We start from the raw sequence: 144,179 nt of genomic DNA on the forward strand, positions 1-144,179 counted from the left end.
CCTATCACGGCTGACTGGCTGCACTCCATGCACATTACCGCCAAACAACATATTTTTCCTGAGGAGAATCATACTGAGATGTACTCTAATCATGAGAAACAAACGTTTTGAAAGTAAAATAAACAGCTCTAACTTTGTACTCGGCTGTTTTGCCTGTTAGCGCAAGTGTCAGGGATAGAGGGGCCGTCCAATACGCGTCAAATCATTCGGATAACGCAACTTTTCCCCAATCTGGATTGGGGCAAGTCAGAGGCAGAACACATCTTCCCTTCGGGAAAGGAATGAAGGTCAGACGAGCCAGCTGGGAGGAGGTGCTGTTGCTTAGAAAGGGAATGTGTGTATTTCTGTCAAGTCGGGCCATAACATTACTTCAGTCAGGGCCGGTTCTAGGATTTGCGAGGCCCTGGGCTAAAAGGGAACTTGAGAGGCCCCCTCTAATTTACATAAGTGGCCCCTTGCAAGGAGTCCATTCACAGACACTGTGGGGGCCCCATTGTCCAGCATTTTGGCGACCCCACAGTTTTAACTTTTACTCCACAAGCATTTCTCACACCTTCATAGGTGTGAGAATTGATTGTGGTCTAAAAGTTAAAACTGTGGGGGCGCCAAACTGCTGGACAATGGGCCCCCCGCAGTGTCTGTGAATGGTCTCCTTGCAATTGAGGGAGCGTCTCCTTCTCCCTCCCCTATGCCTCCTGACACCATCCATGAGAGGCCCAGGAGGGGGCCCCCTCCAATGGACCTTAATTGCAGGCGACACCTTTCATGTAATAGATCGCCAGGGAAACAACAGGACACATCACCAGTGCGTGGCCCCATGCTGGTGGGCTGAATGCGAGGCCCTGTGCGGCCGCCCACGCTGCCCATGCCTAGTGCTGGCACTGACTTCAGTGACAAACTCCTGAAATATACGGAGGGATGAAAGGGGGAACTTCTTTCATTGAGGCTGAGAAGGAAAAGGGTTATTATTATTATTACACTAATAATAATGACATGCTTCGTGCCTGACCTTGGTTGAGGGTCAGACTGGGGCCAGGAAACTAATCCAGGCTGCATTGTAGCCTATTTCCTACGACGCAGCGAGTTTGCCCACTGGAAATTCTGTCTCGTAATTTCTGGCAAGGACACGAACAAAGTGCAGGAACAGCAGCCAGCTTAATCACAGGGGCTTGGCCGGTCACGAGTTTGTCATGTCTCCCTTTTTTGCAGTAAACAAGGAGTATTTTAGTTTGTGTAAAACCAACCTGTGTATATATGTGAAGGGTTCTCAGAAGGTCTGCACAGTAGAACACGGACGGCAATAACGCTCCACAGTCTTCTGTGCTTAAGTGGAGGCTACTTGAAAGCACGTTGGAATGCCGTATTGCGGCCGTGCGGTCCTTATTTCATTTGTTTATTACTGTGTTTCAAACAGAAATTGTTGATCTGTACCCTTTTGATTCATTGAGCAATATTTAAACTAAAGCATTTTTTATCAAAAGATCTATTACTCCATGTCTTTCTCATCTCCATTCCGATTGTTTACACATTTAGGTTTGTTGAATGCTCTGGTTTTTTCATTTAAACTGAAGGTACATTGTGCAGTGTCTGATTAGTCAGATAAGATTTTCTGATTATTTTAACAAAGAATCATATACTGAAAAGTAATTATCCGAAACGAAGACCCTTGCTGGCATCATTTATTCTATACTGTCTACATTATCCCAAGCCCGCAAGGGTATATTGGGTCCTCCCACTCTCTTTTTTCTCTGACTTAGTAGTATTAGGCATTATTTATAGCCCACTTTTGTTACTAATCAATCACAAAATGCTACACTTCTTAATTTTATTCCTTATTAGTCTTTATATTGTTTTTTAAGTGTCATTTGATCAGAAATGGGTGTTTTTTTATGTCTTGCGAATAGCTGTGAACATTCATTGCTGCAGACTACTTGTAGAGTTGTTCTACATTAGTAGCCCAAATTATATTTAAGCCGAGAATTGTCTTCCCGTGAAAATAAATGTAATATACTTTCCTACTGGCCAGTCCTCTAAATCTGTGTGTATTCGTTTGACTGGCTGTTTGTTCTTCGTTCTTGTATATCAGTGCATGAGCAACATGGTTTGTGTGTGGCTTTCTGGGTACAGTTTCATAGTTTGATCCAGAAAGCATGCCTAGAAAGTAGAATTGGAAACTGATATAGGTTTGAAAGATGCATAAATAAAGTGGATTGGTGAAAGAGATTTCAGATGGAATCAGTTACCCCTACTTTTCTCTGTTAGAACATCCCAACTTTATGGTTATCCACTATGGTGGCAATGATACAGGCCACTTAATTATAGTTAGACAGGACATTGTGATAAAGGAGACATTTGATAATGGAGACGTTTTCCACCATTTTCCACCTTAATGTCTATCCAACATATGTTAAATACAAAAGTGGAAGAAGTCTAGTCTACATGGTGCCACATTTTTAAAAACTCAAAGACATGTCAACAAGACAGTCTCAGCATTCCTTAGAGGTCATGGTATGCCTTCCATTTTTAATTTGGATATCAAATATTCCAATGCAGCACTGTAGCCTCCTGATCGTGTACATTTTACAACCTCTACAATGTATCTTTTCCGCACAAACCTCAAAACGTGGCTTCACAAACATATTTAAATATGTTTAGTATGAATAACAAACAAGGGCTCATTTAATAGTCACCCTATATTGTGTCTAATTACATTTTTCATAGAGAATTGTTTTTTAAAATTCTTTAAGTACATAAGTACTTGTTTAAAAAAATGCAAATGAATACAGAGTGTTCCTTCCTGTACAATAAATCAATATTATTATTCTGTATTTAAAAAAAACCACACAATGCAGCCAAAGTATTGTCTCAACAATGTGGCTGCCTTTTCATTTTTATTAAGGCTTTCATTAATATTTTAATTTGTACTGCAGCTTACTGAGGCCCAATATATCACTAGGTTGTTGTGCCTTAGAACTTAAGAACTTAAGAAACTACTGAACTCATTCACTGCAAATACCCAAAAAGATTCTTTCCATACCAAAATCTATGATCCAGCCAAATTTAATAAAAATCTGTGCAGCCGTTTTGCTGCTACATCTCTGTCAAAAATCTAGGAAAAATGCAATGGTGTTAAAAAGAAACCATCACAAAAATGTGCGTCATTTGTCAATTTAGAAAAATGAACAGGTCTGCAAAGTTTTGTGGCAATTCGTCAAATGGCTGCAAAGTTATTGCCAAGTAACAATCTGAATAAGTCCTATCTCTGGGAATCCTAACAGTGGCTACTGCCACTCTGAAATAAATAAATCTATCTATCTATCTATCTATCTATCTATCTATCTATCTATCTATCTATCTATCTATCTATCTATCTATCTATCTATCTATCTATCTATCTATCTGTCTGTCTGTCTGTCTGTCTGTCTGTCTGTCTGTCTGTCTATCTTTCTGTTTTTAAGTCTATCTATCATTATAGTTAGGTGAAAATATTACATTTTAAGCTCTAGAAACCATTGAAATTCACCAGTTATAGTCAGAGCCACTGAAATTGTGCAATTGTTAAGCTGCAGCATTGTTCACTTGATTATGGATTGACCGCAACATCTTTCATCTGGTGCATAATTTGCAGGTATTACCAAACAAACAAAAAATAGTTTGTTGCTCAAATGGTTCAAAAGTTACTGAAAATGTGTTGGTGTGTAGTGGAAATCTCTTTGTAAAGGTTGACTGGTCACTCTTCTGTTGCTTATTGCTGTATTTTGGTGTTAAACTGGTATTTATGAGGTGCAACCTATGACCAGAAAGTGTTAAACAGCATACAAATGACAAAATAATGAAGCAATAATATCACAAAATGTGCTGGATTACGCCACATAATTGCCGTTTCTTGCTGCATAATTTAATTAACCCTGATGCATAATTTAGACCTCTCCTGCTGAATAATTTTAGTGGCCGTGGTGGAAGTTAACTGAATTAACCCTAACTCTCACCCCTGCAATGGACAGTGTTGTCATTTCAGATGCCATCAGTAATGTTATCGATATGTCATAGAACATGTCATGAGTGATTTAATATGTGAGCTCATGAGCAGTGAACGGTGAAGGACTGAGTTATAATTAGTTCAGTTAAATGTAACCGGTAAAGGTCAGTTGATTTTAGAGTTAAAACATTACATTTTCACCTAACTCTAGCATCACTTTTACCTTTGTTTTTGCAGTGAATTTTGGATATTTTTATCTAAATTAAGATTTTATTACCATACAAAAAACAGAAAGTCACTTTAGCCTTTGTATTTTTTCAGTGAATTTCAGGGGGGGGGGGGGGGGGGACAATAATTTATCAATAACCATATTCCAAAATAATCAAACTAAATACAGCCATGTCAATGCAAAATGATTTTTATTTCAAACAACTATGAATGTGTATTTGAGCCTGTATTTAATAGTCTCTGAGCCACAAAATGTAGCAATAGAATCATCCACAATGGTTCCCTGCACTCCAGCTGAAGAACATTCAGCTCCATCCCAAAGTGTTTTTTTTTAAATGGTATGCTCCTGGGGTCATGCAGTCAATGAAACAAAAGGTCTGCCCTGAGCACACAGTGAGTTAATGTTTTAGTCCAATAAATTTGAGAAAGTCTGTATGTGTTGTTCCAAGTTCTGCTTCTTTATTCAGGTATCCTGTATTCATATTTCAATCAGGTAGTATTTCCAAGACAAAGCATTTTGCAATGGTACAGTCACAAAAAACAGCCAACATGTGTTTTGTCGTGTGTCGTAACACACAAATGACTTCTTCAGGGCTGATAAATTTTCAGTTCAATACACTGTTCAATCTAGACAGATCACCGTAATAAAAACAGAGTATATGAGTTCCAAAATGGCTGCTGTATCATCTTAGTTGATCTTGTGGCAGCCAATCACGTTATCTTTTGATCTATTGGTATCTATTGGTATCGCTGATCCTCTGCCTCTATATATACACATACATTTTTAAACCTTAATTTCTGAACAGATCTACACCAAATAAAAAAAACATGCTTTCTGCCAAATTTGGTGTAATTGTTTTCAGCCATTTTGGCTACTGCTCTGTCTAATTTTCCTACAAAACACTGCATGGGACCCACTCGCCCCTTTTCCCAACCTTCAATTCACAAATCCCCCTAAAACATCTTAGGGAAGAGCTGAGTTGGATGGAACTTCTTTGGAGGAAGTTTTGTGAGGATTACAAAGAAATAATTTCACAGGGACACTCTTTTGTTTCAAAGTGATCCCATTAATAGTGTTAAATGTATGTGATGCTATTTCTCAGTAAATTCAGAAATCTTCAGATTAACTAAGTAGAAGCATAGTGAGGTTCTTCATCTTGACAGATCAATTTGGTTAAACCACCAAAACATTGCTTGGACATTCTAAATTATTATCAGCATACAAGCATAACATGCAATGAATGTACATGTCCATGATATCTGCTAAATGAAATTACGAAGAATGATTTATATTGACGGACCATTTTATACCACATTGCTAATGAAATTGGGCATTGCAACTTATAAGTGAATATCTTTTTCATGTAAAACTTTTTCATAAGGATGCATTATTTTATATATTGCAAAAAGTGAAAAATTGGGGAATCACACAAAATGATGTTCGTTCTTCCAAAGATACTTCAGAATTCTGCCCTTTCTATTTTGAATAAAGATTAAATAAAAACACAAAGGAAAGATATAATAATATATTTCAAGTAATTTAAGAAATGTGTTTTAAGTCCTGTAAAACAAATAAAGATTTAAGACTTCATTTATATGAATGAGTAAAAAAAACTTTGAACAGGTAGCTGCTTTCACCAAAACATTACATGATTGTCTGCCTTATCCTAATCAGATTACTCACCATGGTTTGCTATATTATTAATAATCCTGCTAGGCTTATTATTTTCTAATTTAAAGGCAGATGTAGCAAAGTGACATATGAAAGATGATCCAAGCTTAGAGCCTACAGTCAATTGCATACATTCTAATCTAATTACCACTGAAAATATGGCTGAACAAGCTTTTCAAATATGTCTGTGAATATCCCAGAAAGAATTGCCTTGGCAAGTATGAAATAAATGCAAGATTGACTTATACCAATGTTAGAAGTTGAGAAAATTCAGCATTAAATTATCATTGCAGACATAGTTGAAGACTGTGATCTGCAATAGTTACCGGAAAGTGTGCAAATCCAGTGAACATATATTTCCTTATTCTTATTTAACCAAATAGTTTAACTATATTTTAAAAATGTTACAGTGCAAGTGCAGGTTTTATTGGTAAAACACATGAACCCAGATTCACAGGGGCTCAGCTAATATTTATGGTGAAAGCAAAACCAAAGAGGATGATGGACGGAGTGTTGAACATTGCAAGCACTCAACCCCAGTCAACTGATCTGGGTTTAATCCATCATCATTCCTTTGCTCACTCCGCCACCCCAGTTCAGACATGGCCATATGCAAATAAGTCTGACCCTGTGCCTCATGGGAACAGTCAAGCCCGAACTGCCAAGCCATGTCTTCCCTGGACCGGAAACAAGCATCCTGGGACAAGTTTCTGGCTAATCAGCCGTCATCAGCCAGGCTAGCTTGAATCCACAGGCAAAGTGAGCAAGGGACCCACGTCTTGGCATACCCTGCCAACTTAGGGAAATCAAATCAAAACCAAAGAGGATGATGGACGGAGTGTTGAACATTGCAAGCACTCACCCCCAGTCAACTGATCTGGGGTTAACCCATCATCATTCCTTAGCTCACTCCGCCACCCCAGTTTGGACATGGCCACATGCAAATCAGTCTGCCCCTGTGCCTCATGGGAACAGTCCAGCCCGAACTGCCAAGCCATGTCTTCCCTGGACCGGAAACAAGCATCCTGGGACCGGTTTCTGGCTAATCAGCCATCATCAGCCAGGCTAGCTTGAATCCAGAGGCAAAGCGAGCAAGGTACCCACGTCTGGGCATACCCTGCCAACTTAGGGCGAACAAAGCTAAACCAAAGAGGATGATGGGCGGATTGTTTGACATTGCAAACACTCACCCCCAGTCAACTCATCTGGGTTTAATCCATCATCATTCCTTAGCTCACTCTATCACCCCAGTTCAGACATGGCCATATGGAAATCAGTCTGACCCTGTGCCTTATGGGAATAGTCCAGCCTGAACTGCCAAGTCATGTCATCCCTGGACCGGAAAAAAGCATCCTGGGGCCAGTTCTGGCTAATCAGCCGTCATCAGCCAGGCTAGCTTGAATCCAGTGGCAAAGTGAGCAAAGGACCCACGTCAGGGCATACCCGGCCAACTTAGGGCAAGCAAAGCAAAACCAAAGAGGATTATGGACGGAGTGTTGAACAATGCAAGCACTCACCCACAGTCAATTGATCTGGGTTTAATCCTTCATCATTCCTTAGCTCACTCCACCACCCCAGTTCAGACATGGCCATATGTAAAGCAGTCTGACCCGGTGCTTCATGGGAACAGTCCAGCCTGAACTGCCAAGCCATATCTTCCCTGGACCGGAAACAAGCATCCTGGGACCGGTTTGTGGCTAAACAGCCGTCCTCAGCCAGGCTAGCGTGAATCCAGTTAGAAAGTGAGGAAGGGAAATCGGAAACACACATGCCAATTGTGTAATGATGTTGTTCTATGTTTAATACACAATTTCTCAAAATAAGCTTTCGCTTTGCAAGACTGCACACCATCGGCACTAAGCAAAGAAGCATGAATACCATCTGGCCATTTGATAAGCAAATCCAACAATACCTGGATGTAATCTTGTGAACTGTCTATTAGACACATTATCTCAATGATTACACATTCCCAGGGAAATTTTGACATCAACCCTTCTCGCATTGGTTGATGTAAAGTGCATAAGGATTTGTGGCCATTAAACAATTTTTACAATTCCTCACAACCCTTTCTTTGCCTATTTCTACTCTAGGCCACCAAAACAATTTCCTTACAGCAGTCTTCATTCTGGTTATTCCAAAATGACCCTCATGGCATAATTCCATGATTACTGCGCATAACCTATCCTGTGGTACAACTCTGTCACCTCTCAGTAAAAAAACATTGTCTACAGATAATTCTGACCTCACCTCTCGAAAGAGATTGCATAACTTACTTAGACTGTTTATTCTGATTGAATTTCATTACCTCTTGCATTAAAATATCATTCTCATATCCTAAAACCCGCTCACACTTCTTAATGGCCAACAATCCCTTGTCATGCACTTGAAAACAATTCCATTTTTTGTCTTCACATTCTCTGAAATAAGTTGGCATTTGGAAAGGAAGTCAGTTACAATATAATTCTTTCCATGAGTCTAAGCAATTTTGTAGACAAAATGTTGCATATGCATAGAAACTCTTGCAATTCTAGCGGTAGCATTTATCATACCCTCAGTCGTTGAAATCTTTACTAAAGACTTGTGATCACAATGTATAGTGAGCAGTAAAAAGAAATTGAACATGTTCCAATGCCCATGCACAAGGGAAGGATTCTTTTTCTATGATGAGGTATTTCTTCTCCATCATCATTTTGCTTTAACACCACACCCAAACCTTTGTTACATGCATCAGTAGTGACAACACAGTCAGCACAAGGATCAACATGTTTCAAAGGAGCAGCCTTAGCAACTGCTAATTTAACATGTTCAAAATCACTCTCGCATTCAGCAGACCATTCAAATGCAACCTTATTCTTAGAAAGATGCCTGATGATGTATGTTCTTTGGACCAGATTTTGCACAACATTCAGCCATGCCAAAGAAGGATCTAACATCATTGTAATCCATAGCCCGAGTTGCATTCATAATTGTACTAACTAACATTGGCTTAGGTCTCACACCGTCACAGACCCATTGTAGTTTTCCCTACGTTAGCATGAGCACGTTGCAGACTGCCCTCTGCTTTGCGTATGTTACTTCTGTTCTGTCCTGGGATTTAGTCTGAATATGTAGATAATGTTGAAAAACAATGCCACTTGTTATTCTGTTCTGGTCAGGCCCCAGCACCTAGACAAAACATGGGAATGCAGCTGTTGTTTGGGACACATACTTTTGTCATATAGGCAAGGCACAGATATTGAATTCAATTCAAAGGTACTTTATTCGGTTACAATCGAGAACCATAAAAGCATACAGAATACAAAATTCATTACATTAAAATATATACAAGATTGCGCAAAAGATATTACATTAAAAGAGATTTTTACAGTTAAAAACAAAAACAAAAGTACATTAACCGGTTATAAACGGGAGAAGTGGGGCAGATGGACTGCATCAATGCTATAGCATTATTTCCTTAGTTAATGATGTTAAACAGAGTTCAACGTATATGCGGTACGGGGGTAGAAGTGATACAATTCTCGTGTTTTTATTTTCCCATCTCCTCTTTGTGGCTCCCAGCTACGCAAATATGGAACGACCTGCCTATCCTTAAAATTGACAATTACCAAATCACCTACCATGTTCTTAGGCCGAGACCCTATCCACCCCACCCTTCTCACACTCAAAATTCTGCCATTGATACTAGTTGGGAGGGGTCTGTTTTTCGTCAGCCAATACTGAACTTTGTTTTTAAGGCCCTGATGGCCTTCAGTTTTCCCAACAGTGAGCTCCGGCACTCCCGATAGGACGCACACATAGGGTCCTGACTCTGGTGGTAAATGTATGCAGTTGTTGGTTTTTACTGGACCCTCGGGAAGCTTACCTAGTTGGGTCGGCCGTGCTCTAGAGATAGAGCTGTTGGCTGTAATGCATTTATTAAAAGGCTCCTTACTTTTAGGTGCTCGGGATTCAGGGTCCGATGGTTGACCCAGGGGGGTTTTATGATTGACAACAATGTCATAGGTATTTAAAGCAGCTATGCTCTGAGATTGCTTGTTTGTCAGGTTGTTTACCTCTAGTTCTGCGAGCTTTACCCCAATTCTCTCTATCCTGACGATTATCGGGACAAGCAGGTTTTTAAGCAGTTCTTCTAGGCTAGCTAGCAGGGTGGCTGGAAGGAGGGATACAGGTTTTTCCAGTAATTGATTGGGGCTCTCACTGGTGGTGGCAACTGTAACCATAAGTGGATTTAAGGTGGTTTTTGGGTGTTTCGAAGGTCTCCCGTTGCAAGCTACACTTTTACGTTTAATACCCTGGGCAAGAACCTGTGGACATTCTATCGATTGGGCGGTGGGAATTTCTACTAAAGCAACATCCGGGTTTACCAGGGAACTGTTATTAACTTGCTGCGGTTTTCTGGGCTTAGGACTTCCAGAACCCACAGGGCGTGAATAGGGAGTTGCATTCATAATTGTACTAACTACTATTGGCTTAGGTCTCACACCGTCACAGACCCATTGTAGTTTTCCCTACGTTAGCATGAGTACGTTGCAGACTGCCCTCTGCTTTGCGTATGTTACTTCTGTTCTGTCCTGGGATTTAGTCTGAATATGTAGATAATGTTGAAAAACAATGCCACTTGTAATTCTGTTCTGGTCAGGCCCCAGCACCTAGACAAAACATGGAAATGCAGCTGTTGTTTGGGGACACATACTTTTGTCATATAGGCAAGGCACAGATAGGTAACACACACTTGCAGAGGTACCTTTGCAGGGAAAAGCTTGTGACAGCATTTGAGATATAAAACATTCATCCCTGTGTACTAAGGTGTGGGGCCTGCTGCTTATATCTAGAACTCTGCTGATATTCAATAATTTAGCTTTGGTAGAAGGGGATGGAGGTAAGGCTACACTGTTATATATAATGACAGCTCTATTTATGATTTACTGATTACTTGCTATGCTGACTGTATATGTGTTAGGCATTTTCCTAGTTGTTGTAACACGTATACTGCATACTAGAGGACAATAGTTAAATTAAACATTTGAAACATTCCTTGTGTTTCGATCAGAGCTTATTGTGGTCCAGTGTGAGTGCAGGGCCGGCTCTAGGCATGTGCAAGCTGTGCACCTGCACAGGGCCACCAAACCCCAGGGGCCACCACGCCAATATATATCCTTAATATAATAATCCTCTGAGGATGGATACATATTTGCGTGGTGGCCCCTGGCAGGGATTTGGCGGCCTGCGGCTCTGTTCCACTTCTAAACTCCCTGACCCCCTCCCCTCTTTACTCCGCCCCGCCCGGACCCCCTCTTCCAGGCCCCCTACCTACGCTCCCTGCCCAGGGCCACCATGAGCCTAGAGCCGGCCCTGGTGAGTGTGAGAGCAACAGGGTGTTTCCTGTAACTGCGATTCTTGAGACGGTCGGGATTGTTATGTTCTGTGTAGTCTAATCACCTGTACCTCTGTGAGTGAGTAGGAGGGCAAGTGAGACACTATAGCTAGTTGGTCTCAGGCTCATTGGTACTCAGGTGGTAGGATGACTAAGTCCCTTCCTAATAAGGTCCCATAATCCCAAGCATGGTTCTGTGGATCTGCAGAATCCCTGCAGCACGGCGCTGCAATGTTTGGTCTGGTACTTATTCACAGGACCCCTGAGTAGCACTTGTGCTTACCCACAATACCCTTTCACCATTTTTCAGATACGTACATGGTGGGAGGGCTTTGCCTCCTCAGTTTTTAGGGTTCAGCAATTGCTGTAGGTTGTTCATGCTTGAAGTTTAAAAGGTTTGCGACCCATTTTGTGCTATTGTTTGTTTCCATTGTCGTTCAGTGATGGCACAGCTGATTCCAGCTCATTGCCGTGTTACACTTACTCAACATTTGTTGCAACATGGAGTCCCCAACACGGGTTGTCCTGGTTTTTTTGTAGTCAAAGCGGATCCTGCATATCGTTTGGGTTACGTTTCCCACAGTAAATGAGAATGATAATTTCTTCCACTCCTGCCACTCTTCTGGGATCTTCATTGCTCTTATGCGTTTGTTGAAGTTCCTCTTACGGCCTGGGAATAGCAGATTTGGTTTAATGTGCCCTACCCCATCCTTTTTCGTTTGTAAGGATTCAGTGATAGAGTATCGCAACACAATAAATACAACACTAAGAAAAATGTTGGATAATGAAACACTTAACAACAGTAGGGAAAGTGTTGGATAGAAGAGGGGTCAAAATTACTATTCCCACTCCAAATAGTACAACAGTAGGGAAAGTGTTGGATAGTGGAGGGGTAAAATTTACTATTCCCACTCCATTGACTGTAAAAGTACGGTAAATGTTGGATAGTAGAAGAATTAAATTTACTATTCCAACTCCGGTGATTGCAACAGTAGGAAAAATGCTGGCTAGCGGAGGGGTAAAAATTACTATTCCCACTCTATTGAGTGTAACAGTAGGGAAAGTATTGGATAGTGGAGGGATAACAATTACTATTCCCACTCCAGTAAGTGCAACAGTAAGGAAAGTGCTGGATAGTTAAGGGGTAAAAATTACTGTTCCCACTCCAGTTACTGCAACAGTACGGAAAGTATCGGATAGCGGAGATGTAGAAATTACTATTCCGACTCCAGTTAGTGCAACAGCAGGGAAAGTATTGGATATCGGAGGGGTACAAATTACTTTTCCCACTCCAGTGAGTGCAACAGTAGAGAAAGTATTGGATAGCGGAGGGGTAAAAATTACTATTCCCACCCCAGTGAGTGCAACAGTAGAGAAAGTACTGGATAGCGGTGGGGTAAACATTACTATTCCCATTTCAGTTAGTGCAACAGTAGGGGAAGGGCTGAATAGCAGAAAAACAAAAATTATTAATAATATTTAAACAATGAAAATAAATTAAATAATCTTGCAACTAAATAAACAATATTTTAAAAATATGCAATTAAATATATTAAACATATAAAAGAACACATATTATGTTAAATACATATAATAAAAACCTACATATATGCATTTATAAACAATGTTTATTTAAAAAAAGTTACATTCACAAACACATTATTTAAAACATACATTTATTTATTTTATTTCCTACCTAATAACACCACACCAATAACAAATTACATCAACTTAATTAATTATGAACTTAAAATATATTAATAATAAAAATAGATAGTAAACAATCATTGAGTACACATTCTTTAATGCTATATTATCTGCAACACATACCTAAAATTATATACACAATTGCAATTAATATTTACTAAATGATTAATTTAAATTAATTAGCAAATGATGAATAAGTCAAGCACCATCAGTCCTTACGTGACATGATCGAAAAGGACTCTCCTGACCTCATCTTCCTCACTGAGACTTGGCTTCAGGATGTGGACACTGCAATAATCAATCTGGCATTCCCTTCCAACTACACAGTGTTCACTCTTAACCGCACTTCTAGAGGGGGTGGCATAGCTATGGTGATAAAATCCTGCTTCCCGGCTGAATGGAAAGCTCTTGACTTACCAACGTATGAGAGCGCTTCTTTTAAGGTAGCCTTCAGTCATCAGTTTACACTTAGCGTTATGCTTATCTACCGCCCGCCAGGGAACGACACTGTCTTCAAGGCCACTCTTGCTGACGTGGTCAGCTCTTTAGCTCCGAGATGTGCTAATTTTAACATCGTAGGCGACCTCAATATCCATTTTGATCAGGGGTCATCAGCACCTATTAATACCTTGCTAGCGGACCTTGAAGCCATGCAAATGATCCAACTAGTTACCTCCCCTACCCACACAGCAGGTCATATCCTTGACCCCTTTTTTATCACACTGGAGCGGGCTAGGGTCTCTGACCCGATGGTGGTAGGCTGGACTGATCATCTGCTGGTTAAAATTTCATGTCCTATAGATGACCCACAATTTAAACCTGTGGACAGACTGATCCTTAAAAGAAATTGGCATAAGCTCAAACTGGAGGAGTTTTATAAGATCTTGGAGGCGCAGCCCCTGGGCAATCTGCTGAATGTGGAACAAGGATACGAGTAAGCATGGGCGAATTTTGCGAATCTCGCGTTCGCGAATTTTGCGGATTTGCGAACTCGCAATCCGCAAAAGGCGCGAATTCTTGCGAATTTGCGGATTTTTTTTTTTTGTGTTCGCAAGGATTTCTTCCAGTTCGCGAGGGTTTCGTACCAGTTCGCAATTGCGAACTTACATTTCGTCGCGCAACGGTCGCGAATTATGTTGTTTCTACGTCTGGTTCATCATCACAGGTTCCCAGCACCCTCTGTTTCACCACTGCAACCCTCTGTTACATCAATGCCACCCTCTGGTTCATCATTACTGTAGATTATGGGGGGGAAAAGCAAGCACACCAGCCCTGCTTCAACTGAGATGAATTAATTTGGGGTTAGTTTATTAATGTGTCACTGTTTTAAAATTCCAGTCTGGCACCTGCTGCCTTATCTGTAATTTTGCTTTCTGTTGCAGTGCATTTTTTTTCCCCAGGACCTTCTTTGTGGCCTACTTGTAGCTATTGTATGAGCCTGCTGTGAGGGTCAGAGCAGGGTCATACAATTGTTGCAACTAGCAACTGAATTCTGGAGGGGCCACAGTCAGGAAGCACTACCGGGAATTGTTACTAATGATGAGTTTGAACTCTTGCCCCTGCCGAGTGCTTTCAGTTTTGAAAAACTCGTTTTTCTGCAATTTCGCGGGGTTCGCGGGGTGCGAACACGCGCGAGATCGGATTCGGAAGCCGCAAATTCGTGCGAATATGCAATTTGTTTTTTTTGCGGCGTGTTAGTTGTCAAGGTTTTGTGCGTTTTTGCGAGCCGCTCGTAGCGCAAGACGCGAAGTTACCCTCGCGGTCGTTCAAGGGCGCAGCCATCTTGTTTGCCTGACGTATTTCCGTTTCCGGGCGCGAAGTGTAATCTCGCAAAGTCCGCGGCTTGCCAGTACAGTCTTGCGCGTGTTCGCAAGGAAAATCTCGCGCGAACTTACCCGCGCGGTCGTGAAAGGGCGCGGCCATCTTGTTTCTCATTCATTGCTATGGTTCTGGGCATGGTCTTTGTATCCTCTGTCAATCTCTGCCATCCTTTGCTTGTTTGAAGTTTTTTTAATCTATTTTACTTATTATCTATCCCTCTATTTTTCTAGCCCTATATTTTTGTGTTTACTGCTACTTTTGGTTAATTTTAAACGACTTTTGTAAACTCTTTTCTTTTCTTCTCTTCCCTATTCTATTTTCTTTATTCCTTTCCGCCCAGACCATGGTGAAGGGAGCCGGGAAGCATCCCGAGAAGGGGAAGGGTCCCGTACCCCGTGTCCGGCTCCCGTGCGGGCGTTTGAGGGGGGAGCTAGTGATGCCACGGGAGATCTTTACCCCGGAGGAGGTGGCCCAACTCATTTTTTATGTTCAGCGCCGCCTCCCCAGGACCATCATGGGAGGCGGCAAGATCAGTGCCGGGTACGGGGCCCGGGAGCGCCGGAAGCGGTGGGAGAAGGTGTGCCAGGCCATTTACCACCACTCTCGGGTCTGGCGCACCTACAACCAGGCCACCCACCGCTGGACGGATGTCCTGACCCGTGAGCGAGATCTGCTCGACCTCCTTGGCCTTGAGATCCCCGGGCTTGGTGAGTAGTAGTAGCTATGTCTTTACTACTATGTTTTCTCCTGCTGTGTTATTATATTGCAAATTTTTGTTTTTTACCAAGAGCAATAATGCTGCTCATTACATTGTAGGTAAATTTTATTTCAAAATCTTCTGTGCATTTCAGGTACACTGCTCTCCTTCTTCTCAGTAGTGTTGCTACTATGCTTATTTGTTTTAGATTTTGTGTTCATTTCATTGGCCTGTGAAATTATGTATGAGTGTAGTTGAAAGAACTGCGTAATGCTACACACCAAGGTTCAGATTTTTAATTACCGGCGCATCCCTGCAAAGTTGCAGGGATGCGCCAGTAATTGTGCATCACGCCACCATCACCCATGGTGCGCCGTATTTACAATGCGGCGCGCCATGGGCCCAAAACGTCACCAAAGCGTTACGCATCTGTGCGGTAAAGGCGGCGCATTGCTGGAGTTGCGTCGCAACGATGGTGCAGCTCCATCAATGCTCTGGGGTGCCCTATCTCCCCAATGCTGCGTCAAGCCGTACGTCTGCTTCAAGCAGGCGCAGGGTTTGAGTCACGCATCATTGTCCTCAAAGTGACTGATTGAAATCTTGTAGATTTCCCTCAGCCACTTTTAGGATGCGTTCCTGCGCAGGAACGCCCTCCCTTGCGCCGGAACACCCCTATTGGCGCAGGGCTTTACAACGTGATGCATCTCCCAGATGCGTCACGTTGTTAATATACGCCGCACCATTGCGCCTCTTTTGTGCTGTCGCTGCGTCACAAAAGTCACGCAACAATGGAGCAAAAGAGCCGCAAGGGCCTTCTAAATCAGCCCCTACAGACTCAAGTCCAGTCCTTCCTTTGTACACATGGCGATAAGAAGAAATAGTGGTGGTGGATTAATAGTTTGAGTATTTTAATGACTGGTGAATGTAGTAGGAAACTTTAGTGTTGTCGCTGATCTTCAATCACGATGGACTTTGGCTGTCACTTTGCGTGCTGCGGACTGCTGCCTGCCAATCCTAGGCAAACCTTTTTAGTACTTTGTTTAGTGAGTTACATAGGGTAGTTTCCAATTCGACGGTCCGCAAATCAAGCAATACTAAAGTAATGACGTAGTCGACCACATGAGATTGGTCAACAATATATCCCGTGGAGTCGTTCCCTATTTGCTATTTCGCAAAAATATTTTGTTACTTTGTTAGTTCTTTTTTAAATGTTTGATTTGGTTGAGAAATATCATCCATGTTTTCTGTTTTTCTTTCTTTCATGTTGTACATCAGCTTCCCCCAGGGGCAAGAGGAGGACACAGGAGGAGGAGGGTGCTGTTGTCGATGCAGGCCAGGACCGGGCAGTCGAGGGCTCCTTTGCTGGCCCCAGTAAGTTTTAATTTTAATATAGAGTACTTATTTTTTCCTAGCGTTCCTCATTCGATTTTTTCTAAATCGTCTTTGATCTTCTTGTAGACAGGATCTAAATTCTTATCCTGCCTCGACTATGACTCCGTGTGGTATTACTAGATTATTCTTATTAGTCTGTCTGTGTAGCTAACTAAGATTGCACATTTGGCATTTCCATTGGACTCCCATTCTAGTCAGCAATAGCTCTATGCACTGAGTGTAGTCCTCTGGGATTGTCCATAATGTCTTTTCAAGTATTCTAAATGTTTATGCTTTGACCATTGCCAACAATAAAAAGGTGAATGACCACCACCAAGAAAGAATAAGATACTACTTTACTTTTGGTTTGGATAGGAGGACAATCCATTCTACTACTGTTGCAGGGACAAATCTGCACAAACAGAACTATGGACACTAAATAATGCATCGCTTAGCTTATCAATTATAATAGGTGCTGTAACTGTTATACTTTCCACATACCTCAGTGATAACAGACTTTGTAGTTGAACCCCCAATCTCCTTACTGACTAGATAGTGTGGCAGAGTCATTTAGCTCCCAAAGTCACCGATGGCAGAGGCACGGACTCATGCTTGCAAAAATTCGAAAACCTTTAGCTCATCCACTCTAGTCTGGAGGACCAAAAACCACAGAGTCTATTTAAGTTTAAAAGCTTTATTAAAAGTAAACACATTTATTAAATTCAAGTTTGTCATAAAAGTGAACGTGTAACTGAAAATGGAAAAGTGCTTAGTGCTGACGATTAATTGGACACATTTCTTGTGGTCGAGCCGAGCTCTCACCTGGTTTGAACTCGATCCTGCTCGTGTTCTTAGAAGTCAAGGTTCTGTCTGTTAGGAGAAAAAGTGGTGCGTGTTAAAAAGTAAAAAGCAAACATTCATCAGTTGTGCCAAAAAGTGCAGCAAGACAACAGCCTTCCCTGGAAAAAGGGACATTTTTACTCTAGAGTACACAGTCAAAAATTATTAAATTGTACACTTTTTTTCACATTTCTTTCTTCCTCCTAGACCAAATATTATATAGTAGTGAGTGGTGTATTCTAACATTATTAAATGTACTTTGTAGGTGGAACATCTGGAGACGGGGCCAGCGCGGAGGTGGTGGTGGCATTGGACGAGGAGGACAACTCTGGGGAGGAGGCGGTGCAAGTGCCGGACAAGGACATGCCTGTGAGGGTTCACACGGTGGTGGCGGGGAGAGGTAAGCTATACATTCCTTAGTCATTGAGATTGAAGACTGCAGAGTGTGCTTTCTGCACGGGTGTATTATAAAAAAAGCAGGTAGTAGCCTCCTCTAAATGTACTTCGACTTAGCTGTGAAGTTTTTGGCGAGAAGAATCCCAATCAGATCTGAGGTGAACTTGATGGATGGGATGAACGAAAAGCGAAAGAAGGGTGTAAGTAAGTGTGGAAGCACGAGAAATGTAATGATGACTGGCAAAGAAGAATGATATGTGTTTGCTTGGTCCCCGAGGTGGCTGGGAAGGTAAGAAAATGGTATGGTGCATGGCTGGGTGAATGATGAAGCAAGGATGGGTGGAAGGAGAACAGCCTGGGTGGGTGAGACAGAAACTGTATGTGTGCAATATACTTTGAATGGATGGATGCCTGGATCATTCATGGTACTATCTGACTCTTAGATAGCATATGTGAATCTAGAGAGAGTAGACGGTCACTGGATGAACTAAGTGTTACTTTGAAGAGCATGTAACACCGCACCCGCACGTCCGTTCCAGTGTAGGAAAGGCAAGGAAAAGAAGTTGTAACGTTGTCCAAAGACTACCATGAATAGTAGCAGTAGTTTGCATTGCAACTGCAAGCACAGCATATATCCAGTTATTACGGTGGACACTCCCTACCTCCCTTAATAACTTTAGTTTAGTAGTAGTACGTCATTCATGTCTGGGGGTATCACTGTTCACTCAATAATAAGCAAAGCACCTAAAGTCATCCCATATGTCATCAAATACATCCCATGTGAAGTGATAGATAATCAGATAATTTAGCTTCTTCATTTTCCTTTTCTAATACTCATTTGCACTGTAGGGTGAAAGCTAAATTAATTAAGCAGTAGCCCTTTTAACAGAGTATTCTCAGTGCCACCCGTAATAGAAAAGTAAGAGCTTCACCACCTGCATGTACTGGACCGGTACAGTAACGCAAGTCTGTCTCACTCACCATGGTGTGCGTCTGTTTTTCTCGGGTGCAAGTTCACTGCGCTGGCATTATGCCGGCTTGCATAAGATAACGTACCAATTTTCCTAAACAAGAGAGAAGAAGAAGAATAAGAGTGGTGTACTGTCATAGTCGACTGTAATAGAAGTCCATAGTGCTCATAGAATTTGTTCCTTAAACTCCCACTAATGTTAGAGCAAGGATGAAGAAGTCGGAGGTTACATAGATACTGTCCTCAATAGTTATGCACTGTGCTTTCAATTTGCTACTTGTACTGTGACAACTTTCTGCTCAATCATTTTGTGTTAATCTTAAGGAGCATTGGTTACAGACTATGTCTTTCTTTTTTCATGTAGTTGCTCCTTCCAAATCCAAGACACCATCAAGGATAAAGGAGCTGGCTCGAATGGCCCGGCAACGGAGGCTGGATGCCACTGTTGCTGAATATCGGCGGCTGGTGGCCCTGGAGGAGGAGGAGACGCAGTCTGGTACAACAACAACGTCCACTGGGACAGCTGCATCCTCCTCCGTGCGGGCTGCCAGCCAGCGCAGTGCTCCAGCGGTACGGAGCTGGGCTACCAAAGCCAAACGCCACCGCCCAGCAGCAAAGAAAGCAGCTGCCCCTCACAGGATTTGCAAGGCACACCGGCGCCGCTTATCCCTCAGACTGTCCTACCTGGAGCAGGAGGTCCATGACTATAAGAACGTGGTGGAGGGCCTCCGCTTCGAACTTGCCACCCTCCGCAAGGAGCATGATGCCCTGGCTGCTAATTCCAACAGCACCCTGCCATAGTGTCCCTTGCCCCTTTTTTAGAGACTTTTGGGGGGTGGGAATTGGGAGTTGTGATTTTTGGGGACTTTTGAAGGACAATCGTTGGGGTTAGGGAGGGTCTTGCGGGAGATTCTTTTGTTAGGGCTATAAAAATATACTTTTTGAAACTTTATCTGACCATACCTGTTTTTTACTGCTTTTGAGTCTGGTGGGTGGGGGTTTAACATAACAGTAAGTTTGTTTTCCTGAATAGTCCTAGGACTTTAGTAGTACTACCGTCAATCAAATCTCTCGTCTCTCCTAATACTCCATTATACTACCTCCAACCAAACGCCTATCTTACCTGTAATTTCTGTTTGCAAGTAGGGCTGGGCCCAGGGCTGGCTCCACGGGAAACAGCAAATAAGGTTGGCAATCCTGGGCGGATAAAATTTCCTCATAGCGGTGGTACTAGTGGTGTGACACAGTGGCAGTTGCTTGCCTATGAAAAAAAAGAAAATGAAATCTGGTTTGTCCTCCTGAGCAATACAAAGGTACAATACAGAATATAGCAGGTGACAGAAGTACACTAGAACAGTGCCACATTGTAGCCTAACAAATGTTAAAGTATAACTAATTCGGTTGAAGTTCTTTGACATTAGCCATGGGTCTTTGTCAAGCAGAGTAAGAATATATCCTCGGATTTCTTCACCAGCCTGTTGCTATCACCTTATCCTCCCCAGCAAGTGTGTGGATTTATTGCTGTAATTTAGTCACACATCAATCAAAACCACACAGCCCGGGGGAAGAGGGTTAGGGTTTGAAAAATGGATGGGTACGGGGGTTTTTGGGAAAGGTTTTGGGAGACAAGAAAAAGTAGCACAGCATGGACAAACAATTGTGAACATAAACAAATCTTTGGGTACAAACCTATCCATCAATCTTTGAAAGTGCATACACTACTGCATGCATGTCAGTTAAAAGTAAGTAGTACTTTCGACAACTGTGGAAGAAAGAATGCGACAGTACAGGGCGTGGGTGGAAATATTGATAACGATATTCAACATAAGGTCTCTGTACTTAGCCAGATACCCGAGAGCCTTGCTGGTCACTATAAATCCATTCACAACAACACTCAGTGGGGTTGGTCTGGAAGGTATAGTAGATAGAAAAGGAGAAATTGCTTGTTTTCTAGGTGTCCCCTCACTCACCAGGGTTGCCCCTTGGTGACATGCTTCATCATTGGGGCCATCCCAGTCCTCTACGGCCTGGGGCGTGCTGCGACTTGCGAAATACGTAGGAGCACTTACAAATGACTATGTGTGGTGCAGATGTGATAGTGGAGTGGACTAAGTGATGTGTTAAGGGATCAATTTAGAAGCAGAGAGAGATCCAAGAAATGCAGTCACAGTCAGAGAAAAAGGCAAGGGATACTGTATCTATGTGGTTGTAGTGGTCCTGTTGGAAGTGGTAAGTAAGTTGCCTGCAGAAAAAAAATCCTCCTTTTAGCGGCACTCCTCCATTGCAGCCGACGCTTCGTCCATCGATGTTGGTCACCAGAAGACACCCTGTAAAAAAAAGCACAGCATAGACAAACATTGGAACATAAACAATTCTTTGGGTACAAACCTATCCATCAATCTTTGAAAGTGCATGCACTACTGCATGCATGTCAGTGAAAAGTAAGTAGTACATTCGACAACTGTGGAAGAAAGAATGCGACAGTACAGGGCCTGTGTGGAATTATTGATAACGATATTCAACATAAGGTCTCTGTACTTAGCCAGATACCCGAGAGCCTTGCTGGTCACTATAAATCCATTCACAACAACACTCAGTGGGGTTGGTCTGGAAGGTATAGTAGATAGAAAAGGAGAAATTGCTTGTTTTCTAGGTGTCCCCTCACTCACCAGGGTTGCCCCTTGGTGACATGCTTCATCATTGGGGCCATCCCAGTCCTCTACGGCCTGGGGCGTGCTGCGACTTGCGAATTACGTAGGAGCACTTACAAATGACTATGTGTGGTGCAGATGTGATAGTGGAGTGGACTAAGTGATGTGTTAAGGGATCAATTTCGAAGCAGAGAGAGATCCAAGAAATGCAGTCACAGTTAGAGAAAAAGGCAAGGGATACTGTATCTATGTGGTTGTAGTGGTCCTGTTGGAAGTGGTAAGTAAGTTGCCTGCAGAAAAAAAATCCTCCTATTAGCGGCACTCCTCCATTGCAGCCGACGCTTCGTCCCTCGATGTTGGTCACCAGAAGACACCCTGTCCACTGCCTGCCTGATGCTGAATTGTGGCTCGCTACTGTGAAGCCTGACTCCATCCTTTTTTCCCCATTGCAGAGACTGAAACCCGGCCTGTAATTATTCAACGAAAAACAGGAAGTGATATAATATTACAACACCACTGATAAATAAATATAAGGTATGTAGGCTGTGGAGTGCAAAAAGTCACAATTTGATTTTCCTAGTAGACAGTACAATATTTTTGAAAGTGCGTACTCTGAGTCACCTTTTGAAGGATAAATAAGTATGGGCAAATTAATGTAGCGGATCTTGCCCCTCAAGCTAGGTGTACTGTAAACTGTGTTTTAGAACAAAATTAGATCTTCCTAGCAGTGCTCCCACCCAGACCCTTACTAAAGCCAGTCGCAAAAATGTAGAAGACCCCCAATCAAATCTCAAAAAACGAGGCCTAGCAGAAAACTGGTGACAAAACTTACTTTGAAAGTAAAAGTAGGCCGAAGTACCCCCTTCCTAATTACCCCTTACCCACCGTGGATTGCATTCAAACCACTTGCAAGCAACCAAGCAAAAGTAGCCATAGCCAGCATCGCTCCAAGACTCGAAATCCCCCCCACTCAAACACATGCAATAGAAATACTGCTAACCCTAACGAACCCTAAGTTAAGAATAGTGGCAAAGGCTTTCTTTAACTATGCCAAATCCCCCCTTTCCCACCATGGATTTTCTTCAAATGACTTGCAACCAAAATTACACATTCTCACGAGTGCTCTAAGACCCCAGAACTCAGTTGGAAAAATCTAGAACACCCCGAAACACATGCAATCCTGCTGCTAGGGCTAACCCTAACGAACCCTAAGTTACAAAAAGTGCCAAAAGGCTTTTCCGCGAGGATTTTGTCCCAACCACTTCTACCCGGTATTAGACCTTCTCAGGAATGCCCCAAGACACGCCAACCCACCCGCCAAGAAGCATAACACCCCCAAACAGGCCAAAAGCATAATCTCATACTTGCAATATTTCTCGGCCTTCGGTCCAAACGCGCTGCGTAGCTGGGCCATAAGTCGGGGTTGCCACGACGGATTTACTGAAAAGCAAATGCAATCAAGATTAGAGTGTCCCAGCAGTGCTCCCAGACCACGAAACTCACCCACAAACACCAGGAAGCCCCCCAAACAGGCCCCCGAAAACGCTACATTGAGCAAAATGTCAGAAATAGCCCAAAAAAAAATCGGCCTGGATTTTGTCCCAACCACTTCTACCCGGTATTAGACCTTCCCAGGAATGCCCCAAGACCCGCCAACCCACCGCCAAGAAGCATAACACCCCCAAACAGGCCAAAAGCAAAATCTCATACTTGCAATATTTCTCGGCCTTCGGTCCAAACGCACTGCGTAGCTAGGCCATAAGTCGGGGTTGCCACGACGGATTTCCTGAAAAGCAAATGCAATCAAGATTAGAGTGATCCAGCAGTGCTCCCAGACCACGAAACTCACCCACAAACAGACGGAACCCCCCCTAAGAGCACTTCAAAGGCAAGCAAGTCATCAAAAACACAAAAAAATTTCCGCCTGGGATTTGGTCCAAAACACTTTTATCCGGTATTAGAGCTTCCCAGCAATGGCCCCAGAGCCGTCAACCCAGGAGAAAACGAGTAGAAGACCCCCAAACAGCCAAAGAGCAAAAGTACAAAAATGGGGACTTAGTCAATTTTTCACAAATTTCCCAAATCACTCCGCGCGCGCTCTGCAGCTAGGCCCTAACTCCCCTCTGCCACCATGGATTTGCTTCAAACCTCTTGCAAAGTAAAGTATATATAGCCAGCAGTGCTCCCAGACCACGAAACTCACCCACAAACACCAGGAAGCCCCCCAAACAGGCCCCCGAAAACGCTACATTGAGCAAAATGTTAGAAATAGCCCCAAAAAAAAATCGGCCTGGATTTTGTCCCAACCACTTCTACCCGGTATTAGACCTTCCCAGGAATGCCCCAAGACCCGCCAACCCACCCGCCAAGAAGCATAACACCCCCAAACAGGCCAAAAGCAAAATCTCATACTTGCAATATTTCTCGGCCTTCGGTCCAAACGCGCTGCGTAGCTAGGCCATAAGTCGGGGTTGCCACGACGGATTTCCTGAAAAGCAAATGCAATCAAGATTAGAGTGTCCCAGCAGTGCTCCCAGACCACGAAACTCACCCACAAACACCAGGAAGCCCCCCAAACAGGCCCCTGAAAACGCTACATTGAGCAAAATGTCAGAAATAGCCCAAAAAAAATCGGCCTGGATTTTGTCCCAACCACTTCTACCCAGTATTAGACCTTCCCAGGAATGCCCCAAGACCCGCCAACCCACCCGCCAAGAAGCATAACACCCCCAAACAGGCCAAAAGCAAAATCTCATACTTGCAATATTTCTCGGCCTTCGGTCCAAACGCGCTGCGCAGCTAGGCCATAAGTCGGGGTTGCCACGACGGATTTCCTGAAAAGCAAATGCAATCAAGATTAGAGTGTCCCAGCAGTGCTCCCAGACCACGAAACTCCCCCACAAACACCAGGAAGCCCCCCAAACAGGCCCCCGAAAACGCTACATTGAGCAAAATGTCAGAAATAGCCCAAAAAAATCGGCCTGGATTTTGTCCCAACCACTTCTACCCGGTATTAGACCTTCCCAGGAATGCCCCAAGACCCGCCAACCCACCCGCCAAGAAGCATAACACCCCCAAACAGGCCAAAAGCAAAATCTCATACTTGCAATATTTCTCGGCCTTCGGTCCAAACGCGCTGCGTAGCTAGGCCATAAGTCGGGGTTGGCACGACGGATTTCCTGAAAAGCAAATGCAATCAAGATTAGAGTGTCCCAGCAATGCTCCCAGACCACGAAACTCACCCACAAACAGACGGAACCTTCCCTAAGAGCACCTAAAAGGCAAGCAAGTCATCAAAAACACAAAAAAATTTCTTCCTGGGATTTGGTCCAAACCACTTTTATCCGGTATTAGAGCTTCCCAACAATGGTCCCAGAGCCGTCAACTCACCTGCAAAGAGGTACAACAACACCCCCACAAGTGCTGAGTCTTTCTTCATTGGGCGTAAACCAGCCCTCTGGTTTGATGGAAATAGGAGTCTGGAGGAGGAGGATAGAGGAGCATGTTCTTCTGAACTTGTGAACCTGAGGAATGCAGACTGCGGCAACTTCAAATCAATTAGCAAACCAGCGAAGACAGTTCTGCTGATGGGCTTGATTTTGTGATTATCTGATTAAAGTTTGAAATATATTAACTGTGCACAACAAAGAAAGACACACACACAGGAATAAAAGTGAATAGGGACGAAAAAGAAAGTTATTGATTCGTTGTCTCATTTTCAGGGCTCGGTATCACGGTCCAGGAATAAGAATAAGGCTTCGTCATCATACTCTGCGAATTCAGGCAGGGTGAGCTCAGTGTCACCTGACAGAGTAGAAATTCCCTCATCTATGTTGCTGGCCACCTCCTCTTCATCCGGCACGCTCTCTCGTACTCTGAAATCTGGTGGTATGAGGTGCTGATTCATCTTGATCATTGTTAACCTCTCCACATTTTTGGGCGAGAGGCGGCTCCGTTTGGGAGTTACAATCCCACCAGCCGCACTGAAAACCCGTTCAGAAGACACGCTTGCGAGTGGGCAAGACAAGTAGTTTAAAGCCAGGTTGGTGAGCTGTGGCCACAATTCTTTTTTCCCATGCCAATACGCCAATGGGTCAGAATTAACATAGACCTCTGTTGAGTCATTCAGATAGTCCTTCACCATCGACTCAAGGTCCTCATCCAAGGTTCCTCCACTTTGCTTAGCTCTTGCTGTGCCTCTGACCTTTTAAGAACCAAACCCACGCAGAGCTAGCCAATCCTCTTCAGCCTCCAATGTTTCTGTTGTGTTTCGTGCAGATGATCCGGTTGCCGGTGTCTTTAACGGCTGAGAGGTCACTTGTGCCACAGCCACAGGTGCAGAAGTGGATTGTTTTGACTGGGGATGGCCTGCTGATGTACTGCCATTTCCTTCAATTTCCAGCCGTTCTGTTTCAAACCTCTTGGCTGACAAGGCTAGCCAACGTTTGTACTTTGGAACATGTTCATCATCAAAAGGAAAGAATGCTTGGCCTGCCAGCGCCTTTTTGTAGCGTGGATCCAGAATAGTAGCACAAATGTAATGCTGTTCTGAGTGGATCTTTTTAAGACGTTCATCACCTTGTAGGAGCTCTAATAATTGCTCAGCCAGAAGCAAAGAGTCTTGGTTTTTGTCATCTTTTTCAAACACAGAACACACCTCCTTCAGTTGGTCCTCCAGCATGTACAACAATGGGATAGCTTTTCCCAAATTAGAGTCCTCCTTGCTGACTGCACGCGTGAAGAACTCAAAAGGACGAAGCATGCGTGTCAGGCTTTCAACTATGTTCCATTGCGGCCCACCCATCCTCAGCTCCTCTGTACCCTCTTTAAGGAAATATTGATCGAGTTCCGTATACTGCTCATACAGACGCTCAAGCATGTAGAAGGTTGAGTTCCAACGTGTTACCACCTCCTGGATGAGTGCTTTCACTGGCATTTGACGTTGATATAGCAGGCTCCTCAGCTGCTTCCGGGCCTTAAAAGAATGGCTGAAATGCTTGCACATTTTTCGGCAGGTGTCCAATACACTGTACGCTGCACTGCCTTTATTACCCAAGAATTTTTGGACAACCAGGTTTATACAGTGCGCCAAACACGGCACTCTGAAATAGTAACCGTCCCTCATGGCCTTAACTATATTGGCGCCATTGTCCGTGGAAACATGACCAACCTTGCGTTTTAGTGGGGACAGCCAGTTAAGGACCTTTGTGTTAAAGACATCCAAAATGTTTTCTGCTGTGTGACGTTTCTCCAAACCAAACATGGCTAGTGTTGCATGTTTCCGAGCAGCTTTAAAAACAATGTTCGTGTCAACACCTGTGTTTAGCTTTGCTTTAGCCCCTGAAAAAGAGACCCAGTGTGCAGTGATGCACATGTAATCAGCGCCTGCGCCACTGGTCCACATGTCTGTTGTCAGATGTATAGTGTGAACAGCACTCTTCTGCAAAGCTGCCCCAATCACCTTCAGAACATCTTCATGTAGTGCTGGAACCGCAACTCGGGCAAAATAGAACCGGCTAGGAACCTTCCATTTAGGGCAGAGCGCTGCCACTAATTCTAGAAAACCAACCCCTTCTACAAAAGAAAAAGGGAGAAGGTCCAGAGCTAGCATTTTAGCCAGCTTAGTGTTATACAGACGCGTCATTGGGTGGTTGCGTTCATATTGCGCTTCTGCAAACAACATCTTTTTAATGTTGCCCTGGACCAAGGATTTACGGGATGATGATGATATCTTCGACCCAGTTACGCTCGCTGATGAACTTTTCCGCATTGATGTCTCACTCTCTCCCACACTCTTAGTGTGGCTCACATGGGTTGTGCTGCTGACAGGGGTACTGGGTGTAAGTGAAGTGTTTGAATCGTCTTCTTCCTCCTCGTCATCATCAGATGAAAAATCAACGTTTTCATTGCGTGCAATTCGGGCTTCCTTGATCGCGTGTAGGTGCGCAAACCATTGGACATCGTGCGTTCTCCTAAGATGACCTCTCTGGCCTCCGGTACCATAGTTGGTACCAAACTTACCACGACTAACTCGAAGCTTACAAATGCTACAAATGGCTACGTTTTCCTTTTTTGGGCAAACACTAAAGAAGTCCCAAACTGGAGACTTGAAATGTCTTTGGGGGCCGGAGGAGGCGGGGATACTGGTGGTGGTGGTCCTGCTGCTAATGCCAGATGAAGTGGAGGATGTGGATTGCCGAACTTCAGTACGTTTTGCACTTTCACCACCACGAATTGAGGTCGAGGACGAGGTGGGTACCTTCTTGCGAGGAAGAAATATGGAAGCGGTAGGTTTTGGTGTACTACTTAACTCCAAATCTAATGATTCCATTTCCATTGCCTCCTCGCCGACATCATCATCACGCTCAGCAGCTTCTCGGGATAGGGTCAAAATGTCTCTTTGCTGCATGCCCGGTGGGGCTGCAGTGACCTTTGTGATGACTGGCTCGTCGTCATTGTGAGAGGCTTCATCACCAGCAGTATCTGTCACTTCTTGTTGAGCCTCATCACACTCCATAGGTTTGAGTTTTTGGACGACCTTCCTTTTACGCTTAGGTACCGGTGTCAGATCATGGTGTGCCTCACTGTCAGACCGCAGTTGTGGTTCCCAAGACAGATCACTTGCATCAGAACGAGGTGGGCTTGAAGAAGATGTAGACACCCCCTTGATCTTTTCCTTGCTAGGGATGTGGAAGACAATGAATGATCATCAGGAGGAGTGGCTTCCAATGATACCTCGGCTTCATTGTCGATTTCCTGATGTGCCCCTACTTCGGGAGGAACAACTATTGTGGGCACTTGTGAACCTCCATGCACCTTTGCTTGCGCATCTCCTTTTGCTGCCTCTCCTTCCACATGTACTTGGGCGTGTACTTGCACATGGTGTTGTTGTTGCGGCTGTGGTTGTTCAACACTTGTCAGATGAGTTACAACAACCTGTGTTGATTCAGGGACATTGCTGCTACTTTCTTGCGATGAGCCAACATCACTGGTCGATGGTGATTGGAGAAGTACACTGACTGCCTCTGAAGCACTCAAGGGCTTTGACTTAAGTTGGCGTGGTGGTGGAGGCACTGAACCCAATGGAGCAGGGGTGCTGCTCCCAGCTTGGTCCCCAGCAGATCCTGCTGCTGCATGCGTACTTTTTTTTTTTCTCCCAAAAAACGTGGCGGGTGGCACACCAGCCTCCTTGGTAACTTGCTTCTTCTGCTCCTTACTAGCAACTTTCTTGCTAGAGGAGCTACGGAGACCTTTCTTTGGGGCCATCTTCTTCAGAGCAGGTCAGACAGCAGGCCGCAGTTGCACGAATTGTAGAGTTGTCTGAGGCCAGACGTGACGTCGCGTGACGTTATGCTGCACACACACACCGCTGCAGGACTTCTTCCTGGCACTGGTGGTTCTCTTGAGTCTTGTGCACCTAAATAAAATGGAAGACAGAGGAACATCAGTTCAGTTATAGAGCACAAAAAAATCGAAAAACACTGCAAAATCAGCACAATCCCAATCCATCCATGCCCTCCATAATGTTTAAATTCAAGACAACCCACAGAAAGACTAGGCCCATGCAAGACTCACTACCCCTGGGCATAAATAAAGGTTGAAAAGTAGGCAAAATGGTTGGAGGCCTAACAACAAAGCCTGCATTAAAAATGGCCACTTGCCTGCCAGCACATGGCCAGTGCCTGTAGCTGCACTCAAAATGGCCACCAGCCACATGGCCTGTCCCTCCCCATGAACACCCCCAAAAATCGAAAAACACTGCAAAATCAGCACAATCCCATTCCATCCATGCCCTCCATGATGTTTAAGTTCAAGACAGCCCACAGAAAGACTAGGCCCATGCTAGACTCACTACCCCTGGGCATAAATAAAGGTTGAAAAGTAGGCAAAATGGTTGGAGGCCTAACAACAAAGCCTGCATTAAAAATGGCCACTTGCCTGCCAGCACATGGCCAGTGCCTGTAGCTGCACTCAAAATGGCCACCAGCCACATGGCCTGTCCCTCCCCATGAACACCCCCAAAAATCGAAAAACACTGCAAAATCAGCACAATCCCATTCCATCCATGCCCTCCATGATGTTTAAGTTCAAGACAGCCCACAGAAAGACTAGGCCCATGCTAGACTCAAATACCCCTGGTGAAAAGGCCACAAGTACAGGCCCAAAAAACGAAAATCACTGAAAAATCTGCACAATCCCATTCCATCCATGGCCTCCATGATGTTTAAATTCAAGACAACCCACAGAAAGACTAGGCCCATGCAAGACTCACTACCCCTGGGCATAAATAAAGGTTGAAAAGTAGGCAAAATGGTTGGAGGCCTAACAACAAAGCCTGCATTCAAAATGGCCACTTGCCTGCCAGCACATGGCCAGTGCCTGTAGCTGCACTCAAAATGGCCACCAGCCACATGGCCTGTCCCTCCCCATGAACACCCCCAAAAATCGAAAAACACTGCAAAATCAGCACAATCCCATTCCATCCATGGCCTCCATGATGTTTAAATTCAAGACAACCCACAGAAAGACTAGGCCCATGCAAGACTCACTACCCCTGGGCATAAATAAAGGTTGAAAAGTAGGCAAAATGGTTGGAGGCCTAACAACAAAGCCTGCATTAAAAATGGCCACTTGCCTGCCAGCACATGGCCAGTGCCTGTAGCTGCTCTCAAAATGGCCACCAGCCACATGGCCTGTCCCTCCCCATGAACACCCCCAAAAATCGAAAAACACTGCAAAATCAGCACAATCCCATTCCATCCATGCCCGCCATGATGTTTAAGTTCAAGACAGCCCACAGAAAGACTAGGCCCATGCTAGACTCAAATACCCCTGGTGAAAAGGCCACAAGTACAGGCCCAAAAAACGAAAATCACTGAAAAATCTGCACAATCCCATTCCATCCATGGCCTCCGTGATGTTTACATTCAAGACAACCCACAGAAAGACTAGGCCCATGCAAGACTCACTACCCCTGGGCATAAATAAAGGTTGAAAAGTAGGCAAAATGGTTGGAGGCCTAACAACAAAGCCTGCATTCAAAATGGCCACTTGCCTGCCAGCACATGGCCAGTGCCTGTAGCTGCACTCAAAATGGCCACCAGCCACATGGCCTGTCCCTCCCCATGAACACCCCCAAAAATCGAAAAACACTGCAAAATCAGCACAATCCCATTCCATCCATGGCCTCCATGATGTTTAAATTCAAGACAACCCACAGAAAGACTAGGCCCATGCAAGACTCACTACCCCTGGGCATAAATAAAGGTTGAAAAGTAGGCAAAATGGTTGGAGGCCTAACAACAAAGCCTGCATTCAAAATGGCCACTTGCCTGCCAGCACATGGCCAGTGCCTGTAGCTGCACTCAAAATGGCCACCAGCCACATGGTCTGTCCCTCCCCATGAACACCCCCAAAAATCGAAAAACACTGCAAAATCAGCACAATCCCATTCCATCCATGGCCTCCATGATGTTTAAATTCAAGACAACCCACAGAAAGACTAGGCCCATGCAAGACTCACTACCCCTGGGCATAAATAAAGGTTGAAAAGTAGGCAAAATGGTTGGAGGCCTAACAACAAAGCCTGCATTCAAAATGGCCACTTGCCTGCCAGCACATGGCCAGTGCCTGTAGCTGCACTCAAAATGGCCACCAGCCACATGGCCTGTCCCTCCCCATGAACACCCCCAAAAATCGAAAAACACTGCAAAATCAGCACAATCCCATTCCATCCATGGCCTCCATGATGTTTAAATTCAAGACAACCCACAGAAAGACTAGGCCCATGCAAGACTCACTACCCCTGGGCATAAATAAAGGTTGAAAAGTAGGCAAAATGGTTGGAGGCCTAACAACAAAGCCTGCATTCAAAATGGCCACTTGCCTGCCAGCACATGGCCAGTGCCTGTAGCTGCACTCAAAATGGCCACCAGCCACATGGCCTGTCCCTCCCCATGAACACCCCCAAAAATCGAAAAACACTGCAAAATCAGCACAATCCCATTCCATCCATGCCCTCCATGATGTTTAAGTTCAAGACAGCCCACAGAAAGACTAGGCCCATGCTAGACTCAAATACCCCTGGTGAAAAGGCCACAAGTACAGGCCCAAAAAACGAAAATCACTGAAAAATCAGCACAATCCCATTCCATCCGTGCCCTCCATGATGTTTAAATTCAAGACAACCTACAGAAAGACTAGGCCCATGCTAGACTCAAATACCCCTGGTGAAAAGGCCACAAGTACAGCCCCAAAAAACGAAAATCACTGAAAAATCAGCACAATCCCAATCCATCCATGGCCTCCATGATGTTGAAGTTCAAGACAACCCACAGAAAGACTCAGTCCACCCACCACTGAGTACCCCTGGGCAAAAGGTCCCAAAACAGCCCAGAAATCGAAAATTCCAAAATTTTAATTGCAGCAACTGTAATGCCCCAAACAAACTTACTTGTAAAATTTCTAATCCAACAGTGATCCAAAGAAAGTCAAAAAGGCCTCAAATCCAAATATCCAGCAGCATCCACAAAAAGTAATCCTTCCAGCTCCAGACCCAAATGAAAAGTGACCAGGAGATGGACAAAGCACTGGGAGGAGCCTGCTGAACAGGAACAGGAAGTTGAAGACTGTGGGGCACTTCCTTCCTCCCACCCCCCTGCCCCCCTCCCCAAAATGGACTCCTTGCTAAAAAAGTGCAGGCAAATGTCAAACTAAGGAGTTATTCAGATAAAAATCATCATTTCTAGAAGGTTTATGCTGCTTGCTGGTGGATTTCTTGTGCAGAATTGCAAATTTTATATTTTCGCTCGCCGCATCTGAAATCTCGCAATTGCGAAGAACCGCAAGACGTGATCTCGCCGTACTCGCGTTGACAAACCATCGCTGGCAAGCCGCGATGACGTAATCGCGCTCGCCAATTCCCGCGGGATCACACAGCAAGATCCAAAATGGCGCAGCACTCGCAAACTATCGAGAAAAACAACTCGGCAAACGATGATAAACGCTGCGCGCCGCAAAAATTGTATCACCAACGCCGCGCGCCGCCAAAAAAATCCGCTGCGTGCGAATTTGCGGATTTTGCGGGAAATTCGCAAATCTCGCGGATTGCGAATTTCCCAAAAATCCGCAAAATCCGCGAGCGTAACGGATTTTCCGCCCATGCTTAGATACGAGCAGTTTCGTAACTGGGTCCTAGCCGCCCTTGACTCTCTTATACCGATGCGCTGGTCGAAATGCCATGCTAAAGTTCCCAGCCCATGGTATAATGATACTCTTGCCGAGCTTAAGAGATCGTGCCGGCAAGCTGAGAGGGCGTGGAGGAAATCCTTTGATCCCACCTTGAAATCTTTGTATTTTGCCCAGCTTAAGATCTATCACAGGGCAATCTGTCAAACCCGGGCCGCACACTATGCTTTCGAGTTTCAGAATAGCCCCAACCCGTCTAAATTAATCTTTAAGGTTCTCAAAGACCTTATGGGGAAATGGGCCACCTCGGTGGAAATCTGCACGGACTCTCACTGTGAAAGTCTGGCATCCTTTTTCGTGGAGAAAGGGCAGGCGATTAACCGAGGATTTACGTCATCTGTGCCCGATGCTGAGCAAACTGGTGTGATGTCTACGGTTCATGAAACTCTGTCCTCCCTGCCAGTAATGTCTGACGAGGTCTTTGATACTCTGAGCCTCAAAATTAAATCCGGTTCTCCGTTAGATCCGCTGAAGCCAGAGTTATTCAGACTTCTGCCTCCCCTATGTCGTGAGCCTATACTGGATCTGATCAATCTATCGCTCACATCGGGTGTGGTCCCCTCTTCCTGGAAGCAGGCAGTGGTCAGCCCAATTTTAAAGAAGCCTAACCTTGACCCCCTACTACCAGAAAACTACCGTCCCATCTCCCTCCTGCCCTGGACCGCCAAGGTTACTGAGGCACACGTGAACTCCATCTTGTCTGCCAACCTTTCTCGAAATAACATTCTAGACCAGAGCCAGAATGGTTTTCGTGCACAACACAGCACCAAAACTGCACTGCTCTTTATGACCGAGCACTTGCGAACGGTGCTTGATGCTGGGCAGACAGCGGCGCTCCTCCTGTTAGATCTGAGCGCCGCGTTTGACACGGTGTCTCATGACATTCTGATCCGGCGCTTGGAGGGAGTGGGAATTGAGGGGACTGCTCTCCAATGGTTTCGCTCTTTCCTCTCGGACCGGTTTTTTAAAGTGGCTATTCCACCTTGTCAGTCCTCTTTCCATCCACTGGGGCTGGGGGTTCCGCAGGGCTCTGCGTTGAGCCCCACTTTGTTCAACCTATATGTGAAACCGCTGGCTGCAGTCGTCAGACAATGTGGCCTAACCATGACATCGTATGCCGACAACACGCAGCTGGCGGTGACACTCAGCGGTGATCCCGACGTGAACGCTCCCAGATTCCGTGCAGGACTCATAGCCGTGGCAAATTGGATGCGAACTAACTGTCTGCAGTTAAATGCCAAAAAAAACGAGGTCCTGATCTTAGGAAAGCAGGCGGAGCTCTGGGGAGACCAGTGGTGGCCTCCAGAATTGGGGGTGACTCCCATCCCAGCTGCCGAAGTTAAGAACTTGGGGGTCTGGCTGGATCCTACACTCTCCTTCACCAGCCACACGAAGAAGGTTGCAGCTACCTGTTATGGTATTCCGCGAGGGCTGAGACCGGTCCTCAAATTCTTCGACCCCCCTACTCGGCAACTGGTGGTCCAAGCCTCCATTCTTTCTCGGCTGGACTATGGGAGTGCCCTGCTGCTCGGAGTGAATCAGGCGGAGGCCACTAGATTGCAAAGGGTGCAGAATGCCGCGGCGCGAGCCATCGTTGGCCTTCCTAGACAGTGCTCTGTCTCTGCAGTTTTGACCTCTCTCCACTGGCTGCCGGTCAGACAGAGAATTAAATTTAAGGCTCTCTGCCTGACATTTAAAATCTTGAAGCTTTCCTCTCCTCCAGCCCTCGCTAAGCTTGTTTCCTCCTATGTCCCTACGCGGTCTCTTAGATCGGAATTTCTCCATCTGGCGGTCAATACACGGTTTAGACTGAGTAGGATGGGAGGTCGCTCCTTTCGAGTATTAGCGGCAGGATTATGGAATTCTCTCCCTGTCCATATTCGAGCCTTGAACAGCCTTACTTCCTTTAGGCGCGCCATAAAAACTTTTTTGTTCCCAATCGCTGACTGATTTCTTCCTCTCCTTCCCAGCATCGATTTGTTGTGTTGTGGTACCTGATCAGGCGCCGGGACGCCCCTTGGCTGGGGCAGTTGCGCGCCTTATAAAAACTACTAACATAACATAACATAACATAATTCATCAGTAACTAATAATTCCTTAATAAAAAATAAATTACTTCCTTACCTTCACACCATTTACACCTATAAACACCAAAAAACACCTAAAATTAATTACACAATTACCATAATGAATTACTAATTAATTAATTTAAATTAAGTAATAACTCATTATTAAACAATTATTAATAAGTTAATGTATACATTTAACTCTATAACATCACAATTAAATAAATATTAATACATAGAGAAATTACTCAATAATCATTTTATAGTTAAATTACTTCCCGCCCTATTCCCCTATAAACCCACAACACGCTACGGAACTAAAAACAGAAATATATTTTTTTTAATAACTATTATAAAAAATCAATAACATTTATATAATAAAATTACTTCCCACCCTATTCCCCTATAAACCCACAACCCGCTACAGAACTAAAAATGCAAAATTAAATTAAAAAATGTATTAACTACTAAAATGTTAACACATATAATAAGAAAACTAACAATTTTTATACAAAACAAAATATCACACACATATAAAATATATACTTATAATCTATTCATCAATTGGGGCCATAACAGGGCCCAAAGATGAATATACAACCACAACGACCACACATGGAATCAAAGCTCTTAGAGTGAATAGTTGGGATGACAACACAAAACAACAAATAATAGTGCTAACTACATACATGCATTCACGTGAAGAAATCAACAGGATCAAATTAGTGAGTTCTGAAATAACTAGATTACTCTCAGAAGAATCAACGACTAACCTACTGCTGACAGGTGATTTCAATGTGCATCTATTAGGTCCGGAAAAAAGGGACGAGATATTGGAGGAACAATTTACCGCCTGGAATATTCCTAGCCAGGAGTTGAGTAAAAAGACACAGCAATCAGCACTCACGAGGAATTTCATACAAGGCCTGGAGCACTTAAGCCCTGTGGCACTAAATGCGCATTTCCCGGGAGACTAGCCTCCTGTGACAACATTTCACAGTGCTACAGCAAGCACATTAATAGACACCTTTGTCAGCCTACCCCTCTTCAGCAAGATTGCAGGCGCCCAGATTGGGATACAAGACCTAAGTGATCATCTACCACAGTAAATCACTATGGAAATAGCCAGTCTGACTCTGTACCGACCTGTGGAGGATCAAGATTCCAACCACACCGAGAACTGCAGGAAAGTAAAATGCTAAACCAGCCATCTGAATAACTGCAAGCGCTAGCAAAGTCAATCTGGGACAATCAGGACGAGGCACTCATAAATGTGATAACTCTCTGGGAACGCCTCACCAAACAATTAGGAGACCCGCATGCCCCAATGCCAGGCGACGGCTCAACGCCTAGGGGAATGCCAAAAACTCAGAGTGCGTGTCGTCTGTTAGACATCCAAAACAACCATCTCCCTGCATCTAAGATACCAAACCTTCAGGCACTGAAGAAGGCAATAACTAAAACATTGCGCAGGTTTAGACAAAAGGGATATGATTCAACAACCCAGAACGACCTAGCGCAGTTAAAAGTGAAAAATAAAAAAGTAATCATGCGAGCAAAAAATGGAATCGGAAGACAACCTGTGGGCCAAGCTATTGCATTATGCAATGTCAAACAGCAGCGCAAATTTCTGGTGTACGATAAACATCTTCAAAAACCCAAATATACAAAGGATCAACTCGCACTTAACGGAGGAAGCATAGGCATCCTACCTCTTGGACCATTTTACCTTTGATGAGGATACTCTTAGGTGTGGGAAGCTGGGGCCCTGCCATACTGTAGAGGCAACTTCGCGCGTCAAAAACACCATAGAGCAAAACAATCCCCATCTTTTCTCTACTCACCAGATTAAGATGCGGATAGCTAAAGGCAAGCAGTAGGACGCACCGGGCCCCAGTGGGATCTCCCAATCTTATTCAAAACTGACCCAGAATATTGGGCAAATTTACTATTAATGCTATTTGAACAAATAAAAGCAGGAGAAACCATACCTGACTCATTGAGAGGCTCATAATATCCCCAATATTCAAGGAAGGCAATACGAATAAAGCATCCAGCTACTGGCTAGTAGCTGACCTCATCCAGGATGACCTCACAGCTAGGGAAAATCGATCATCCCCATTATTCAGACGGGCTTCTGCAAGGGTATGGGAACCATAGCAAACATACTTGCCCCGTCGCTACTAACAGATGGCGATAAAGCAGCAAAACACCCCCACTTTGTGATTTTCATTAACTATTCTTCAGCCTTCGATAATATCGACAGGCTCAAACTTTGGGGTAAACTTGAGAAAATGAAAATACCATCCTCCCTTCTAAATCAGATAATTCTGTTACATAAAAATACGTGGGTTCAAGTAAAGCTAGACACAGGAAACTACAAACACCAATGAAGGAGCTGAAACAGGGGTGCGTGCTGGTGCCGACGCTCTTTAATTTGTATATGGCAGACCTCTTGTTGGAATTAAACATCTGTAAATCGCACGCTCACTGAATGGGAGGGATGCTACTCTCCAATCTGCTGTATGCAGATGATGTTGTGCAGATCGCCCGAACCACCATTGGTCTCCAACACCTGCTAGACACAACTAGCAGTCATGCAATTACCAATGGCCTGACGATTAACCTAGGTAAATCGCAGGTTAAACTCGAAAAAGAAAACATCAAGTAACCACTAGCATTTGACAGGTGCACCCCTAGAAGCAGTAGAAGAAGTATCTGGGGGTTAATCGACAACAAGGGCACATTTAAAGGACAAAAAGAAGCCATCAAGAGAAGAGGCACCTCAATAGCTGTAGCTTTAAAAGCCATAAAACTCAAATCTGTCGGACCCAGCTTTACCCCTTTACTAAAGGTCCTACAAGCAAAGCTTAACCTATTGGAGAGAGTGCCTGTGGGAAAGAGACACACACATTTTGGACCGAACACTCTCAAGATCAGCAAGAATCATTTTTAACCTACCCAACTATAGCTTACCCTCACAAATTAGGCTGGAACTTGGATTACAGTCGCAAAAAATAGCCCGCATTGGTGCTTAAGTCAAATGCTGGGATAAGATTAGAAAGTTGAGCCAGGATCACTGAATGCCCACCTATGGAACAAAATAAACTCCAGTAGAGCATGCGCAGTCATGGTCTACTTGACGGCATAAATAAATCATCTAGGCCTGGAGGACCTCTGGGCGGCCTCAGGAACACATAACAACTTTAAGGAACTTGTACACAAGACAGTGAAAAGGTTGTCAATAGTCGAAGACAAGCCAGCACTCAAAGAAAGGGCCCATGGATGGTTTGTGCTGCAGAGCTACACAAGGCCTCTTCCGCAATTCCACTTGGGCGCGGGCTTCAGCAGGAAAATTAAGGAAAAATACTTACAATAACGTTTGAGCATTTTACCGATCCTGCACCATTGTCCTCCTTGGAAGCGCCTATTGACAGCGACTAAGTGCCGCCTATGTGGGAATGAAAAAGAGAGCGTTTTACATCTTTAATGTATTTGTGGCGATCTAGACCTTGAGCGACGACAGTTTCTGAAAGCCACCTTCATAAACAAGAGGATAAGATCCTGCAGACAAGCAGGGATGGCATGACTTGGAGGTGGAGATGTACAGTTGGCGTGCCGCTTTGTACGATTCATTAAGGTGGCTGGGGAAAAAATTAATATATCTGGAACACAACAACCAGAGCTTTAAACCTGGTATTGTCACTTTTTTGTCACTGGCCCCTGCCCACAATATTGCTTTCTTTACTCCTTTTACAGAAATTTCACAACGCTAAAATCCAGATCTCATCGGCACAGCTGTTTTCTAAATCAAGATTCACCAAGTTACTCTTTTTCAAGCAATGGCACCAGGCACTTTTTTTGGAGACTGTAATACGCAAACTTCAGAAAAACCTGTGAAACTTCAAAAATTACATGGCAGAAATTAACGCCAATCATTTTGAATACATCGGTATGGCTGGCTTTTTTTAAGTTATGTTTTTTTAACTCATAAATATGGATTTTTTTGATCAGTCATGTTGTTTTAAGTGAATATTGTAAAGGTTTTTGATAACTTATACAAATAAACTTACCTTACCTAAAATAGATATTACTTACCTAAAATCGATATTCTTGACCACAAGGATTTTTCAATAGATGTTCCTGACCCCCGATATTTTTACCACAATATTTGTGCAATTCGATATATTTACCTCAATATTCTTTCTCTGCACCATTCGTTTGGGCCCCTTATGTATTGATGGGGCCAATTGGCCTATTTTGGCCGGCTTTACTCTGCATCCTAATTATCTTAATGCAAATTTGGCAGAAGTTTGCTTGTTGCATGGTCAGGTTGTTATTCTTTATAGACGCCTGATCCAATTTCTTGCCCATGCTTTTCTAGTGGCTCCACCTGGGGCTGCACATTCATACAGCCTGCACATGGTGGAGGTCTTGTGATTATCCCCGTTATGATTAATTCAGTGATGGGCAAACATCCTCTGAAGCCTGAGGACTTGCCATTTTGGATTTCTCCGAAAATGTAACACCTTGATGCAGTTTTTCTTCTTATGGGTCCTGTTGAGAAGCTTAGGATCCTTACTATGTGCTTGCCTAGTGGTATGAGTCCTCCGTTGGTCGACTGCAACATCTGGGGCACGCGTATGCCTCAGTGTATCCACTTTGATATTGCACCCCCTTGATAAACGTTCTTCTGAGCGTACTTAAACAGGTACAGGATGAACATGGGGCAGGTGCCCTAGAGTGGGTGATGAAGTTATTGTGAACTTTGCCCGTGGTCTCCGGAATGATTCTTTCTAATGTAAAAGGTGAAGCAGCAGCTTTGGTATTTTGTCAATGCCTTTCGGCAGAGCCTGACCTTGTTCGGGGAACGTGAGTTACCGATTGTTATTGCTGACATTTATACGTCTTTGGGACTGAATCATTTGGGGGTTAGACCTTCTCCTCAGTTTCAGGCTGTACCCCCTCCTGCAAAGGAGGGATGCCAAGTCTTTCCTAAGAAGTCTAGGGACAAAAATAGGCAGCAACAAAAGCCTAGGTCTTGAGGTGGTTGAGTGGATGCTCTAAGATTAAAACTCATTAGAGCTTTCAGTTTCCTGATCCTTGTTCTCCTTGTTCCTTTCAGGAATCGTCTGATCAACAGTATGACCGAGGAGGACAGCAAGATTGCAGAAAAGGCGAGCCTGGGCAACCCCAGCATGACCCGCAGTGCTCTTTTGATGTGATAGTCAAGAGAAAGGAACATCCTTCATTTAGACACCCATTCCAGAAGAAGAAAGTTGCATCATTTACAGTGAAATGTGCCCCAGATGATGAGAACACTCCTCCTGGACAGGAGGTGGCCCGTGAGTCTCCGCGACAGCATGGTGGAAGTTACCACAGTGCGCCAGACACCCCACCGTTTCCGGAGGCGAAAGCAACTGATACCTTTCTGACTGTAGAAACTGAAGATACCCATGTAGTGCCCCCAGAAAGACTATCATGTAGACATTCTGATTGAAGGTGACATTAAGTGCACCATTAATGCTATTTTGTGGGACCAGTCACTGATGGAATTGGGTAGGACAAAGTACCATTTGATCCTACAGAGACTCAACAGATACCATATGAATTCCATGTGTCTATGGGTGATGTGATAACACCTGGGTTACTATCAGATGATTAGAATGCAACTGATGTTAATTCGATGTTTTCCAAATTGCAATATTATGTTTTCCAAATTGCAATCTGCAAGATCCTTCCGCTGCTCCCTCCTCCATCTAGGAAACTCCTGGTTCAAGGCCTGATCCTTGCACGATTGGACTACAGTAACGCCGTCTATTTCGGAGCCCCCGAAACTACTCTGGCAAAGCTTCAACGCACCCAAAATGCGGCTGCTCGGATGCTGATGAGTCTTCCCTCTAGAGCCTCTGCCAGACCAGCGCTCAAGGCTCTCCACTGGCTTCCAGTGCGAGAGAGGATAGAGTTTAAGGCAATGTGCACCGCCCATAAACTCCTCAACGGTCAAGGCCCTTAGATCCTGAGAGACGTGGTCACCCCGTATAAGGCACAGAGATCCCTGCGCTCGGACAATGAGCGTCTGGCTAATGTCCCCAAATTCAGGAGGGTTCGCACTGGTGGAACTCGCTCCCACGCGGTCTGCGGCTGGAACCCTGCTACCTACGCTTCCGCAAACAGCTAAAAACCCTCCTCTTCCCCAAATAGGACCACCTTTCCACTTTTGGCCATCGCAAGTTCTTACAGCGCGGGGATGCCTCCGGGTCACCAGGCGCTCTACAAATCGTTAAATAAATAAATAAATAAATATTCTGTTTTTGATACTGGCGATTTATATTTTTAAACTGCTAACTATGCCAATTTGTTCTGCTTTCATTATAAGGGTCTTCACTTTCTGCCAGAACAAATGGACAGCTTCCCCACTTTAACTATACGCAATGGGAATATTGCCCAACCCCATCTTAGGGTAGTCCCTAAACATAGAAAATGAAGTACTCTTATTTCACTGGTTATAACCTTACGGGACAGGTATCATAATATTTTTTTTTTTAAATGTGTTTTTATTGTTGCATCAGGTTAACATAATCAGTAGTTCAAGCATTACGAGGTGTGGCGTCAACATTCCGCCACATCCAATCAGAATCGCAACATTTTCTTTTTTTTTAGATTAAACAACAAACAACATTCAGGTGTATAGCTTGGTCTAACAGAAGCATGTTAAGTATAGTAGTAGTTGTGTCAGGCCAGCGGGCCAGATTTCACCACCCACAGGTAATCTTACCATCTTCTATGCCAGAAGGGCGTGGGAGGACTTAAGCAGCCCGCACCCATGCCACCCTGCCCCTCCCGCAATTCCACTTTTACTCTACCTCATCCTCCTCCTCTGAACTATCTACATCTTCTTCTTCCGGTAGTGGTTCACAAGGCTCCCCCCTGTATGCGTTCCATGGCAGCCATATTCTGTTCCATTTACGTGGATTAGCCCTCTGCTGATATACTGCCCGCTCCACCATCATGAGCATATCCATATTTCTGCACCACTGTGTCAAAGTCGGCGTCTCTGACGCCTCCCACTTTTGCGCTATATCTCGCTTCGCTAGCATCATCCCTATAACCACCCATTGCCGCCCATGTGGTGTCAGGTTGGTCGGGCCCCACACATTTAACAGACAAATTCTAGGGTCGGGAGTGAACGGGAGCTGTAGCGTCTGGGCGACCGTGCGTGCCACTCGCTTCCAGTAGTCTATTATATTCGGACAGGACCACAGGGTATGGAACAACGTTCCCTCCTCCCCACAATTACGTAAACAATACGGGTGATCTGCCCTTTGGAATTTGTGTAGGGTGGTGCGTGTGTAGTACACTCGGTGTAGTATCTTGAACTGTATCAATCGAAATCTTGCTGAAATTCCCGCTTCTCTAGGCGAAGCCATTGCGGCATTCCAGTCTGCCTCGTCCAGGTCACCAGCATCATCCTCCCACTTTACTCTCAATTTCTGTAATGGGTCAGGCAGGTTATTCACTAATTTGCGATATGTGAGGGATGTAGCGCTAGCTTCCATGTAATCCGTGAGTAGGTGGTCCTCTAAAGGGGCCGATTCCGGGACCATAGTACCCGGTGTCAGTGCATCCAGTAATGCATGTCAATCTGTATGTATCGATATGTCTCAGTGGTGCTCAGCTCATACTGTTCTCTCAGAGTGTCAAACGGAACCACCCCATCCCTTGTCCACAGATCACCCACCGTGGAAATCCCTATAGTGTCCCAGTGGTCAAATCATTTACTACGTCTCAGGTTTCCCAGTGACCTAGAATCCCACAAGGGTGTGAGCTGTGTAATCACCCCCCCCCCACTTCAGACGGGATTGAGCTCTATGCCACAATGTTACAGTGCGCTTAGTCGGGCCGATCAATTTTGCCGTCAGGCCTTTGTTATAAAGTGGGGCCAGAAGTGTATTTGTGCCAAGCTGCCGTCTGTCCGCTAAGTACGCCGGGTCCTCCTGCGGTGCATGCAACCATTGGTTAATCACCTTGAGGTGCGCCGCCCAATAGTACAATTCCAGGTTTGGGAGTGCAATCCCCCCACTGTACCAATCTCTATTCAGTTTCGCCTGCGCTACCCTCGCCGGTCTATCTCCCCACAACCGGCCTGACAGTTGCCCCGTTATCTGTTTGAAAAAGGAAGGCGGGACCAGTGCCGGCGTATTTTCCAAAACATAGAGGAACCGGGGCAGCGCCATCATTTTGAAAAGCGCCGCTCTGCCCAATAACGGCAGCGGGAGTGTCTTCCAGTGGCGCACGTCCGCTTTCAATCTGTCGAGCAGTGGCCTTAGATTCATATCCTGAAAGGTCACGTGATCTCGAGTGATCTGAATCCCTAAATATCTAAAGGAAACGGCCTCTACCATCAAGGGGCAGTCCACCTCCAGACTTGGCGGGGTCCCATGCAGCATGTAGAGCACCGATTTCATCCAGTTAATCTTGTAACCTGAGGCAATTCCCTGCCGCTCACACAATGCCAGTAATACTGGAATCTCCTCTGCCGGGTTCGCTAGGTATATTAGCATATCATCAGCATATAAGGACACTCTGTCCTCCCAGCCAGTACCCCAGGTAATGCCCCGCAGCAGCGGCGTGGTCCTAATGATAGTTGCCAATGGCTCCAATACCAGGGCGAACAGTAGCGGTGAGAGCGGGCAGCCTTGTCTTGTGCCCCTTGCTAATGAAATGACTCTCGAGATGTGTCCGTTTGCTGACACTCGCGCCATAGGATTCTTATACAGTAGCCTGATCCACGCTATGAATTTTGGGCCGAAGCCCATATGGTGTAGGACTGCAAAGAGGTACCGCCACTCTACCAAGTCGAACGCCATTTTGGCGTCCAATGAGAGGATTGCTGCCTCGGTTGTCAACAACGGAGCCCTCGCCATAACACCATGCAGGCGTCTGAGATTCAGTGGCTAATAATTTCGCCAGGATTTTGCTTTCGGCATTGAGTAGGGAAATCGGCCGATAGGAGCCGCAGTCCTCAGGGGGCTTGCCTCGTTTCGGGATCGCCACAATGGTAGCCATGCACTGATCAGATGGCAGGTGTCCTCGTTCTAAGCTGTCTATGTACATGTTGAGTAGCGGTGTTGTGAGCGTTTCCGACATGGTTTTGTACCATTCGATCGGGATTCCGTTGGGGCCCATGGCTTTTCCTGGGTGTAGTGCCGCAATAGCTGATTGTACCTCCTCAGCCGTCAAGTCTGATTCTAGGTCTTCAACATTGTCCTGCAACAGGGTGCGGGTGGGCACTCCCACGAGCGCTGTCTACGCCATTTCCCGCGTAACCTCTATTTCAGAGGTATATACCGCCTGGAAGTGATCAGCCAGGAGTTCGACTATCCGGACGGGGCGGGTGTGCATTGCCCCCGCAGAGTCTTTCAATTGTAAGATAGTCCTCTGCCCCTCCCGTTTTTTCTCTAGCCAGGCTAGGAGCTTACTCGCCTTATCTCCCACATCGTGTATCCTATTCGTAGTGGCCGCTATGTTTTCGACCACTCTACGGCGTAGAAGATCAGTATGACGTTGCTGACACAGTCGTAGTGCGTGGAGCGTGTCTCCGGTCGGGTCAGTCATATGAACCTCATTTGCCTTGGCGAGTCTGTCCTCTAGGTCTAGTAGTTCCATTTTCTGGGTGCGCTTATAACTCGTTATAGTGGAAATGGCTTGGCCTCGGAGAACCGTTTTATAGGCTTCCCACAGGATCGATGGGGATGAGACCGAGCCATTGTTCTCCGTGAGGTAACACCTTGTCGCTGATTTAAGAGCTTTGTTCACCTGTGGGACCCTAAGGTAGCCCGGGAATATCGGGTATATGCGCTTTTGGGACCCCTCCGGGTTGGAAAGAGTCAGCGTCAATGGGGAATGGTCCAAGACACCCCTCGGTTTAATTTGTACGTCATCGACAGTGAGCAGCCCGTGCCCCGGTGTAAGGAAATAGTCGATCCGTGACAGACTGTCATGGACCGCTGTATCATAATATTTTTAATTGGCTTCCAATCTTTCAAAATAATAAATGCTTACACAAGTAAATTTACATATCTCATTTTATTGTAAAATTAGCCCTGAAAGGATATGATTATTGGAAAGTTAATATTGATTTGAAATCGGTATTGGGTACTAAGTCAAAGCAAGTCCAAGGCATTGAATCTTTATTCAACGTGAGTTTGATGCATGCTCAATGTATTTTTTTTTAATGACACAGTCTAACAGACTACTTGTCTGAGGTTGGCTAAGGTTAAAGCATTGAATACTCCTGCCATTCCATCCTTTGACTAGTGCAATCGTATACCAATTTTACTTCAGACCAACTAAATAGTATGGTACGACATGGTAGATTTTATTCCACTGCTATATCCCCATCTGGGTGGTCAACACAGTTACCACTTATTTAATAGGTAATTTGTTCAAAATGATTTATTTCTTCTGCATCAAATGAGTTTTGGGAATTGTCACAAATGGAAGCTGCTGTTCAATTTCGCCAAATTGATCAGGACAATTTAGGCAAAGTGCTTCTTGTTGTCGACAACAGCATTAATACTTTCTCATCTTGTATTTATACTTTAGATAATATTGTATCATCTGTGTTTGACATTGTACAGAATAAAGTGACTACCTTGTATCATGGTCAAAATCAACTTAGATTGGTTATGCAATTTGGTTGGACACTGCAAACACTGAAAAACAGGTGCGTGCTTTGGCATTATATGAATTGTAGCTCAATATTTTTACCATTCAATTTAAAATGTAAGAAGCAATTAATGGCGATGAAAGATGCAAGTTATACCATGCTACATAGCGTGCCCCTTCACTGTAGCTGAAATGGATTAATTGGTTTGATTAATACGCAGGGTTATCTTGTTGCTCTCGATGTTCAGTTCACTGCCTAAATGAAACACTTCCCTAGAGGTAGATATAAACTGCTTTGGAACAGTTACATACATGAGTTATGGTCCCTGCCTTTTATCTATCATTGTCAAATGGCTAAAATAGAAGTTTTTCTTACGGGAGAAATGTGCCATTCCACTAATGGACATTCCCTGTGTCTGTCTACAAGTGAAAATCCAGGACGCCTGTAATGTTTCTGCACCTAACCTGGCTTGTTAGTTGAAAGGAACTCCAGTTCCCACAATTATTCCTACCCTCACATTGTATTCAAATTGCAGTTATCTTGTTCTTAATAATGAGGCCTTTTGGGGTCTACAGGCGGAAATCCTGTATGTGGTGACTATTTCCTAGTTAGTTACTTGTTGTAACAACATCCTTTTTCCCCTCCCACATGGGAGTGTAGATAGTTCATTGTGACTTCCATTCCAATGCTGAAAACAGATTTTAATAGGCTAAGCAAACTCAAAGTACTATTGTTTCAACAAGAAGTGGCTCTCACTTCAGTCCGCGATACCTTCTAATTGCAGGTGGTGAGAACATCTATTGAAATCCAATTGTTAATGAACATGACTCTCCCCCTGCATTTCAGGGAATTGATACTTCAAATATTTAATGCGTCTGACACCACACAGGCCTAGCACCCTTTTTAAACTTGTGGGCTCCGCCCTCATGACCTCTTTTCAAACTGTTTTCCGAGTAATACCAGCTTTTACACATTCTATTTTTTCCAGCATATTTAGTGGGCTTCTGCGCTTCTTGATTTGTGGCATAATCGTGCTATTCCTTCTGTTCTGTGGTGCGGGATGGACAGACACTGCTACAGCGGTACTGTGAGCGAATGGTAAAAAATGTTGGATTGGTGCACCAAATTTTGTCTGACCTTCCAATATACTTACTTCACCTGTGTGCAACCTGTGTTCCATTGCATATGCTGCCCCTTTCAGTGGGCACTGGACGCCTGCTTGGCTATCCCATCTAATGCTGTCCTGGATTTTGAACTGCTGATGCGTCCCTCAGTGGCCCATAACCATGACTGTTCCTTGGGTAAGCAGCGTGTCTACAACCCAGGATTGGGGCCAGTGGCCGAAGGAAGTTCTTTTGCAAGTGCACAGCACCTCCTGGATCCCAGTTTTACCAAAATCCACACAGTTACTCCTTGGATAGTTCTATCTACAACTAGAAACGAGCAGCATGTTCATTCCTTTGACCTGCTCAATTGGATGCCAGTTATTTCCAATTTGGTATGCTCAGATACCTCATTGGTGTTGTTCCGTTTAGCCTCTTACATCTTGCGTCCCTGCGAAATGCTGTAATTGGATATATGTTTGTGCACAAAACATTCCAACACATTCGGCATGATTACATTTCAGACAATCTTGACCTGCAATTGCGTATGCATTTTTGTTCTGCTTATCGTCTGATTTCTGTCTTCATTCAGTGCTTCAACCCTGATGAAGGAGAGGGTGTCACATGTCTTGTGCATGCCCATTCTGATTTTCCCTATGTTAGCATGACACTGTACTTTCACAGAGAACACTCTATTGTTTTAAGCTTTTCTCATGTCTCTGTCAGAACTCATTGTAGTCTAGTGCAACTATCAAAGTGAAAGGGTGTGTCCTCTGTGATTGAGTAGGAGGGCAAGTGAGAGGTTATAGCTAGTTGGTCTCGGGTTCATGGGTACTCTGGTGGTAGGATGACTCCCTTGTAAGGTCCCATAATCCCAAGCATAGTTCTGTGACTCCACAGAATTCCTGCAACAACCTTCTTCATTTATTACATGGTTTAGATATGTTATATTTCTTTCCGCAAATCTACCATTAACTTAAACCCTTCTCCTCAAGAATGCTCAACTGTTTCTTCAATCTGCAGTCACAATTGGCCTTATCTTGAAAAAATCTGTCACCCTTCTTGTAAAAAAAAAATTTCGAACTTTATCCGCTGATATTAGCCCAAATGCAAAAAGAGCGATTGATGGACAGAATGCAGAACAATGTCATACATTAAACCCAGTACAGAGATCTGGGACTAAATGCATTGTTTTTTTGCTCACCATGCCATTCCAGTTTGGACCCAGCCATATGCAAATCAGTATTGACCCTGAGCCCAATGTGAACAGTCCTGCCCGCACTGCCAGGCCAGGGTCTCCCTGGACGGGAAACAAGCATCCTAGGATCGGTTTGGGGGTTTCACCCCTCTTCAGCCAGGATAGCTTGATTTCAGTGGCATGGAGAGCACGGGGCACACGTCTGAGCATACCCGTCCCACTCAGGGTGACCAATGCAAAAAAGAACTATTGATGGAGAGAATGCAGAACAATGTCATTCATTCACCCTAGTACAGAGATCTGGACCTAAAGCCATGTTTTTTTTGCTCACCATGCCATTCCAGTTTGGACCCAGCCATATGCAAATCAGTCTTGACCCTGCGCCCAATGGGAACAGTCCAGCCCGAACTGCCAGGCCAGGTCCTCCCTGGACTGGAAACAAGCATCCTAGGACTGGTTTCGGGGTTTCACCTCTCTTCAGCCAAGATAGCTTGATTCTAGTGACATGAAGAGCAGGAGACTCACGTCTGAGTATACCCATACCACTTAGTGTGACAAATGCAAAAAGAACTATTGATGGACAGAATGCAGAACAATGTCATATATTCACCCAGGTACAGAGATATGGGCCTGAATCCATCATTTTTTTGCTCACCCTGCCATTCCAGTTTGGACCCAGTCATATGCAAATCAGTCTTGACCCTGCGCCCAGTGGGAACAGTCCAGCCGGAACTGCCAGGCCAAGTCCTCCCTGGACTGGAAGCAAGCATCCTAGCACCGATTTCAGGGTTTCACCACTCTTCAGCCAGGATAGCTTGATTTCAGTTGCATAGAGAGCACGGGACTCACGTCTGAGCATACCGGTCCCACTCGGGGGTGACAATTGCAAAAAGAACTATTGATGGATAGAATGCAGAACAATGCCATACATTCACCCTAGTACAGAGCTCTGGGCCTTCGTCCATTGTTTTTTTGATCACCATGCCATTCGAGTTTGGACCCAGCCATATGCAAATCAGTCTTGACCCTGCACCCAATGCGAACAGTCCAGCCCGAACTGCCCGACCAGGTCCTCCCTGGACTAGAAAAAAGCTTCCTAGGACGGGTTTTGGGTTCCACCCCTCTTCAACCAGGATAGCTTGATTCCAGTTGCATGGAGAGCTCGGTACTCACGGCTAAGCATACCCGTCCCACTCAGGGTGTCAAATGCAAAAGGAACTATTGATGGACAGAATGAAGAACAATGCCACACATTCACCCCAGTACAGAGATCTGGGCCTAAATCCATAGTTTGTTTGCTCACCATGCCATTCCAGTTTGGACCCAGCTATATGCACAGTCTTGAACCTGCGCCCAATGGGAACAGTCCAGCCCGACCTGCCAGGCCAGGCAGTTGCACACATTACCAATGATGGGTAAAGCAGTCAATTTGAAAACAAATGCATGTTACCAATGGTGTTTGCTGTTCAGTTTAAAAACGCAACATGCCCCCAGGACTTACTTTATAAAAGTGTGCGATGTCCACCGTGCAATTAAATAACGCAATATGGCATCAGACCTTATTGTATAAAGTTGCACAGGTCATTGTATGATCATGATCCCCTATGTGCTTGAAGATTCTTTCCCTGCAACTGGTTGTGGCATAAGGTTGTGTGCTGGCTTCCTCCACAGATGAAGCACAATGCCATGTGCAGTAACAAAGCTTCAGCTGTATACTGTAAGCACCTTTGCTTAACTGAGCAGCGAAGTGCACTGCCAATGGCCGTTTAGCCACGACTCTCCCCAGAGTCCACCAATCCCTGTTCAAACTAATCCAGGTGGCAGAATTCTATTCCACAGTGATGCAAGCCACAACAACCTGCTAATGTCAGGTTTACGTAGAAGATAGAAAACGCTTTCTAGTTGTATGTGGACCATCTTTGCCCTGAAACGGTTTCTTCAGTAATATTCTAGACCGGTATAGCTCAATAACCATTTCGGTATCTGTAGGAAGCTGGCTCAGTATGCACTGTACCAAAATGAGGTACAGTCTGCACAGAGTCCCGTGGAACCCCAAAGGTAGGCAGAGATAGAAGTAAATCGCACCTTACTCTCCATTTGTGGTAGTGTGGGCGAGCAGTAAGGCTTTATCAGAGGGTAGTTTTAAGCATTTGTTGTAAACAGTCAATCAGTAAATGATTACACACACACAAAGATTGAACATCAGACCAATTGGTTTTGTATAAAGATGTTCTTCTAGTTATTTTATTTCCTAGAACCAAGCAAGCCTGGCACAGGGAAGTGATTTATCCTTTGCAGTAATAATACAGTTTTGAATTGCAAAGGTATATATACTTTGGGTTGGTCACAGTAGAAATACTGGTAATGCAACACTTTGAAATATTGTGCATATACTTTGTATTGACTTTTCAATAGCAGGTCATGTAAATTACTTTGCAGATTACTTTACTTACTCAGTGTAGTATACCTGGCTACTACACTGGGACTTTACCTGTAAACATGTAAGTAAAAGCATTTTGGTTATTTGGATACAGTTTTACAGACTTTTATAGATTTTTTAACTCCACACTTAGAAATGTTTTCATAGAAAACAGTCAATGTTGTCCTATGGGAGAAAATAATGTTATCATTTCAGAGTTAAGTACTTTGTTGTGGGAGTTGGGTTTCTGGGGTTAGACTCAGGGGTCCCCCAGAGTCGAGGATTCACTCTCACAGCACCCTTAGCGGCATTAGGGCAGCCAGGTGCAGAGTGCCGAGGCCCAAAGTTATCCAATGGGGGATAGGGGGCCTCCAGTTGGTGGCTGATCAAGAGCAGGCCACAAGGTTGTGGGAGCAAAGCTCCGGGCAAATAAATGGGGGTTCAAGTTAGCACCAAAAGAACACCCTCAGCGGCACTAGAGTGGCCGGGTGCAGGGTGCTGGCTTGTCGTCTGGTGCCCTGTTACTTTCAATGGGGATTCTCTGGTTTGCAATCACACTGCAAGCTTGGGGACGAAGGTCTTCTGGGAGCGACCACTAATTCTAATCTAATTGTAGATGTAACTTGGGATGCTGGGGTTTGGCTATTCACTGTCGCTTGGGCTACCCAAGGCTGTGGGGCGTTGGGGGCAGGGGTGTCTTTTAGGGTTGGGTCTTCTTACCAGCTCCTGGTCGCGGTTGGGGGACTTTCTGGATTGAGGCTGCAGTCGTCAGCTGGAGGCTTGAGGAAGGTCAGAGATCACTGGATCTTGGGTCTGAATCACCAGCGAGACCTCGTCGTGGTTTTGGGCCACTCGAACTCTGGCCATAGTCAACGGGTGCAGAATAGTGCAGGCTTGCCGATTTTGCCAGAGATGGAGTCTGTGGGTGAAGAAAACAAGGCTCTTCACGGGAGACAAAATATTTCCTCGGAAGGCAGGGCAAATTCTCAGGGGTCTTGAGGTTGTTGGCTGCAGGACACACCAGAGTTTGGCTTCTTCAGTTATAGGGCTGGGTCCAAGCCAGCGGGTGTCCTCCTTTTCTTAGCTTCGGCAACGCTGTTTGGCCCTTCTTCTTCTTTTCTTCATGGCTGTTGCTTGTCTGAGAAGGCAAGGTTCGGGGTGCCCCTAAATACTCCCAGTGGGAGAGGGGCATTTGGCTCACTCTGGTTGGCTGGTTCCCCCCATCTGCAAGATGGCAGGGACTGAGAATTGTTCTTCACCTCGCCTCCCCCACCTGAGGGGTGGGATTGGCAAAGGTGGGCACACCTCCCTTCCTTACTTGGTATTTCCTGCTGGTTCTCCCACCCAAAGTGGGACCCAGATCGAGTGGGGGCCAGTTCTTGAACGCAGCAACAGGCTTGGGGTAGCACACAAAGGCGGCAAGCCTTTGAAGCTTCCCGTTCGTGGAACCTGCCCATCCTGGGGGAGGAGGTTTGGCAGCTCATCCCAGGATGTGCATTGTTTCAGACCCCCAAGAGCAGCAGACTCTCGACCCAGCAGTCCAGAAACATGTCTGGTGGTGGCAGCTGGTGAGCAGCCACTCAGGCTGGACACTAGTAGTAGGTCGTTTATCAGGGGGCATCTCTAAGATGCCCTTTGTGTGGATTTTTCATTAAATCCCACACTGGCATCAGTGTGGGTTCAGTGTGCTGAGAAGTTTGATACCAAACTACTCAGTTTTCAGTAAAGCCATTATGGTACTATGGAGTTCGTAATGACAATCTTACAGCACCATATACTTGTGATGGTAGTGCTGCATTTACAATGTCTATGAATTGACTTAGACCGTGTCAGGGTACAGGGCACATGCACCATTGCCCTCACCACTGGTATAGTGCACCCAGCTAGAGGGGTGGCTGATCTATGCCATGGCAGTGGTTTGTGTTTGTGTGCCATGTCAACTCTTCACTTTGTTCTGCACCAAAACATGCACTCTTAAAAGGCAATGTGTGAGTGTAAATGTACAGGGTCTCTAAGGGTGGCACAATTAGTGATGCAGCCATTAGAGGCTTTCCCTGGTCACAGTGTCCTGGTTATCTATGGTTCGATTTACCAGGGCCTGACCTGTGGCCAGAGAATGCCAATCGGGTTTAGTCTTCAGTGCAGTTTTAGGGAAAGATCATAGGCCCAGGCCCTGGATACCTGATTGGCAGTAGTCGGTCAATGTACATCATCAGGTCAGCAAAAAGTGGGGGCAACCATGCAGAAAGAGGTCACTTTCTCACAGTATCTGCCAGATTTAATATTCACAAACGCACCATGTTGGCCTGCCTTTTAGACTCTACCTGTCTACCGAGCCTTTTATCAGTCATGCTCCTACATGGGTGTGCAAAGCAAAATACTAGATTTTAGAAACAGAAATTCAATTGACAGTTTTGTAAAAAACAGAGCAATTAGAAACACACTTTGACAGTTTTAGTAACTAGATCACAGATGAATCAGACAGAAAAGTTCATGCTAAACTATTTACGCTACAGGTCCAATACCAAAAGAAAAAATACTAACCTCTCAAGAGTCAAAAAAACTAAAGCACTACTTAAAAAGAAAGTAGAGTGAAGTACACTCAACTGCATATTAAGGAAAATAAATAGAAAATATTATTATAAAAAGAAAAAGAATATGACTGCTAACTTTAAAGGCATCCATGCCAAAAAGTTGTTAAATCTTAATCAAACTCTGTATGCATGCTGATGGGAAAATCAGCATCACACCAATCAATCAATCAGGGTATTTTGAAGTGCGCTACTCACTAAAGAGGGTCTCAAGGGCCTGGGGTGCAGCTCTGGTCAGTCGAACAGCCAGGTCTTGAGGGTCCTTCTGAAGATGAGCAGGGTTGGGGTGCATCTGATGTCGATCTGGAGCTCATTCTAGGTCTTGGCCGGGATGTAGGAGAAGTTTCTTCCACCTGCTCTTGTTCTGCGGATGCACGGGGGATCAGCATAAGTACGGTTGGCCGATCGGAGGTTCCTCTTGGGTACATGGAAGGAGATTCTGTTGTTGAGATATTGGGGTCCGGTATTGTGGAGGCATGGGTGAGTATCTTGAAAGTTACTCTCTCCTCAACAGGGAGCTAGTGGAGGCAGCGCAGGTGTTGGGTGATGTGTTTGAGTCGAGAGATGCCAAGGACGAGTCTGGCATCAGTGTTCTATATTGTCTTGAGTTTGTGGAGCAGAAACTTGTTGATCGTAGAGGGCGTTACTGTTGTCCAATCGGCTCGTTTTGAGTGCTTGAGTGACGATCTTCCTTGATTCATGGGGATCCATTTGAAGGTCCTTTGGAGGATGCAGAGGGTGTTGAAGCAGTTGGAGGCAACAATGTTGGCCTGTGGGGGGTCACAGAACTTTGGATCTGATTTAGGGTTTAAAGGACAGTTTTGTGATGGAGAACCTTGTCTGCAAAGCCTTTGGTTCTCCCACCTCCTTTAGGGGCATGCAGCCACAAGTATTCTGTTGATGAAGCCCCTGTTGGCTGCATTAATTGGGATAATAATACCGATATTTATAAAGCGCGAACAGCTACCTCACAAGGAGGTGTCCCGGCGCTGAGTGATCATTTTTCCAGGTAGGAATGGGCGGAGAAAGGGGAGAGAGTGTTTAGTTATTCTGGGAAAAGAGCCAGGTCTTTAGCTGCCTCTTAAAACTGGCTTCCGTTGGAGCCAGTTGGATGTTGACCGGTAGGGCGTTCCAGAGTGTCGCCGTGCAGGCAGAGAAAGATCTGCCTCCGAGTCTGGCTCTCTTGGCGCGGGGGATGGAGAGCAGATTTCGTGAATTAGAGCGCAAGCATCTCTCCTGATAGTATCTGGGGAGTCTAAGCTTTAAATAGGAGGGGCAGGTCCCCTTTTGGGCTCTAAACGCCAGAGTTAGAGCTTTAAACTTGATTCTGCAGGCTACAGGGAGCCAATGCAGATCGCGCAAGTACGGAGAGACATGCTGTTTAAAAGGGATGTTTTTTAGCAGTCTCGCAGCCGCGTTCTGCACGATCTGCAGTCGTTGCACCAGATATTTGGGTAGGCCGAGGTAGAGGCCGTTTGCGTAGTCCAGTCTGGAAGTGACTGTAGCATGGACCACCGACTTGCGACAGTCTTCAGGCAGGAGGGACAGAAATTTGCGAAGGTTTCTTAGTTTATGGAGACAGCACGCAGAGACCTGCTGTATATGTGAAGAAAAGGAGAGACTCTCATCCCATCTTACTCCCAGATTTTTCGCATTGGTGCTGGGTAGAGGAGGGATACCCATTTCGGAGGGCCACCACAGGCTTGGGGGGGGCCGAGTATGTTTGCCAAAGAAGATGACTTCCGTCTTGCTTGCATTCAATTTGAGTTTGTTTGCATTCATCCATTTGGCAACATCTCGCAAGCATCCCTTCATATTGCTGAAGGCTGCCTCTGAGACGTCCGAGAAGGGGAAAATTAATTGTGTGTCGTCGGCGTATGAAATCGCCTTGACACCCCAATTAGCAATAAGGGAGAAGAGAGGAGCCAGATAAATATTAAAAAGTAGTGGACTGAGGGCCGAGCCCTGAGGGATACTTCCTCTGATGTACGGATGAAGAAGGTGCAATCAAATTAAACAGTTTAACCATCTACCCTATTGTGGGTGTATGTTGTCAAAACCCAGTTTTTTACTGGACGTGTCAAAAATCTTACTTTTTTCCTGTCCATCACCAACAGTAAAATCTTGGTGGTAAGCAACAGGAAAAAACTCCCAGGGTGTAGAGGCCATCAGTTTTTTGTTTCTAAAATCAAACTCCCGCTTTGAAAGTTTGACAGCCTCCCACCATGACCGATGGTACCATCTGTCAAATTTTTCCTACACTGACAGGAGCCACCGTGAGAGCAGTTTTTATCAAGTAAGGAGCTGTCCCCAGGCTGTTAGTCAGCTCTAAATTTGGTGGGTTAAGGGTCTTCTTGATGACGAAGGTATTGACCTCCACCATCTGATATAGTAAACTGCTTCTGTCAAACTCTAAGTTAGACCCTTTGTCATCAACAACTCTTTTATTTTGCAGAAGTGCAATAACATGAAGTATTCATTTTTAAGTCGTGGGTTACTCAAGGCCTTTTGATTTTACTTGTTATACACACATAATACTCATTGGTGTTATCAATCAGCCCTCTTTATCCATATCCGGCTGTTGTCTTGCTCATATTTGTTTTCCTGTCGACTACAGCAATTTCACTGTGAGTTACAGCAATCTGCTCTTTCACGAGGAGCCCATGTGCACAGAGAGCAGTTTTCGTCAGTGCCAGGTAGTGTTATCGCAATGTTTTTTAGACCAAAAACATGTTTTTCTTTTACCCAACATTTTTTAATTGGCTGGGCTCCCTCAGCAATACAGTTATTATTCCTAATGGAAGAAGCAGACTGAACTCGTAAATAAAGGAATTGAGTTGCATTTAACCCGCTTCCTCCCACGAGGCTCCAGAACTATGACAAATTGAAGAAGGAAGCAGCAAGTCAAAAACTTGCATCAGCACAATGAAGGAACATTTGATTACATTATTTCTTTGATAAAGGAGCCTGGACAAGCCAAAAATAAATATTAAATAGACAAACAGAGGCACATGATGCGTTCAGATGCTGATATGGCAGCAAAAAAAATAATTGCTGTGCTCTGTTGCACAAGGGGGCAAACATAATGCAGAGCCATATCTACTACAATTGTCCTGCTTCTGCTGTTATACCCTTGGCTGGAATGCACATAAGGCTTCTTTGCATTACCCACAGATCTGCACCGTAGTGTCGAAGAGAGTGTGAGCATCGTAGCATAGGATTTGCACTTGAAGCATACCTTTTCAGTACACAGTCCTATATCAAGACACTTTTCAGAAGGATCCCACTCGGTGGATGTGCGCTGTGCTTGAAGAAATTAAATCATTCCCCCTTGTTAATGCATGCTTCAAGGAAACTCTACTTTTTGACGCAAAACCTGGTCTGTTTATCTTAGTAGATCGGGCTTTGAAACAAAACCTATGGATGTTTATGCTCATCCACCCAGGTACCGCCAACCTGATGTAAAATAACAGAAAGCACGTTTCAGTACAGAGAAAAGGGCACATTTCCAATGCAAAATAAATTTTGCACTTAATAGTAAATTTCAGTGCATAACTTTGCATCACTTTCCATCACTTTGAGACAGTGCAAAGCCTTAATAAATCTCGACCAAATTCTGCAAAAAATCAAGACTAAGGGGCACAAGCCCGCCATCCCCGTGGAAAACGGGACCGCCCGCGACCTGAGCGGCGGTCCAGCCATGCAAATTATGCATGGCTGTGCCCGCCACACTGGCGGACGCATCATGCATTTGTAACATTGCGTCAGGTGGTGTTTACACCAGCACCCGCCAGCAACATGACAAATGCATGTTGTGCATTTGCATACACAAAGCAGCAGGCACCGCGCGGTGCCTGCCGCATTGTGTATGCAAATGCAGGGGGGACTACAGGTACCCCCCATGTGCACCCCCACCTCGCCTTTACCATGGGGGCCTGCAACTGGCCCCCAAAGTAAAGACCGCATGCTTCTCCGCAGCGGCAACGCAGTCGTGGAGAGGCATCTGACCGCACACATCCTAATATGGTTGGAGGTGTCTCGCAGACACCGCCACCATAGACAAGCACTTTTTCCGCTGGTCGACATCGCGACCGGCGGAAATGCACCGGACGGACTTTCCGTCCGCCGCAAACCCCCCCAGCCATCCTAATGTGGCGGGGGTCATTCTGTTGAGGATGGCGGGGCAATCCTAATCCTAACTGTCCTAATGGGCCCCTAGATATCGTGTGTAAAATGCAGATCAAGTTATATACACTTTCATCAACATAAACGCACCGTGACCATACACAGACGACTCTTTTAGAGTTTCCACTTAGTAACTCTGAAATAGTCATCCAACTAGCATTCAAAGACTTCACGTGAGAGAAGGACAACATTCAATCTGATATGTAAATGAATGATGCGCTGCAATTATTCCAGATTTTTAGGAAAACACGCCACTTCCTCTATTTATTGATTACAGCCTGTTAGAGGGTGTGCTACCAGAATGCCTTGTCTTCTCATATGTCATCTATATATTGAGATGCATTCAATTTGCATACTTTTTCAGCAAATAAATCCTGGTAACTAATGCTCACATACTGAATCATAAGTCTGATGATGACATGCCTCCCCCAAAGACCACCACATTGATGACTCAGGGGCAACTTTGGCATTTCTTGGAGTTAGTAGAGAAAGGCCTACACTGTAAACGTAATTAGTACCTGTAGGGTTTCTGGTACAGCAGCGGACCGGCTACTAGTAAAGCCACATCATCAGGGGAGACGCCTGCCAACATGTAATTCAGTATTTTTAAATAAGGAGATTCGAGTTAAAACACACTTCTTTCCCTAGACAGTAATACATTATTTTTGAGTGCAAATATTGTACTTAATGCATGAAAAAAGCTAAGCTCGTATCACTAAAAATCCTACGTTTGTGGAAAACGTTAGGCTAATCACAGAAGTGCTGTTTTTTTGTTTTTTTTAAAAAGCCTATACAAATGTTCTCTATATAATCAATTTCTTCCCATGTGGATATCAGAAGAACCTACATGCTAGTGAAGCAGGCATTATGCGGGATGCAGCACAGAAATTATCATTACAGCAGCTTTAGATTAACTAAATGCCTACCAGGCTGCCCGAGTGGACATGATTTTATTCGCTTTATCAGCAGCATTTGATACTGTTGGACCTCCAGATACTGTTAAGTTGCTGAGAAGGTTACAGTCTCAGGGAAATGGCTATAAACTGGTTTCAGAGCTTTTTTTCTGCAGATGTGATTGACTCTGCAACTAAACAATATTGTTGCAAAGACCATTACAGGATGACACCGATCAAAGTCGGTGTCTGAAAAACTGATGTGGATGTTAATTTGGAAGAGTTGCACCCTCTGACCCCACAGAGGAAGTGGGAGGGCCTACGGAGTGGTAACTCTCCCAGATACAAAAAAAGGATCCTATTTTCCTTCAATTATGAGGAAAGGTTGTTATTGTTGTTTACTCGTTGGTTGCTTGTAGTAAAAAGGAGAGAAAATGTTTATTTTTGTAGGAAAGACGATTGTGTTATCGAAATAAGTTGGTTCATTAAAAAAAAAGTATACTGTCTGTATATGCCTATCCACATGTTTTATCAGACGTACGAGTTCTGGCAATTCACTTTAACTGAAGTGGCCAAATAGAGGTCTGTGTTATTGACCACCGATGGCCACTTACAGTTTCAGGTGAGGCCCTTTGAGATGAAGAACACCCTTGCCACCCTGAAGAATTTGGTCAATCAGGTTGTGGTTGGTTGGAAAACTTCAGCGCCACCATTGTTGCTCGCTTGACAGAACTGTTTATGAAGATGAAGCTTAGATAGGTGATCTGAAGGCTGGAGGCATGCTAGACTGCTTTTGACACACTGAAGAAGGCCAAGTGTACAAAACCTGTGCTCAAGGCCTGTGATTTATTCCAGGAGTCCATTGTGCAGACAAATGCACTGGAGCATAGCATAGGGACTGTGTTCTCACAGCTAAATGAAGAGTGAATAGATCAACCAGTAACATTCATACGCAGGAGGTTAATTCCCGGGAAATAGAGGTGGAGTGCAATACAAAGGGAAGCATTTGCAGTGGTCTGGGCAATGGCAACATTATATCCATACTGGATTGGAGTTCACTTTCGGGTTCCAGACAGTCCACAGACCCCTCAGATGGCAAATGCAGATTAGGGGTGAGAATCCCAACCTATTGAGGTAGTCCATCTCCCTACAGGGAATGGACTTTAGGGTGAGTATAACCCTGAACTGACAATGTCTTTGCTGATAGTCTCTCCAGGTTTTCTGCTTCAGCGATGAGAACTCTCATGAGGGTAAATAGTTCTCTTTGCTTCTTACTGTGTGGGACCATGTCTCCCATCTTTTTGCCTTCCATCTTCCTGCATTTGCTGACTTAGTGTTTGCTTGCTTTAGGACTCTGTGACCTTTCCATTACTAACCAGTGATAATGTGCTTGTTCGCTCTCCTTTAAACATAGTAAAATTAACTTTCACCCAGTTGGCACATTTATTTTATGTGTAAGTCCCTAGTAAGGTTATTGTAACCATGGCCTGTTAAATAAATGCTACTAATGGGCCTGCAAAAAGAACAATTGATGGGCAGAAAGAAGAACAATGTCATACATTCACCCCAGTACAGAGATCTGGGCCTAAACCATCGTTATTTTGCTCACCATGCCATTCCAGTTTTCACCCATTCATATGCAAATCAGTCTTGACCCTGCGCCCAATGGGAACAGTCCAGCCAAATTGCTAGGCCAGGTCCTTCCTGGACTGGAAACAAGCATCCTAGGACCGGTTTGGGGCTTTCAGCCCTCATCAGCCATGATAGCTTGACCCAAGTGGCATGGAGAGCAGAGGACCCACGTCTGGGCATACCCGTCCCTCTCTGGGTGACAAATGCAAAAAGAACAATTGATGGACAGAATGCAGAACAATGTCATACATTCACCCCAGTACAGAGATCTGGGCCTAAATACATTGTTTTTTTGCTCACCAAGACACTCCAGTTTGGACCCAGCCATATGTAGATCAGTCTTAACAGATTGTGCTCCTGAGGCAGAAAGCCGGGAGCGGGTGATTTTTAGCTGGTTTTAAAACTTGTGTGTGATAACTTGTGCTTTTAAAACTCTAACCTTGGCATTCTTGGGACATTGAACCGCGCAGCCAATTAAGGCGCTGCTGCGGTGATTGCCGCCATTCCAGAGAAGCCTCTCGCTCCTGTACACGCCCACTGACGCTCGGCCACGCCCCCCACCCACACTATATAAACCGCGCCTTCTCCCCAAGTGCGTATTAGTAACAGATTGTGCTCCTGAGGCGGAAAGCCGGGATCGGGTGATTTTTAGCTGGTTTTAAAACTTTTGTGTGATAACCTGTGCTTTTAAAACTCTAATCTTGGCATTCTTGGGACATTGAACCGCGCAGCCGATTAAGGCGCTGCTGCGATGATTGCCGCCATTCCAGGGAAGCCTCTCGCTCCTGGACATGCCCACTGATGCTCGGCCACACCCCCACCCACACTTCCTAACAATGTGCTTCCCCCAGCCGCGCAGCAGGCGCGCTCCCTGCGCGCCAAAGGCAAGCCCATCTGCGCCCGTCCACAAACGGCCGGGGACAGGGGCTACACCCCCTGGTCCCCCACCAACATCGAGGAAGACGTATAACGCTGGGCTCCTCCACAACCTAAGACCCCTTCATAAAACCAGCTCCGGTCACCTTTACCATCCCCTAGACCTTCCTTCCCGCTGCCCAAACTGCAATACCAGGTTTAACACCTCCCTAAAGGAAAATGACTCACAGACCTACACTATGCTTCTCTTAAATTGCAGATCCCTCCCAAAACATAGTACGGAAATCTTCCTAACAATCAACAAACTAACGCCAGATGTAGTGTTCCAAACCGAATCCTGGCTTTCCCCGGAGTCCGAGCCAGACCTGATACAAGCACTTCCCCCTGGCTATCAAGTCTCCCGCAGGGACCGCACACAGGGGAAAGGCGGAGGTCTTGCAATTATTTATAAATGCCTATACCAGTGCCACTGCATCCTGGATCCCATCCCAGACTGCGAAAGCATGTTCTTCTCCCTAAAACTCTCCCCTAATGACAGCTTCACTGGAGCTCTCGTCTATCGCCCCCCCAGGCCCACTGCTTCAATTCCACACAACCCTACCTTCCCGAGTAGCAGACCTAGCTATGTCCCCCTCCAATTTCACCCTGTTGGGTGACCTCAACATCCACTTTGACAATAAATCAGGTAATATAGCAAATGATCTAACGGCAAGTCTGGCCGCAGTACAACTGGAGCAACTAGTCCAAGCCCCCACACACCACAAAGGACACTTGCTGGACCCTGTATTCAGCAACTGCCATAACTTCAAGGTAGGCCCCATCACTCCTCTCCCATGGTCCGACCACTCCCTAATTCATCTCACCTGGTCTATGCCAAATCCGCCATCCCGCACTCCCCCCCCGTAAAATGAGAAACTGGACCAGGCTACCACTAGAACTGTGGACCAGGTCCCTAGCAGACTCAAGACCCACATTCTCCCAGAATCCCTCGTCAGACAGCAGGGAATTTGACAATTGGATTCGGGAATCTATCGACTCCATTCTCCCCCCTTGCAAAACTACCTTAAAAAGAGCGCGGGAAACAGCCCCCTGGTACTAAGATGAACTTAGAGAAAAAAAACGAATGTGTAGGAAATTTGAGAGAAAGTGGCGTCTGGGGTATGCCACTAATGACAAAATCATGTACAGGGAAGCCATCAGAGCTTACAAAACAGAAATAAAAACAGCACAGTCCTCTTACTTCAGTGAAAAAATCACTAAGGCCAGATCTAAACCAAGAGAGATCTTCCAAATAGTAAAAACACTCACTAAACTACCCCCCCCACAGCCCCAAATGACAACCCGATCGCGCACTGTAATGGCCTAGCGGAATTCTTCTGTCAGAAAGTAAATAAAATCTATGCAGCATTTACAGCTTCAACCTCGGAACCCCCCATGGCTGAACTCCAGCTCCCTACAAGAGCAGAGTACGTCACACAGACAACCCTGGATCACTTCCCCCTAATAGACTTAGAGTCACTGCAACCTTTAACACTACAGGTTAAGTCAGGCTCCCCAAACGACCCAGTTCCACCCAGCGCTATGACCGCCTCCAGCCTCATCATTTTCCCGACCCTCATGGAGCTGCTTAACAACTCCCTGACGAAAGGTAGCGTGCCCCCAACCTGGAAACAGGCAATGGTGAGGGCTCTCCTTAAAAAACCTAATCTGGACCCCAACGATCACAACAACTACCGTCCCATCTCCCTTCTGCCGTGGGTGATCAAGATCCTTGAGAAACACATCAATCTCCATCTCACAAGGTTCCTCGAGTCCAACATCCTACTCGACACCTCGCAGACAGGGTTCCAGCCCAGACATGGAACGGAAACGGCGCTGCTAACCGTAACAGAAGAAACCAGGCGGATCCTGGATCGAGGGGGATCAGTGGCAGTCATCCTCCTCGATTTAAGTGCCGCGTATGAAACGGTATGCCGCAAAACCCTACTGCGTCGACATTTCGACCTAGGAGTGTCAGGTAACGCTCTAGCATGGCTAGGATCATTCCTGAGCGAAAGGACTTTTCAAGTCTTTGACGGAGACGCTATCTCCGCAAGCATACCACTGGATTATGGGGTACCGCAGGGCTCATCACTAAGCCCCACACTGTTCAATGTGTACATGAGGCCGTTAGCTGAGATCGTGCGTCCATATGGCATTAAGATCGTTACATATGCCGACGACACTCAGCTGGTGGTCTCTCTTGCACAGAAGAACAGTGAACCGGCGCAGGCCCACCTAATGACCTGTATGGAAGGGATCAGGAGTTGGATGACAGCATCCTCCATCAAACTCAATGGTGACAAAACCGAGCTCATGCTGCTCGGCCCCCCAGCTTTGTCCACCATCGACCGACTATGGCCCAGTAGTCTGGGCACACCCCCTATCCCAAAAGACAGCATCAAAAGTTTAGGGGTCTGGCTGGACAAATCTCTAACCCTCAACACCCAAGCAACAAAAACATAAGCAACCTGTTTCGGGATTATCAGGATGCTGAAGAAAATCCTACCACTCCTCCCCTTTGAAGCCAGACAATTCATCATACAAGGGCTGATCCAATCCCGATTGGACTTCAACAACGCGCTTTACCTAGGGGCACCAGAAAATGTGCTGCAAAAACTCCAACGGACATAGAATTGCGCTGCACGCACGCTGCTCCAGATTCCACGCAGAGAATCAGTGGCACCGGGATTGAGGACCCTACACTGGCTCCCTGTCAGGGAGAGAATAAAATTCAAGGCCATGTGCATATCCCACCAAGCATTCTGGAGAACCGGCCCCAAAACCAACCACTCCCTGCTCTCCCCCTACCGCCCCGGCAAACAACTCCGATCCACTAACACATTCCTAGCAGTAACACCCAGGATCAAGAGGTCAAGAGCAGGAGGAAGGTCCTTCACGCTCAACGCAGCTAGGCTGTGGAACTCCCTCCCCCTAAACCTTAGATCGAACCCCAACCTACCATCCTTTCGTAAGGATCTTAAAACCTTCCTTTTCAGCAACTAACCTACCCCAGCTTGCCTCCTCATAGCACTCTCCGTTACAATAGCGCTTGGACGCCCAAGGGCAGCAGTCGCGCTTTACAAAACCCCTTTCATTTCATTTCATTTCATTCTTGATCCTGCGCTCAATGAGAACACTCCAGCCTGAACTGCCAGGCCAGGTCCTCCCTTGACTGGAAACAAGCATCCCAGGACCAGTTTCGGGCTTTCAGCTCTCATCAGGCAGGATAGCTTGACTCCAGAGGCATGGAGAGCCTGGGTCCCATGTCTGGCTTTCCCGTCCTTCTCGGAGTGACAAATGCCAAAAGAACAATTGATGAACAGAATGAAGAACAATGTCATACATTCACCCCAGTACAGAGATCTGGGCCTCAATCCATCGTTTTTTTGCTCACCATGCCATTCCAGTTTGGATCCAGCCATATGTAAATCAGTCTTGATCCTGCACCCAATGGGAACAGACCAGCCCACACTGCTAGGCCAGGTCCTCCCTGGACTGGAAAAAAGCATCATAGGACCTGTGTTGGTCATCAGACAGGATAGCTTGACTCCAGTGGCATGGAGAGCACAGGACCCACGTCTGGGCATACCCGTTCCTCACGGGATGACAAATGTAAAATGAACAATTGATGGACAGAATGCAGAACAGTGTCATACATTCAACCCAGTACAGATATCTGTGTTTTCCAGACGTGGTTCCCTTGCTCACTGTGCTACTAGATTCAAGCTAGCCTGGCTGATGAAGGGTGACATACCCTGAAACCAGTCTCAGGATGCTTGTTTCCAGTCCAGGGAGTACCTGGCCTGGCAGTTCGGTCTGGACTTGCCCCGTGGGGCACAGGGTCAAGACTGATTTGCATATGGCTGGGTCCAAACTGGGGTGGTGTAGTGGGCAAAAGAACAATGGATTTATTCCAGATATTTTGACTGGGGAGAATGTTCAATCAATCAATCAATCAATCAAGACATTTATACCGCGCACTACTCACCCGGAGGGTCTCAAGGCGCATATGGGGGGGGGTCTGCTACTGCTCGAACAGCCAGGTCTGTTCGAGCTGTAGCATTGTCAGCATTCCGTCAGTCATTTGTTTGCTGTAACACTTTTCGTCCTAAGCGGGATGGGTATGCCCAGACATGGGTCTCTTGCTCAATGTGTCACTAGATTCAAGCTAGCCTGGCTGATGAGGGTGACATGCCCTGAAACTGGTCCAAGGGATGCTTGTTTCCAGTCCAAGGAGGACTGCGCCTGGCAGTTCGGTCTGGACTGTTACCATGGGGCACAGGGTCAAGACTGATTTGCATTAGGCTGGGTCCAAACTGGTTTGGCATAAGGGGCAAGTGAGGTAAGGGATCAAGTGGGCGTTTTTACACTATTTCAAAACTTTATTTCTTTAATTTTATATAGTGCGAACAAGACCCTCGTGGGCATTAGAGCACTTTGCACATGTTGACAAGCAGGGAACATATAATCAATATCCCTTTCGATGCTCATGACGAGCTCAGCTCGTCATGATGCACAGTTGAGCTGTGCTGATGACGAGCTGAGCTCGTCATGAATAAAGTAATAAAGCAATTTCCAGCACAGGGGGGGAAAACGCCTAGCAGCCAAGGTGATATCAAATATGGGAGCAACAGTACAAGATATGGCAGATCCCAGATGAGGGTAGGATCTCCTAAATGATAAGGCAGTTAGATATAATAGATCCGCAGTAATCTCAGAGGGACAAGTTACAGGATCTAGGGCATAGTTTTGTTCATTTGTAGTAGTTCAACTTATTTCATGGAGAATGCAGTTGAGGGATTTATTCTGGTGTCAGAGGGGAGGGAGTTCCAAATTTTTAGGCCGATGCCAGAGAAGGCCTTATTGTAGGTTTTCTTTTTAGAGAAGCTCTGAGGTTTTTGCTTTAAAGTACTGGTGCTTCTAGAAGATCGGGATCCCCCCAAGAGCTCAGGTATCTGAGCTGGTTAACTTGGAGTACTGAATTGTAGGGCTTTTTAGTCATTCATGTAATTTTCAGTTGAGTTGTAGGGCCGTCAGTTGAGGGCTTTTATGTCAGGGGTAATGTGGTTGTTTCTTCCTGGTCTAGTTATGAGCATTGCAGCAGAGTTGAGGGAGGCCCTTAAAGGGGCTGTTGTGTATTTGGGAAAGCCGCCTAAGGTATAGCTTCCATAGTCCAATCTGGTAATCACTAGTGCTTGGGCAGCAGAGGTAAAGTCGTTGGGGGATAGTAGGGGCTATAATTTTCTCAAAATGTTCATCTGGAGATTTGATCCTTTGGTGGCATCACTAATGTGCTTGGGATGAGGAAACCCGACAGGCAGGTGTGAGTGTTACTGCATTGGGGATGCTTAACTGTTTTACAGGTCCCAGCAAACTTCTGACCACTATATCCGTTAAGTGTAACAGCTGTTGAAACCATGCGGCACAAAGTCTATGTAATGGGTCCTTAGTAGTTGCATGAGGGTTATACACACAATATTTTAAGTGTTGTGGTTGTCAGGCTAGGAGGATATACCACCATCACCTTCTATATTATTGGTTGATGGAGATACATCCTGTTAGAGAGTATGATTATCATGTTACTATTCTGGATTACGTGAGATTAGTACGGTTGAACGCATTGAGAATCTGACATAATTCTGGGGTGATCGCGTACCAATCATAGGAATGTAATGTTATTTTGCACCTGAAACCAGTGGGGGACATACAGAATTAACGTGATGCAGCTTTTGGCTTATCTGACCTACAAATAGAATAAGCACATTCATGTTATTTCTTTGTAGGTGCCATCAACAGGGACTTAATAACCATAACTAATTGATGTATTGGGATCAATTGAGAATGTGAGGACCTGATGTATGCCAGGGACTAATGTTCGAAACAGCCATAGGTGAGATAGAGTGGCAGGCTGTCCGATTGGCGAATATAGAATTTTAAGTGGTATGTAAAGTACCTGTTATGGCTCACATTATGTGTTGTGGGATACCCTGTAGGGGGAGCGATATTTGTTTGGGAACAATGTATTATTGTTTGCACTCTATTAAGGATGATCATTAAATAGGTAATAGGGGGCTTCCTTTGGGTGCCGAACCTATATCAATGGATCAGTTGGGTGAGATGTTCGCCCCAATGATGTGTTACAGTAATGACTAGACTCAGGCGATATACTCTGCTCTGCTAATGAAGTTTGCGAAAATAGGGTTCTATCACCCAGCGGAGGAATGCAAAGTTCCTGAATTCCACCTTCCCGGGTACATAGCTGAGTTTTTTCTGTTTGCACACTCGAGATTCGTTTTGACGCTTGCGAGCACTACAAAAATCATTGTGATACTTCTCCCTCACTTACACAGCTACCGGCCGCGACGGCACCAATGTAGTGCCGATGGCAACTGCACCGCTCGAGTAGCTTTTGTGCTTGAGAAGCATCTGAGAGGATTTTCAAGTGGATTTTCTTCTCCAATGGTCCGATGGAGTTGTTTTTATTGTGCAAGAAGCCTTTTTTCTCTTTGTTTTCTAACTGGGAAGAAGTGCCTCAGAGACTCCAACTTCCTGTTCCTGTCCAGCAGGCTCTTCCCAGAGCTTTGTCCATCTCCTGGTCACTTTTCATTTGGATTGAGAGCTGGAAGGATCACTCGCCTTGTCTGCTGCATATATACAATTGGATTTAAGGACTATGGATTTGAGATTTAACAAGTACGTTTAAAACCTGTTGTATAAGGGTGTTTGTTTGATTGGGGGAATGCACCAGGATTCATTTGTACTTTTATTAGATTTATAAAAATTTATTGTGGTGGCTTCCCCGCAGTTTCAGTAGTGGCAAAGTGTTTTTTTTTTTTTTTTGCACATAATTTTTCTTTTTTTGTAAGGGAAAAATGTTACACAGTCTAATATATCTTTCTACATGTTTATTAATAAATTAGCATTATTCATTTTATTTACTATGTGGCCTAGGCTACCAATGGGACTTCCAGCAAGAAGGCCCAGTGCTAGTCACTGATGCATGAAACAACTGGTTCAGTGGTATCTGTTGAATTGAAAAATCATTAGGTCATGGATGGCATTGGAATACATTACAAAATGTGGTTTTTGGGGTATTTCACTTTTTGCTGAAAACAATGTACACATGGGGTAATATGTTTGATGCCTTTGGAGGATGTGTGCTGTTGCAAATTTATTTATACCAGTTAATGTTCATTTTTGGTATTGCTAAATTAATGCTTTATAGTGCTGTGCGACCATGCCTCCTTTGTCGGGCCAGTGTGTGAGTGTGTTCGATATAGTCCACCATTTCTCTTTGTTCCCCCTGCCACCATACCATGTAGCCAGGGGCCATTTTTGTATGGTCAAGTGTCCATAGACCTTTATGTGTGCTTTGTTTTCCATGCCTCCTGCTTGTTTTTTAACCAAGTGGTGGGTGGCCATTTTGTTAAGGCAGTCATTGGGAATTTGTCATAAACTGCATGTGTTCTTTGTTTTCCATGTCTCCCGGTTGTTGTTTGACAATGTGGCTGGCAGCCATTATGTGTAGCCAGTCAGTGTGCTTTTGCCATAGGCCTGCATGTCTTCTTTTGTTGTGGTAATGCCTCCGTGCTAGTTGTTTATTAACCATATGGCTGGTGGCCAGTGTGTGTAGCCAGCGAGTGTGCTTTTGCCATAGGCCTGCATGTGTTTTTGTTGTGGCCATGCCTCCTTGCTGGTTGTTGTTGTTTGACCAGGTGGCTGGTAGCCGTTTTTTGTAGCCAGCCAGTGTTTTTTTCAAGATGCCTGCATGTCTTATTTGTTGTGGCCACTCTTCCTTGCTGACTGTTGCTCTTTGGCCATGTGGCACTGGCTGGCAGCTGTTTTGTGCATCCAGCCAGTGTGCAATCAGCAATTAATAGAGCCCTGCTTATCACCCAAGTGGGTATCCAGGCACTGGTGAGGCTTCTGCTGGAAGTTGCCAGTCCAAAATTCAGGTTTTAGGTCATTTCATGAATATTTGTAAGGGTGGGTGTAGTCCAGAGGTAGAGTGGGGGGCCATTCCATGTCTTGGCAGCCAGATAGGAGAAGGTGCAGCCATCCCTTCTGCTTTTGTGGAAGCAGCGCATGTGGACGAGAGAGAGGGAGACGGACCATGGTTGTCTGCAAGGTTGGTGAAGGTTCAGTCTGTGGTTTAGGTATGCTGGTCTTTTGTTGTACAGGGCCTTTTAGGACTTGTACAACAAAGGACTCCTGGCACCGTTTTTTTGACAGGGAGCCAGTGGAGCACTCTGAGGTCGGGGTGATAAGAGCTCTTCTCGGGAGGTCAAGGAGGAGACTATAGTCTGCTCAGACATTGTGAGGTACAGCCCACATAGAGGGGCTTCTCATACTCCAGGCAACTGGTTATGAGGGCTTGGGTGATAGTGCATCTGGTGTTGATGGGGAGCAATTTGAATATTTGCTGGAGCATACAGAGGGTGAGGAAGTAGGGGAGACAGCATTTATCTGCTTCATCATGGGGAGCTTGCTGTTAAGTATGATGCTGAGGTTTCTTGTGTGGTCTGTGGGAGGGGGCAAGGGGTCCATTTCCACCGGCCATCAGAAGTCGTCACATGGGGAGTTGTTGCTCCTGAAGATGCGTACTCATGTTTTGTCAGTGTTGAGTTTGAGGCATTTGTTTTACTTTCAGAAGAATCAGGGCTGTGGTCACTCCCTGGTCTAGGAGAGAGCAGATGTCGTTTGTGATTAGGGTAGTTTCTGTGCTGTGATTAGAGCAGGATCATGATTGGGATGGATCCAAGAGATTGTTAATCTCTAGGTAGTTGGAAAGTGGCTGAATATAGCTTTTGTTAGGACTTTAGCCAGGAACAGAAGCAGGGAGATGGGACAGTAGTTTGGGAGGTTTTACTTTTGTTTGTTTGTTTCCATCCTTCTGTGAAGGATGGTGGTGAGTTCCTTACTGATGGAGATGCTACACAGGTTGATCATATGGTGGGGCAGGGGTCTCTGGTTGCCCCAGGGTGGATGAAGCTGATGATGGTGGCAGTGGTTTGCGTGGTTAGTTGATCCTACATAGTGATTATAGTGTTTGAGGTGGTGTTGTTGCTGTTTAGGAGATTGTTGAAGTTGTCATTGGTTGGATGTGGGTTAAAGTTTTTGTGGATGGTAGCAATTTTGTTGCTGAAGAAGTCTGCAAGGGTGTCACCATGCTCCTGAGAGGGGATTACGGTATTCTCTGTTGCTGAGGGGTTGGTGAGCTCTCTGATGATGCTGAAGAGTTCCTCGCTATGGTTGGAGCTAGCTTCAAGGTGAGTGCTTATGGCTTCCGTTGTGGCATTTTTCAGGTATATGTGATAATTGTTGAGAGACACTTTGAAGTAGATTCTGTCCAGTCATTTGCACTTGCGTTTGAAGGCTTTTAGTTCAGGAGTGAACCAGCTTGGTTCCTTTACTAGGATCTGCTTTGTTTTGCATGTTTGAGGGGTACAACTGTGTCGGGGAATTTGGTGATCCATGTGTTGAAATTTTAGGTGGACACCTTGAGGTCAGTAGTGGTGTCTTGCTGTGGGTGTTGAGGGAGATGGTCCATAAATTTACCTTGCTTCAGTTCCTATGGGATGGTGCTATTCTGGTTAGTGGTGGTGTTGGGAGTAGTGGAGATGGAGAAGGGGACGATTGAGTGGTCGGACCAGGTGATCTCCGAGATGCGGCTGTATTTGATTCTGTTGCTGGGTGCGAACATTGGGTCCAGGGTGTGTTTAACTATATGCGTGGGATCAGTGATTATTTAGGTGGCTGGGGTTGTTCATGCTCTCTATTAAGTTTGCCGTGTTGGCGTTGCTTGGTTCCTCATTTTTGAATTGAGATCTCCGTGGGAAGACAAATTTCTCAGAGCGGATGGCCAGTGGGGTAGGAAGTCAGGATGTCCTTGCAGATGACGGGGCATTGCCCTGGTGGTCTTTATGCAAGGGTGCCCCTGATGACGTACTTGCTGCCTGTATGGAGATTGAAATGGAGGTGCTGTACAGTGGAAGGACTCTTTGCAGCTGTTGAATATACCCCCTCCGTGATGGTTGACTCAGTCTCAGTGTATGATCTTGTAGCCCCTGTGACTTGTGGTGATGATGGCCAGTGCAGAAGCGGGGTTGATCCATGAGTCAGTGAGGAAGATGAAATTGAAGGTGAGGGAGGTGATAGTATCCCAGATTTCACTGGTTTGTGGAGTGTTCTGGCCTTAAACAGGAGATAGTGGATCTCCCTTTTGTCGGTGGGTATAGTATCAGGGCAGTTGACTCAACTCTAGAGTGCCTGTGGGTGGTTAGAGATTCAGAGGTCCTGGCACTGGTTGAGGATGGGAGAAGACAGGAAGCAGGATGGGGAAAGAGGTTAAGTTTAGGGGCAAATCAGAAAACATTATTAGGAAAAAGATGCAATGTTACAAAACGGGAAAAAGAGTCACAATTGGTGGGTTATACAGCCTAAAAGGAGGCAAAGGTTTCATTAGACAAAAATAAAACAAGATTTATTGAGTCAAAAGGGTGGCATAGACCTGTTAATGGAGGCAAAAAGGAGGCAAAGATTAAGTTTGGGTGGAAGAAGGCTGTTAATGGAGGCAAAAAGGAGGTGAACAGTTCAGTTTAAGTGGGAAAAAAGACTGTTTATGAGGCAAACACGAGGGAAAAAGTTAAGTTTAGGTGAGAAAAAGACTGTTTATGGAGGCAAAAGGTTATGTTTAGGTGGGAAAAAAGATTGTGTATGGAGGCAAAAAGGAGACAACAAGATTAAAGTTAGGCTGAAACAAATAAATCAATGCTATTGGGAGAGGCTGAGTGCAGCAACGAGGTATCTGGCTGACACAGTTACAGGCTTAAGCTGGAGCTCAGCCTGCAGCAGCAGAAGGGGGAGCTGGCACAGGGATCTATTCAATGGGGTCACGCTGCTTGGTGGAGTTAGGAGAAGGCAGGAAGCGGGAGGGGAGATGAGGTTGAATTTAGGCAGGAATCAGAAAAGTCAATTAGGAGAAAGATGCCATGTTACAAAACAGGGGAAAAGAGGCACAGTTGGAGGGAGAGAAACTCACAAATGCGTTACAGAAAATAATGTTATGTAGGCAAAAAGGAGGCAATGGGTCAATGTTTAGGTATGAAAAAAGACTGTTTTGAAGGCACAAAGGGGCAAAAGGTCAAGCTTAGGCGGAAAACAAAGACTGTGTATGAAACAAAAAGGAGGCAAAAGGTTAAGTTTAGGTGGCAAAAAAGGCTGTTTATGGAGGAAGAAAGTACTTAACAGTTTAAATTTAGGCAGGCAGAAAAAACTCTATGGAGGCAGAAAGGAGGCAAAAGGTTACGTTTTTTGGTGGAAAATAGGAGGTTTATGGAAGCAAAAAGGATGTAAAAGGTTACGTTTAGGTAAAAAAAAGACTGTTTATGGGGGCAGAAAGGAGGCAAAAGGATAAAAGTTAGGCTCAAGGAAAATACGTTCTGGGGAGAGGCTGATAGCCACGGCGAGTTAAGTGGCTGACAGTGGTTACAGAAACAGCGGTTCCTGCGGTGCAATGAAAACTATCTTGATAATAACATGCACAATTGCAAGGGTTACAGTTACGTCAGAAAGAAAGGCTAGCAAGGAAAAAGATGGCTGTACATCCAATATTGCTTTTATATGTCAAACAATATATCAATTGAAACATAAACAAAAAACATAATAGTGCTAGGAGTCCCCAGTGAAATTGGAACCAAAAGTAAAGCACCATTTTTTTTAATTGGTGATAGATGTGAAAGTGTAAACATTTTTACTTTTGGTTCCAATTTCACTGGGGCCACCTAGCACTATTATTTTTTTTCTTTAGTTTTCATTGCCCAGCAAGAACCACTGTTTCTATTACAAAGCTAATTACCCTGGTTCCTAGAGAGTAGGGTCTCCCTGTACTTGTTTTTGACAGTGGTTACAGGCTTGAGCCGGAGCGCAGCCTGCAACAGCAGAGGGAGCTGGCCCAGGAACCTGCTGGATGAGATATCTGTTTAATAATATGCTTGAGGATAATTGTAGTATGTATATTAAGAATATAATTTTGATGGACATTGCTTATATAATATTACATGCAATTACTTCAGCAAAAATTTATGTTTTTATTTATAATTTTTATTTTATTTATTTTACTTACTGTTTTTAATTACAATTTTTATTTCTCCAATTTTTTTATTTTATTTCACATTTTTTATATTTTTTTATTTCATTGCTTTTTATTTCAAATTCTTCAGGGCTCAAATGGCAAATTCAGAAATAATTGAATTGCTAAAGTTAAATGTAGGGGTCAGATCAGATGTCAAACTTTGAAGAGTGAGATACATTTATAAAGTGCGACAAAAGATATTGGTGCAATTCAATTTGTATTCATAAGTAAGATATCTTTATTTGAAAAATGTTTTGAGCAGTGTGACCAATAATTTAAAACAAGTAGAAAATGTAGCTAGAACATTAAAATAATTAAAAGAGCAATCAAATAAAACAAATAAAATAAATCCAACATTAAATATAAAATTACAAAGTTAATAAGTACATGCACTTATAGACAAAATAGCAATTAATTAATATGCATCAAAGAAATCAGATAACAAATAACCAATTAAGCAATTTACATAATGAAATACCAAATAAAGTCTTAATAAACTAAAAACAGAAGTATAATAGTAACATCTAACTCTATTTCTTTACAAACCAACTAACTCAAAAACTACAATATGCATTAGCAACTAACTATAAAAAATGTAGACTTGAAAAGATTATACAATACACTTAAATAGATTAAATAATAATTAATCATTCAACTAATTTACATGTATAAAACATTAAGCACAATATTAATAACATTAATAACACTTATTATTGATAGAACTACTAATAGAAATAAACAACATTATATAAAATGATTTAAAAAAAATTATATTACATACTTACAAATAGTATATTTTTGTATATTATATTTTTGTAATGATCATAGTTTTAACACAATATTTAGGTTGCACAATATTTTGAGATCAATAGGTGTGTAAGGGGCAAACACAAAACTCACAAGAGCCCAGCACATCTTAGCCAAAGCACAATAGCAGGTATTTGCCAATAAAAAAAACAAATAGAACAAGCTTCTTACGTGCTGCAGCTCACTACTTTTGAGTTTGTGGCTCCTAAAGCTAATTGGGCACCACAGGAGACATTGACAAGAGAATTACAAGTCCATTAATATAATACTTTGGCTTTCCCTAATGAGATGTCATCTACAACTCACGCATAATGTACAGAGGATTCTGAAGATTATTCTACATAATCAACAATCTCTACTTCTACTAAAGGTAAGTTCTAGACAATTTTAAAGGGGAATACTAATATGTAAAAAGAGCCAAGCAAAACAAGCAAAAGAATTCAAGATCTTGGCACAAAAGATACATTCTTTAGTGAATAAACTGACATCCTTCTTTAAAAGAAACTATATGTATGCTCTCATAAATAGTGAAAACTAAGATAGAATGTCAATCGAACATTAATCAACAGCTACATTCCTTTGCTCAAATATGTGAATATATTGAAAATCGATCATCTCTCTCCAGCCTCTGCAGTCCTAATTCAAGATAGGCTGGAAGGGACAAGTCCCAACATCATAGTTTATCGTAAATCTCCCTGCAATATTTCCTCTGCAAGATCTCAGGCACACTGACTCACACATTTAAATATCACTCTATTGAAAGGACTCGCAGAGTTTTATTGTGCCCCCCCCCCAATCCAAACAGCATACCCAGTACTAGCATTATCTTTTTTCATGAATTCAATATTAATGAGAAAATATTCACTATTTCAAGAGAACGAAGTAGAATCAGTACCCTAGAGGCATACTCTTTTTTTATATTTCAATACAAAACATGAGAATGCAGGATCAGGCAAAGAAAAACTAAAAGCTCTGATACCAGAGTTCCGGTCTTGATCTGTGCCTTTAAACTTCATATCTATCTACCATCTAAATGACAATAAATTGGTGAGTGGCTTTAAGATCTTCACAGATCCAGCACAGGTAAGACAATGTCTATGATAATGGCAACTACCAGATCAATTAGACAATTTGTACTAATGATAAATATTCCTACATTACGCTAATGTGATCACCTTATTGTGATCAATATGATTAACTGGGCTATTAGTCAATAGGTTGACTATCCACCTTGAGTCAAAATCACCAACCTTGCTAGTGTGAACCCTCAAATTCACTACATTAACCCACATAACAGACAGGTTTAACTCAGGGCAATATTCACAATGGGACTTATGATTCACAAAGGGACTTTCAAATCATGAAGTTACTGAAGAGGGGTTTCCGTATAGAGATTCCACCCTGAGTGTAAATATTTCCGCCCCAAGTGTGGAGATTTTGCACTTGTATCTTTACGTTTTGTAAGTCCATTTGTGAATCAGTGCCAAAGTACCCATGCATTTCCAAAACCTATAATAAAGCCAACATGAAACACAATAAAAACGCCAGACGAAATTAGAACATGTGTCATTTTTAATAAACAATATGACACCAAAAGAATGGGCCTGCCAGGTGTCATCTGATACCTTTATTTGAAAGGGGAGTCTCATTTGAAACACATACAATTCCTGAACACAACCCAAATGGTCATCCAGCCAGATGAAGAAAAACACATCCTTATGCTCAGGCCTTTCTCTTTGTTCGGGGATCAGGTATCATACCTCATAAATGCTTCATCACTCAGAGGGCTACAGCTGCAGGGTCATGCAAATTCGCCTACAGATGACCTAGACAAGCAAAACATTTTTTTATAACATTTACTTTTCTTTATCAAATTCCATTACATTTGGCTTTTGATAAATAGTAAAAAGAGTTGTTAAATCATATTTCTAGCAACCGGAACATGCCAGTCGACTTAGGTGACATTTTCCCTTTATTGCTAAAGGAACAGCCCTTCTCCATCCACAGGCTGCAGATTTTTCAAACCCAAATTCCCCCTGCCGGTTTGCAAAAAACATTCGCTGAGGCTTCCCAATCTGAAGTTGACAATTAAAAAACGTCTCTTGGACCACATAAATGTCAGGTACTTAGAAATTGCAAATACAATGTGTCCTGACATATCTGTCTTGAGGATTCTCTAAGCATGCTTACAGTGGACAAAACCCATATTTTTGCATAACGGTACGAGCCAGTGCTTCCTGGCTTTACTGTAGGCAGGGCAAAATAGAAGAATATGAAGTTCATCCTCATTGCTACAGCTACACCCGGGACAAGATTTGGTCGTAGAAGCAGACCATTTATTCGTAAAAGCCCTTAGGGGTAATGTACCATATCTCCATTGTAAATAGAGTTTCCTTGTTCCAATGGGATAGATAACGTCCAGAAAATCCTCAAAGCTGTATGATAGTTTAAATGATAAAAAACAATTTAGTCAGTAAGAATCTTGCACAATGGTATTGAGTTTATTATCCATAAAAGACCTCGTGAGGGACTTGCCTGAAGCCTCGCGGCATGCCCTTTCCAGGTCATGCCACAGGGCGGACAGGCCCAATTTAGCGAATTCCTGTTTAACAAAGACAAGCCAAGATATTTTTGCTACACTATTACAATTTAAAATTTCCTTCAGTTCTAGCCTGTAATTTAGCAGTTCTGGCGTTGTCCAGAGCCTGCGCCAGAACCTAAGAGGTTTTAGTGCCAGCTCGTCCTGAATAAAACTCAAACCTAGATCTAGCCTTATCGGAAGGAGTGGTGTACTTTGGGGAAGCGCGAGTAACTGGCGCATAAACTTATTTTCTGTATTAAAAATATCTGGCCTATCTGGCCTACAGGTGTGCCCCCAGAGCTCTACACCATGGAGGGCCGCGGCCCTCACCTGGGTTTTGTAAATCTCCAGCGCTGGGCTCACCGGTTTAAATGTCGATGTATTGGACATCTTAAGGATTACCCCCGCCAATTGGGACAGTTTCAGTTGGGATTTAACCTGTTGTGGGCCCCAAGACAGGTTTTCATTGATAGTGCCCCCTAGGTACTGGAAGGTCTGTACCCTTTCTGATCTGACAGGTCCCAGAGTAGGCGTCGAACGCGATGATGCGGGCGGATTGAAAATCATAAATTTCGTTTTATCCATGTTAATCTCCAGTCCGCAGCTATGAAAGAAATCCGCAGAGCCATCCAGTACTTGTTGAATCCCCATAGGTGACTTGGAGAGCAGGAGGGTGTCGTCAGCGAACATAATCGCCGGCACCCTCCTGCCTGCCAGCCTAGGTGCTATTACACCGTTCACATAGAGGCAAAACAGGGTCGGCGCCAAGACACACCCCTGTGTCACCCCTCTGCCAACTGCGAACCTGGGAGACAATGCCCCATTCCTCCCGCATCTAACCTGTGCAAAATTCCCTGCATGCAGCCTCATCAGAACCATCAAAATTTCTTGCGGAACACCTAGCTCCGTGAGCACCGCCCAAAGTTTCCCTCTGGGTATTAAATCTAAAGCGGACCGAAGGTCCACAAAGACCATGTAGAGGCTGCCACCCTCTAATTTTGCCATCTTCCAATAAAGTAGAATAAGGCGAAAGATCTGATCCATGGTGGATGTGTTCCTTCTAAAGCCAGCTTGATACGGGCTGAGGACATCATGTTCCTCCGTCCACTCCTGGAGACGACCCAGGATGAGCCTTGAAAAGATTTTTTGTGGCACGTCGATGAGGCTGATGGGCCTGTAGTTGGCTGGGAGCAGAGGAGAGCCCTTCTTGAAAATAGGGACTATCTCTGCTCCCAGCCAAGTACCCGGAGCCTCCATTCCTCGACGGACTGCATTGAAGAGAATGCACACTCTAATACTAGTCAGCCATGTGAAACGTATTAAAAAGAGGAATAAAAATGCTAAAATATTCTCTGAAGCTTGGTGCCTTAGACTTAATATTCTCTGGTTACCGAATTACAGGAGACACCTCACTAATGTTTAAATATCTAAAACAAATTTGGATAAATACAGCAAAGGCTAGGCTATTTTATATACTTTGATCATTCCGTCAAATACCTCAGTTTGGAAGCTAACGATACAGACATCATTAAAAATAAAATTGGGTCTTCCCTGCATACTTAATACACATTAATATATTGACTTCACTTTAGGTAGTATTCCAAGTAGCACTGTCGGGGACAGTATGAAAGCCCATAGTAGTAGGATTGCTTATGCCTGTCATTTCAGATACTTAAGGGAGAGCAACATGAGAAAGGCATAATGAAGAAAGGGATATATGTACTATTTAACACACAAACTAGTCAGGTTAATAGGAATGTATTCAACACCAATAGCCCCTGTTGCAATATTCCTGCCCTATGGGCACTACAAATTACATAGTCTAATAAAAAGCTTTCAAGTATAGATCAATAAACCTTAAAACTGAGGTTAAACCTGATGAGGTATTCACTTATGTGAGCAGAAATGTGAATACTTGAATTACACACACTCCTTAAGAGTTGTAAATGGTAAGACCATCAACAATCCTGTAGCCTATCTATATTTGAACACTAATGTACAAACCTCTATCATAAGAATTAACTTCAGGATACAACTTAATCCTTAACTGTCTAACAAATCTACCCATGACAGATGAACTACAGAACACTATTCTATTTTTTAAATCATCTTTACTAGGTTTAATGACATTCTTAATACTGTTTACAGAACAGTTGCACTGACCATTTATACATGTCAAGGCATTATGATCCCACCATAATCACTGTGCATTTGCTATAATGCTCCAGGTTTATCAGGAACTATAAATTAGAAAATATTAAACAATAAGCCATATCAGCATAAGTCTAATTCGACAGGAATAAATGACAGGAAGTGCCCCCTCCCTTGCCAAACAACACATCTGCCCTGCTAGGAGGCCCCTACTCCCTGGGAATCACAAATCCCAGGAAGCTTGACCATGCACCCCTAAACCCTTTGTGTGTGTTCAGTCTTGTTGTTAAAATGAATTGACGAGTTGACATGGGGAATTGGTACACCTCAGTATGGCTCTCTGTGTTAGAAGGGTAAGCATTTCAATCCTGCACAGGGAGTTCCTACTGTGGATCTGACAGACAGCCTCCTTCATCAGGGTAACAGACAATTGCGTGCACCAGTGTTCCAGTAGGATTGACAGTGGAACTCCCTAGAGGGCCCTTCTCCTCTTACTGTCATTGACTTCAAACCATTGTGTCCACCGTCAGTGGTGTGGCCTCCGACAGGTATGCTGAAGCAATGCTCCCCTTTGAGGCCCTGTAATCCACCTCAGAAAGCATTTCACTGAGAGTCTATTTTGATGGTGAGCACCTCTTCACCCATAGACTAGTGGCAGTCAACGGTGCCTGCATCTGTTCCTTTCAGGCCTGGGCTGGGGTGGGGGCATTGATAACTACAATGTCCTCATCTCTACAACCAGTCCCACAGACCCTGCCATGTCACGGTCAGCTGTGGCTGAACTGTTGGTGTATTCAGCACTGGGATTTGTACCACTGCTGTTCCACCCAATCCCAGGCTTCTGCTGGCTCAGGAAAGAATTAGCTGGATCTATTCATCATGACCTACAACATGTCCAGGAATAACAGTGCCTAAGACAAGTGCACTGATCGGAGTCTTTCCTTTCCTCTTTCCTTTCCTCCCAAGAAAGAAGCGCTGAAGCATTGTATGGCCAGGGTATAATCAAGGTGACAACTTTGTGGACACTATCAATCACACTAGCCACTTTTCAAAGAAAGCAACCAGGTCCAAACCCTCAGAACCCTCAGTAAAGCCAACAATGCGAATATTGTTGTGGAGTGGCCGCACTGCTTATGAGTTCTTAAACTTTAGCCATGTGGTTCTTGACTTGCACCTCTAGATCTGATAGTGTGGTGAAAAGAGTGTCCACGAGCTTCCAGCCTGCATGTCTCGGGTAGCAGGTTTCCTCTTGTCGTCTCATAGAAGGCCTAGTTCCACTTCTACAGCTTCCACTCACCACCTCTTATTTTGCTGGGTCTCGGTGATGGCGGCATGGGTTCTGTCCAGTTTAGATTCTGCCAATTCTGTCATCAGTCCCTCTTGCAATGTCCGCAAGCCGACTAGGATAGTTATCCTACCATCAGCGCTCTCAAAGTGTAGGGAGCTTCCCACCCTATTTGGGACCTGTGTGTGTCATCCTTTGCTCATCAGCTTCTCCAGGCCTAGATTGTTCAAGGCAGGAAAACTTGGGGGAGACTCAAATTAATGTCTCTGGTCTCTGTCTATTATGGGTCCGTCTGTGCCCTGGCTCCATTTAAGGAATTTGCCACCAGGGTGGCAAGTGAGGCCAAACGACTGAGTCTTGCTGCTCATGGTCCCCTCCAGGGGGCCAGTGAGAGACAAAAGCAAGTCAGGCAATCTAATAGGGTGATAGTTATGTTTGGCTACACCACACCGCTCACACCTACATTCTAATGAAGAAAAAGGCGTCCCATGTGCCAAGGAGGGCATCAGTAGTTACTGCACATCCACAATGCCAGTCACATCCAGCAAGTTTGTGTCCAGCATTCGTTCCTTTTCTGGCCCTCAGTCTGCCTCCAGCTAATTGGAGCACACCATCATACCCCTTCCCATGGGACCAGCCTCATCCCTCAGGCCTCTGTACAGCGTAGTAGGCCATAATGGGGAATATGAGCAGACTAGCAGCATTTCAATCTCATGAAATCTCATACCAATGGAAAGGAGCAGATCCTCCACCTGTCAGGTGCCTCTGGGTATTGGATCAGCCCTCAGGCGGAACCGATCAATGGAGACGTAAGCAAAGGCAAGCTGCCCAGTCGCTCTCCCGCATAGCTGATGTCTGCACCAACAGTCACAAATGCCCAGTATCCAAGGTCATTCCCTGCAGATCTGCACAGCAGCCAAAGGGGTCTTAACACTCCACACCAGGCCTGCTCACACAGAGAAAGCCACACACTACCTAGGTGGAAAATGTATGTGCACCCAGTGCACTTCTCCTGTCATCGTTTATATGGGAGAGCATGATGTCGGACTCCAAACCCTAATCTTCTGGCTGTTCCTCTTGCCTCCCAGGCAGCCTCTCCTTCTCTGCTCACAGGATGGCATGGCCTGCAGGCCTCACCACTGCAGGTGGAAGCAGAGCAATTTGCAGTGTTCCATTCTGCTAGTATCCTACAACAGTGGCTTGATGGTTGATGCATATTTCCACCTCGCTAGCCCACCTTGGCCAACCTGAGTGAGTCTTGGCTCCACAGTCTCACCAGTGCAGCCAGGGCAGGCTGCCAAGCCTGCCTGGGTTTGACAGGGGAGGCCCACATCTAGCAGCACCTTCAGAGAGGCGGGCCTCAGCCATGGATCGGTGTAGGTCACCACTACAGGCACCAAGGCCCTGTAGAGCCTCTCTTTCCTTGCTCACCAGCTGGACCATGAGAAACGTGACAGTAAGTGAACGCAGAGCATATTGTCGCTTATTGTTCTCCTGGTAGCCTCAAAAGCAGCTTAAAGTGCGCCTTTCATCCCTCACTCAATATTCACCTGCAGGCGTTGCAGAGTCAACAAGGATGGTGGTGTATGATTACAGATCATGGGTCAACTGAGCACAGCGATTCTAATATGCATCCTGCATCTTGCCGCAGCTGGCCAACCTTCCCTCCACCCTCCTCCAGAACACTATTCTAAAGGAGGTATTTTGAAACAAATAAATACACACTCTTATAAGACGCATGGCACTGAAGAAAGCACCTGGGTTAGATAGCAATTCCTAGCAAAGTCTGCAAAATAATTATAGATCAAACTGAATATTGGTATCTAGGAGTTCATATTGAAATTAGGAACCATAAGAGTGCTCCTTTTTCATAGACAGAGCAACTTTTTCAATTCTTTTTAAGAAAGATAACGTCACCTTTACACTATTTCTTTTCTTAATACAGACTCCAACCTATTCTCTACAATACTAGAAATCAGGATGAATTATATCATATTATAAATAATCTCTAGGTTTGGAGAAGGTTTTATAGCAGGCTATGAGACCATCAGTCACACAAATCTTTTTGTCACAGTAATAAACAAAGCTGAAACTTTTCAAGAACCACTCACTATTATATTATCAGATGCCAACAAAGCATTCAGCAAGGTTTCATAGGAATTCCTCTAGGATTTGCTTTTAGACTTATAATATACTCCAATTTTATTAAGTGGATTCATAATATATATCAGTCATCTGTAGCTTGAATACGTATAAATGATAAGCCTATATTTAAAGGCATACATAGCTCACCCACTCTCCTCCATTCTTTATGCGTTATACATGGAGCCATTTATAAGACAGCTAATAAGGAACTTTATATTGATTCCCAATTTCTAACTTCCTTCTCTTCTAACCATATGCTAATACTGTGCCTATATACATACATTATTCCGAACATTAACATATTATGTAGCATATTGGTTAAAATAGAACAAGCTGCAAAGGAATTTGGTAAAACATCAAGATATTCATTTAGCATAAGCAAAACTTAAATTGACCTCATGGGGGACAAACAATGTTGACATAAAAGTCATCAAACAAGCATGATGTCTTGAGATAATGATCCAAAAATACAGTTATGTTTCAAATATCATTATCTTAATCTGCTCCAGTGGAATCAATGTAATCAGAATGAAAATCCATCTGAAAAAAGTCTATCTTTTCCTGTCTCTCCTTATGTGATGTAGTAAACTTGCTCAAAGATCTATTGTATTATTACCCAACCTATGTCCAGAAGGATTGGTGCTCCCAGATTACAAATTAAATACTGGATTAGTTTGGGCAAACATTTAAAATCCTTATATCAAAATCAGTATGCATTCCGAGTATCAGGTCAAGAATGTATTTAACTTTGAAAAGATATATTTTACTGAAATTTTGTCTTCCAAAATTTTTTCAAAAGGACAGACTTAAGGTCATCTATACTCTAGGAAACATTTAGCATGAGATCAAATAATGTTATGTTATGTTATGTTAAGTTATTTTATATAGCTCATGGCTACCCCAGCAATGGGGCGTCCCAGTGCTTACAGACATGCGTGACAAAGCGGCTGCGAGGCTGCGTGTGGAGAGGGAGTGAGATACTGGCCTCCACAGCAGTGCAGGTTAGATTGACGAAAATAGCCAAGTTTTAATTGACTTGCGGAAACACTGATGATGCGTAGTGGATCGTGCTTGTAGGGGGATAGAGTTCCAAAGTAGTGGAGCCTTGTGCTTAAATGAGCGTCCTCCCGCTCTGCTCCTTCGTACCCTCGTAGTACAGGCCAGATGGAGATCTGCAGAGCGAAGATCACGCGTCGGGGTATGGAAGGTGCAAAGTCCCTTCAGGATATGAGGACCCTGTCCGTTTAAAAATTTTTGAGCTACACATAAGGTCTTAAATATGATTCTCTGTTTTACAGGGAGCCAGTGCAACCGAACGAGAGCCAGTGATGCGGAGCAGTGTTTTGGCAGGGTAAGCAGAGTGCGGGCCACAGCATTCTGAGCCCTCTGAAGTCTTTTAATGACAGTCAGATGGGAGGCCAGAAAGAGAACGTTACAATAGTCCAGATGTGAGAGGACCATGGACTGGACTATTATCTGCCGGGTTGGAGGTTCAAAAAATCCCAGGATGGGTTTGAGGGCGCGCCCATAGCAAGTTCCTGCCTCTTTTTTTGCATGGGAGTTCAAGGTCAGGTCATTATCCAGCAAGACTCCTAGATTTTTTACTTCCTGCTTCGGGGTCGGGGACTGGCCCAGTGTGGAGGGCCACCAATGCTCGGCCCACTTCTGTGGGTTCCGACCAACTATGGGCACCTCTGATTTGGAAGCATTAAGTTGTAGGCAGTTATCAGATAGCCAGTTGGCGATGGCCATAAGATCTTCACCAAATTTAGCTTAGTCAGACTCAGCATTATTGGAGAAAGTAAAAATAAGCTGAGTGTCGTCAGCATAAGAAGTTAATTTGATATCCCGTTCTCTTGCTAGTATGGCCAGGGGTCTGACGTACACATTGAATAATGTGGGGCTTAGAGCTGAGCCTTGAGGGACCCCACAACTGAGAGGGTGTCTGCTGGACGAGTACGGAGCGGCATGCACCTGGAAGGATCAGTCAGATAGAAATGACACAAACCAGTCCAGGGCGCCGCCCCCGACTCCGATCTCCCCAAGACGTTTAAGCAGGATCATGTGGGAGACCGTGTCGAAGGCCGCACTCAAATCCAGCAGAATAAGGGCGGAAGTATTGCCCAGATCTTGTGCCATCCTCAGCTGTTCAGTAACTTCCAGGAGGGCCGACTCTGTACTATGATTGGCTCTAAAGCCATTTTGGGACTCGGACAGAATATCAATTCTTTCCAAGTACCTGGTCAAGGCAGCATTCACGTAAGATTCTGTGACCTTGGCCAAATACGGCAGCAAGGAGATAGGCCTGTAGCTATCCGGCCTTAAGGGGTCCAGAGTAGATTTTTTTAGCAAAGGGACCACCTTAGCATGCTTCCAGGAGCTGGGAACCAGGGCTAATTGGAGAGATTGATTAATCAGCTCGCGACCCTCCAGCAAAATGGAGTCGCGATGAAGTCTGAACATCTCGGGTTTGACGGGATCATCCGGAGAGCCAGACTTCACTTTAGCAGCAAGAAGCTCCAGCTCAGCCAGGGATAGAGGGGGGAAGGTTAGAAGGGAGTGAGGTAAGGTGGTTGAGGCTGTGGCTTCAGAGGGGAGCGTAGTCGAGGCATTAGAATTTAAGGTGTTGTAAATGCCTTTAACCTTTCCTACGAAAAAGCAAGCTAGCTCTTCACATTGAGTATTGGATCCTATTATGCTTTCAGTGGCCTCAGGCGCTTTAGACAAATCCTTTATAAAGGAAAAGATGGTTTGCGAACGATTGGTACTCACGTTCATCAAATTGGTGTAGTAGATGGCTTTAGCCTTTTTTATCTGCTTGTGATACAGTTTGGTAGCAGATCTATAGCTGGCTTTTGCTATGGGATCATATGAGCGTCTCCATTTGCGCTCGAGAATTTTACATTGTTTTTTTCCCAATGGCCAGTTCTTCCGAATACCACGGGTGAGCCTGGTCGCGATAAGGCCTTGACAATTTCTTGGGGATAAAATGGTTCAATGCCTCAGTGATCCATTTCCTATAGGCTTTATCAGCCTCCTCCAGATTGCTAGACCATTTAGGCCGAGAAAGTTTAAGTCTGGATTCAAAAAGGGCACCATCAAGTTTGTGCCAGGGACGTCTCAAGAGGGGAGGGAGAGGCTTGGGCCTGGTGCCAGCTGGTATCCCTATGGAGATATGAATAAGATGGTGATCCGTCCAGATAAGAGGGAGGGGAGGGTGTGCAATCATGTCTTGGATATTGGAAAATACGGGATCCAACAAATGTCCTGCAGAGTGCGAGGGTCCCCTAACTAGCTGAATTAGTTGGCAGGCCTCCAGGTCCCCCACAAAATCCAATATGGCAGGAGAGTCAAGACACTCAAGATGAAGATTTAAATCGCCCAGGACACTAAAGTTGGCTGATTGCAGTGTTACAGTGGAAATAGTCGCAGCCAGGGAGTCTTGAAAAGTCCCAGCTGGACCAGGGGGGCGATATATTAGGAGACCTGTAAGGGTGAAAATGTTCGAAACCCTGATCTTAAATAGGACACTTTCGCAGTCAGCTATGTTAGCCGGGGAAAGGGTGCAGGCAAGACTCGATTTGAAGAAATAGCCAGCCCTCCTCCCCTCTCCTTCATCCTATTCTGGGCCCGAATAGAGTAACCTGGGGGTAGAGCTAGGGCTAGAGTAGCGCCAGACTTGTCATTCAACCACGTCTCAGTAAGATATAATATGTCAGGATTATGATCCAGGAGGAGATCAGAGATATCTTTGTCGTGTTTAACCATAGACCTGCAGTTTAAGCTAAAGATCTTAAGTATTTCAGTTTTTTTTAATGTGCAGTTGGGAGTCAGTGAGGTCGTAGAGGCCTCAGTGGCCTTATGACCGCAGTGCTTGCACCATAGGCTGAGAGTGCCCATATGCCATAAATGGGGCATGCAGGCACCCTTCCTGCGAAGGGCCAACAGCTCTCCTCGCGTGTATGGGGTCATAATTATGCTATCAGGCAGAACTCCTGGCGCCTGGCGACGGACCAGCGCGGACGGGCAAAGACGGGCTCGCCTTTGGCGACCCGTCGGCTACCCGCCGCGCGCATCCGCTGCGCAGGAAAATGCAGAGATACCTAAATAGACACCGCCCCCTCCTCTGGCGATGTGAACACCCTCAGGGGGCGGGCCCAAGGTCGTGAATGCCCTCCACTGCGAAAGGCACTTGCCGTGGTGGAACAAGGTGCCGACCGGAAGATCAACAGGTAGGGGCACAGAAGTATAAAATACACGATTCACAATAGTTTAAAAGCATTAGTTTAAGAACACAAGTATTGCCGATCAGCACACTTCTCCGGCAGTACCTCAGTGCCTAGTAAATCAAGCGCGTCCGCTGCGCGGGAAAATGCAGAGATACATAAATAGGCACCGTCCCCGCCTCTGGCGATGTGAACACCCTCAGGGGGTGGGCCCAAGGTCGTGAACGCCCTCCACTGCAAAGGGCACTGCCGCGGTGAAACGAGGCGCCGACCAGAAAATCAACAGGTAGGGGCACAGAAGTATAAAATACACGATTCACAATAGTTTAAAAGCATTAGTTTAAGTGCTCAGTTTTTTCCACAAATATCCTTAATACACAACTCTGGACGTCTTAATATCTACAAAGATTATATGTTTTGTTATCGCTCTGAATTGGGAATTATACAATTAGAATTAATGAAAAAAACACTGAAAATGTTCTCATTCATACAAAATAAATGTCATGTACAAAACACTTCATCTTTTTAAATATATACAGATTAGGTATTTTATTTTTGAAACAGAAATTAGCTCCATAGGGGCACTCTTTCAACCTAATTTTTCCAATAGTTGCTGAGACTTCACAATGATCATCGAATTGACATGCGTGCCTGAGAATATCTAAACAGGATGCTCCATCACATTGATCCTCTTGGTTATCTTTGAATATAAGAGTAGACTAAAACTTGGAAATAAAGGCAAAGAACTATACGATCATTACTCCTATTAGAATTAAAACTCAAACAGCGTTTACAACTCCGTTGGTACAATGTGGTGCCATTACAATGCGGCCAGTACAACAACTGCATTGTTACCAAGCATACCATTACAACTCAATTCATTACAACAGATTGCTGTAGGGGGCTTTAGGAGTTGGATTTTAAATCCAACATCTTCCCAACTGTTGCACACACTGGAGTTGGAATAGTAAATTATTTTATTCCAAACTCCAGCGCCCCCGCTACAGCAAGTCGTTGTAATGACTTGCATGGTAATGGCACACGTGGTAACAACACAGTTGCTGTACTGCCCGCATTGTAAAGACATACATTGTAAAGACATGAGTTGTAATGTCATATATTCCTCAACTACATCAATCTATTATGATTTAGGTCCAGCTAAAACACCAAAGTAATATAACCAAATAAAACTCTACCTACATTGATGCAAATCTACTGATACTCTATATATTTGCCACCTTTGCAGGTTTAAAAAAATCTTGGATTTCAATTTTCTAAAGATTAAATAATTTATTTTCAGCTGAAACCCAATTGATGCAAGCACTTTATTGAGTATTGGAGCAGACAAATTCCTTTTTTATGTGTTATCAATTGCAAGACATGTGATGGAGCAAAGGTGGTAAACTACAAGATTGCCCACCTTTTTTTTACAAATGCATCATTCCAAATGGAACGCCAAATAACTTTAATGAGAGGAATTTTAAAGATGCTTCACTGATGATACAGTAAAATATATGATTATTTGAACGCATACCCAATAACACCTCATTTCTATTGAATTTGAACATATTGAACTAAATATCTTAGATAGTTGGGTGGTTACAATGATAGGATTTGAGAAATTATGGGTATAGCATATGTATATTACAAAGGGAACGAATACATGATACCTATTATTGAAATTTTGCATGATCTCATGATGTCATATGGAAAGGGTCCAGATACCTGGAATCATTGTTGGGGTAGGGCGTCCAACTATAGTCTTAATCCCACCTCTTTGCTCAGCTTCTGAGTCTCCTTTTGTTACCCATTAAGTAAGACTGTTAGAGGATAGATTTGGTAAAAAGATTGGGTTATAATTCATAGAGTGAGCATTTGCAATGAGAACTATTAGGACAGATGTTGAACCCAAAAATGTAATGATTGATTGCAATAAATGTGGTGCTCAATTTGCAACCACATTTTGTGGCAAGTCTGTTGTACATTGGGTCATTGGAGCTGTCGTCCAGTTGTACATCTAACCAACTGTACTTCTTGTAAAGTCAGAAAACTGTTTATGACACATTATTAAGAGAAGAATAAACATGATAATTCAGAAAAAAGCAAACCACCTAATTAAAATTGATAAGACTAGGAAAAAGATTGGCAAATCTTCTAAAACTGATTTTTCGTGTCTGACTATGAGAAGACTCAAGTACATTATACCTCAGCTAAAGCAAATGCCTTCATATTTATGAAAATCTAGCCTCCCACACCTCCTTTATTTATTTGAGACTTACTTGAGTATTCCATATTTTAAAATACTTAGCTTATCAGATGTAATATCATGTGACAAAAATAAATAATTAGAGGACATCTTAGCTCGTGGGCGTGCTTCGATCATGCGTTGGAAATGTTCGTGTCGATTGACACATTTTTTGAGCGCCACGTCTGATGCAGCCTGTGCCAAGGTCAGATCGTTTCGTCGTGCCACAAAAAGGTTCTCAACTTCGAGTATTTGCGGGTTCCATTAATCACCACCTGAGGTCAGACCATTCAGCCAGAGTGGATCCATGGAGAGAACAACTCATGGGGAGAACTAGCATTGTCGGGATGCTGTTCTGACCTGTGTGTTGGAGGAGACTTGCGACGCTGCCCTTTTCGCTGCTCCAGCGCAGCGCCTCGCGGAAGCCGCTTCGCGGGTCCCGCTTCGAGTGCTGTTCACCGCGGGATATTGGACCTTTGCTGCTACTTTGTCCGGGACCAACGGAGCTCACTGTGGGTGAGGAAGTTCGTGGGCAGGGCTGCAAGCTGCGGGACTACCTCTCCCAGGAGGCCTCGCCAGACCCAATCACCATCAGCTGGGCCGCTCTCCCTGCCTGCCTGACACGCCCCCCACCACCTGGATTTAATTCTTGATGTCCTTACTGCTCCTTGGGATGCTGTTCTGCCCTGTGTGTTGGAGGAGACTTGAGACGCTGCCCTTTTCGCTGCTCCAGCGCAGCGCCTTGCGGAACCCGCTTCGCGGGTCCCGCTTCGAGTGCTGTTCACCGCGGGATATTGGACCTTTGCTGCTACTTTGTCCGGGACCAACGGAGCTTACTGTGGGTGAGGAAGTGCGTGGGCAGGGCTGCGAGCTGCAGGACTACCTCTCCCAGGAGGCCTCGCCAGACCCAATCACCATCAGCTGGGCAGCTCTCCCTGCCTGCCTGACACGCCCCCCACTAACGGGAGTAACTATAAAAATACCTGGCGTCCCCTGCTGCGCGGGAGCGCGCGGGAGAGCTCCAGGAGAAGCCGGGGACAAGGGCAGGACCGTCTGTGGCCGTCAGGGGCCAAAGGAGGCTGGGCTGGGCCTACTCTCTTTCGCCTGCACTTCTTTTTTTTGTTCGTGGACCTTGATATAGGTATTAGACATGCCATCACCGGCTATGGAGGGAACACCAGCGAAGTTGGGAGGAGTTAGAAATGGGACTCTGGATGACTATTTTACACGGGCACAGGGTGATGGGGATAAAGAAACCTCATTGGCGGAGCGCAGGGCGGAGCGCCGCCGCTCTATTGAGAATATGAAAAATAGGCCTCTTAGTGATATCATTCCTTATCCTATCTCCCAAGAGGGAGGCTCCTTTAACATTAGCCAGGATCTATTATCCCAAGAAGGGGTCCCTCTCCTATTGCGGGACGGTATTCCTAACCTTTCCTTATCCACTGAGCAGACTTCTGATGTCATCCCCCCCAGTCTCAGCAGTATGGCTGTTGACTTAGTCACTCAAACGCCCCCAGTAGGTAAAATAAGGAAAACTAAGCCGAAGCAAATAGTTGTGGCAGAGGTGCATGGCCCACCACCAAACAAGCGTAGAAGGAAGTTGAGGGGAGGGCAGGTCAAGGCCAAAATCCCCCATTCCGACTTCGGAAAAGCACCTAAGCTCCCTTCCATTTCTGATGGGTTAATACTGGATGTGCATGATGCTGCTCCTGTTAAAGGTACTAATATCATTGATCCTGTTAGCGTCCCAGGGGATAATCCACCTAATATATCACCCCCTGTTACCTCTATGGGGAATATAGAATTTTTACTTAGATCACTGCTTCTGCCCATCAGTGAGAGCTTGAAGAAAGTGGAGATCAGACTCACTATCTTGGAGGCAACTATAAGTAGCCTGAAAACCTCGGCTATTAAACAGGGCAGACACCTTGAGTCTAATCCCCCTCCTAAATGTCCCCCTAACACTCAAAACCTTTCAGTTAATGCGGGACCTCCCTTGGTTATTGCTGCTGCCCCCCTTCTGCAACCACTCATGGCCAACTTAGCTCCAACACCACGTAGCAAACCTAATATTCCATCTCTACAACCAGTAGGCCCAGTTCCTCCTGTGACTACCTTTGGGGCTATACCAAATGATAGCATTGCTCCCCTACTCCCTGAGAAGCCTGCCCCCAGACCACGGAGACCCGACTTGCCGCCTGAGGCTAATAGCTTTACAGTGGTTATGGCGGGTGCTCCTCCTCTTGAAGTGGGCGAAGGTGAAAACTTCCACTCACTTAAAAGAAAAATTATCAAATGGTTGAACTGGAACAGACCCCTTCCGGCCCATCTCAACAATGAAATTATCATGGTGAGAAGGGTACCTTGGCTGGGGAAAACTAGAAAATCAATAATAGGGGACTGTATCATGGTGAGTTTTCGAGATCCTAGGACAGTTTCACACATATGTGCTGGGCCAAACAGATCTCCTGACTCTACCATACAGACTTTGTCAGTGTCCTTTTTCTTCCCCCCTACCCGTAAGCATCATGATTTATCACAAGGCAATTGGACAAGGGTTGAACGGAGAGCTAGATACCGGGGGTATGCTGCACGTCCGGTTTACCGACCTCCGGAGACACCTTTTTATGACTACAACCGATTATATTGTCTCAATGGACTGGACGGGGTTGATTGACTGCCCTCAGCCCTTGATTCAAACCCAGTCACTTTTGACAATGGACTTGGTGTATCATCTGATTCAAACCCAGTCACTTCTGACAATGGTATTGGTGTAACATCTGGCATCAGTTCTCCTCTTATTCCCACTCTTGTAATCCCCCCCACTGTTGCCCCGGCGTATCCATCCTCCCAGGGAATGGGAACCATTATTATTAATAACCCCGTTGTAGATATGGGCCAATGCTTAGCAGTGAATTCACTAAACAGAGAAACTGTTAGCATAATGTTCTGGAATGTGGCAGGGCTCAAGTCCAAATCATCGAATCCCATCTGGTTAAAAACAATAGAAGAGATTGGGATTCTCTGTCTACAGGAAACTTGGACCTTAGAACCCCTCCATCTTCAAGGCTATAAAACACTGTTTACATCTGCAGTAGAGGTTCACCACGGTAGGGCTAAAGGGGGACTAACGACGTTTGTATCTAACACCTTAAATTGCAAGAACATCCACTTTTCTGCCTACAACCCATATTACCAGCTAGTGCGGATTGATGCAAGCAAGGAACTGTGTCTTTTAATTATAAATTTTTATAATAATATCCCTCCTGCTGACCTGGAACCGACTCTTAAGATGCTAGGTAATGATCTAGGTAAAGAAACAGATAAAAATGCTAGGGATGTTTGGGTTGTTTGGGGGGGTGATTTTAACTGTACCATATGTAAAAGAAGCCAGAAAGGAGCATGTGGGCTTATGTTGGACCCGGATACTGACTTAACACACTTTAAACATTCCATTTGTGGAGACCTATTAAATGAGATTCTTCACTCTGAAGATCTAGGGTACGCAAATGAAATTGGCCAAACAGAGCTCCCCTTTGTCCCTACGTTTAATGGCAGGGGTGTTTTGTCTATAATAGATTTTGTAATAACTTCCGTTAGACACAGACATATGGTCAAAAGGTGTTGGACCCTTGATACCCCTCTTAGCGATCACTACCCGATAATTATGGAGATTATAAATCCCTTTCAGTCAGTGGCTATAGAGGGGAGATCCGTGCAGAACATCTCTGATATTAGTATGGCAAAACAAAATGGATACGCATTAAAGTGGGACAGGGTGGTCCCAAGTGATTTTCTGCGCAACCTGGTAACCAAATGTTTGCCTAGCTTCTTGACCATTCTGGATGAAAATGCGACTAGTCAGAAGATCCTTAAACAGTTTGAGGTTATTGCTTCTCAAATTAAGGGTAACCTCTGGGTGGTTTCTAAATCAAGTAAGGAAAAGACGAGAAAATGGTTTGACCACACGTGTACAAAGGCCCACTCTGAGCTTAAGAGAGCTTTACATGGTGTCCCCCGTAATCCTTTAAGGGTTAGGGTGGCGCGGAATTCTTATCAGAATGCATTGAAAAGAAGGAAGTTGGCAAATAAAACTGAAGCCTGGGAGAAGCTCTGTGAGGCCTCATTGAGTAAGGATGTCTGTGCTTTTTGGAAAGCAGTAAATGCCCCCTTCTTTGATTCAGGAAAAGCACGTATTGAAATTGCCATTAGTGAGGACTCTTGGGTGGGCCATTATTCCAGCCTGTATAGTACCTCCACCGATGAGCAGATTCCTCCGGTGCAATTACCAATACTTGATCAGGGGGAAATGAGAACGAATGGTTTGGAATTAAAATTTACCCTAGAAGAAATAACTGAGAGCCTCAAGGCAACACAGGGCGGCAAAACCCCAGGTCCAGATGGCATACCTCCAGACCTGTTCAAAAATAATATTGACCTGTGGGGCCCACTCTTAGTGCAACTTTTTAATGCATCCTTAAAGATGAGCCTACTCCCATCATGGTTTATGTCTGTTATTGTTCCAATTTTTAAAAAAGGGGACAGGCAAAACCCTATGTGCTATCGCCCCATCTCCTTATTGGACAGCACTGTAAAGATATTAGGAAGAGTAATACTAGGTAGGCTACAAAAATGGTCGGAAGACAACTCTATAATAAGTGACCTTCAATACGGGTTTCAAAAGGGGCAGGGGACAGTAGATCAGGGCCTAAACTTATTTATCCTCCAGCAGAAATATACCAAGGCACGACGTGAGCCCATTTACTTCACCTTCGTTGACTTGACGTCAGCGTTTGACTGTGTCTCACACAGCAAATTATGGGACATTATGGAATCTCTTGGTGTAGAAGGAAATATAATTGCCTTTCTTAAGGACTTGTATTCAGGTGCCATCACAACAGTGTGTTATGGCAAAAAAGGTGAATGCACTAGATCTTTTGATATTGGACGTGGGGTATGCCAGGGTTGCGTTTTAGCACCTTTCCTATTCCTGGTATATATAAATGGAATAGAGAATGCTCTAGTGGAAACAGCTTGTGATATGCCCAGGGTAGCTAAAAGACTAATTCCTGCGTTACTATACGCAGATGATGCGGTCTTAATGGCTCGTACCCCGGTGGCTCTGCAATGTCTTGTAACATCTTTTAATGCATTCATGACTAATCTGGATTTGAAAATCAACTGCTCCATGACATTCTCTATGAACTGTGGCCCTGGAGCTAGCAGAAGAAGGAGGCGGATGTTTATTAATGCAACCCCCATAGACTATACTGCCACCTTTTCTTACCTTGGTATTCTATTTCACGAAGCAGGGAACTGGACAGAAGCGATAAAAGTAAGGAAAGCCCTGTTCTGCAAATCTATCACTGCCCTTAAGAATTTCGCACAAAAGATGGGGAAAAAAACAACTGTAGAACTTTTAAAAATTTACAATGCCACCTGTGTCTCTATCGCGGTCTATGGTGCTGGATTGTGGGGGTATGAAAATGCCAAATCTAAAGAAGTGGCCGAAAACAAATTTCTGAGACACATCTTAGCTGTACCTGAGAGTGCCTCTAGTTATATTTGTCATACAGAATTGGGCCAATGTTATATTGAAGACATTATCAGAATCCAACCAATACTGCTGTGGCATAGGGCCTGGACTAGTGATGGATGTGTATTGAACCGTGCTATCCTAACTGATGGACCAAGTTTGGATTATGCTGGGAGGATAAGGTGGTTCATATACATTAGGGACTTCCTTGGAGATATTGGCTGTATGGGCTATTATGACAATCCCTTGTCCATGTGTAACATCACGCGAAAGGCACTAAAAAGAAAGTGTATGAAACACCTGGAAGTACGTAGGATGACAGTGGAACATGGGAAGAAAACTGTCTTAGCCCATCTATCTGTATCAACACAAGGAAAAATCCAACCATACTTAACCCTTTCCTTAAAAGAATTTTCGCGGTTCATTTTGACCCGATTTAGGTTAGGCATCCTCTTTAGGGCCCTAAGCTTCCCCGCAATGAATTGTTGGTCCTGCAATCTCACCAAATGCCCATGTGATGACCAATCGGAACAGTCTGACATCCATGTCACTTTTTTCTGTAAATATTATACGTTACCCAGGAAAAGATTGATTATTCCAATTCTAAGGGAAATGGGCGTGAGACGTTGTAGGGTTGCCTTCCTGGAACTCCAGAAATTAGATGTTATTTTTAATGTTGCCTGTATCTCGGAATTTTTTAGCAATGTTTTTAGATTACGTAAATCAATTTGCACTTAAATTTAATTCATGTTTAACTTGTATATTCTACCTGTTTGTATGATGTATTGAGTATGACACTGTATTATTATGAACAGTTTTTTTTATGTACTTTTATGGTTATTATTCTTTTAACCGAATAAAGTCAAATTCAGTTGATGTGAATTGAATCTTTTAAGCAAACCAGACCTAACCACTGATTGCAGCCTTCATGAATCCTACATTTTTAATCTCTGAACTTTTTACACACACTCCTTAAACACTGGAAAATAATGGTCTAGTAGCATGATGGGTTCAGAATATCAGCATAATTCTGATTCACTAACAATACAAATAAATATCTTATTGTGAACCTCAAGCCATGTCCTTGTCTTTGGCAGATGATGTGTTCTATGTATTGGTTGCTGGGAACTCAAAGAATAAGATTGTAGCACAAAATGTTTTACTGGCAAACCATATTGCTATACGTTTTTTCAAATTAGCCTCACTATTGAGCTCCTTAGTGCATGTGGAGAAAGCTTTCACATTAATCTCTTGCAAGTTTTAGTTAAAAAAAATTGGGAATATTGACTAATGGTCTGGCAAATCTTTTATATACATGAAGAGAGTTTATGAAACTTCTTTTAAAATGCTCACCTCAGTCAAATCTATTTGTGGGAAATTAAATCTGCACATTTAATCTCCCTGGATTTTGCGCATTTGACTACCCAGTTGTTGGTCTATTACGGTAAAACTCACCAAATGAGTCTCATCAACTACAACATTTGTGGAAATGGACTGAGAGTGCTATCCACCAGTGTATGCCTTTTAAGAATTGGCTGCTGCTGTGCAGCTGGTGAAGAGGCTCTGGACTGGTAACTCTTGAAAATGTCAGTGTATGCATGTAGTCAAATGTGCAGGCTAATCATACAAGTCTACCACGTAGATCAGCCTGGGTATCTTTACACAGGTAGCCAGTGCAGAAGAGACCCTTCAGGTATTGCTGGTGGCCATGTGAAGCCATTATAATGTGGGTGGGCATTCACAGTGAGTCTTATAGTGCTTATTAAAAACATTGTGTGCTGACTGTATTACCTTATGTTTTAAATCTGCACCACTAGAGTTTTGGCGCCTTTAGGCCTATAAATGCTGGTCCGGTATCAATTGTAGGTTAAATGTGTACAAAGAATGTAGATCCAATGCGACTTTTGTGATAGATGTACTCCTCATGTCATTTTCCATGGCTACACCATCATCATGTTTCAGACCTATGTCCCCACTACTGGGCTGCATTATTTACTTTGCTGGCCAGCTGGAGGATCAAAGCTTTCCACACACAATAGAACCATCAACAGTGTTTTCCTGGGAAAGGAAAAGTTAGGCAAGCCAAAGGCCACAGAAACAAAGGAGGAAGGCTAGACCTCTGGAGAGAGAAACAAACACAGTAGTTGCTCTCCCTTGAGGTTTTGGTGAAAGTGATCATGCATCTGTGTGAGTTGCCATGTTCAAATGTCCCAGAAAGCTGAGTGTGTCAGGGGTGGAGTGATATTGTGTCACCCTTGATTTGAAACTTATGGAACTTTCAAGCCCCACTTGAAAAACAAACATGCACAAAGGAGAGACATTTTCAAGGACATTGAACCTGGGGCTGTAATGCTTGATTGATACCCAGCTAGACCACACTGGTAAGATGAACCAAAGGACTTTGACTCCAGCCAGGACCCAGGGCTAGGGTGTCTATCTCGAGGGCAAGTGGTACAGCCCTTTTATTCCCCCTGAGGAACAGATGGATGAGTGGACCTGAAAGGAGACCTTGGATGGTTCCTGAACTACTTCTGTGACCCAACTCTAACAAAGGATTCAACCTTGTAGGGTCGGAACCTTCTAGATTTCACTGATTTTCAATGCACATACAAAGACTTATATTTCTCATGTCCATTTTTTCTTTCATATTGATTAATTATCCTTTTGATTTTTGCACCTGAGCATATTTGTTACATACACCCCTAACTGTGTGTCTTGTTTTTCTTTCCAGATAACATTTTGGCCACTGCTCCAGGATGATGACCACTTGAGACGCGGAAGAAGATCAACTCATGCAACGGGTTGCGGGAGCGCATTCAGGATCAGTCAGGGAATATTTAAAAATACTTCCGCCCATCAGGAAACTGTAATGCCAAGGAATGGGTTGACGATTGGGCATGGCTAATATAGCCTTGTATCTTCCAAAATAGTCAGTGGCTCACACAGCTTCAGGAAATCCCACAAGACTTGCTATAAATCACTGTGAGCATCCCTCTTGTTGGAAAAGCCATGAAATATTATGAGGGGATCTTGGCAGTCACATATTTAGAAGTCAAAAGGGTGTCTTGGAAAGCAGTTGGGCTTGAAGTTGGAGGCCCAGATAGCTTTGCACTGGAGGGATGGTCCAAAGAATTATTCAGGTGTACTTTCACATGTATGGACTCACAAGGGAATTAGTGCTGCTGATTACCTAAACTGAAAAAAGCACATATTGTGACAGTACCACCTTTAACCACATTTTGAAAAAAGATATGGACCTATTCCTTAGGTTTGAAGACCTTTTTTAAGGCCACAAAATGAGCCGTTTGGTCAACAGGTCTGCAATCACGAAGATGGTATTAAGGCCTTGTACAAAAGGCCTATCAATGATATAATCTAAACTGATTGAATACCAGGGGGTTGATGGAATAGGCATCATTTGGAGTAATCCTACTGGGTGGGAAGGGGAATTTTTTATTCAGGCACAAGTGGCACATGCCAGTATGATCTTATGAGCATCCTTCTCAAGAGTTCCCCACCAGAGATGTCTTGGACAATTTCGAATGGTCTTAATGATATCAAGTGCATCAGCTAATGGAGTTAAGTGCCACCATTCCAAGACACAGTTCTAAAGTTACAGGTCAAGAATGTAAAGCAGATGATTTCAGATGATTAGGCCAGCTTGTATGCTACTTCCATCCGGTTTTACCTACTCATAAGTGTTTAGTTGCTTACATGCTATTCTTAGCTCAGATTGAAAGTCTTATGCATTCATAGTTGCCAGAATCCTATCCCTAGATATGATGGTATGCAGACAGATTATCGAGCTGGAAATTTCGATTTACACAAATACCAAGTTGGAAATATTGTGGTACAGATGTAGTGACAGCAGGATTATTGTGGTCAAGAATATCAACTTTAAGGTGTGAAATATTGTTTTTAAAAATATTGAAGTCATTAATTTAATTATCATAAATTAATGTTTTTAAAAAAAAAATTATTATTATTTATTTAATTTAGATTTGATAGTGCTAATTATAGGAAGTAATGTATTAATAATTAATTATTAATTGGTAGTCAATTATTATTAATTAAATAATTGGTCATCAATTATGTTAATTGTGTCATTTTTTTAGGAGTGGGTTGTGGGGTTCATAGGGGTAAAGGTTGGGAAGTTGTTTATAATTAATGTATTATGAATTATTAGTTAATGAATGCTAATTAATTAATTACATTCTAAATATGGCAATTTTGTAAATCATTTTTGATTTTACTTGTGGGGTTTATAGTGGTAAAGGTGGGAAGTCATGTTTTTCTAATTAATTTCTAAGTAGTTATTAATTGATATGAATTATTATTGTAAAAATTAGTTATGGCAATTGTGTTATGATTTTTAGTTGTGAGTTTTCTAGGTGTAGAGGGTGGAAAGTAGTATATGTTTAATTATTAATAATTAGTTGATCATTATATTAGTTCATCAATTGATAGTTAATTAGGGTAATTGTTTATTTTTTTCGGTGTGAGTTTTGGTTTTATAGGGGTAGCGTTTGGGAAGCAAATACATTTATATATATGTTAATTTGATTTTTTAATTATTAATTAATAATATTTATTTCATTGAAAGTTAATTATGTTAATTATGGAGCTACATGTTTAAAATAAATGTAGATGTGTGTTGTGAATTGTGAGGTGGTATAGGTTAGGAAATAAAAAATACATTTAAATGGTTTCATGTTTTAATTTATAATATAAAGTATTTTAATTAGATTTTATGTTATGGTGTATTTATTTATATATTTATTTGTAAATTTTCATATATACAATTATAAATCAAATTAAAATTGATAGTGTAATAATTGTTTTAAGGTAAATATTTATATTACATTTTATTTACGTATTTTTAATTTATTTGATATACTTGCTAAAATGTATATTAAATCTAATTTTATTTTTGAGTAAACCTTACTATTTAATATATTTAATATTATTTTAATACATATATGAAAATCGATATTTTGTAAAACTATATTTTTACATCAATATTTATTTCCGATATTTTTGTACTTACCATTATAAATATTAGAAGGATATTTTTTTATAGCCATATTTATAACCCAATATTTGTGTATGGGGATATTTTGGGGGTCGATATGCTACCAGTGAACCTGATATGATACTAGGAGATTCTTGAGATTTTCATTTTATTCCGAGATTCTCATTCTGGACAAGGCATCAGCTTTTGCTTTTTTAGTTGGGGGTGGGAATTTATGATAAAACCAAATTCACTAAAGAAAAGCATCTCCTTCATCTGTCTTGGGGTAATCATTATTGCTGATTTAATTAACTGGAAAATCTTATGATCTGAGTAGATGGTGATGGCATGCACCTTGCAAATAATTGTGCCATTCCTTAAACACGATGGCCACCAGTTATTATTTAGGAACAGTATAATTGTGCTCTGCTGGCAGCAGGTTATTGGAAAAAGGCAATCAGCTACACTATCCAGAATAGGCATTCCTTTGAAATATCATTCCACACACTGCACATTGCGAAGCATCATTTGCCACTAAAAAAGGGAGAACATGTTCCGGGTGTTGTAATACGGGAGGGGGGTAATAAAAAAGTTCTTGTTAGCAGTGAAAGCTTTGTCCACTTCTAATGACCGAAGAAAGGGTACTCTGTTTTGTAATAGAAGAGCTACTGCAGTCACAATTTTGGAACAGGAGAGCAAAGCATCCATAGAAATTGTCACTACTTAAAAAACTCTAGATTTCTTTGATATTAGTTGGAATAAGCCAATTAAAGATTGTTTCAATCTTTCAGTTGTCTATTTTTCTTCCCTCTGGGTCACTGAAGAAGTCAAGGGATTCTTCAGAGGTGAGATGGAAAACACATTTCTCCAATTTAGCAAATAAATAGTTTTGGCAGAGGCACTAAAGCACTGCATACCTGCTGAATGTGCCCTTGTTCATACTGAGAATAAATCAGGATTTTTTCCTTATATACCACAAGATTGATGCACATCTGAGAATTCCAGGACAACTTAATTTGTATAGAATTAGAATGCCACCACAGTATTTTACTGCCGAAAGGCAAAAAACAGTACTCAAACAAGCCGTATTTCATTTGATAGGATGAGATGAAATCAAGCCTAAACAACCTTGGCATTCTGTAACCTGACAATCTGCAGTGGTAGTCCTCTGAAAATAATGTGGGGCCTGACACTTATTCTTTTACAAATCAAGCACTGCAAGCAGGTAACAATATGGTCCCCTTTTGTTGCTGAAAAGGTTATTCTATGCAATCTTACTTGATCCAGACATAGAAATAGTGGAGTGAAAATACTGCATAACTTCATCAACATTTCACTTAGAGTCAGATTATTGGCCTTTAGCCAGTTAATGCAGTTTCCTGCTTTTCATAGTTTGTCTCGCTGCCTAGTTTTTCCAGGCATTATTTCCTTATGAGTGTCTTTCTGGAATCCCTAATATAGAAATACTATGTTTCAACAAGTTAACTTCAAAACTGTTGAAATGGAATAGTTGACAGACAGCTAACACCAATTGCTCAGTGAACCCATTGCTAATGAAGAAGTCAATCAATAGATGCCCCAGACAGGTCCAAAGCCCCCAGGCTAGATGACCTTACAGGTGCATTCTATAAAGCATTTAAACACCAATTAGCCCCACATCTCCTTGCTATATGCATAGAGCCATTGGATACAGGTTTTCTCCCACTCTCTTCATGCGAGGCAGTACTTAGGCTTCTACTGAAACCCAGCAAACATCCCTGACCATGTGCTTCCTCTCACCCACTCGCCCTCCTCAACCTAGACAACAAGATATTGGCCAAATTCCTCTCCAATAGATTGGCTCTGCTGATGGAGCAGAAAATTTCTCCTGTCCAATTTGGTTTTGTTTTCTGCATAGCTCTATCATCCTTAACCTGTGGTGGACCATATTTGTGGGGTTAAATAGAATTTCCCCTATGTCTCCTGCGGTGACTGCTTCTCTACAAGATGCTGAGAAGACATTTGATTCTCTTGAGTGGGCCTTCCTAACACCAACACTCTCCAACTGGAACCTCCCAACAACTTCATCTCCCTGATCATGCTCCTCTACTCCAATTCTGTGGCATGCGTACAGATCAATGACTCACTCACTGACACCTTCCCCATTGCTAGGGGGACCATACAAGGATGTCCCATCTCCCCCCTTGTTAATCATTGCACTGAAACCACTGATTCACCACCTTCAGGAAAGGTGCACAGTAGCATCCAACTCACACATGCCCCACTTCTACTTTCCGTGTATTCAGACAACTTCTTGCTATTCATCCCTCACCCTTCTAACAATCTTCTCCCCTGATTCGGTAAATAATAATATATGGCTGCCTTTCAGGTCTTCACAATAATTAGGGCAAATCTGAACTTTTTCCATTAACTGATAGCATCTACCCAGTGTCTGTGGAGTAATCTTTAACATGGACCACCAAATACCTAGGCATATACTTCCACAGGGCAAAAGACCAAATACTGTCGCTCAACTATGGACCGGCTATTGACAGACTCACAGCACAGGTTGAGTGTTAGAATAAACCTCTGCTCTTTCTAGAGGGGTGAGTGGCAAGAATTAAGATGGTGGTCCTCCCTCACTTCCTCTACCTCTTCCTCAACATCACCATTCCACTTAGGCAACACTTTTTTACCACCCTCCATAGCCATTTATTGAGACTCATATGGGCCAGCTGCACGCCCTGCATACAATGGGATACCCTAACCCTTCCCTACACCCACTGCAGCTTTCGAGTCCCAGATTTTTGCATTTTCTACCTTGCAAGCTAATGCCAATATGGGTATCGTTGGTACCACTGAGTGCCTGTGGCCCTTATCTCAAACCAGAGAGAGAACAAATCTGGGAATTATCACCCTCATTCATATTTCCGAAAGGCATCCCTATGAACCCATACAATATCCAAACTTTATCTTGGCGAAAGCTCCACCGTGAATTGGGAAGAGGCCTCCTTTACTCCCCTGCCCTAGCCCTGGCCGATAAGCTCTGGTTCTTCCTCATGTGTCAAAAGCTCATCTAAAGAACCCTACAGTGCCACGATATTCACATTATGGACAATGTATTTCCTGATGGCCAATTTCTCTCACACACTGATGATACAGGCTTCCAGAAGGCCTAATACATGGACCACTTTATACAACGGTGGCTCTATACCACTTCAATTTCTCGTGTATCCTTAATATACTTAATATCCCCAGATGGCTTCCCAACATTGATGCCTAATTTATCTGATGCTGGAGGGTGACCGATTAATCTCTAGGCTTTATCATATCTGTCTGACAAAAAAAGGTGACTCTATCAGGCGTGACTGATCTGACCTAGACTTCCCACTTCCTGACAACATTCGGTCTTATTGCTGTTCCCAATCATGACTCATATCGGTCAATCACAATCACTTTTACATTTTAAATTTCTACATAAGGCCTTTTTCACCACGACTGAGATTGCACGATTCGATCCTGCACACTCGACCCAGTGTACCAAATGTCATGCTCTGACAGTACTTTTGAACACTGCTCGACTGTTCCCATGAGGAACAAGATCAATGACTGATTTGCAAATGACTGGGTCTGAACAGGGGTGGTGAAGTTAGTTAAAGAACAATGATGTATGAAACCCATATCTGTGACTGGGAGTGAGTGTCTTAAAGGATTCCGTGCTCTGTCCATCCTCTCCTTGTTTTTGCATTGTTCGTCCTAAGTTGGCAGGGTATGCCTAGACGTTGGTCCCTTGCTCACCTTGCCACTGGATTCAAGCTAGTCTGGCTGATGACGGGTGTTACCCAGAAACCGGTCCCAGGATGCTTGTTTCCGGTCCTGGGAAGATCGGGCTTGGCAGTTCCCATGAGGCACAGGGACAAGACTGATTTGCATATAGCTGGGTCTGAACTGAGGGGGCGAAGTGAGCTACAGAATCGGTGACTGAGGGTGAGTGTCTGAAAAGTGTCAGCGCTCCGGCCATCATCTCCTTGTGTTTGTCTTATAATGATATGCTATGGCTCAAGTCGCTTATCAATGTACCCGTAAGCAATGTCTTTATCTTGTTATGCATGTTATCATGTGCTACAAAAAATGTAATAAGTAAAGTTAAAAAAAAACTAAAAAACTTTAAGACTATTTTGTTCATGACTTTTTTTTTATATTCATATTCGTTTCTCGAAAACATATAATGAGGTGTGAGAGTCCTGATTTTTAACAGGAGGACTCCCTTGTTGAAAACGTTGTAAAACACCACTAGTAATTATAGTGTTCACCAGAATTATTAGAAGTTTGCAAGAATAAAAATGCGCAACTCTGCACATCCCACCTAATGTAAAGATCATTATTCTAAGTTTGACTGAAAAGTACTGGTAATATTCAGAAAACTGCACACTTTTTACAACAGATTGTCCAACGTATACATTTCCTACATATGCACATTACATATGCCGGTAAGTCATTAAGTCCTTTTTTCATATTTTGCTGAATTTATAGTTTTTATTCTAAATTAGATTTGCTCATGTTTTATATATCATTGTCTCAACCTTTACAGCTCCTCTAGTTATTTTACTTATATATTCAATGTATCTTTATATATCCTTCCTTGTAATTTATAGCAAGGATATATAGTCAATAAAATATGTTGGGCACAAAAAGAAGGACACTAAACAAAAGCAATGGTGAATTTTATGTTCAAAGAAACAATATCTAAGGGACGTAATTTGTGTAAAATTTGTTATTTTTCTTCATCTCAGGAAGTAGCTTAGTTCATGTAAATAGCCAGTGAAAATATCTATACGAATGATTTTCAAGACAATGGTAGGAGAGAGACTATTGTAGAATTTACTCCTAAATGGCAATATTGAACCTTTTTTGAATGAAACAACTCCCTGCAGTGCAGACCTACTTAAACCACAGCTTTACACTTCGATGAATAATAAGCTAGTAAATTATATCGGAACTAATCCACAAATATCAGGACCAGCTGAATGCAGATCAAAATCACAGTTTGTCATTGGTGTGTAAGCAAAATAAGCCTAATATAGGGGCAATTTCACTTTTGAATGTTTTTTTCCAGGGGATCTGAGACATCTAATCAGAAACAGACATTTCTCAATAGTGTGTATAGATTTATTTTATTGGTTTCGTAAAATGTGCATAAATCATTTCAATTGTTTTGGTTTCATGTACTTCCAGAAGAGATCACTCAGTATCTCACTGAAAGTTGCACTCTATCCAGTTCGGGTGTGAACTCCTGCAGACATGGCCGTGCAGTGGAGAGCACAGCGGTGAGAAAAGAAGTCATGGTTGCAAACCACGTTTCTGTTTTTATTGTACGAAAATCAAGCTTATTTCGATGAGAGGTGAATGGCTTTTCCCTGCAATGGGTGCATTGAGTAACAGAAGCCGAAAGGGTCCCTTCGACTGCCCTCAAAAGTACCCTCAGAGGACATTTGCAAACCACTCAGTGTTGCTTTTAGACGCCTATGTGGCCCTACACATTCGTCTGCAATGTGGGTGCAGGGGCACAGGTATCCTCTCATTTGCATGGGACCACATCTGGCTTCAAATAATTCGGGGTCAATAAATCCACCCCCCATCTGCACTGCAGAATGAGCTGCACAAAAATCTGTGACCCCTCCCATGATATGAGAGATCCAAGGGGAGGTAAAAACAGGTACAAATGCATCTTGTGCTGCTGGAACACTTACCCAATATGTAGACTAGACGGTTGAAACAGTTATGGAAATATTTCCCTGAGGCTGAGGGTTTACGAAGTAGGATATGATAGGTGTTATTAGCAGATAGGTATCCAACACTTTCTAGAGTGACCAGCCTTCAGACATGAGTCTTTACCAGTTCCATAATACTCCTTTCCTCACACAGCCCTCTCTGATAATGACATGCAATATATTCATATGGAATGTGCATGGTTTCGCCTCTTAATGAGGAAAGACAGAACTTCATCTGGATGGAGCTAGGGGAGGATTGACACAGGATTGTCAAGAAAACCTGTTTCTTTTATTTTAGTCTGCTTTTTCGTAGCCACTTTCTTGCTATGACTGACTCCTTTGTATGGAGATGACTAGATGCGGGCAGGCAGTGCCATAGCACTTTCTAGCCTATCAGTGAAACAAAGTAGCAGAAGTGGTAGTGGCAGATGTAGCAGAGGTCATTCTTGGTCAGATCACCCTGCAATAACTAATAATATGGGGGCACACTATGAATGGCCATCGATAATTATCGCTGGCAACTCTTAGCGTGAGATTTTATATTGCCGCCTACTGCTGGAAATTATCGCCATGATATCGCTGGATTAACAACGCATAGCGCAATGGTGATAATTATTCCAGTAATAGCGGTGTTTTCCATGGAACATCGCTAGTTTTCCAGTGGTTCCATGGAAAACGGTGATATCCTTGATGATAGGGCAAATGGTCTTAGCCAAACAATCAACCCCCCATGTTAGGTATTCCTATTTTTATTAATCCATGAAGCCATATCAAAGAACATTAAATACATTTCAATTGTACACTCAATGGTTTAAAAAAAAGAAAACAAAACAAAAAAAAGACAACCCCACTTAGATGGTCCTACACAAGAACAGAGAAAAATAAAAACAGATCCAGCAGTGCTAGCATAAAACATACATTTAGTAAAAGCAGGGAAAGAGAGTCATACATATATTCAGCTCTTGCATTTTTTCCCCTCTTTACAAAAGTATTAAAGTGCTTGGTGCAGTGTATAACATATTCAAATATTGCTTTTGATCCAGGGAGAAGAGGAGAGGGAAAAAGTGCAAGATGCAAAGTGCAATATAAGCTATATCGTAGTTCCATAAAATACATATGTTTATTTCTGACATTTCATTAGTCCAAATAGGAGACCACCGGCCCCAAATGTCTCTACCTAGATTCCTCTTCCGAGCCCCCTTTAGTGCATGTAAGTTGTACTCAAGATTAAAGATGGAGAAAAATCTTGCCCTCCATAGCTCAAACGTCGGGGCATCCTTATGCAGCCACATTGATGCCACGCACAGCCGTGCCATAGCTATAACTACAAAAATCAGATATTGATGTCCGTATACCAGCTGATCGTATCAATCTCCCTCAATTACCCCTAACAACACATGGCATGCAGTCAATTTAATTGGGCCCCCGAGCAGTTCCGCCAAGAAATTTTCTATAGCCCTAAAAATGTGCTTAAATGCACACATATGAAAAATACACGTACAATTGCCGCACCATCTGCTCCACACCTAAATCACTTGCCATCATTAGCACCACCCCATTTTAATAATCTAGCTGGAGTATAGTAAAGGTTAAAAATTGTCTTATAGTGCTGTGCACGAAGGTTGGCGGACATCAATAATCTCCCCGCCAAATCAATGGAATTTTCCACCCGTGTCCCTCGACACCCAAGTCTGTTATCCCAATGTGCGTGTTGTCTATCTAAATCCCCTTCTTTATTTTCTAATATTAAGTTATATAACAAGCCAATGCGTGCCGCTTTCCTTACACCTTCAATTACGGGGTTTATATCAATACCCCAGGGGCTCTTAAGTAGATAGTCACAGATTTGCAGGAATTGAAAAATTCAGTTCTGGAGGGGTGAAACTTCTCAATCAACATCTCAAACGACATCATATCCCCATTCTCATAAAGGTCCCTGATGTATTGAATACCTTTTGTCCCCCATCTATCTATAATCCTGTCCCAAAATATCGGGGGAAAAAGCATGGTGGTGGAAAATGGGGTATAGTGAGAGACCCTGTTGAATCTGTACCACTTTCACACCATTGTCCACACCTTATACGCAGCATTCAGAACCTTGAATCTGTTTTTTTTGTAGTAGCTGGGTTCCACGTTGACAAACAACCGATTGTTCCCATCACTACCCAATAATATTTGATATATTGAAGGTGATTCAGCAATATCAAACGGTTCTATCCCTGTAAATAGAATATTCATGCGCTGCAGCATACAAGCCAGATAATATAAAGTAAAATCCGGAACTGCCCATCCCCCCTTTTCCTGTGGTAAAACTATATAGCGCATTGCTCTCCGGGGTTTCCCTTGTGCCCATAGAAACTTTGCACATATCGACTGTAGTGTAGCCAACAACCCACCTGGGATTTTTAAAGGCACGGATCTAAAAAAGCATAAGACCCTGGGCAGAATAAGCATTTTAAGAATGTTACACCACCCAACAAGTGTCAGATGTAAACATTCACACTGGTATAGCTGCCTTCGTACCTCCGTTAAAATGTTACCCCGGTTGATTTCAACTAAAGATCTCAAACATGTTCTTATTGTAACCCCTAGATAAGATACCTCGCGTATAACCCGCTGATCCTTAAAACACTCCTGATTTAAATATAATATTTGTATTTAATTTATATCCTGACGTGGCTCCGAACGCTCCTGATAATTGTTCTATCTTGGAGATAGCCCCCCTAGGATTAGGGGAGACCACCGCACCTCGTCAGCATATGTGAGAACCCGATAATGCTCTTGTTCCCAAACTACTGGTTCTATTTCTGCATTTTGCTCCAGCATCATTAAAAATGGGTTATGTACAAGGGGAACAACAAAGGAGAACAGGGACCCCCCTGCCTTGTCCCCCGTGTTACATTTACTGAACCTGACTCAAGACCCATAATACATATCTTAGCCATAGGGCATCTATATAAAACTTGAACAGCCTTAAGGAAATGTTGCTGAAAACCCACCTGCCATAGTACCGCCCATAAAAATTTCCACGCGACCCGGTCGAACAATTTTTCAGCGTCTAATAAAATCAAACTGAATTTATTCCCCAAAGTATTGGCTATATCTAATAAAGTAACTACACAGCTAATATGATTAGTAGTCCCCCTCATTGGTATAAGTCCATGCTGCCATGCTGAAACCAGCGGAGTAATAACGCCAGCCAACCAGGTCGCAAGGATTTTGGCATACATTTTGCCATCTACATTTAATAATGATATTGGCTGATACGAGCCTGGCTGTTCAGCGGGCTTGTCTTTTTCTTTAAAACTATTATGCTGGCTTCATCCCAGGACAGCAGGGGGGGGGGGAGGCTCCTGTCTGTGCCGGTAGAGAGGTGGTATGCATATCCATTTTGAGTTCCTTAAAAAAAGTTTTATATACTTCTAGCAGTTGCTTATCGGGCCATGCTGCTTTTCCCATGGCTAGACTATTAATAGTTATTTCTAGTTCTTCCATAGTAATGGGTTCCTCAAGTCTTTCTGCATCGAATATGTCTATTTTTTATAGTCAAGGCCCTGTAGCAGCTTTTCCGTGGCCTGTATATCTGGAGGTTCACCTGTGTACAGTGCCTCATAATATTCCTGGAATACTTTTAATTTCCCTTCATCCGTATCAGCCAAATTCCCTCCGGCATCTGCTACTGGTCCAATTCTTTAGGTTGCTTCCCTTGTTTGCACTCTTTGTGCCAAGCAGCGGCCGGTTACCTCACCATATTCATAGCTTTGACCCCTATTGATAACATGTTTCCTGGCTATTTCTTTGCTCCAATGTAGGTTTATTTTAGCCTTACACCTAGCAACGTGTACCTATATATCCGAGATCTCGAGCCCAGACTGGATCCCCTGCGCGAGTCTTTGTTTTGCTGCAGCCAGATTGCCATATAGTTCCTGCACATGTATTTGTAGCTGTTTCTGTTTATGTAGCCCAAAGCTCAAGGTGTCACCCCTGAGGCCCACTTTCAGGGCATCCCACACTGACCTTATCCAAGCCGTGCTCCGATTAAAAGCCAAGAATTGCTCGACCCACACTTTCATATGTGTCATATACTCACTATCCAAAAGCAGCTTCTTATCAAATGAGAATGTTCGAGGTCTAATTCCAGTTCAATACAAGAGGGCCATGATCTGAGGAGATCCGCGGGTGAACCCTAATGTTAACCCATGTCAGATGTCTTCCACATCAAACATGGGCTTCTATTGGAATTCCATAGAGCATATTATCAAGCCCATTATCGCCATTTTAGCTGCAGTTTTTTGCCGCTAAATAGGCGATAATTTTATCACCTGTCTTGATAAAATGCCCCTGTATTCTGTAAACTATCCACATGTTTATTCGTAAGTGTGGGCGATCCTTGCTGTGTCACTTGCATACATATATTTAGTAAGGAAAAGGAAAAGCTATTTTTTTAACCACAAATCACTTTTAATTCAGTATATTCTTTCATGACAATAGTTGTTCATTAATGGACGAGATGCAGAGTACTTAATGATCGGATATTATCTGGATACCACTTTCAAAGCAGAATGGCCAGTTTTGTATGTCTTTGATGAATTCATTCTTTTTATTGAGTTACTCTTCCTAAAATCTAAATCGCTGATGAAACTTTGTCAGTACTAGCGGTATGTTTTGTGATGGGCTGTTCAATGCAAAAAGGGATCCAGTATCCTCCAGGGAGGGATTAGCTGCCGCTCACCAATATAAACAGTAACACCTGATCCTGAAAGTCGAAGTAGGTTTTGGTGCAGCAGTAGCACCTGCCAGATATGATTCACTGCATGTTTTCACCCTCTTCAGAGGGTGTCACTGACAACACTAGATTCTCTGTCAATGAAGCCCTTCCGTGAGCTGCTCCTTCACCATGGGATAAAAAGTCAGCTTTATGCACCAGCGGCGAGTATTCTCCATTCCTGTTGTCGCTGCAGAAAGATGACCCACGTATGCCCGCAAACCCAATGCGGCTCACTCTCGACGTCTGCTGCTACCATCAGCCTCTCCACTTGTTGCGCGGTGCTCCGGAAGTGGAAAAAGCCATATATAGGATGAAGGGGGTGGAGAGGTCCACTAGCGGCAGACCATGCGGGATTGTCTGACCCCCATCCGGGTCCAGAAGGGGTTTGCAACACTTGTTGTGCCAGCCAGTTATGTAGGTCTTTTACAACATGACTCAGGCCTGCAGTTTCAAGCTCCATTTCGACCTGGCAAAATAAACCTTTTATACTTGTATACTTGAGTAGAACCAATGTGGTTCATGTGAAAGTGTGCTAAACGTTACCATTTAGGCATTGGGATCCCCCAGTGTCTCACTTTTCGCAAGTTAAACAAGAAGTGTTTCTAGACTAAAACACTAAAGGCAACGGTGCACAACAACGAAAGAGATTAAAGACACAAAAAGTAAATGAAAATAAGAGTGCTAGATGGACCCTATCACTATAAAATAAACCTTTTGCCAGATCTATGATTCCCTTTTTAATACTTATAAGTCACCTCTAGGGAAGACCCTAAACACTTGATTGGGCAGGGTGTTTGTATTTAAAAATGTGGCCCTTCCTTTTAAATTGTACATGTCCTGGTAGTGAAAAACTCTTAAGTTTGCCTTTCACTACAGCTGGGCCTACGTCTCCTATAGTATAACATACAGTTATATTTGATAATTGATAACTTTCAATTGGGAACAGGTAGAAATATCATGTTTTGTCTCTAGAGAATTGTAATTCAAAATATTCTTTATTGCTAAAGTCGAAATTCAAGTCACAATTCTGAAATGCCACTTTTAGAAAGTTGGTTTTTACTTGTCCTAACCATTTGAAGCCTGAAGCCAGTGTCGAGGGACACATGACTGTGTGTATTTGGCAGTTAGTCTTTGTGTATTCCTCTTAGTTCCACAGCGGTGGGCTGGGAGATGACTGATTTACCAATCGTGGCAGAATGAGTGGGGTGGAGCTGTAACCTACCACACTTGAACTTCAATAGGGGCTTTATTCTGCACTCACAACAAACTTCACATTAGCCTTTTGCGGCCCCCAGACATCTTGGGACCTGGGCAGGGAAAGGAAGGACATTTCTGTACCCAATGTGGGCGGAAGTCTAGAAGTTTCTCCCTTTTTAAAGTTGGCACCAGGTATAAATTGTGGACTCTGAAACCCACTCCTCAGTACAATCCTCGGCATGTGGACACTACAGTAGGACTGCTCAGGGAGAGTAGTGGCACAGCAGCCAGAATGGCTGACTCTGGAGCACAGGGCTCACGGTTCAATCCCTGGTGCTGGCGGCAGCTCAGCATCATGTGACTCTGAGTAATAGCTATCTTAATCTCCTCAACATCCCCTTAGCACTTGGATATCCTTAGGGGTGATAGGTTGGTGCTTTACAGATGTGGACTTTACTATTTTATCCAAGGCCTGCCAAGCTCTCTGAAAAGGTACACAAAACATGCTCCCTTCATACCAGGTCGAGTAAAACCAAGGGTCAGCTGGCTGTCCTGCTATTCTGAGCTACAGGGACACAATAATCTTCAGAGGCCTTCATGAAACAGCCCACCTGTTCTGCTGCCCCGGACGCCTGCCTTGACCTGCATGTGGACCTGCTTGGGCTCTGCTGCCGTGAGTTCCTGATTCCCAAGTGAAGACTTCATAGTTCCTGGATCCTTAGCTGGCATCAGAGAGAACTCCTCTACGCCTCAGTAAAGGTTCCATTAAATCCAAAGCTAAGGGATCTGCAGGCCTGCAAAGCCTCGCCAAACAGCTTTATGGGAACCAATGCTGAGTGAAGCAAAGCACTGTAAAGCCTCGCCAAACAGCAGAAAACTTCATCGGATCTGATGCTGAGAAAAGTGAAGTCCCGCAGTGCCTCACCACACACCTGAAAGCTACTTCAGAACTGATGGCGGCTGATCAAAAACCTCACAAAGCTTCATCGCACAAAAAAAAAACAACTTTGGGTGGTAAGAAGACTTCTAAAGCAATATTGTGCAGGCCGCGCACCAAGCACATAAGGTACAATCTTATGGAGAGCAGACGTGGTCCGGTGCCCACTCTGCACTCCACTGTGGTCAGGCTGAAACTGTTACTTTGCCCCTGTACATCGTTGTCAGATACCCTCAGTTGGCGCTTTGCACCTTTTGCTATTTTTAACCTTTAAAATTGAATATCTCCAATACTACTTATGGGTTTTTGTCATTTAGGTATCAAATTATTTATTCAAATATAATTTATTTTTCTTTATCAGTTTGGCATTTTTCTTGTGTTGGGTTTTCACTTTTTTACAGTTTGTTTTCCGCATAAATAATTTACACATTGCCTCTAAGTTAAGTCTGACTGCTTTTACCAGAACACAGGTTAATTTTGTGACTGTTGGGATCCATACTTGGATTGTGTTTGATGCGTCCCTCAGCCAATAACCCAATTTCCCACAACCTGGCCTTGATTCATCATGTCGAAAAATAGTAACAGCAGTATAATAACAGTGTAACATGGGGTAGAAGCTAAATAGATACTCATGTTGCAAGCAGACCCTGTCACAATTTGATGATTCCATGGAGAAGTGTCAGAAAGACCATGTCAAGGAAAGAAGTTGGATGTAAATTGCTTCACCAGTTAGAAGTAGGTATTCTCCTTTTTGTCTATGGAGAAAAAGTGTTACAACTTGTAGTATGTACTTAATTTTGTTGGCACATTCAGAGTTGATTTCATTATCCCACACTGCACATTGCCAGAAATGTGTGTGAAAAAGAAGAGGAAACATGTAATGTCCTTAGGTATACTTTATTTGAAATTTCAAAATCATCGATAGGTGAAATGTGAAATCGGTCTTTATGAGTCTTATTGTTTGCCCCCCTGTAGATCTCCGTCATCCTTCAGGTTAATCTCAGAAAGATCAGAGAAGATAAAGTCTAAAATAAAGTCACAGATTTCATGTCTTATTTAGGAAAGCTGAACACATTGCCTCAGTCCTTCTGAATTGATTATTTCAAAATCTTAACATTAAGAAAAATGTTCTGTAATTTCATCAGGCACAATTATTTTTTTCTAAATTGTGCGGGGACCTCTCGGCAATCCATAATGTTGTCTCAGCTGGGATAAAGTTTTCAGCAGAGTAATCTCAAAAAACTGTACAATTCCTCTTATATGTGACATTTGAAATGCATATCAGGACAAAAGAGTGTGCGCCTAAGTTAATAACGTTCCATGAAGACCTAAAAATTAAGCAAACGTCTTCATTTCTGCACACAAATGTATTAAAATCGCAAGGGCTCTAAATTATTATCTTTTTTTTTTTTAAACTATGCTTGGGCTATTTAATAATGAGACTCTCCTGTCTTCTACAGTATTGAGGGCCTTCATTAGGTAGCAGTTTTTACTGTTGACCCTAATGCAGAAGAGAATTACAGTAAGAAGGTGAACCCGGTAGTCAAGGGACCTGGGTAGTAATATGTTATAGAAAAAGTGGTCCCGGACCTAATGGAATTACTTTATATACAATAACAAATTATCTTAAACCAATTACTTTAAGAAACACTATTATTTATTCAAAATAGTGTATATACGTTTTTCACTGTATTTTTTCTTTTTAGTGCAAATGGGGTGCTAAGTGATTTTCAATATGTGTTCCAAAGGGGTTTAGGGACTATAGAGCAAGGACTAAATTTGTTTATCTTGCAACAGAAGTATATAAGGGTTAAAAAACAACGTCTATACCTCACTTTTGTTGATTTATCATCAGCTTTTGATTGCGTGTCTCACAATAAACTGTGGGCAATTATGGCCGAACTGGGGGTAGACAATGCTATTATATGCTTCCTGAGAGATTTATATTCTGGGGCTACTGCAACTGTCTGATATGGGAAAGAGGGAGAATGTAGCAGACATTTTGGGATTGGTCGTGGTGTACGCCAAGGGTGCGTTTTAGCGCCTTTTCTATTCTTGCTATATACAAATGGTTTGGAGCGTCGCCTCGTGCAGGAGGGCAGGGACATGCCTATGGTAGGTGGGAGGCCTGTCCCTGCCCTGCTGTATGCCGACGACGCGGTCCTGATGGCACGCACCCCAATGGCACTTCAAACTTTGGTTACATCTTTTAATAGCTTCATGCTTAGCTTGGATTTGAAAATTAATTGCTCCAAAACACTGTCTATGTAATGTGGGACAAGAACAAGCAGGCACTTGAAGCCATTTTTTATAAATTCCAATCCCTTAGAGAAGACCGCCACTTTCCCATACCTGGGCATTTTGTTCCATGAAAGTGGCTCATGGTCTTCTGCAATCAATGCTAGAACCCTGTTATTTTCCAAAACTATTATGGCTTTACAGTGTTTCGTGAAAAAGCTAGGAAAAAAACCCATAAAGGAAATTTTAACTATTTATAATGCCACTTGCATAGCCGTAGACACTTATGGTTCAGGATTGTGGGGTTACTCGAATGTTAGTGCAATTCAAACCATGGAGAATAAGTTTTTACGCCACATTTTGTCCGTCCCTGAGAGCACTGCGAACCACATATGCCATGCTGAGTTGGGTGTGGTGTTCGTCACTGATACAATCAAGATCCAGCCAATCTTACATTTGCACAGGGTATGGACAAACGATGAATGTGTGGTTAACCGGGCCATTTTAAATGACAATCTTGTACTGGACAATATTAACACCTTCAAATGGATATGCTATGTCAGAAACTTTCTTGAAGATCTAAGTTGTGCCCAATACTTTGAGGACCCGTTATCCATGGCACATATATCAAGAAGAGACCTGAAAAAATTATGCATTACTCACCTCAGGGACAAAAGACAAATGGAGGAGGTGAAAACAAAGATGGTTTCTGCACATCAGGCAGTTATAAATGGAGAAAAATTACAGCCATATCTATCATTATATATGTCCAACCATGAACATTTCCTTTTAACCCGGTTTAGATTTAACATTGTTTTTAGGTTATTATCTTTTCCTGTGATGAATTGCTGGGCGAAAGATTTATGCCCCTGCCCATGTGATGATGTGTCCCCACAATCCGATATTCATTATTCTTTTGTAAATTTTATAGTTTTTATCGTAGAAAACTTATTATCCCCATTCTCAAAGATTTAAATGTATATAGATGTCGCTTAGCGTTTTTAGAGTGTCAGAAAATGGAAACTGTTTTTATGGTAGCATCATTTGCTGAATTTTTTAAATCAGTTTTTAAGTGTCGTAAATCCATTCAAATCAATTAATTTTTATGCTGCATGTATGTATCTACTTTGGTTGTTTGTCTCTCTTTTTGTGGAGATTTTAAATAATGACCACCTGACCGATTGTAAATTGTACTTTTTCATGCTACTTTTATGGTTATTCTCTGTTTTTAACCGAATAAAGTATTTTGAACTGAACTAATAATGAGAGTCTCTTGTCTTCTACAGTATTGAGGGCCTTCATTAGGTAGCAGTTTTTACTGTTGACCCTAATGCAGAAGAGAATTACAGTAAGAAGGTGAACCCGGTAGTCAAGGGACCTGGGTAGTAATATGTTATAGAAAAAGTGGTCCCGGACCTAATGGAATTACTTTATATACAATAACAAATTATCTTAAACCAATTACTTTAAGAAACACTATTGTTTATTCAAAATAGTGTATATACGTTTTTCACTGTATTTTTTCTTTTTAGTGCATATATACATATAAATAATTGATACACATCTTAACAGTGCCCACTGTACAGGGGAAGGGGTGCAGTGTTGGGAAGGTGTGGGTAGGTTGTATATAAAGTAATTCCATTAGGTCCGGGACCACTTTCTCTATAACCTAATGCAGAAGAGGCCAGCATCCCATTTTAATGATAATTTTAAGTGAACACAGGCATTCTTGGAATGTCCACGGAGCCGCATCAGCTTCCATTATCCACAGGACCACCTGTATTCCAAAGAAGCAAGGTAGAAGTTTAAAAAGATTTGTCCAGGCGCACCTCAGTTTTCTGTTGCAAGACATCATTCAGCCTCTAATAATAGGAGAGAAATTCCACAGAAACATGTAGGTTTTTGTGACAAGACACAGCACCCTAATGATAGGGATTTAGCACAAGGACGTTGTGTGACGTTTTAAGCTCCGAATGAATTTTCCCGATTCATGCCCTTATATAGGTACAATTCACATTGCCCTTATATAGGCATAGAAATCAAACCCTTTTTTAGGCATAGCCTATGCTACCCAAATACAGGCATGGCTACTTCCACCCGTACCAAACGTCACAACGACTTCTTGGAAAACCAGCGTAAGCAGTCAGTGACTTCCCCTTGCTTGAATATTGATTTGTCCAAGAACTCAGTTACTTTACAAAGAACAACTATTCCCTAGGGGTTCTTCGATGATGTTCATATGCCCGGCTTTACGTCAAACTATGGCATTCCTAAACACCTTCAAGGTATAAATATACCTTCACTTGCTCTAGCAAGATACAGTGGTTCGGAGCAGTTCGAAGACCTACTTTCCCGATGCAGCTCGCTACAGAAAGTGCAGAAGGAAGCCGACTCTCCAGCTGACGGACTGATCAGGAAGCTGCCCTTCTCCTGGCCAGAATCTAGCTCCAGTGTTTCTGGCTCCCCTTGCAGGGTATTAGGAAATCGAGTCCCGAGACAGAGATACCAGACCTCCTTCATTCTAACAAGGTATGGAGCTGATTAGAACCTAGAGAAACCTTTGGTAGACTCTGGGCAAAAACTAAACCTATGCTACACAATGCTTACTTCTTCCCTCATACTAGACTTAGGTTAGGTACATTGGGGTAGGCGTATTTTAGAAGCACCAGTTGAGTATTTTAGTCACTGTTATTAATGTATGTATTTTTATATGGCTTAGAAACCATACAATGCTCTTACAGTAATATTTCAGATTACTGTTTACGCTGTACGCATTATAATTTGCAGTCTGCATACCGATTGTAGCAGTTCACCTCTCTTGCATGAGAAAGAAGACTGTTCAATAAACCCTTTTTATTGAAAACGCCCGTCTCAGCATTTCTCTGCAACTCTGTAGAAACGAAGCATGCACGATTGACTGAGTGAAATACTTATCTTTTGTTTCCCCGACTCTGAGAGATATATTCTTATTCTTTGGAAACAAAGTTGTCATGTTTATGCGGTTGTCAGAAACTAATGCCTTCTTGTGTATTCGAGAAAGTTTCTAGTGACCTCTGAGTTAGATGGCACACACACAATTAAGTTTAGTATATTCGATAGAGACCTAGTTGACCTCAGTCCTACAGCAAATCTATAGGATATATTATTTCAATGCGCAGAGCCAATTAGGAATATACGAACTAGACTTTAAGGATAGCCTGGATGGCCCCAAGAATGCTTTTTAGCCTTTAAGAGTCAAGCCAGCACAGTACAAAGACTATCTCAACAAAACTGTGTCATGTAGTCAGGAACTCATCAAAGTAAGAGATTGGGCATCTTCTCATTTTCATTTATTCTAATCAACTCTCTTCGGTGAATGACTTGAGCAGAGTATTTTAAAGTCCCAAACTAACAAATGAATGCGACTAAAACTCACAGATTGCCACTTCCCATGTTTTCAGCAGTAAGACCTAGTTCCTATTTTAGAGAGAAAATCTCTCCCACATGACAGATGCTCAGAATAGCAGCAGCTTTCCTTTCCAATCTGGGCAGACCGGCTGACTGATATCCTTGCCTAACTATGCATGCATTCCGCGCAAATATGTGAGGCATACGGCTCACACATGAGTTTGTGCTCAATAAGTGACAGATACCTAAAAACAAAGAAGACAATCATAATATCAGAAATGGGTGTAGTAAGGAAAAGGGAACATGACAGGTTTATGTTCCTGTTCAGTACAAAGTGATTATGCAAAGTATCCACCAGCTTCTAAGCTTGGAGGACTGACTAGTTAGTCAGGGATATGCACTTAGCCCTGACGAATGATCCATTGGTGTTGGCCAAACGTGTTGGCATTGAAAAATCAGGGTCAGTGGAGAAATAAATCTCAATTAAAACCCTGAATCATATTTTATTTACAAATAAGGAATAAACCTTTTGGGTATAGCATGAGATATTTTTAATTTTGCTTCTCCTGTCTGGATTCCTGAATTAGCCAGGAAAACATTGTCTATGAACTCCCATCCTTTTGGTTGAGTCCACCCTGGTGGTGCCACCCTACCAGGATGTGGATAGGAGCCATTGATGAATCATGTCACGATTAGGTGAGTGAGGCGTCTTCTCCAATATCCTTGGATACCTCAGGAGGATCAAAAAGTGGGGTCCTTACTGGACTCCGCCCTTTCACCCAGTTGCCTTTTTGGCAAGTAAGTGCCTAGGCCAACTGCCTTTTAATTCAATACTTTGCATTTCAAAATTGGTTTCAATCCAGACTTTACATTAGAAACATTTTAAGAATACAATTTTGAAAGGACGTGATACATTTTAGACATAAGTGGGGAACATTTGCTTCAAACTGACACTCCTTATATGAACAACACACATTTGAAAATGCAATTGATTTACCAACACACCACATGGATATATTTTTGTGCAGCACATCATGATGACGCGATCCTTAATGGAAAGTAAAACACAACAATATTCTTGGGATTATCTGTTTAAAATAGTTAGCTGTTTCCAAAAGAATTAAAAAAATAAAGAGATTCTGGACTACCTATTCTGCCTTACAGATTATTTCTCTATATCATGACTTGTAAATTACAGCTGTAGAAACCATCTATTGATCATACTCATGTTAAAACAGGGTACTTGAGTTTATATGTAAAACCTACACTGCAAAGGGGTTTAAAAAACAAGAAGAAAAGACACTAGACCCAATGCAATTTGTAAAACGACACAAAAAGGTATGGAGGTAAACGCTGACCTGCTACTGAATGGCTGCACACATATTCAAAGGAGACATCATTATTTCTGCCCAAATACTTGGGAGGATGGGTAGGAGCATAATAATTAAAACTACAATGAAATTGGGAACAAAAATAAATGGTAAGTAGGAAAAATAGTAATGTAAGCAGTTTATTTAATTAATGATGAAGAACACCACATGATAGAGGAGAGAAGATAAGAGGTCCTCTCTTGATAAACAAAAAGTTAAAATGTTATTTTCACAGTGATGTAAAAATCTGGAGCAACTGGAAATCCATAATAATTACTCTGATATTAATCTAAAAAGATATATAGGTTTTTTAAATATTTGTTTTAATTATTTACGCATACTTTATTTTACTTATTATTAATTTGTTCATTTGATTATTAACCATGTTAATTACTTTATTTGTGAATTATTTAAGAGATAATTATAAATACAATTGGGATGAATTGTTGTGATTATTAATTGGTTATTTACATTGATAGTTCATAATTTTATTATATTTTTATATTAGTTGATTTATTTTTGTTATACTTTTTTCATATTAAATATTTTTACATTAAGGTGCATTGTAATTTTTTAATGTATTATTTGTATTGGTTTTTGGGGGTGTTGCAACTTCGGGGCTTCAAAATGTGAATAAAAGCATTATATGGATGTTTTACACTCTTGATAATTACCAAGCTAGTAAATAAAGAAGGTCAGTAAGAAATACGTTGAAAATGAAAACAAGAACAGGGTTTTGAGATCTGAATGAACCCAGTGAAACAGGCTGCATACTTGCCAGAACAGCCAAGCCACATGTTATCAGGTGTCCTGATGTTGTTGTGGCACAGCACACATGGCGATCATGCATGTGCTCTGAGTTTTAGGGTTTTTGTATCTGTTCAGAAATACTTATTTGTGCTGTATCATCAGGAGGGGGAGGAGGGACACATCAGGTGTGCAAACTTGTAGACACAAGGCTGTTGTCTTTGTCCTGGGTCACTGACATTGAGTGGTTTTGGCATGGAAGCATTATCCCAATTATCTCCTGAATCCCAATATCAAGTAAACCCCAAAGTTACCTTAAACAGTCCAGCGGTAAGAATCTATCCTCCCCATCAATCCCTCAAATTTAGCAGAGTAAATCATTAATTATACACTGGGACCATTTAAAAATATATTTCTAGATCAAAATTAGGTTTTAGAGGTTTTAATAGGGAATTGGTACTAAAACAAAACAAAGGAATACATATTTTGTATTAGAACATTGGAATGTTGGGAGCTCCATTGAAGACAATGGTGTGCGCCATGCTTCAACGGACCGGTGAAGGCCCGCAGAGCAACATTACAGTGTTTTACAAAGGCCTCTCGGAGCTTGAGGGGCTTTAAATCCCCTGGAGCTTCGAGAAGCATTTGTTTGATTTGTTATAACATTGTGCCCTCTAGTGGCAGAATGTTCTAATCACCTCATAGCCCTACGTAGCAGGGCTATACCGGCTATTAAAGTCCTGCTCCCTTGTTAAAGGCCCTCGCCTTTGTCTCAGTTCTTTAATGCGGCAGAGGGACTTTATTAGCTGGTATAGCCCACTACGGCAGGCTATTAGGATATATTAAAGACTCAGAATACAGAAATACAGTATCATGAATCACAAGAGAATTCTAGTTAGTTAATGAAAAATTCTCTCTAAATTCTAAGAGTCAAACTCATGAAGAGTATTAAAAGCATGTTCATCACGTGGAAAATCTCAAAATCAGAAGCCACTCAGATCCTTCAAAACCAGGGGTTTTTATATGTTTTATGCATATTGAAACATAAAACTATAGATTCAGTGTGGTAAAGTCATAGTTGGTCACATTCTTACTTACACATGCCTACTACTCCTCTTGGGGTATAGGCCATCAACCAGGACTTTCCAGCCATCTCTGTCCTAGGATTTTCTTTCTATCTGTCTCCAGGTGTAACCCATCTCCTTGCACTCAGAGTCAAGGCCTTGGTGTTTCTTGGCCTTCCTCTTTTCCTTTATCCTTGAGGGTTCCAGGTCAGGGATTGCCTGTTGAGGTTTGATGTGGGCTTGCGGAGATTGTGACCTATCTTGCCCCACCTTCTTATTATGACTTCTTCATGAGCAGGAGGTCAAAAAGTCTGCTGCCATAGGTCGTTGTTGCTGATTGTATTAGTGAGCGGATTTGGCAGCTCGGACCTCTGTTTCAGTGCTGGTACGGACGCACTCTCGCGGAGACCTCCCACTTCACAACCCTCACTGCCGACTTCCTGTCTTGACGTCCTCATCGCCACCATTGGCCGTATCGGGCCGTACCCAGGAAACCCCTGCAGGGAGTAGGTGTGTGCGGTGTGTGTGGGGGACCGCGATTATTGTGATCTACAGGGGCCAGTGAGGTGCGGAGCCTGTATTTTCTGTGGCTGTCATGAGGCCGCTAGGAGGATTTAAGGACTTAAGGAGATAAGACTCCTCAAACTATATACGCGCTGCGAACCACAGAAGGTGCGAGAGGCGCGAGCCAGCCACCTGAATGCTGGTAAATAACAAAGAGAATGCTGGTAAAAAAAACACGCTGGAGGCTGTAAAACAAACATAAGCGTCTGCGAGGGGGTGCATAGGCACTGAAGACTCAGTGGTTCTTTAACTTGCAGCAGGCCAAGGTGAAGAACTGTTGGAGCATTCGTGTGCTTGGTGCATGGAAAAGTGAGGCTGTAATTGAGAAGTGGTAGAGGTAAGAGTGCAGGCCTACAGAACAGAGGTAAGTGAAAGAGACAATCTATATTAATAAGAGGATACTTATAAAGTGCACAGGGAGTGGGGGTAGTAGTGTGCCCATAGAGCTGTGGGAAATTATAGAAAGTGAAAGAGAAAAACATCCTAACACCGCATACTCCAGAAAGAAGGAGTTAAGGAAAGTAAAAGCAATGGTCCCAGGGAAAACTAAACTCCGTAAAGTACCGAAAAATCTCAAGAAATAGGGAAATAAAAGCCCCGGGACGGAGGACTTGACCAAAATACCGAGAGGCTCGAAGGATGTATATGTGGATATGGCAACATCCACCGGAAGTAAAACTGCAGCAATGGGGCCCACCCCCTCACCGGGCTTAACACCACATATAGCGTTGATAATTCCTAAGTCAGTAGGCGCAAAAGGGGGGTCGGCAGTATCAAAATCTATTAAAGATTTTTTAGGTAAACATTTTAAAGTGAAGGAGACGTCAGACAAGGAGATAAGTGCGCCAGAGACCCTGCAGATCATAGAGGATTCGGCAGCTATAAGCGTGGAATCTCTGAACCAGACTAATTTTAGTATTGCTGAGATACCGATGGAACCACGCCTGTCTTCCTCGCCACGGCTGTCTCAGTTGTTACTTATCCAGGACATAGAAGTAGAGGTGGTGGAGGAAGAAAGAATAAACCAAAGAGAATCCTTGTGTGAGGAAGACTCCACTTGGAGGGAATCTAACCTAAATGAGAAAGAAAGACTGGAAAACTCTTATGCCGCACGAGCTGACTTATCAGGCTTCCCTTACATAGCCTGGAGGTGATGGGTTCCTCCAGTCTATCTATGCTTGAGGTTATGCTGATGCTCCAGAAAACCTTGCAGGGCATTCTAGAGGTCTCAATCTTAAATAACAAAATTTTAAAAACAGAAGGTTACCAGTTTAAGAATATAATTGGGGAGTTGTCACAGATTAAATGCCTAATACCCTAACTAGTAAGGTCAGTAGAAGTCCAGGAGGAAAATAAAGTAGACAGGGGGGAAGCAGTGGTAAGGGTGAGCAGCCCCAAGGAGGACGAACTAACAGTATATATATATCCAGTTGTCCCATGATTATAAAGAGGTATGGAGAAATGAGGTGTATAAAGCAAATTACAACAGGGCCAAGGAAAAGGATAAAGGCACTATCTAAATGCCAACCCGCGAAGCATCAGGAGAATGGGAAAGGGGTAACCTCAGAACAAAGGCCAGTTGATAAGGTAGTGATACCAGAAACAAAAAAGTTAACCTTCGCAGAGACAGGAGTAATTACCCATAGACCTGAGGGGCTACCGAGGTGGAAAACAGGGAAAAGTAGGGGAAAAAGCGACAAGGGTAACTTGAGGAAATACCCCGGGGAAAAGGAGAACGTAGCACCAGAATGGGGGATGGAAACGTCCTCAGGTGCAGGGCCAAGTAAGCCAATTCCCTAGAAGGGTCACAGGTACAGAGGTAGAGAAGAAGCAATCAGGCAAAAAAGGAAAGAAACGCCAGATGAAAATCCACAAGATTCGCAGTTTTTCCCCACACCTTTTGGTACACTGGTATGTCTGACCCAGCCCCTTTGTACTCTGAAGCATATATTAAAAAGATTTGTACAGGCCCCTCCCTATTTACGGACCAAGAAGAAAATAGTACAGATGGTAGCCCGAATCTCTCTGATGATCTAGAAAGACAAAAGAAAAAATATGTTCGACTAGAATTAATGTCTTTAATGCTCACTGAATATCGGAAGTCCAAATCTATTCCGCTAAGTTAAGAATATACCTGGGGTATTTACTGACAATCCCAAATATATCTCAGCCTTTAGTCATATAGGGAGTACGTGCTCAAGACATTGGCTAGTCTTAGGTATAGAAACAGCCAGTGAGGAACTCAAAAAACTTAGTGAAATTATCGAAGACTTAGAAAAACAGATAAACGACAAAAATACTGCTCCGGACGCCAAGAAACTTTTAGAAAAAATTGAAAAAACGGTGATTGAATTCCACCGCATTGAACAAAATAAAAAATCCAATAAAGTAAATAAAGACATTAAGTCTTTCACCCCTGAACGAGCCTATCCTTATCTCCACAAAGATTTCTACACCAACAGCAAATTCAACCATAACCCACAGAATCCTAGACCTTGGGGTCGGTTTAATAGAAGAAATATGGTTGTAGGCTTTGCTGATTCGTCAGCTGAATCATCCGACAACTCAGAGTCTGGGGAAGGCTCCAGTGCCTTCCTCAGTAAAACAACAACCGAGATGGTACAATATTCCAGGAGAGAGGCAAACCAGACAGAAGTTTTACCAATGGTAACAGAATGAGAATTACGATATGACCATTCCCCTGTTTAACCTGTCCAACCATACCCTCTCCAGCCAGGAAATATCCATTCTAAGTAAAGGTTTATCCTTGGTTCCCACCACATATCCGAATTTCCTTGACCTTCAATCTGAACTACTAAGTTTCTTTAGGAAAATTAAACTCCGAGTATTTTTTGAGCAAAACCCTTCGCCAGAAAAAATTGAGATGACTCCCTTTAGACCTTCTTCCACTTTTTCTCCTTCATCTAATTTGATTCCAAAAGAAATCACTACATTTGAAAAGGTTATCCTCAAAGAAATCTCAGATCTGGCTAAATCACACTTGTTTATTCCTTACAATATTTCACTGGATGAAAAAATGGCGATCTCCTCACTCCGTAATAACAACAGTCTAGTCATAAAGCCAGCTGACAAAGGCGGGGGAATTGTAATACAAGATATTGATAATTATAAAACAGAGCTGCTACGACAAGTCTCCAACACAGACCACTATTGTAGACTCCCTACCAACCCCACTAAGGACCCTTATCAAACAAATCACTATAGAAGAATTAGAAATGGGTTACTTGAGCAAACATGAATTCAATTTTCTTAATGTTACCAACCCCAGGACCCCGGTAATCTATACCCTCCCTAAGATCCATAAAAGACTAGACATTTACCCAGGCAGACCTATCTTGTCAGGGTGTGGATCGGTCCTTGAACCGTTTGGACACTATGTCAATTACTTCCTGAGGGACTTTTACCTAACACTAGCTGCTTCATCCGAGATAGTATGCACATGAGAAACTTAATTGAGAATCTCCCATTTTAACCCTGAGAATGAGACTCTATGTACGCTGGACGTAGAGTCTCTCCACACCAACATACCGCAGAAAGAATCACTCTTAGTCATGGAGAGTATACTTAACACCAGACCCCGTCCACACATGGTACCCACCTTATTTATCATACAACTTCTTGAAATCTGCCTAACCCAAAATGTCTTTATGTTTGATAATCATTATTATCAACAAGTCCATGGCACATCAATGGGTGCAATTTTTGCTTCCGCCCTGGCAATTCTGTATATGGACTCCCTGGAATGTAACATCATCCTTACTGACACTAACCCATTCCATCAAGGGCTATTGACATGGAAACACTACATAGATGATATTTTTCTCATCTGGGGTGGTCCGGTTGACTCCTCACCAGCCCTGCTTCACTGGTTGAATAATAACTGTAATGGCCTGACCTTTACCATGACACATAGCAAGACTGACATCCCTTTCCTGGACCTTTGCATCCAACATAAAGATGACCTCCTTTTCACCTCCTTGTTGCGTAAATCAACGGAACAAAACACATTACTTAGCTACTGCAGCTGTCACCCCAGGGCCCTGAGAGACAGTCTTCCTTATTCTCAATTTTTAAGACTCAGAAGAAACTGTTCCCAAAAAAACGATTATTTTCGTGAGGCCAACATACTTTCTGCAAAACTAAGGTATAGGGGCTACCCACGCCGCTTGGTAAAAAATGCTATGAAGAGGGTGTGGTATTGTCCACGGGAAACCTTGCTAGGACCCAAACCTAAGAAATCCACTGAGAAACTGGTGTGCGTCACGACCTTTTCGCCCATTTCCAACAAAATTCGGAAAAGCATAAAGAAAAACTGGCACATCTTGAACTCAGGTACGCTGGAATGGGAAGCCCCCATTTTTGCATTCAAAAAGAGTAAAAACCTGAAAGATCAATTAGTAAGGGCAGCTCTCCCCTCAACCACCTTTATCAATACCACCCTGAACGACCATTGGGACTTACCTCCACTGAAAGACCACTATAAATGTGGAGCATGTATAGTGTGTGACTTTTCAATTGATTGCAAGGAGTTTGTTTTTAAAAATGTAAAAAATCAGTAAAAAACTTTTAACAATTGCAACAACTGTAACATTGTTTATTCCATCTTTTGTCCATGTAATTTGATTTATGTGGGCCAAACAAAACAAAAAATCAAACTGCGGATCTCCCAACATCGGATTCGGATTAGATGTAAAATGGCCAATGCTCCTCTTGTTGAACATTTTACACAAAAAGGACACAATGAAAATGAAATTCGCTGGACTGTGATCAACCAAGTGTGCGTACCACCAAGAGGTTGAGACTTGACCAGAATGCTCAATAAGGAAGAGTTAAAAAGGATACTTAAAACAGACAGTCTCAACTCTGGATTAAATCTCCAAGACTACTGGACAACCTTGCTCTAACCCTTTCTGTCCCCGTCCATTGACTCTTTCAAATTACCTTGAATATCAGTGACTTGTCAATTGTATATAATCAGTGTACCAATGTTTTGTGTATAATTGTACTTTCTGCGCACTTACTTTATTTATTCTATTACTCTAACATACCTTAGCTAAGCTTGTCACCATCACCCTCTACTTTCTTATGGCCGAGATACCCGCCACCCCCTCTCAACACAAGCCCCAAGAATTGGGAAACCGGAAACAGTTCTTGAACTTTTGGAAGGCGGGAAGGGAGTCACCCTTCCCGGCCGTATTTATTAAAATATGAAACAAAAAGAAAACATTAAAATAACAGTTTCATATAATGTACAATTTCATTTCCACATTACGATGTTTGGCTAACCTTAACAGATCTCTAATACAAAGGTTCTCCTAGCCGAACTAATATCCTACAAAACATTTGACTTGAAATTGTACATCCTAACGTTTAAGGGCCAACGGCAAGGTCGTAACCGGTGTCAGATCCCTAAACCAGAAATACCCCCCTCACTTGTGAGAGGAGCGACCGCACAGAGGCGTACCTCAAGTGCATCTACCAATTTCCCTTTGTACTTGACGGGGGCCCCAATAAACTCGACGCCATTTAACGGTCATTCGAGGACTCGTGTGAGGTGTCTAAAAAGGTAGCGTAAACCCCCTCCCGCACCCCACACAACTTACCCATCTGCCGTCGCAGATGTCCTGGCCCCGGGAAATTCCCCAGGAGGGGCCGTAGCCCCTCCTATCCAGGAAGGGGCCTTGACCACCTTTCCTTTCCTTCCGGTGGCCTCTCCTTAGACAGGACCGCCTCCCCGTTGAGGGGCCAATTGGCCACCTCCCCCGCGCGCTCCCATCCGTAATGGGTGACGCCCCCTCATAGGGATCTTCGAATTACTGCTCACCGATCATGACCTTACCGCCCGACCAAAATAAATAAGACAGTTCTACCTAAGTTACTAAGATTTACAAACCAAAACAACCTTTATTATCAAGCGTAAATACTGATCAATCCTTGTTCGAAATTACTTTATTTGGAAAACATACTGAAAATAACCAATCTTTATTGCATCTTTAAGAAATTTCACGACAATCAACACAACCTGTAAGAAAACAGAGAAAACAAACAGATACTATATCAACTGTATTCACAACGAATTGCTGTCCTCAGGGGCTGGTGGGTGGGTCAAAATTGCTCTTCGTTCCGTCTCGAGCTCACGTGCAGCGGGGAGGTGCAGCTTCAGAGCACAGGAACAAGAGGATGCTTTCTTGGCTTCCGCTCCTTTTATCCGTCTTCAGGGTGGGCGTGAACCCGCCCCCGCCTGCCTCCGAGGGCGTGGCCGGCCGCGTTGGTGTCTAGGCCAGCCCACTCTAGGGCGGGAAAAAGGCGCGCCCCGGCTACGCCGCTTCGGGCATACCAGCCGAGACTTGCCTCCCGCCCAAGATGGCTTCCCGGGGGGATCGTGGTACTCCACCATACGTTCGGGGGGACCGATTGGTCGCCCCTTTCCATATGGCCGAGATACCCGCCACCCCCTCTCAACACAATCCCCAAGAATTGGGAAACCGGAAACAGTTCTTGAACTTTTGGAAGGCGGGAAGGGAGTCACCCTTCCCGGCCGTATTTATTAAAATATGAAACAAAAAGAAAACATTAAAATAACAGTTTCATATAATGTACAATTTCATTTCCACATTACGATGTTTGGCTAACCTTAACAGATCTCTAATACAAAGGTTCTCCTAGCCGAACTAACATCCTACAAAACATTTGACTTGAAATTGTACATCCTAACGTTTAAGGGCCAACGGCAAGGTCGTAACCGGTGTCAGATCCCTAAACCAGAAATACCCCCCTCACTTGTGAGAGGAGCGACCGCACAGAGGCGTACCTCAAGTGCATCTACCAATTTCCCTTTGTACTTGACGGGGGCCCCAATAAACTCGACGCCATTTAACGGTCGTTCGAGGACTCGTGTGAGGTGTCTAAAAAGGTAGCGTAAACCCCCTCCCGCACCCCACACAACTTACCCATCTGCCGTCGCAGATGTCCTGGCCCCGGGAAATTCCCCAGGAGGGGCCGTAGCCCCTCCTATCCAGGAAGGGGCCTTGACCACCTTTCCTTTCCTTCCGGCGGCCTCTCCTTAGACAGGACCGCCTCCCCGTTGAGGGGCCAATTGGCCACCTCCCCCGCGCGCTCCCATCCGTAATGGGTGACGCCCCCTCATAGGGATCTTCGAATTACTGCTCACCGATCATGACCTTACCGCCACAGGCCGGATAGTTGACCGGCTATCCGGACCCCCCACAACACTCCTGCCTAAAGGTCATTTCATAAAGTCTTTAGCCAGGCTATCAGGTCTCCTATGAGTAACTCGTTCCCCATCCGGGACAAATGAACACCATCCCCCGAATACATACTGTCCCCTTTAATACAACCATGCGAAATAGAATGCAGTGTACTTGAACGGAACAGTCTACTCACTTTATTATTAATTTTCCTTACTGAATGATTCACAGCAGAACACAAATAGCCCCCCGCCACACTTTCCGTGGGATCATATGGGACCATGCAATTGTGCACCCTGGAACTCTTCTCGCCAACCAACTTACCGTGGAAAGCATCGCCTCAAGAAGAAGTCGTCTACCAGTGGTCACCAAATCATTGCCCCCAAGATGTACTATGACTACAGACGGCGGTGACCTTGTCCGCCCTAACAAACCCTCGAAAAATGATCGAAACTGGTCAATACAGAGCCCGCCCTTTCCGTAGAAGGACACACTGTACCCGTATTCCCCAGCCACGTGAATCATGTCACCTGCTTTGAATACGTCCGCGGCACGCCTCACGTATGAGTGGCCCACGACCCACACCTCCTTTTTCACAGCCGGTAATGTCTGACCGCTGGCCCCCCGGTGTCGGGTCGACTGGACAGTCCGCCCCGCCTCGTAGGCTTGCGCAACTGAAAACCAAACAAAAACAAGAAGCGTGAGTACATCATTACAGCTTCACAACATGTGCAACCGCACATACCTCTTATAACAGTTCGAGGACCAACGCCCCACACGTTTTACTTGTTCAACATTCAGACCCCTGGCTGTAGCTTCCGTAGCAGCCCCTATCCGAAAGGAATGGGTCCCAAAGTCGCCGGGGTTCAAGCCCGCGGCAGAAATCGACATCGCAAGCACCCGCTGAAACTGAAACCTCGTCAGTGGGGTGGCGTCAGCGTGTCTTAACAAGGTCCCCCCCCATGCTGCCACCCTCTGCGCTAAATATTCCTCTACGCACCCAACAGGGCACATGGCAGACCCGGGGATCCTCTGGATGATTACGCAGTCCCCGATTGCATCCTGATCGGATTTGGACCTGACAAACGAGACTGTCATCGTCTCCTCCCTGACCCGAATGTGTTCCCGGCACAGTCCCCCCATCGTATCCTGCTTGTTCTTTGCCACTAATTCGCTTACCCGCATAGCCCCATGGAATACTAATGCAAATGCGGCTCGGAACAACACTGCTTTGTACTGGGATGAACATGTTACCGGTAGCACGGAAAATGACAGGGCCAACCTATCCAGACCTATCGGGTGCCTATCGTCTACTCTGCGACCCTCAAGGCGTTGCCACCCACGTAGCGCTTTCTGCACAACGAAAGACGCTGTCGGGTCCTGGATCCCATGAGCCCTTGCCATGAAGGAAATGGCGGCCCGATGCCTCTGGGCCGTAGCTACTGACTTGCCTGCGTGACGTAAAGAGAGCAGGAATCTCACTACACACTCTTCCAGACCCCAAAGCTCCCTCCCCGCAGTACCCAAAAAGGCCCAATAGGAACGGAACGCCTCTTCATATGCCTTCCTCGTCCTGGGTGCTAAACTCTCTCCCACGAGGTCTTGTAGTTCGGGGCACCGAGAGACCAGAGAGCTTCGGGAAAGGGTGCCGCCACCGGGTCCGCTGTGGGCAGGAAACCCCAGAAGGCCTGCATACGGAAACGAGAGAGCGCATCAGCCGCTTGGTTCATCACCCCCGGCACGTGTCGCGCCCTAAACAGTACATTCAGTTGCATGCACAACAACACAATTTCCTTGAGCAGTCTCAAAATCAGTTTGCAACGTGCTGCCTGACTATTGATACACTCAACCACGGTCATGTTATCAGACCAGAACACCACAGAGTGATCCCTAAACCCTTCTGGCCATGTTTTCATGGCCACCAGAATAGGGAACAGTTCGAGAAAAGCAATGTTACTCGTCAACCCGCACTCATGCCACCATGACGGCCATTTTTGAGCCGACCATTGTGTACCGAATATGGCGCCAAAACCCATACTCCCCGCCGAGTCTGTCCATAGCCCCAACTCCTCGGAAGACACTGCTGGTTTATTCCAGACAATTCGACCATTGAAATCCGCCAGGAATGCAATCCAAATGCGCATGTCCTGGCGAACCTCTGCCGAGAGTCTCGTACGATGATGTCCTTCCTTCAAGCCGACCATGGACTGTGCAATCGAGCGGGAAAAGGGGCGCGCCATCGGCATTACTCTTAGGGCAAAATTCAACTGACCCACCACCTGTTGCAATTGATGCAGGTTCACTTTCGTTGCACGAATACATGCCTCAAGGGATAACCTGAATTTTAACACTTTTTCTTTAGGTAATCGAAAACAACCTTCCACCGAGTCGAGCTCGATTCCCAGAAACTCGATCGAGGTCGAGGGACCCACCGTCTTACCTGGCGCCAATGGCACCCCGAATTGATTCATTAGGACACAAAATTCATGTAAGGCCTGTCCACACTCAGAATCCCCGGCTGCCCCCAGAAACAGAAAGTCATCGAGATAATGCATAACATGTTGAAAACCTGTCTTCCTCGTGAATACCCACTGCAGAAAACAACTGAATTTCTCGAAATAGGCACATGAAATCGAGCATCCCATTGGCATACATTTATCCATGTAATAGCGACCCTGAAACCGAAAGCCAAGGAGACGCTGATCGTCTGGGTGTACCGGGAGCAACCGGAACGCTGACTCGATGTCCGATTTGGCCATCAGCGTCCCGGGCCCCAGGCGATTCAACATGGCAACGGCCTCATCGAAAGATGCGTACCGCACCGAACATACTTCCGGGTCTATCGCGTCATTCACGGAAAGACCACGTGGGGCTGACAAATTATGTATCAGCCGAAACTCACCCGGGTCCTTCTTGGGAACCACCCCTAGAGGAGAACACACAAAATTAGCAACTGGTGGCAAATCGAATGGACCGGCGACACGACCTCGAGTCACCTCTTTCCCAATTTTTACCTGCACCACTGCCGTGTGCTGTAAGACCGACATTTGATTCTTACAGTCCGGTACCCCCTGAAAATCCCCCACTGGGATGCGGAAACCATATGAAAACCCGTTCCGTAACACCCCAGAGGAAGCATGATCTGGGTATTCGCTGAGCCAAGGGATCATTGCCATGGTATCAATCGGGGTCGGTAAAGGCACCCCTCGGACTATATTAGACCTGTTTGGCGCCTCCCTTACCACCGTTATCACCCGTTTTGGCTCTGCACATGGACTCAGGATGGGATGGCTGCCCGCACCCCCCACACTCATGTCTGAATTTGCATGACCCCTGGGGCCTGGTACATTTGCCCCTGTTAAAATTCCAACAGATCCCCCTTTTACCTGTGTTGCCACTCGGCTTCGTGTGGAACTCGTTACCTGCACCCGTCCGAAAGGGCGTCCCAGGGTTTTGGCGGGAGGATTCCCCCCCGCTACTCCCCACTAATGGCACTTTCAACATCCCTGTACTCTCCATTTTTTGCCAAGACACAGAGTCGTAACAGTCCCAAGACAACAACGGGTTGTGTTCTTTAGCTTTTCTAAACAGATTATCATAGCAGAACCACTGATTGCCCCCATATGCCACAGAATACTCCATAATACGTGACTGATAAATGGGTAACTCGGTCAGCAACTCAGGCCTGCGCTCCCCCATGATGGAAGTAAAAATTCCCCACGCTCTGCCCCAAGTACCAATGGTCTCGTCGACCTTAAAGGCGGCCATTTTTGCGCGCCAAACACTCGGATGCATGAGCTCCTTTTGACTCTTTACATGCTCGATCTCATAATGGTCGGTAAGCAATGAAAACATGTTTACATATTTATCCGCCCAAATCAATTCCTTGACTTCTAGTGGGACGTGCTGGGCAATCTTCTCCTTTCGAGAAGGTGCAGACTCCCCCCCCCGCAATCGGCAATGGCCGCTTACCTGAAGTAGACCCCATGCTTGTCGCCGAACTTGGGCCTGCTGTACTTCCAACCGCCGGGACCTGTGGGGGAACCGAAGATGGCGTCTTCGCAGCCTCCCTAGATTCCCGCAGTTGCCTCATCACTGCCCGGGCGTCGTCAGCCGTGGCGCCCTCGCTATCGTTTCCCAACCACGCTGCCAATTGTGCCGCTAACTCGGGGGGCATATCCTCCCTGTTCGCAGGGGTGACCACCACCGGGATTGGATTCCCCTCCTTTGGCGCCGGGGTTGGCTCCTCTCGTGGGGCTTCAGGAACCGGGGTCTCCCCCCCAAGTGCTCCCCTTCTGGGCCTCTTGCCTTTTCCACCGGGAATTGTTCCCTGTAAAGGCCGTTTCGGTCCTCCCTCCCCGTCCTTAGCCTCAACCTTTCTCTTCAGATCGGCTATCTCCTTCATGAGTATGCGGAGCATCTCCTCGGTACCGACCCGCTTTCCGACCTTCTTGGGCATTCTTAGACGGGATATCTGTAAGACAAAAGAGGGATTACAACGCTCAAAATTGCTCTTCGTTCCGTCTCGAGCTCACGTGCAGCGGGGAGGTGCAGCTTCAGAGCACAGGAACAAGAGGATGCTTTCTTGGCTTCCGCTCCTTTTATCCGTCTTCAGGGTGGGCGTGAACCCGCCCCCGCCTGCCTCCGAGGGCGTGGCCGGCCGCGTTGGTGTCTAGGCCAGCCCACTCTAGGGCGGGAAAAAGGCGCGCCCCGGCTACGCCGCTTCGGGCATACCGGCCGAGACTCGCCTCCCGCCCAAGATGGCTTCCCGGGGGGATCGTGGTACTCCACCATACGTTCGGGGGGACCGATTGGTCGCCCCTTTCCATATACTATCCTTTCCCTTAATATCTGGCTGATCCATTGCCTTAGCTCGTACCTGCCCCTACCTATATTCATTAACATCCCTCGAACATGGCTGCCCTTAGCCCAAACCCCCTTTTCTATTTCCTTAATCATTGCCCTCCCGCAATAACCAATCAGGCTCCACTTCCTCTTATTTTCGTAACTCCTCCCCCGCCATTCTTCCGCATTGTGAGGAAATTTACCACATTGACTAATCCGGTAAGCCACCGAGTAGTCCCCTGTTCGCACTTTTTGTGTATGGCTAATGGAACAATTCCCTAATGTTTCCCCCGTTTCGTTTACAGGCACTTCCCCTTTCCGTGTTCCGAAAATAAAGACGCGGTCCTTTCTTATCTCCCGATCCTGGTAAGAGCTGCTTCAGTTGGGCCCACAAACCCGAGTTGGACCTTCCCTTCTACCTCTTACTTTCCCTCCCTTTTACCCCTTAGGGCAGCTAACGCTTTCACTTAGAAGTGCACCTTCACAAGGCTCTGCACCCTCCCGCCGACTTCTCGAGCACACCGGGGATCTCCCCTCGGTAAGCCATCTCTCCCTTTCTTTCACTCAATGCGCCGTATTCACCATGAAAATGTATCGTTTCTTGCCACTTGATAATTGTAATTCACTGCGCTGTTTCATTTTAAAATTATTTAATCTCTCAACCTTTTGGTCTTTTAATTACACTGCGCCGTACCAGACAAGGCTGTCACTTTCGAGGTACTTTCTAACTCCGACATATGTCACACACCTTCTCCACACCACTGGAACTGTTCTTTTGAATTAGAATTCCTAATTGCTTTTACGTGGGTTTAGACACTTTAAATTCCCGTACTCCTCAGCAACTGCATGGTATGTGTCCCTTACCATTTCGGACATCGAATTTTTCCTTACCAGCTTACTAATATAGGATGATTCTCATCTGATTGAGCTAGCTGCTGCTACTATGACCACTGTCATTCACCTAACCAGTTTGTGTGAATGGTATATGTCGGATTCACAACGTGTCCTCATCACTCGTTGACACCTTACCAGCCCTGCTTCATTGGTTGAATAATAACTGTAATGTCAACTGTCAACTTTCAATTGTCACCGCAATGAGCCTTACTACAAACTCACCATTAGCACCAGTTTTTTCCCTTATGTAACTTTTGTTTGTTACTAAATGTAATTCTGCCTTTCTCCCTTCCCCCTTCTAGGCAATAGAGGTTTATAACTATTAGGCATTATACCAATGTCCTGATGATGGTCCCCATGATTAAGTAGTGGGACAGAAACGCCATCGAGCTTTTGTGGACCTTACACATAAACTTAAACTGTGTGTCATATATACGTGAAGTTGCTTGCTTGAATTTTCTGTGTATCTGTAAAACTACAGAAATCTGCAACTTTTCCCTAAAAAGCCCTGTTTAGTTATGTATTCTTCACTGGATTGATCTGTAAGTGTCAGGGTACAGGATTGTGCCCTACTACGGTGATCTGTTGAAGGAATCCTTCTTTTGCATTTCTTATTCAGTAAAGATTGAGACCCCTGTCCAGCTGGACATGTCAAAACTAATATAGAATCGACTGTGTCTATATTTATTGGTTATGAATATTCCTTATGTATGGGCCCACTGTTGTTTTTGAAAATTATGCTGCCCAAGGTCCTGTGCTGATTCATTTGGGATCCCCTTGTTGACTTTAATACAAATCCCTAGAAGGGTCACAGGTAAAGAGGTAGAGAAGAAGCAATCAGGCAAAGGAGGAAAGAAACTCCAGATGAAAATCCACAAGATTCGCAGTTAGAGAAGCCTGTAGACACCTGGCTATTTGTTGAACCAGTAGGACAGGTAAAGGGGGGAAAAGAATTAAGAAATTAAATCCTCTGAACCGCTCCGAGCTCCTCTCTTCATTTGCAAAATGTCCTAGTTTAAGATATGTTAGTACTGAAGTCCTAAAAGAAGTGGGGTTCATGGTCAACAAAAATGGGGAAGAAATAACAAAGGTTTTACTCCATTCAGCACTAATAAAAGTTGCAATGGAAAAGGCGGAAGTAGAAATGTTAAGGTAAGGAATTAGAATATTAAAAATGGAGGATGTGCTGATGGGTAAACAAGGGGAACCATTCCTCAGGAACCATAAGGGGGTGGAAGAACGGCAAATAAAAATGATTAGTTCGGGAGGGGGTAAAAAGGAAGCTCTTGAAATCACTATATTTCCTAGAAATCCAGGGTGGGATGTGGAAGATGTCCTGGTCGGGAATAGATATAGAGAACTGACATATATGGATTGTGAGGAAGATGGGTATTTGAGTAATATTGATCAGGAACTGGGGTCGTCGCACAGCCTATCCATTTTGTCTTGGAACGTTAATGGATATAAAAGAAGATTGGTACAGGAAAGTTTTAAAAACATCCTTAAGAAGACCGATATTGTTTGTCTACAGGAAACTTGGCTGTGCTACGAAACCCCTGTTACCGAAGGCTGTACACACGGGGATTGGATATATCTTGTTTAAATGACCTGGAGTATCTCATGCGAAAAATTTCAGTAGCCCGTATGGCCTTGAAAAAATTATCAACACTTTCCTTATGTAGACCGGCTACCCAGCTATCGTTTGAGGTGGGAAGTGTTAAAAATGCGAATTGGGATGAACCCCTTTTATGCGAATAATGGGGTTAAAAACTTTATGATAGATAGTAAAGGTAAATGCACTTGTACGTTAGGTACCCCTGTGATATTTTACACATTTTATTAGATTGTACGAAGATTTTAGAAATACGAAAGGAGATTTTATGCCCGATTAAAAAAAAATATAGGATTAAGAATCGGAAGCAAGCTGTTAACCTTTTGGTGGAAATGATGAACTTAGATGTATGGGGAAATTTATGAGTAAAGTTAAAGTGTTCCTCAAGTGCACAGAGTAAGTCTCATAAGTGGTTCCCTTAGGATAATACGAGATTGTGCTACTAAGGGATAACAGTATTGCTTCCATTATATAGGAATGATTTGATGTATATGTACAAATTACCGGATTTTAATCATTTTAGGATGATAATTGACTCTTATTTAAAAGGGAATGTATTTTTTATTGTATGATGAATAGGTGCCACATATTATGATACTGCTGTGTCCATGCTTTTAACGGAATGATAAGATGTAAATTGTATAATTTTATGGTTGTAACAAACCAAATTAAGTTTTGTTTGACTGACTGACTGAGCGGATTTGGAGGATTTTCCTCATAAACGTTTTGATGAATGCTGGGATTTTGTTGATAGTGGTCACTGTTGTTTCTGCTTTCTGCTCCCATACAGATGGACCGATTTTACTTTGGTGTTAAATAGCCTGATCTTGGTTTGCAGCATTAGGTTCTTGGAGATCCTGTATTTTAAGCTAAATGAAGGCAGCCCTTACTTTGTTGACTCTTGCTTTGATGTTGGCATCTGGGCCGTCACATTGCCAAATCAAAAATAATTGTGTTGTTTCAAAAGATCCTTAACAACAACTAATTTCTTAAAGGGAGAGAAATCTTCTGTTTCTCTGCTTGCCTACATCAGAAATTCCAGTGGAACTCCTTCAAAATAATAAATAGAGAATACAATGGAAAGTTTCATTCACAATACCTGCTTTCTATTACTTTAGCCTACTGACGTCACTGCTATATGCATTCCGCTGAAATTGCGAGGAAAGAAAACCTGCAGTTGGCCATTGCACACATCAAAAACTGCATCTATTTAATTAAGTGGCTTGTCATAATAAAATGTGTCATAACTATACCACATTATTTATCACACTTCTAAATGATATATTAATACGGTTTTAAGTGTAAACTTGTTCATTCATTCGTTAGGGATGTATGCATCATTAAAATGACTAATTCGATTAAATGACTTGTCAACCAAAATATTTAATAATGGCAGAATACTACGCTTGCAATTTGTGTGGCTTAACCTGACTTCTGGTTGTTCGGGTGAGTGCAGTGACAATGAACCCCACTAGAGTACAGTTTCACTTACATGCATGGGCATGGTGTATAGTATTGTTAGCGTGACTCTATTTTGCAAATGCAATTATGACTGCAGAGGTCAGCAAAAAAAATCTGGATTCCTCCTAGTACAACTGAGCATAAGATGGAAGTTGAGATAAGTCTCACAAACTTAGACGTGTATTGCAAGTATCACTGAGCAAGAGAAAACAGCTCAGACAATTAAGTTTTGGAGGATGCAGAGATAAAATAGCCTTATAACCAGTGATCTTTAGGGAAAGGGGGCTACAGATTTTAACACATTGGAAAACTTTTAGTTTGTTAGATTGTGGGAAGAGGGTGAGTCAGCAAGATCGAATGTACTGCAAAGGGAATTTTTAGGAAAGGCTGCTCACTTTGGCACTTCCTGAGGTGCCATGCTTCACACAGCAGTTTGTCTTGAGTTTTGGGTGTTCTAGGTTAGATGCACATTATCATTACCTGTGGGAAGGTGCCATTGCCAGAACAGACTTTGAGTGAGATTTACTAAGATGGTATGCCATGTTTGCGTCACAAAAGTGAAGCAAATAGTTTTTCCCGATTTACCATTCAGTGCTAAAAGTTTTAGCTCTGGTAAGAACATAAAAATAATGCAAAGGAGGGAATAGCGCTGCTTTGCATTACTTAGAGCGAATGGGACATACCATTGGTGGTGCATGGGCAATCCCAGGCAACCACACAAGGTTTCTGATGCTAAACCCTATTTACTAAATAAAGTAGACAGGGTCTAGCATCAGAAAACTAAGCTGTTATGAAGTAGGCCCAAGGAAGGAGAAGCGTCTCCTTCCTTTTACAGGTTTGTACTTGTACTGCACTTTACAGCACTTTACAGCACACATACAAAGAGTGAAAAGGATTAAAGTTAGTCTAAGCATGGTATTTTATACTGGAAGTGTCCCCTTCCGGTACAAAACCTATGTTAGGTTCCCAGAGACAGGCTTGCACTATGGTGCAAAGGTGTCTCTGTGGTGCACGGAAGCTGATTTCAGTGATTGCACTAAGGAAAGGGGAGGACAGTGGCAAATTTCTGTCAATGTGGCGCTCTCTTCCTCTCTCCTTTTGATGCAGTGCAGAATGTGCAGCTGCTGTACTGCACTGCACTGATCTGCGTGAATAAGTGTTAAATCTGACCATCTGTCTTCTCTGCTATAGAGAAATACATCAAGGAAGTGGATTTTTCCAAACTGGTTTTCGGCCGATGACAGTGTGATTCACACACTCTCACTGAAAAATGACTATTGAAGTGGAACCCAAACTCACCCATGTGGTTCCAGATTTCTCAGGGGCACTCCATAGAGCACTTGAGAATATCCTGAGATCCAGGCTGGATTTATTGTATTGTGTTCCTATATAGCGCTGCTATCACCCTACAGGTATCTTGACGCTCAGACAAGAATCAACGGACATCCTATAGTTCCAGGTTAGAAAAAATGAACTAGCCTCTAGTGAATAGTAAGGTCTTCATTTCCTTCCTAGATTTCAACAGGCAGCTGGCCACCCTGAGGTCCTGTGGGAGCCCATTCCATAATTGTGCAGCTGCCACACTAAAAGCCCTGCCTCCCATTCTAGACCGTTTAAATCTAGGGACCTCGACTAAGCCAATGTTAGCAGACCGTAATTGTCTAGGGGACTCGTACCAATTAAATTTATCCTGCAGTGGCAGGGGACCCTGTCCATGAGTCGCCCTATAGACAATGCATAGTGATTTAAAACTGACCCTTTTTTTATTGGTAACCAGTGAAGGTCTCTCAGTGCCAAGGATGACGAGGAGCTCCATGGTCTATTAAGAGCCACCTTGGCTGCAGCCGACTGCACCCTTTGGAGCCCCTGGAAGATGTACTTAGGGGCACCCAGGTACAGGGCGTTGCAGTAATTCAGCCTGCTCAGCACTAAGCTCCTTGCTACAAAGGCTCGTGAGGCAATTGGTAGTAGCGGGAGGATCTTTCTCAGCATGCAAATTAATTTAAAGCCAACTTGGATGGTTTTGTTGGCCTGTGACACCATTTGAAGATTGGCGTCCATTTGCACTCCTAAATTACGCACGGTGTTGGTCAGATTCAGGGAGTCTCCTTCCGGGGTAAGCCTAAATTCTGACATGGGGGGCTTTAAGATTTTTGCAGCTGAGCAGTACATCACCTCCGTTTTCCCTCCATTTAATTGGAGCGAGTTAGCCTTACGCCAGCCCGCAGTTTTCCGCATGCACTCCTGGAAGGCCTCTACTGAGGTCCTTTGCTTGCCCTCCAGGGAACAAATCAATTGAGTATCATCCACGTAATTTATAACGCTGATACCAAAGGATTTAATGATGGACAATAGGGGTTTCAGGTACACATTAAATAAAATGGGACTAACTGAAGACCCCTGTGGAACCCCATGCGGGACGGGAGAAGCGTCTGATACAAACTGGCCTAGGGTCACCGCGTGTTGGCGGTTTTGGAGGTATGACTGTAGCCACTCAAAGGCTCTTCCTCTCACTCTGTTGTTCCACAGTCTTTGCAACAATATTGAATGACTCACAGTGTCGAAAGCCGCCGACATATCTAAGAGGACAAGAATCAATGCGTCCCCTCTGTCGGCGCGCAATCAAAGCTTGTCCTTCACTGTGGTCAGTCCCGTGTGCAGGTCGGAACCCAAATTGGAATGCATCCAGCAGACAATTATCCTCTAGATGCTTAGAGAGGGTTCTACTGACTGTTTTTTCCAGGATCTTAATTGGAAATGGGAGGAGGGAAATCGGCCTAAAACTGGCAGGTAGTGCAGGATCCAGCAACGGCTTCTTAAGAAGCGGAGAGACCATTGCTTGCTTCCACACGGCCGGCACTGTGCCTTCTTCCAAGGACTGATTACAGATATTAAGAAGCTGTGGAAATAGTATTTTACCAAATTGTTTACAGTATCTGTGGGGAATAGGATCAGCCTGGGATCCTGAAGTAACACTAATAGCCATATTAGCAAAGGAATCCTCTGTAAATAGTTGGAACGAGGTTAGTAAAGAGTTAGCATTCAACTGTTAGTGTTACTAGCAGCAAGTCTCTCATAGATGAGGAGACATCACCTGGATGTCTAAATGATCTTTCTGGAAAGAGCCGTGGGTGTGTCTGGGCCCTGTCAGTGTAGTAGCTGGGGGCCAATGAAATGTGTCTTTCCCTTAGTCAATAAAAGCTAGGACATTTTTGATTAGTTGATGATTGTATAAGTGAGGGTATATGAGGACCTGCTGTATTACTGTTTAAGGAGCAAATTAGGGGCCCAAAGGGGCAGGCTGACAGCCTGCTGAGTCTTTCTGAGTGCCAGTCACGGGATTGTAAGCGTGGTATTGTGTACCGTCTGGGGCCGATTAGGATGGCGGGCAGACTTTCGTCCGCCCGCCACCCTAGCAGTGCTGAAACCGGCCAACCAGTGGTGCAGCAGTCCTGCACCTGCAATTAGGATGCCACCGTTGTGGTGGCATCCTCTATTCCCAGCATTGTGGCAGGCGGTGCTCACAGCACTGCCCCAGCACAATGCTGGGATTGCACTGTGTGCATTTTCATGCACAAGGTGACAGGCGTGGTGGCTGCCACCTTGTCCATGACATTGTAGGGGTGTACATGTGCACCCCTCACCCCCAATACCTGTCAAACAAAGCTACATCGTCCCTTACCTTGATCTGTACCGGAATTCTCTTGAATGACATAGAAGATTTCGCAGAGACGCAAGGGACCAACTTCCCCAATAACTAACTATAAACCTGCTGATTTAAAATAACAGCTAGAATAAAACTAGAAATTTGGGAGGAGGGCCGGTACTGGACGTTGTGGAAAGGATTCTTGCTGTCGACCTGCGAAACAACAAGTTGCAAGGACTTTAGTTGTAACCCAACCTTTACTCTTTAAATTCTTAAAGAAATCCTATAATGAGATCTTTCATTGAATTCTTGCAGTGCACTTTAATCTAACTAGACTCCTATCTGCGATCAGCGTTGTCTAGTCCTTAGTCCAGTATTTCTTTGTCTTGTGTGTGGAGAGGAGTCGTCTGAGTTCTTGTTAGGGGTTCCTTTAGTTGAAGGGTGAAGCAATGAATTGCTAAGGAAAGATGAAGACAACACTCTTAAGGAACACTCTTTAAAACATTCCTTTATAATAGTCTTCTCCTACCAAAACTTACCTGCAATTGCTTTCATTCAGTGTCTACATTTGGGTTTCTGTATTTCTTTGTGTCCAAACCTGTTGTCAACACAAAAGAAGAAAAAACAACCTCCTATGCCAACACCTAAATGAAATTACTTAAATACTTCTAAAACAGTCTTTCACTTATTTTCCAGAATGCATCACAATAAACTCTTGCAATGTCTTTTAACCTGCTCCTTATCTTTTCCACATATTATCCAGAAATCTAAAACGATTCTTTTACAAGTTTCTTTGTTTTTAAATAGTTTCTGTCGTTTTTCCTTATTTTCTGTAAAAACAAAATTGTTTTCCAAAAAAATGCCAAGACCTGCTTGCGTTGGGCGCCTGTCCTTAAATTCACAAATGTACTTATCTTGAATTTCCTTGTTTCTGTCTTTTCAGGTATCAGGAATCACGGATTTGCCAAAGTGAAGACTTCCTGCAGATGAATTCAGTCTTCCAGGTGAGTTGGTAGCTGGAGCCCCCAGACGCGATCCTTCTAACAAGAAAACCGGAAGGCAAAGCGTCTTCCAGAAGCCTGGGTGCGGTTTAAATAAGAGACCGCACCCAGAAGAAATAGTGGGCACGTTCGCGTAAGGCTACTGCGAGCAGATGCGCTCGAAGCAGCTTTAAAGCGAATGACTTCTGAATTCACAGAGAGGCTTTCTAGACAAACCAGGCAACAATGAATTCACTCCTATGCTCTAAAGAACCACAGAGTACAATACCATTAAACCACATTCCAGAGTTTTACGTGAATAAAAGCATTGATAAAACGAAATGAAATAAAATGTCAAGTATATATTTTTATGCACGAAAACAGGTAATGAACACTATTCACACTCAGGACGTGCAGGTGCACGGGAATGAGGTGGGAGTTTTAAAGATAATTGGTTCTGCCCTTTAAATTGGCATGGGACCAAGTGGAGAATCATGACAATACCCTGGGGGTCCGCAACGGGCCCCAACAGCAAAATCTGCATACCTTTCTGTGGCGTCATCACCGCAAGGGAAAGGCTGCTTCCCGCACCCATACTAATATGCATGGCGGTGTCTAGCAGACCCCGCCACCATATCTAGCCCCTCTTCCGTCCGATCGACTGGTCAACCGGCAGAAAACAGGCAGACGGTCTTACTGTCAGCCAGGGTCCCCCCTCCATACCAATATGGCAGGGGAAATGGGTGGGGGGCAGAGGGAAATGTAGAGCAGATCGCCACCGCCATGCGGGCGGTGGTGATTAATCCTTCATTATAATCAGCCCTCTAGAGTCTTTAAAAACCTGCTGGGATCATCTGAAAAGAGGGTAGTTCCTTTGTGTAACACATGGTTTCTAATGACTAGATAGAGCTGTTTGAATGTGAATTTAGATTTGTATGGCAAAAAGCAGACCACAGCTTTCATTATTAAAGTTGCCAACATACCAAGTGATGGTCACTGCTGGCAGTGTCTGAATATATTGTGAGAAATTCTGAGAGACATATGGTGGTTTCTAAAGACTAACTGGGGAGTTACATTTGAATGAGAGCTAGACAATGTATCTGATGCCCAAAGGGGTTTTCTGAATGCTGCCTGAGCTTTAAGGTCGGTCAGGGTATACAGAGGATTTGCAAGATCTGGTCCAAAGTATCTGAGGGTGGCAAGGGGTGTTACAGATTTGGCTGGGGTGTATAAAGTAAGACAAGGAGTCACTAGATCATTGCCAAGGGATCTCAGAATAACTTCTGGGGAGTACCTTAAATGGGTCTCTAAATCTAAATGCCATTGCATTTTGTGGGACTGCTTGGGTGTGTCTGATAGACAGCTCAGGGCCTCAGATTGTGAGAGAAAGGCCTTTGAGTGCTATTTAAAAGGTGACTGAGAACCACTTGAAGATTTTTGAACTGCACTGAGGGGAGATTTGTAGCACTTAAGGAACTGTTGGGAGTGTCTGACGCAGGGTCATTAGAAGGGGAAGTACAGTTTATCTCCATGTTTGGTGATGGTGGTCAGTGAATACTTCCCGATTCAGAAGAGGAGCAAGAGTTGTAAATATGAAAGTCCTCTTGCTCCAGGCTTAAGACTTAGCCGAAATTGAATATTCTAGATAAAACACATATTTCTGAAAAAGTATCTCTGAACCTGTCTCTGCCGAAGCCTAGGGTCTTTCAGTAAATTAAAGAAAACAGCTAAAAATGGGGACAGATTTTTCAAGACTTTGCACTGTGCCAAAGTCAAGTTAAATGTTGGAAAGGGATGCAAAGTCTTCACATTATATTTACTATGCAGTGCAAACCTCCATTGAGGAAGAAATTGCAATTGTCATAGCACAAAGAGCACTTAATGCTGCTTTGGACATTTGTGTGTCAAGGACACTTTCTGTGTATGGTAAATGAGCATTTTAGGCTAGGAACTCATGGTGTTTGATACAATGTCTTGTCTACCAAATTGTTAGAACTGACTTTGCATCAAAAACAAGACATCCTTGACACAGGAACAAATTAGGAGAATCAATGTACTTTCACCTAAAATTTCACACATTGCATGCATGTTGCACTGTACAGCATCACATGTGTGAAATGTTTTGAAAAATGCAATAGGAAAAATACAACTAATAAATATGTACATTTATGTGCGGAGAGATAGCCTGCTTTTTGCTCACCATGTATACACTAGCACAAGAGACATATTAAAGCACCCCATAGAGAGTAAAGTCAGATGAACACCACATCCCTGCTAGGTTAAGCCACCATGCACCTAGCAAGTGCCATCCTCAAGTGAAGTAGTATCATCACCAAGATTAAACCATTTTAGGTGTGCTTAAATGATTCTCACAGACCGCATGCACTAGTGGTGGTTATGTTACCATGGTCACGAGTGGTCCAAGCAAACTATGAGTGGAGAAGACTCACAAATCAACTCACGCCCTTGAGTGGCAAAACGGTATGAAGTTTTCAACCATGCACATGTGGATGTGGACTCTGCTAAAGCGTTAGTAAGACTAGCCCCCAAGTGGCCATGTGGAAAGACTAACAACAAACCATTATATGCAAAAGTGTAACCCACTGGTTAGCGTGCCATCAATACAAAGTGACTCAATCAGAAAGTGAAACTGGAAAAAGAAAACATCATATTAGCCTTTCCTAATTTGAATGGAAAAAACATCTATCTATAGCCAAACACACTTACCTATTCATGT

This window comes from Lissotriton vulgaris, chromosome 1_1, assembly GCF_964263255.1.
Source record: "Lissotriton vulgaris chromosome 1_1, aLisVul1.2, whole genome shotgun sequence".
Taxonomy (NCBI): Eukaryota; Metazoa; Chordata; class Amphibia; order Caudata; family Salamandridae; genus Lissotriton; species Lissotriton vulgaris.